The sequence below is a fragment of the Ctenopharyngodon idella genome, chromosome 15 (genome assembly GCF_019924925.1).
Source record: "Ctenopharyngodon idella isolate HZGC_01 chromosome 15, HZGC01, whole genome shotgun sequence".
Taxonomy (NCBI): Eukaryota; Metazoa; Chordata; class Actinopteri; order Cypriniformes; family Xenocyprididae; genus Ctenopharyngodon; species Ctenopharyngodon idella.
The window spans coordinates 27,120,837-27,253,344 of NC_067234.1; the positions used below are offsets into that span (position 1 = coordinate 27,120,837).

Consider the following 132,508-nt stretch of genomic DNA (forward strand, 5'->3'; position numbering starts at 1 on the left):
CTGTCTCTGTCTGTCTGTATTTCCTTGGCCCTTTCTGCTCTTGTATGACCCAGAATAAGCCCCCCATGAGTTTTACAGTGGGGGAGTGGCTGAAAATTGGCAGATTGTGATGTGTCTACATATAAGAAAGCTGGGCTCATGATTATTAATTCTCGCTGATGTTTCACATTGATTTGGGAGATACAATATTAATCCAATGTTACGTTTGCTAAAATATTTTTATACATCACCTACTTTAATACCTACTTTAATCAGAACTGAAATGAGAGCTATGGTATCCAGGGTCTACCTTAAATCATGTATACAAGAACACGAACACACACACACACATACATAAATATGTATGTATATATATATATATATATAAATTATTTGAATCTGAATTTAGATAAATTCGTCTAGGAAATGACAGATACAACAAGTCCTTCACAGTGGCCAGAGGGATTTTGAGCCATTCCTCTTCCAGAACCATAGACAGGTCACTATGTAATGTGCTGGTAGAGGAAAAAGTTTTTTGACTTGCTCCTCCAAAATCCCTTAAAGTGGCACAAAAATATTTAAATCTGTGACTGTGCAAGCCATAGGAGATGTTCAGCTTCACTTTCATGTTCATCAAACCATTCTGTCACAAGTTTTTCTGTGTGTATTGGTGCATTATCATGCTGATACACAGCCCCACCTTCAGGGTACAGTGTTTGAACCATTTAGTGCACATGGTCCTCCAGAATGGTTTAAAAGTCCTTGGCAGTGACACATCAAGGATTTTTTCGGGAAATGTGTTTCCATTGTAGTTTATGCGCATGTTTTCTTATTGGATAAAAAGTTTATCCGACTCAATTGAGCCCATGTGCATTTTTAGAATTTATGTTTATATTTATATTATATTTCCATCCAGTGATTTTTATGCATTATCCCAAAATGTGCATAAAAATAGATAGATGGAAACATAGCTACTGATCCTGATCCACCCCATGCTTCACACTGGTCATGCAACAGTCTGGGTGTTATGCCTCTTTGGGGCTTCTCTACACCATAACTCCCACGGATTTAGGAAAGACAGTGAAGGTGGACTCACCAGAGAACAATACACATTTCACATTGTCCACAGACCAAGATTTGCACTGTTGGCACCAATGAAACCAACATTTTCCATTGGCACGAGTTGTCAAAGGTTTGTCTATAGCAGCCAGACCATGAATATTGACTCTGTGGAGCTCTCTGCGAACAGTTTTGGTGTTAACAGGAGAGTCACGGTGTGCATTTAATTCTGCGGTGAGTTGGGCAGCTGTGGCTTTCTGTTTTTTGGATACAATCCAGGGGCCATATTCACAAACATCTTAAGGCTAAAAGTAGGTCCTAACTTGCTGATTTAGGAGAAACTCTTAAAAATAATGGGAGTGTCAGTCCTAATTTTAGGACTCCTAAATTTTTGCTCTAAGAGTATTTCACAAAGCATTTTAGCGCTAAAACTAGCTCCTAAATCTGTGAAATGTTAGGAGTAGTCAAGAGGACTCCTAAGTCACTAAGACTAAATCACAAACAATCCTAATCCACCTAAAGACACTGTACACCATGAGACAATAGCGATAGAGCCTTAGGTGCTGAACCTTTTCTTTCATAAATGCAATACATATTTTGATTTATAGATTTGAATCTACAATAAGACGCCAAAAATAAATATTTAATAAATAAATAAATAATGTCTGATAACCTGTGGCAGTTCTTACAAATGATCGAATAGAGTAAAAAAAACTATTATAAGTGTATGTGGCGTGGTGTCCAAGGGGATCGAGGGCTCTGAGCTTGGAATTTATTTAGCCCAGTTCTCCCCCATTGCCGTATCAGCCGAATGTGGGGAACGGGGTGGCGGAGGGATGCAGAAAACTGTCGAGGTAACTACAGGTGAGTCGGCTCTCACCTGTGTATATACAGGTATACCTCCACTCAAGCTGATTAGATAGACCGTTTGAACATACTCCTCCCAAACGTTGCATCATTTGTCGCTTGAATTCTGCATTTTCTCGAGACGCAGACATGTAAGAGGCTGACAATTAGCTGAACATATACTAGTTAATTAGGCTTTAATTATTTAATTAGGCATAGCCTACATTTTAAAATCTTTATTTGAATATTGAATATGGCAACATTTGTATTTTAAAACCTTTATTTTAATATGGAAACATGATACCTCATTCTACAATATTTCTATGATTAAATCACTGACAGAGACTCCTCCCCATCAGCCAATCACTGTGGACATAGTTAGTAAGCGTGTTGACATCATCCATAGCAACAAGGTCAACCCCGCCCTTACTCTTAGCTTAAGACTTCTCTCTATTCCTTAGTAAAAGTTGGTCTCAGCAGCTTTGTGAATAGGTTTTAAGAGAAAACTCTTAGCTAAGAACTTTTACTACTATTTAGGAGAACTCTTAGTGGTAAGATAAAATGTTTTGTGAATACAGCCCCTGGTTAATACCTGGACATCCCTTTCACACAGCTTCCTCTTGCGTCGACAGTTACTCCTTTTGGATGTGGTTCGTCCTAGGTGGTGGTATGCCGACATTACCATAGCTCTCGATACACCACAAAGATTTGCTGTACTGGTCACAGATGAGCCAGAGAAATGCGCACCAACAATTTAAACTCTGATATGTCTCCCGCTATGTTGTGTGGATTGCAATATTTTATGTGCAGCTGTGCTATTGCTCTGCTAATTCAGCCTTCACACTCTGCTCTTACTGATGGAATGTAAAATCAGGGAAGATTGGCCACTGGGCTGTGCATATATAGGTGTGAAACCTCCAACTCTATATTGGCCAGTGTTTCAGTTTCATTGTCCAACCCCTGAGCCGACTAAAGTTCCGGTGCTCCTGCCCAGAATAATCTCTTCTCGCTCATCCATACCCCATAGCCATGGCGCTCTCGATATTTGGGTGCTTGTGCCTGCACTTGTTTAGGTTTAATCCACTTACTATTGATCCAGCAGGCTTTGATTTCTTCAAGGACCCCCATAGCTTATTTCAAACTTTAAATGAAATCCTTCGCTTGATCAATAACAATGGCAAATGGAATAAAATGTGGCCTTCGGCCCTGTTTTAATTACATGTTTGGAAGTACAGTGGGTTCTCCATCGCAGCGTGTAATTGGACGCAGTGGTAGACGTTAATGTATGGAATGTGCCATTTTGTTTGTGTATAAAAATGTGAGTGCAGCCTGAAGAGTTTGTATAAACACAAATGAATGCAAATCTTTCTCTCCTCTTCTTGTGTGGTGCACGCAGGGAGGGAGAGAGACTAGGTGTGGTTGAAGATGAAATAGCTAATTAGTGCAACAAGTTAATTAGATCATACAGGGAGCACTGGCAAGATCATGCACTGCCCCAAAGGAGCAGCAACGGAGTTTGTGTGCATTATGAGATGAAGGATATCAATGTGTGTATATGGAGAAAGAAAAAGAGCCACTGCTCTCAGAACATAAAGAAGTCAATGCACTTTTTTTTACTGAAGTATTCCAGCTGTGACAAGACCATGTTCCCACTGGCCACATGTTTTACAAGGTGTGAGCCGATGTGAAGGACCTCTGTGCCTCTACGGCATTAAGCCCTCTTGACTCATGACTGAGCGTTTGTCTCACAGCAGTTTGCTTGGTTTCATGATGTACTTCAGATTTGAAATAATGCATCTTGCTGTTTCCAGCTATGTGTTTACAATCCGCCGCGGTTGAATAGTTCAGCTTAAAATGAGTCTACAGCAGGACGGTTTTTAAATCTGGACGTTTTCAGTGACAGATGATGAAATATTGTGAATGTTACAGCGTAAAGCGTATTTCAGCGGAATTCAATGGAACATTAAGTTTTCAAATCTTTTCAGCCCAAGTCGATCTGACAGTGGCTGGTAAACATGCGCTGACAGTATATCACTGTTTCTCATCATAGGGAGGCCTGTAGCAGATGCTTCACTAAAGCAAACAGCAAATCACAGAGGAGACTAGTAAAGAGTTTATGACCAGGACACCGCGCTCAAGCGTGTGGGACAGAATAGAGAGACCTGATGCCAACCATTTATAGGTTTTTATTAAATGCATGTTTAATCACCATTTTATGGAAGTGTAACTTTTAACTTTATATCTTTGACTTTATATCTCAATTTGCAACTTATAATTGTAACATTATATCTTAGAATGTAACTTTAAATCTCACATTTTCTGACTTATTTCTTGTAATTATATCTTTATATTCCATAATGTGACTTTGTCTTTTTCATAATTTCATAATTTGATTTTTATATCTCACAGTTGCAACTTTATTTTCGCTTATTGTGACGTTATATTTTACAGTGTGACTTATTTTAAGCTTTATCTCCCAGTGACCTTTTTTTATTTTTACTTTGAGGCAGAAACAAGCTTCCATACCAATTTGTGTCATTGTTTCTTGGACATATATTTTGTTGGAAGCAAGAACATCTGACAAACATATGGTCAAGGTCTAGACATTTCTTATTATTATCAATGTTAAACAGTTGTGCTGCTTAATATTTTTGTGGATACCATGATCATTTGTTTCAGGATTCTTTGATTAATAGAAAGCTCAAAAGGACATTTATTTAAAAGGGAGATCTCATGTTTGATTAATTCAATACATCTTTGCTGACAGAAATGTATTAATTTCTTTCAAATAAAAATGACTCCAAACTTTTAAATGGTAATGTATTTGATTTTGAAGTTCAGAATCTCAAATAGTGTTTCTATGTTTTACACCCTTTTAAAATCGTAAAATGGCAAAATTACAAAATCAAACCCATATGAGGTGTTTAACAAAAGTAAAATCAATTTTCTCTCATTGAATGGTGAAATTTAATTATCATTAAAGTATGAAACATCGATGAATGAAACACGCCATTAATGAGAAAGCCAGCAGTGGTTTTATTTATTATTCAGGAAGCGAATGCCCTACATTTGGAAAGGAAAAAAAAAAAAAATTTAAACTCAAGATCAATCATGTTAACGCCAAAAGGCACGATTAATTGTTTTATTAAACTGACAGCTTTAAAAAGTAGAAGTAATCTCTCTTCCCATGAATAACTCTCTGTGCTGAACATACCAGAAACACTGGAGCCGTAATAAGTACAAATGCTGAATTTCTTAGGATCAACACATATAATGACAGCTCTGCAGTCTCCTCTGTAATTTAATATGTTGTGTAGTGCAAAATGTTAATGAGGACCTGGTTAACTAGATACAGGGAACCCTGGTGAGAGAGGCTGGTTGAGATGGTATGACTGCAGGCTTCTACAGCTGCTTCTGCTATGGTTTTATTTTGACAGCCGAAGCAGCAGCGCTTTTTAAAGACAAAATTGTTAGTATAGCAGTGAGAGAAACTATTACTTACCTCAAATTCAGCACGCCAGAAGTAAGAAATTACATAACACCACAGAGACATATCAGAATCTATGGAGACCCAATAGAGTCGAGCAAGAACTGCCCTATTGCACTGCTGTTCAGTCAAACTGGAGGAGGATCTATCTGTGCTCATTTGTTAAATGATCAAGGGAAGATTCGCTCTTGAGGGTGTTACATCTTCGAAAGGCTGTTAAACTGCGTGTATAACCTGTGTAGCTCACCTCAGAGACAGATGCGCACTAGTAACGTATTTTCTCAATTGTTTTCCAGCAGGTTTCTGCATTGCACAATGTTGATTGTGCTTTTGTTTAAACCTGAAAATTGAATTTAGAGAGAGACTGTAAACAAAGCAAGTTGCTTCAGCTGATAGCAGATTGCAGAAACCCAACATCACAGTTAACGTACCCCCCTGTGAGCTCTATCCGCAAGTCCCTCTCGCTGTAAGTCACGATACAATTATCTCCTCAGATCTCACACGAGCTCAGTCTGGCACATACGGGCTCCAGACACAGCCCAATTTTCCCATCCCTCGATGCCAGCTTCCGTAAGGAAGTTTAAAGCAACCTGACTAATAAAACTACACCTGAACAAGCTTTTTTTTCATGGAGAGCCCATCAGTTTTCTTGTATATCTACCATAGACAGGCTTGGCTCTATTTATTGCTATAATTACAGCTTTTAGTGTCCAGCTCAACAGCAATGCCATTCAATTACACTAATATGGAGATGATTGCAGGCACATTAATGAATTTTCAGCCTGCTGCGGGATAGATAGTGGAATAATTACTCATTTCAGCACTATAGTAAACCTGGTTTTTGTAGTCTCAGGAAAAAAGAAAAAAAAAACAGCCCAAATGATTTGTTTGCAAGTGTATCCATCACTGACACTATTTAGATTCGCCATCTGTAAGACACCTGTGCCGTGTAGATAGATTAGCCTTGGTGCTTTCACACTTAGTTTCTCACTGATAAGAGACTGTTAAGTTGTTACTGACCACAGATTGTCAAAGTACCTCTAGGAGAGATAATTGGATTTGACTACTGTGTACAGAATCGGCTCCCAAGTTCTGTTCCAGCGGTTATTGGATCTTCCGAGTGTGCCAAAATGGTTAGGAGACAGAAAATCAAGCACTTTGTTTGGATCAAGCCAATCAACCGTAAAAGCCTTTAAATGTCTTTAACCTGAAATCTCTTGAATGTTTACTTACTGGAATTGAATGATATAGGCTTATAGGATCTTTGTGATGTTAGTTTTAGAGTCTTGACATTGCCTCTGTGTTTTTATAGGGAAGAAGACCGGGGTATTTCTCCTTTTTGGATCCATTCTCTCCTGGGGTTTGGCTTTTCATGTTGCTGGCATACCTGGCAGTCAGCTGCGTGCTCTTTTTGGTGGCGAGGTAAATACTCAGCTCCACACTGACACCTGCAGGATCCTATTAGCACCGACACTGTCCTTAAAGGGGTAGCACAGCTAAAAATGGAAAAGGTTTCATCATTATTTACTAATCCTCATGTCGCTACCTAGTCTGCTGTCTTGCATACAATGAATGTGGATGGGGACTTGGGCTGTCAAGCGCCATAAAAGCAACATGAAAGTGGTCCGTATGAGTCATGCACAAGTGTTCTAAAGTCATACGGTATAGCTTTATGTCAGAAATAGACTGAAATTTAACTCATCATTCACTGAAAGCTTGACTGCTCTGGTCACCATTCTCTTTCATTGTGTGAAAATGAGTAGCTTGTACATTTTGCTAAACTTTTCCTTTTATGTTTCTTGAAACAGAGAAAGTCATACAGATTTCAGACAACATGTAGTGCACCTAAATGCATGAAAAAATACACTGTGTCATTATTTACTCATCCTCATGTCATTCAAAACCTTTATTTTTTTAATGGAAACATTTTAAAGTTTTTTTTTTTCCTGATGTTTTTTATACAATGAATGTAGATGGGGTCTGGACCTTGCACCATCCAGAATGGACATAAAAGCAACATAATTGTAAATCATGCTCTATATTCCAAGTCTTCTGTTGTCAAATGGTAGCTTTATGTCAGGAACAGTCTATTCGCTAAAAGTCTTGCTTGAATATACACCATTCACTTTCATTGTATGGAAACAAGTAGATTAGACATGTGCTAAACTTCACTTTTTGGTATCCTCATATAAATTTAAAATGATGTGTATATTATAAGATTTTTTTTTTGTGAACTGTTGCTTTAACACAAAACCAGACATTATCCCTAAACTAAAACCCTAAAATAAAACCCTCCACGAAAACCGGAGGGCAAAGATTAGTTGATGGGAATTCTGGAATGTTCCTACTATAAGAACTACTGTAATCTTTGCACTCTGATTTTAGGAGGAGTTTAGGATTGTTGGTTCATAAAAATGTTGTTCTATGATCAACATGCTTTGTTGGTCCAATGAAACAGTCCTAAACTTAATCCTGAAGTCTGATTGTTTGGTCGGAATTCTGTTCTAGGACCAACAAGGTGTATTTGTAGATGTTTAATTTTAAACTCACTTTTTATTTCAGCTTTGCATTGAATCAAAAAAGAAATGTCATGTTTTATACTTTTTAACAGCAGCCTGCAGGTTTTCCCAGCATTCTGCTGGACAAGGGGGGTGTTTTGTGTATTTATTCAGTGAACATTACCTGTCAAGACATTTTATATAAATTCATTGTTGGAGCTTTTGTGTATGTGTGTTTTTCTTTGTTTGCATCTCTATAATGTGTATATTTTTAGACATTTGTTATTGAAATATGACCTGTGTTAGCTTTTCTGCATTGCTTGTGTTCGGTATTTCAACAAAGCCATAATGTGCGGTTGTCGCACGCCTTGAAGTGTAACTCGGCAGCGTCCTGCAGTGCAGTGCATTTTTATTAGTGTCCTGTCAGTCACGGCTAAAGCTTACACAGCCCCTTCAGGGAACAAAAACCAGGTTACGTGGCCAACAGGGAGCACTGGTGACTTCATGCTTTGCCAACTGTTAAAATTGTTCTTGGCTCATTTATGTTTAGTACTTTTTATCTTTTATTTTTTTGTTACTCCTTGTGGCACTCAGGCTAACACCCTACGAATGGTACAACCCGCACCCCTGCCTGAAGGGGCGCTGTAACCTGCTGATTAACCAGTATTCTCTGGGCAACAGTTTCTGGTTTCCTGTGGGGGGTTTCATGCAGCAAGGCTCCACCATCGCCCCCAGAGCCCTGTCCACACGCTGCGTCAGTGGAGTATGGTAAGAGCACACAATAAACTATTTCTCTCTTCTGAAAAGACCTGATGTTGATGGTCAACAGCATATGTTGTCTTTGAATCCTGGTCTCCAGAATGTCAGGAAGTTAATATTGATATTAATATTGATATTTGGATTTTCCTCATTAATCCTGTATATGAGCCTCAAAAACATACATATATTTATTTATATTGTTGGTCAAAATGACTTTTATGTATTTGCTATGGAATTTTTATTATGCGTGGTTTTTCGTCATATTGTTATGTCAGATTTTTATATGTTTTATGTCAATAGCTATGTTTCCATCCACCTATTTTTATACGCTTTTTGGTCTATTGTATAAAAAGCCGCTGGATGGAAACGCCAGTATGACCAAAAATTATAAAAATGCACATAAAAAATGTATGCGCTCAGTTGGATACCTTTTTTATCCGATAAGAAGACATGCACATAATCAATGATGGAAACACATTTAGTGAAAAAAAAAAAAAAAAAAAAAAAAGTGCAACAAAAAACTCATGTGACTTTGCCTCAACAGTGGATGTGATTGGATAACTGGACTAACCAGCAGACCAATTTCATTGCACAGCATGTCAATGTTTGGTCATTCTGAAATGCCTGAGCCAAAGTCTGTCATCAAAATGATGTGGGCTGTGTCCGAAAGCTTAAAAATGCTTCCAAGGTAGGAAGGCATCAAGGCACGTCCGAGTCCAGTCACTTCCTGTCTCTGAGATACCTTCATCTGATCGATTTTTGAAGGCAGCATAGGTGTATCCTTCACTGCCTTTGATATCCCACAATCCTGTGCTTTCCATTCTGTGACAGTTAAAAAATAACTTAAAAAATAAAGATTGCATCTGAAAGTTGCGGTTGGTGGTCAGTTTGTGTGTAAATATACATTTCTGATGTCATTTTTAGAGAGAAATTACTATTGTAGTAATTAAATATTTGCTTAGTTCTCACCAAAGCTCGCTCTATTTTGCTGTAGATCATTAAACCATAGGTCTGTCCGAAATCAGCTTCTTGTGGTACCTTCGTGTACAAACATTGCCTTCAAAGTCATTTCCTGATAAGGCAGAAAGGCAACAAGTCAGCTGCTTGAGTTTTCGGACACAGCCTTGGTATAATCACACAATTGTGTTCCCCCCAAACATCAGGCATCCAAACACAATATAACATTACAGCGTTTATTGAGTTTCGTTTGTGCAAGTCATTTATGATGGAGGAAAAAAGAGCCACAGTGTTTTCCCCCGGCCCTGACTCCTGTTTCCTGGGAATCGAGCTGATGAACTTGGTTTTGCTAGCACCATTCTTTTCTGTTTGATCCAAAAGAATGCTTAGTGAATATTGAATTTAGATTTTTATTGTACTTGGAAAGTAAACAAATGATTAAAACTTTTATACATTTGTGTATGATCAAATTCTTTAAAAAAATCCTTTGAAAAAATTACATTGAATCCACTACAGGTCATTTTGCCCTCCATTATGCATTCACGTTGTTTTTTGCGTCTTTAAGCTAGCTTAACCAGCAAAAACCAGTTTGCTGAATTACCAGCTCAACCAGCGCCAAACCAGCGTTAACCAGCTGTTCGAGTATGTTCTTTTCAGCAGAGTATTGCATTCTTCTCTATCCTGATCTCATTGCCAGCTGCTGGATATAGCAGATAAAAGTGCTACTCTCACTTGGCCTCTGTTTTTCTGCTGCGTTATTATACTGTCATTTTTCGACTGCAGCACACTGAGGTCAGTAGAGAATAAAAGCAAGCTATTTTTGAGTATTCAGAACAGGCATACAGTACTCAGAGAAGCCTTTCAACTTCTCATTCGGATGCCAAGCTCACAGTAGCGCCGAGGTCTTTTGATGTTGGGTCAGAGCTGCTTTTGCGTTGCGTTCCTTGTGTCTAAAACTGGTTTGTCGTTCTAGGTGGGCCTTCACCTTGATCATCATCTCTTCCTACACAGCCAACCTGGCGGCCTTTCTCACTGTGCAGAGGATGGAGGTGCCCATTGAGTCAGTGGACGATCTGGCTGACCAGACAGCCATCGAATACGGCACCATGCATGGCGGGTCCACCATGACCTTCTTCCAGGTGAGATCTTCAAGGACAGAACGGAAGAGAACTCCACCTACAAATCAATGGCCTGTCGGCAGGTTTATTGACCATGTCACTAGCGCTCTTCCCTACTTTGGGATTTATCTGTCTGCTGTCTTAATATCAATGCCCTTTGATATCTTTCCCTCTCCAGAGGGCCGCCCAGACTAATTTAAACATTTTGATGCAACGGAGGGGCCATTTCTCGACCCGCCCCTCAGCAAGCACAGGCTGTTTCACAAATTCAGTTGTCACATCAACATGTCAAACTGTCTGCTTATCAACCACCAAGTCCTTGGTTAACACAGTCAGTCTCGCCTCCTCAAAGCTATAGTGATTGGCTGTCAGGACTCCAGATGAAGGTTAAGGAGCAAGCAGGAGTGCACATAATGATCCTAATATCTCTTGGTCTTTGGTTAGAACTCCCGGTACCAGACGTACCAGCGCATGTGGAACTTCATGTACTCCAAGCAGCCCAGTGTGTTCGTGAAGAGCACAGAGGAGGGCATCGCCCGAGTACTCAACTCCAATTACGCCTACCTGCTGGAGAGCACCATGAACGAGTACTACCGCCAACGCAACTGCAACCTCACCCAGATAGGAGGCCTGCTGGACACCAAGGGCTATGGCATTGGCATGCCTCTGGGTGAGAAATGAGTTTCTGTTAGAGAGACGACAGTGACTAGAGTTTATGTGGAGTTAGCAAGACTTGTATTGATTGAATTCATCTGTACAATATACAACTTTGGTCACAATTGACAGCGTTTGACCACACATACCCAAGCAATCCCTTGCATTAAAGAGTTAGTTCACCAAAAAATGAAAATTCTGTCATTAATTACTCACACTCATGTCGTTCCACACCTGTAAGACCTTTGTTCATCTTCGGAACACAAATTAAGATCTTTTTGATAAAATCCAATGGCTCAGTGAGGCCTGCATTGCCAGCAAGACAATTAACACTTTCAATGTCCAGAAAGCTACTAAAGACATATTTAAAACAGTTCATGTGACTACAGTGGTTCAACCTTAATGTTATGAAGCGACGAGAATACTTTTTGTGTGGCAAAAAACAATATCTAGTGATGGGTGATTTCAAAACACAGCTTCATGAATCTTTATGAATCTTTTGTTTCGAATCAGTGGTTTGGAGCATGTATTAAACTGCCAAAGTCACGTGATTTCAGTAAATGAGCCTTCGTTATGTCATAGTGTTTCGAAATTTCAATGGTTCACCACTGGGGGGCGTGACTTTGGCAGCTTGTTATGCGCTCCGACAATGTGCGTTGTCTTGCTGGCAATGCAGGCCTCACTGAGCCATCGGATTTTATCAAAAATATCTTAATTTGTGTTCTGAAGATAAACGAAGGTCTTACAGGTGTGGAACAACATGAGGGTGAGTAATCAGACAGAATTTTTATTTTTGAGTGAACTAACCCTTTAAATGTTTAGTTTTACCTGAAAGAACAGAAAAAAAAATGTGTTGAGGCTATACAAAAAAGGGAATTTATCATCTTTGAATGTTGTGCCACGTCTTCACTGCTTTTTCAGCATCTTGCATGAGTACCAAGATGCTGTCTGATTAATTTTTAAGATGCTGTCAAATTAAAAGAAGTTCAACTTTTATACATATTTCACACATGATATATAGTTTCAAAAATGAAAGTTCTGTCATCATTTCCTCACCCTAATGTCATTCCAAACCTGTTTGACTTGACGGAACAGAAGATATTTTGAAAATTGTTGGTAACCAAATAGTTTTGACCATTTGTCCATTTTGGCCATTGATTTCCATTGTATGGACAAGAAAACAAGAAATTTCTTATCTCATTTTATGTTCCAGAAAAAAAAAACTTTTGAAAGGTAGTGTAATATATATATATATATATATATATATATTCGCTAAACGTGCTCACATGCGACCAATTAGTCAATGCCTATTTATATTAGAGGTCTATATGATATGCAATAAATAAATACATAATAAAATAAAAAAAATGATATGTGTGTATATATATATATCATTTTTTTTATTTTATTATGTATTTATTTATTGCATATCATATAGACCTCTAATATAAATGGGCATTGACTAATTGGTCGCATGTGAGCACGTTTAGCGAAATCTGTCTCAGACAACAAAGTTGTAGCCAAAATTGCACAGTGCGCACCAGGCTTTAATCGGTTAGCTGAAGTTAAATGATTCCATTGACTGAATATAAATTGCACTGAATTGATTTTAACCAATGTTAACCAAGGATTTATGTCCAACAGTTGTTTTAATCAACATGATTAATGAAAGGGTTTAGGATACGATAAGCTAAATGAACAGCGTTAGAGCAGCGGGAGTCAGCACAGCAGAAATTAAGCATCCAGCTCTGGCGTTTGATGGATATTTATTTATTTATTTGTTTCAGGTTCTGTCTACAGAGATGAGTTTGACCTGGCCATACTGAAACTACAGGAGGATAACCGCCTAGAGATCCTGAAGAGGAAATGGTGGGATGGTGGCAAGTGTCCGAAAGAGGAGGATCATCGAGCGAAAGGTGAACCACCTGTCACTCAACTGCAGGTCCAAGCTGAATATGTTACAAAAAGTTTATCATATTTTGTATGTCTGTGTAGGTCTGGGCATGGAGAACATCGGTGGGATCTTTGTGGTGCTTGTGTGTGGTCTGCTGGTGGCCATCTTCATGGCAGTGCTGGAGTTTGTTTGGATGCTGCGTCATACGCCAGGAACAGAGGTGAGAGAGGGCTATTTTACCTGCCTCTGCTTTCTGTCCTTCTCCCCGCCCTCGCGCCTCCCTCCCTGAACCCCCTCACACCCCATCCCGCACCTCACAACCAGCACACCAAAGAGTATACCTCAAACTCATCTACACGGGCCTTCACTGTCACAACCAACACGTGCTAAAGGTGCCAGGCGCTTTTAGGTTTTATGCTTTTTAACTTTGAATGGAATGAAGTTCCTGTTTTGTCTTTTATTTTCCTCCCTGAAGTAGATTGATGGCTGTGTGTGTCAGACTGCATTGTTTCAAATGAAACATTGTGATTTTTACTAAATAAACACTTTGGCATGTTTCAGTAGAACCCCAAGACGTGACTTTTTTTTGGAGGGTACAAATGCATGAGCAGTGTTTATGTCTTCATGACTTACTGTAGTATGGACCCTTTTCACATTTCCGGGGTTCTCAGTAGTAGAAGTTGTCATAGTCGGGTAAACAGCAAATGTAATTTTTATATTCCCATTTGCTCCAATAGCAAAAGAAAAAATACATGATAGCGTTTCCATGACTTTTTTTCTAAAAACAGATAGAGAGGGAAATATAGAGAGATTGATTACAGCAGTCAGAATAGACAATGATGTCAAATTTGCCGTTATTGTATTAGAAATGCCCTCGTGACAGCGTTAATTTGTTTTTTTGTAATTTGCTGCAAAGGTAATATAAGCATTATAAATGTACAGTATCTTACAGAAGTGAGAAAACCCTTCACATTTTTGTAAATATTTTATTATATCTTTTCATGTGACAACACTGAAGAAATGACACTTTGCTACAATGTAAAGTAGTGAGTGTACAGCTTGTATAACAGTGTAAATTTGCTGTCCCCTCAAAATAATTCAACACACAGCCATTAATGTCTAAACTGCTGGCCACAAAAGTGAGTACACCCCTAAGTGAAAATGTCCAGATTGGGCCCAAAGTGTCAATATTTTGTGTGGCCACCATTATTTTCCAGCACTGCCTTAACCCTCTTGGGCATGGAGTTCACCAGAGCTTCACAGGTTCCCACTGGAGTCCTCTTCCACTCCTCCATGACGACATCATGGAGTTGGTGGATGTTAGAGACCTTGCGCTCCTCCACCTTCCGTTTGAGGATGCCCCACAGATGCTTAATAGGGTTTAGGCAGTGGTCGTCTTGGAGGTGTGTCTGGGGTCGTTATCATGTTGGAATACTGCCCTGCGGCCCAGTCTCCGAAGGGAGGGGATCATGCTCTGCTTCAGTATGTCACAGTACATGTTGGCATTCATGGTTCCCTCAATGAACTGTAGCTCCCCAGTGCCGGCAGCACTCATGCAGCCCCAGACCATGACACTCCCACCACCATGCTTGACTGCCACATGCTTGACACCATCTGAACCAAATAAGTTTATCTTGGTCTCATCAGACCACATTACATGGTTCCAATAATCCATGTCCTTAGTCTGCTTGTCTTCAGCAAACTGTTTGTGGGCTTTCTTGTGTATCATCTTTAGAAGAGGCTTCCTTCTGGGATGACAGCTATGCAGACCAGTTTGATGCAGTGTGCGGCGTATGGTCTGAGCACTGACAGGCTGACCCCCCACCCCTTTAACCTCTGCAGCAATGCTGGCAGCACTCATACGTCTATTTCCCAAACACAACCTTTTAATATGACGCTGAGCATGCGCACTCAACTTCTTTGGTCGACCATGGCGAGGCCTGTTCTGAGTGGAACCTGTCCTGTTAAACCGCTGTATGGTCTTGGCCACCGTGCTGCAGCTCAGTTTCAGGGTCTTGGCAATCTTCTTATAGCCTACGCCATCTTTACGTAGAGCAACAATTCTTTTTTTCAGATCCTTAGAGAGTTCTTTGTCATGAAGTACCATGTTGAACTTCCAGTGACCAGTAGGAGAGAGTGAGAGTGATAACACCAAATTTAACACACCTGCTCCCCATTCACACCTGAGACCTTGTAACACTAACGAGTCACATGACACCAGGGAGAGAAAATGGCTAATTGGGCCCAATTTGGACATTTTTACTTAGGGGTGTACTCACTTTTGTAGCCAGCGGTTTAGACATTAATGGCTGTGTGTTGAGTTATATTGAGGGGACAGCAAATTTACACTGTTATACAAGCTGTACACTCACTACTTTACATTGTAGCAAAGTGTCATTTCTTCAGTGTTTTCACAGGAAAAGATATAATACAATATTTACAAAAATGTGAGGGGTGTGCTCACTTCTGTAAGATACTGTATATTAATTTTTTTTAAAATGAAAATATGAAAAACTTCACTAGGTTTGCCATGTTGAGAACTGTGAACACAGTCTGTGAAAAGGATCCATTGATTGCCCATATTCGTAGACTGAGCATTGTGGGTAAATATTCACAGAAAAATTATGTTTGTGTTTGTCTATAAGTATGTGGGTGGGTGTAAAGCGAGACTTAACTAAATGCTAATTGAAAACTGGTCGGGAATGTGTGTGTTTGTTTGTGAATTTGTATTTTATGTGTCAACATCAAGTGACTAGTTGAGCCAGTGCAGTTAAGCCCGTTTTTTTGATAAGCTAAATACTTGCATTATCCTTAGGGTAGCTTTGTGTATTAGCATTAGGTAATGTGTGTTTGTGTTTGTTTTTGTGTGTGGGGGGTGCATTTTTGCATGTAAGTGTATAATTAGGGCCCTGCACTGGCATGCCTCATGTTCCAAAGGGTAACACGTTCTACCTGTCCTGTATATATCTCTTCATCCACAACACATCACATTGGTCCAACACCAAGATGACCCCTCCAGCCAAAGGCCTATTAACATTATAGCTCCCAGAATCATGTCATTGTTTATATGCGGTGCATTTTCAACCTCATGACATGCTGATACAAAATTGATTGGATAGAATTTTTTTTTTATTATTTGCATCAAATATATGTTGATATTTTTCTGAAAACAGCGCTGGTTGAGCTTTAGCAGCTGAGTTCTGAATTTTATCAACTAAGATGAATTGAATGCTAATGGGACGTGGCATAATTGGATGGAAGTAACATCAAATTTCTGTATAAATTCATCACAAGCAGCTATTTTGTTAGTTGTAGCTTATATTCTTTACTTGTGACACAAAACCTAAGGGCCAGTTTGCACAGTTTTTGTTCATCTTTGACCACTGCCCCACGTCTTCGCTGGTTTTTCAGCGTCTTGCATGAGTACAACTTTTTTAAGACTCTGTGTTGAATTAAAAGAAGTTCAGCTTTTATATATAGTTTACACAAAAATGAAAGTTCTGTCATCATTTCCTCACCCTCATGTCGTTCCAACCCTGTTTGACTTTTTTTGTTTTGTGGAACAGATGATATTTTAAAAAATGTTGGAAACCAAACAGTTTTGACCATTTGTCCATTTTGCCCATTTATTTACTAGAAAACATTGAGACATTTCTCATAATATCTTATTTTGTATTCTTATTTATATTTTTTGTTTTGCGAACATAAGCAGAAGCTCAACCGAACGTGAATGACACACAAGAACAAACCAATGAGTAACCACACAAGAATGAACCTCATTGTTACGCAGCACGTTTGAGCTTCCGGAAGAGGTTTGTTCTTGTGTGTTATTCATGTTCGGTTGAGCTTCTGCTTATGTTCGCTGATCAATGTTTATATGCGAGTAAAAACCTAAATTAAATCTGTTCGTCATAACGCGACTAAACTGCTCGATACATATGGATTAGTTTTCCGATCTCTTTATGAAGTTTTTGAAGCGTCAAAGTGGTAGTTGCAAAAGCAGTCTATGGAAGGAAATCTGACAGCATTCTGTCATCAAAAAATACCGTAATTTGTGTTTCGAAGAAGAACGAAAGTCTTACAAGTTTGGAATGACATGAGGGTAAATAATTGACAGAATTTTCATGAAAATCACTTTGACGCTTCAAAAAGTTCATAAAGAGATCGTAAAATTATTCCATATGAATCGAGTGGTTTAGTCCAAATTTTTTTGAAGACACTTGATCGCTTTATATGATAAACAGACTGAATTTAGGCTTTTATTCACATATAAACCTTGATCACCGAACATTAACAGAAGCTCAACCAAACCTGAATGACGCGCAAGAACAAACCTCTTCCAGAAGCTCAAACGTGCTGCGTAACACATGAGAATGAACCTCATTGGTTCTCGCACATCAAACAAACATGCTTGAGCTTCCGTTTACCATAACTGATGTGCGAGTTGATGAATGTTTACATGTGAATAAAAGCCTAAATTAAATCTGTTTCTTCATTATATAAACTGATCAAGTCTCTTCAGAAAATTTGGACTAAACCGCTCAATTCATATGGATTAGTTTTACAGTCTCTTTATGAACTTTTTGAAGCATCAAAGTGTCAGTTGTGTTGCTGTCTATGGAGGGACAGAAAGCTCTCAGATTTCATCAAAGATATCTTATTTATATACAGTATATACAGAATTTTCATTTTTGGGTGAACTATCCCCTTAAAACTACTGAGGACAAGAGGAAAATACTACTGCAAAACAACTATTAAGATAGATGAAAAAAAGGAAAAGATTATTTATTTAACAGTCCTTAATCAAGACATTGTTTTTGTAATATTGTGCAATAATATTTAATTCATGACAGAATTTCATTAAGATGACAAATAGCACTGAGGACACAGGAAAACACGACTCTGTTTGTAAAGTGATAAATTCTTTTAAAATATATGCCTTCAAATATTCAGATTATTTTGTGTAAACAAAACCATCGAAACATAAAATATAATCCTTTTGGGAGCAATTTCAGCCCAATTTTTATACATTAAAGGCACCGTATACAAAAAATGACCCAAACACAACGGCTCCACTCACTTATCATGTCTTTTTGTAATGCAAATCTAACAAAATACATTTAAAAGTGAACTTGTTGAGAATGTAATGAGCACATGCTGAGATCACCAAGCACTTCAGGATGTTTTCTCTGGTTTCTCTGCGGTGCATCAGTCCAGATAAACAGCCACCGCCCCCTGTATAGCCCAGTGTTATTTTGATCAATGCTCTGGCTGTGCTGCCTGCCACCCCCTGTGTGCAGCGTGTCAGTGAGACCCCCTGGCCTCTCTCTCTCTTTCTCTCCCTCTGTCTCCGTGTTTGTGCCTCACAGCTGTCCGTGTGCGAGGAGATGCTACGAGAGCTGCAGGGCATCGTGCTGTGTCAGGACAGTCTGCAGTTACGGCGCAGGCGCGGAGCCAGCGTTCTGCGACCGCAGCCTCTGCCCCTGGACGAGCGGCGGGCGCGGGCGGCGGCGGCGAGCCTCAGCAACGGCAAGCTGTGCACAGGCACCGGCCTGCCCGAACCCCTCTCCCACAGACTGGCGCAGGAGGCCGCCCTGGTGGCGCGAGGGTGCAGTCACATTCGCATCTGCCCGGAGTGCCGGCGCTTCCAGGGCATTCGAGTGTGCCCTGCCGGCCCCCCAGGAGCTTCGCCCACCCACAGTGAGGAGAGTATAGAGTGGGAGAAGGGCACCAACAACAGTGAACACGAATAACCTTTCTTACCTGTGTCGGATAGATGTTAAACGACGGCTTTGCTGGACCCAGGGATTATGGGAGCATTGGCTCCGGAGAAGGAGCTAAAGGAGATGCTGTCCGTGCTGCTCGATTCGGCCCAGGAGCTGCGTCTGGTTTCTGTACACTGTCCTTACAGCCCTCTGCTTTTGGGGGACACAGCAGAGGGGCTTTGTACTATGCAGTATATTGTCTTACTGTGCTGTTGATTTATTTTTAAATTATTCCTCTTTTGTTGTGAAACCACTATATTGCTATTATCTCCTTCTCACGACATCTGTTTAGTTTGGTTTTTCACACAGACGCGTACAGCGGACGACTGCAGACTCGATCCACTATCGCTCAACCTTTTTAGAGTGCCAAAATACTTTGTATTAATTTTGTGCTGTCGCCTTCTCATGCCGGCCCCTGGCGGAGTAACTATTAAGAGAACTGAACACAAAAACAACTGCGATCTGTTTTTATTAATAGTCATATTCTATTAAAAAGGTTTTTGGGATGTTTCTGAATGTTTGATGTGCATGTATGAGGGTTTTAGATGCTATTGAATGGAGAAAAACAAGAGTTTCCAGACACTTTTTACACTTTGCTTTTCATTCTTTTGAGTTAGATTCATATCGTTGCACTCTTTGGATATGAAAATTGCACATAGTTGTGGAAAAGTGGAATATTATGCTCCCATTTAAGAAATTTGCATTCGGAAACTAACTAGGATTAATAACGATTTCTATTGACCCTTATTTTTGTCATTCTAGCAGGATTCTTGGAGGTATCAAGTGTGTTCGCTTTCAAAAAACATGTCGGGAAAGTGAGATCTTGAGTTGATTTTGTTCCTGGCGAGGTCTTGCGTTCATCTGTACCACTCAATACATGATGAAATCAACAGGGTCACTCCATCTAGACATAACTGTGTGATGAGACATTGGAGATTGTGGGCCTATGTACATCAGGTATTTCTTTATATTACATAACAGCTCATAATGTTTGAAGTTATTGGGGGTTTTCTTTCTTATTATTATTTGATACCAGAAACGTCCATTTGTTCATGTGATGTCTTTGGTTCATCCTTCTTTTTTTTCAAAGAGAGACATCTGGTGAACAACCTTTTAAAAATGGATTCAACCAATCAGTTTTATCAACGTACCACAGCTGATGCAGAATTTGGATACCAAAATGAATTTATTTTATTAGGCATGATGTTATCCTCAACTTGCAGTGCCAAATTGTAATAAATTGCCTTCATGTTTTGGAGAGCCATTAGAGGTGACTTATTACCCATGTTGATTTTTCTGTGCATTTCTATTGATCTGAATCCATTTCTAAATGATATTTCAATACGGTGTTAGTGCCTGACAAAAATAAATGGCATTGTGTTCAGTTCTGAGAAAGGTTGGCTTTGTTCTTGAAGTTTTTGTCTCTTGGATCTGTTGGCTCGCTCTGTAAACATTTGTTTTTCTAGGTGCACAAATACAGCTCCACTCATTTCCTATTACAGGCTGGAATGGCATCTGAAGAACAATGGCAAAGCTGTATGTGCAGGTGGGTTTTCACTGGATACACAGACTCGCAGACAACTCTATGGGGGCAACCTCAAGATGTGACACATTTACTATGTGGGGCATGAGCACATCTGCTTAAGACTCACAGAGACACTTGAGAGCTGGTTTAAAGAGTGTCAACAAACAAGCAAAAACATTTGGAAGACAGTTACTGTTTAAAGTGACACTGACTGCTTTCACAGGAAGGTTGAATCAAGCAGTTTAAGTTTACAAAAGCAAAGAATATAGCCCAAAATGCACATGCAGCAATTATTCAAATCTGTCACAAGGAATTTAACATCGTGCAAAAGTTATGAGCTTCCAATGCCATTGAAATGCTCTATTTACACTCAAACATGACTAGTTTATCCTATGAGCAAAAGTGATGGGGGGGGGGTTAACAAGACAAACTGAACAGTTATCGGCAATTCATGTGACCTCAAAATGGCTGCCCCCATGAGGTGACCCAATCCATGTAAAGCAAAACAGGTTTTGCTAGGTTATTAATGACTGGGGTCTTCTTCTCATGAGAGAGTACTTCATTTTAAGTAACCAATAAGGTACGAGAGGCTGTATCGTGAATAAGTCACGGCTGAGTTAGGCATGACGCAGCACTACAGCACTAGCCTCGAGTACCTTATTGCTTTTATAAAACGGTTACCACACAATACAAATATTAAAGCCAGAAATATGTATCAATGCAACTTTTTTTATGAAGTAAACTTTTTCTAAAAGCCTTCCTTATGCTGGAAAAAATAGTCCCTGAACGTGAACAGCAACAGAAGTTACATTTTCACACCATTAGATGGCGGCAAAGACTGTCTTTATGAGTGTGTCAGTCAGTAGCGAAGACTTTTATATTGAAAAGACTGAATTGTTGTGAACACGGAACAAGATGCAGCTGACAAATGCTTTGACTAGCTCTGTCAGTCACGGAAAACCCCTTAACTGTTAAAAGGACAGGATACTACATCGGACATTTAAACAGATTTTTTTATTACGAACGTAAGACTGACCTGAAGGAAAATGCTAAATCTGAATGCAGGTAATAAACTCGCTCAATCGATCTTTTTCTCACAACACTCTTCTACATAATACAGTAAGCTTCAATGAACAATATAAATTGAGAAAATACAGTTTACGTTGCTAAGAGTGGTTGCTAAGGGTGTTGTGTAGTGATACACAGAACCATTGGGTGAAGCGGTCATAGCCGTGTTTTATCGTGAATAAAACACAGCTATTGACCAATCAGAATCAAGGACAGGAACTAACCATTTTATAAACATTTATAAAAAGTGCTTTTAACTTTTATAAAGAAAGAAAAAGATTATCTTATTCTTTATAAGTACACAAGTTTAATTTCTCTCCAAATACTTCAAGAACATCTGGGCCCATGAGAGCTTCCAACCTGATTTCATGAGAAAATCTAACTATTTTATGAGTAGGCAATGTGATTCATATGAAAACGCATGATATTTAAAAAAAATTAGCATGACCCCTAAACATAACCGTCAGTGGAGCGTAAGCAGATTAAACGAAAACCTATGAGTGAGATTGCACTAATTCAAATGAATTAGCCACCATTTCAGCAAAACATGAAATAGTTACAAATTGCCATGAGAGTGTGTTGGAGCTTCTGTGTTTGCCTCAATCCTGAGTATTTTCAAACTGAAGGAATATTTCCAACATCTGCAGATGTCTAAATGATAGAAATCCATTTAAATTCCAGGGTTCAAACATTAAGTTGTCCAATGCTATGATGTTTTGATAGTAATGAGTGTGAATTGTTCAGAGACCAAAATGTCATGGCTGAAGACAGGACTTATTAGTAAGACGTGCAAAGCTCACAGCCCAATCAGTCCAGATGCATTCCCGAGGGCCGGGCCTCTATCTCTCTCAGCATACTGCCCTTCTCCAAGCCATTTATTTCTTAATTCAGCTCTAACCTGTTTCCACAGGATGAAATTGCATCTCTAGCTTTAATTCCTTATGGTGTCACAACTGGTTTTGGTCAGACAGAAAGAAATTTGACTTTCTGCTGATTTACACTTATTGACATCAGCAAATTTGGTTTCACGTATTGTTGCGTGGTGTTGCCACATGGAGCGCTATAGCAAAAAAAAAAAAAATCTTTTTTTTTATCTTTCACAGTGTCTCGCACATAACAGGGCATTAAAAAAAATTTATGGCGTTAAACTTTTATAAAAATTAATCTCTAGGCCTGTTTTGTTTTGGTTTTAATTCCACTACCCTGCATCTCACATTTTTAAAAGCGTTGAATGGCTCCTTTGTTAGCTGAAGTCAATATATTTATAGCAAAATACCTTAATAATAGCTCATCCAATTTAATGTCATATGTATTTGAATGTAACCATTTTAGCATAACGTTAACTTGCCACATCTTAGTGTATTTCACAGTTTCACAAATGATTTATCAAAATAAGTATATAATAAAACAGCCCGATCTTCTAAATGTTTTAAAATGCAGAGTCATTGCTACAAATCTTTTTCAGGTCACTGGTCTGTCACCTACAGCTGAATTTTAGACTCTATTTAATATTCTAAAACATCAGAGGTAAGTAACAGCATAGGTCAAAATGCTCTTTGTCATCTTCGTTCCACAATGAAAGTGTTGTTAACATCCCTGTGAGTGCAGGTAGATAATGTCATGTTCATTTTGCTGCCTTTTGTTCTCTGGCAGTGCTTGAATAAGCAGGACAACCATCTCACCATTACAGATATAGTGAAATAAAAGTCTTTGTTTGCTTTCGTCTCCTTTCCATTTATTCACCTAGTGATGGATTGATCTCAGATTGGGAGACATTGATCATCTGCCTTCCAGATCAGACGTAATGCTGGCACATTTTTCATTGTAGTGCCACGTCTTTCCATGAATGTTAAATTCATGACACAGGTCAGTTATTTAATATGTAACTGCATTAATGCAAAATTTTTATATTGAGATGATGTTTGTAGAGTTTATTCCAGATAGACAGTTCTCCTGGGGAATCTCGCATTTGTAAATCAACAGCTGGCGTCTGTCAGGGGCATTAGAGCATTACTTTTGGAATCATACTAAGAAGAAAACAACAGGTAAACACATCCTATACATTCTATAGGGAGAAAATTAAATCATGAAAGGTTTGTTTAATTATTTCATTAAAATCATTTTAGATTTGAGTTCAATATAAACATGTAAACGATTTTAAATTGCCATTAGAAGAGCGACAGAAAATTAGGCCAACAGAGACACCGGCTGGTGACAGAATGAACTGCAGTGTCTGCTGTAAACAGAGCTTCATTTATGAAACACTGGCAGGACAAATGCATACATTTTAGGTAAAACCATTTTCTACATAAATTGTCCCATTCAATTCAGTGGGAAGATATACATGCACATTCACTGATGAATTGATTGCATAGAAATGAATTCTGCTTGTTTCATGAATAAGGCCCAAACACAAGTCTAAACACAATGCTTTCTCAAATTACACCAATACCAGGTATGGTAAAATTGATCATTATATTTCATAATTCAAAATGTAAAATGTGAACAGTATCGACAACTAAAACACAATGAAAATGTAATTTAGTTCTGTGATGGCAAAGGTGAATTTTCAGCATTATTACTCCAGTCTTCAGTGTCACATGATCCTTCAGAAATCAATCTAATATGACAAGGCTGTAACCATGTCTTGAATTTGCGTTAAATATATTGTTAGAATTTCAAATATTGACAATTTGGCCATTTCTAATTATTGGGGGGGACTTGTCCCCCTCAGTGTCTATGGAGGTTATGGTCCTGTAATATGCTGATTTATTGCTTGAGAAACATTGAAAACAGCTTTTTTCTGGAAACCATAATACATTTTTCAGGAATATTTTATGAATAGAAAGTTAAAAAAAAAAAAAAAAAAAAAAACAGCATTTATTTGAAATAGAAATATTTTGTAACATTATACATGTCTTTACTGTCACTTTTGATCAATTTAATGCATCTTTGCTGAATAAAAGTATCAATTTCTTAAAAAAAAAAAAAAAAAAAAAATGTTTTATATCTCCCTGGAGCCCAGTTTGAAAGCCCTGCATGGCTTGTGCAATATACATGCAATTTCTTCATTGTCTAAGGTCAGATGTCTTGGTCCTGGTCACAGTGCTCAGCTGAAGATGTCCTCATATGTGAAGCGGGTTTATCCCAAAGTCACTGAGCATGTCCTTGACTTCCTGATGAACGACCGTGCTCTGTTCTTCCCACTGCAGCCGTGTCTCAGCCAGGTGAGAGAGCAAACTGTCCAGACAGCCCTGTACCAGGCCAATAGACACCAATTAATAAAAACGAACTCAATTTAAGATGAAAAGTAGCTTATTAAATGGGGCATGTCTCGCCATCTGGCACAAGTATTTAGAGGTGCAGATGGTCTCTACTATTCTAAAATACTAAATGCTGAAATGGATAACCTTTTGGATAGCAATCAGATTTGTTAACACTTTAATTAACCGTCAGTTCAATTTGTTTTACTATAGCATTAATTACACCTCATTTATTTGAGGTAGATTATTCAGTCACACCTTGAAATGCCACCAGGCAATTTTATGCTTTCTGTAGTGCTAATAAAATATGTCATCCATTCAAGCATCTAATATATATTTGGACACAGCACTGATATTTCACTTAATCACTTATAGAGCAGTGACTCTGACTTACGTGCAGTATCTTCTCACACTCACTCTCCATGCGGTCCAGTTTGCTTTGGAGGTCAGAAATGATGGCGTCTTTTTCTGCTTCCGTCTTCTCTCGCCGCTCTCTTTCCGATTTTAATTTAACCTGACACTCGGCTAATCAAACAGAGGTTGTCATCAGCATGTGTCTGGTTAAAGCACACACTGCCTATGATAAGTACAAGAATTTGAATATATTAACGGCTGAACTCACCGAGCTGCGTCTCAAGCAAGTCCACGCTCACTTCAAGCCTGTTCACTTTAGTCTGCAGGTCTGTTTCCATGGACTTATATTGACAGTTGAGATCTGTTCTCAAAGTTAAATACAATACACATATTGTGTTGGAAATCACTTCTTACAAAACATACTGTATATTCACATAAGTTATTCATACACTACCATTCAAAGGTCAGTAAGTTTTCTTATATAATGGTATTTTTAATGTCACAAAAGATTTCTATTACAAATAAATGCTGTACTTCTGAAGTTTCAATTCTATATCTATCACTGTTTCCACAAAAACATGAAGCAGCACAACTGTTTTCAACATAGATAACAATAAGAAATATTTCTTGAGCACCAAATCAGCATATTACAATAATTTCTGAAGGATCATGATTCACTGAAGACTAGAGTAATGATGCTGAAAATACAGCTTTGCCATCGCAGGAATAAATTACATTTTAAAATATATTAAAATTGAAAACAATTATTTTAAGTTGCAATAATATTTCAATATTACTATTTTCACTGTATTCCGATCAAATAAATGCAGTCTTGATGAGCCTAAGAGAATACTTTCAAAAACAAAGCCCAAAGAAACTGAAGTTCATTGGGTTAAAAAAAAAAATTTATTTCTTTTTCATCAAGTGTTTCCAAAGCAGTACAACATAAAACATTATCAATCAGTTTCCCAGACAGAGATTAAGCCTAGTCCTTGACTAAAATGGCATTTTAAACCAGATTAACAGAAATCTACTTTCTCTGTCATGGTTTTAAACACCCCTAGACTTAGCCTAGTCCAGAGATTGAGGAGGCAGGTTGAACTTCAGAAGACACGTGAATTACTTGGACTATGTCAGTGAAGATTAATTTATATATATATATATATATATATATATACACACAGATCTTGACCAAAAATAATTTGACTATTTAGATTCAAACAGCGACTTGTATGTATTTATGTGTGTGTGTGTATATATATATATATATATATATATAATACACACACACATAAATACATACAAGTCGCTGTTTGAATCTAAATAGTCAAATTATTTTTGGTCAAGATCTTGTATTGACAATGCAAGAGGTGAGCACTCTGTAAAGTCTACTCCAGCACATCCCAAAGACTTTCAATGAATTTAAGGTCTGGACTCAGAGGTGCCAATTCAAGTGTGAAAATGATTCTTCATGCTCTCTGAACCATTCTTTCACAATTTGAGCCTGATGAATCTTTGTCATCCTGGAATATGGTCATGATGTGTCTTCCTACATGGTTGTTTAAGAAATGAAAAACTACACACTCCATCAATTAGGGTTAAAAAGAACAGTTTGCAAACATACAGTATAACATGCTAAAAGCATAATAATCACTCCAATAATGATCCAGTTATAGGATCTTAAGTATTTGCATATTTAAATCCAAACAGTGTCTTTTTCTTTGTTGGGCAGTGTATATTGAAACACAACATTTATCTGAAGTTAAACCTGCCTCCTGGTATAGGTTTGATTTAAGCCTCAATTTCGTCCTAAAGTATAGTCTTCCTCCAGGAAATCATGGTCATCATCTGGTATGTTCTCTACAGGTTGAGTAATTCATCCAAGTGGTCAGTATCTTTATTTGCAGATCCTCTGCTGGTCTTAAAGGATTAGTTCACTTTAAAATGAAAATGATCCCATGATTTACTCACCCTCAAGCCATCCTAGGTGTATATGACTTTCTTCTTTCTGATGAACACAATTGGAGTTATATTAATAGAGTATGAAGCTGAAGAAAGTGTGTCCATCCATCATAAACATCACACAGCTCTGGGGGGTTAATAACTTTTGCCTTCAGAGCACAAATTAAGATATTTTTGATGAAATTCGAGGGTATCTGATCCACACAGGCAGCAATGACATTGAACCTTTTGAGGTCCAGAAAGGTACTAAAGACATCGTTAAAACCGTCGACGTGACTGCAGTGGTTCAACCTCAATATTATGAAGTGACGAGAAAACTTTGTGCGCAAAAACAAAACTAACGACTTTATTCAACAAATACTCCTGCGTCAGCATCACACGCATGCGTCATGCTGCTCACGTGACCAGAGCTGGCCAATACTGAGCTGCTGTTTGGACGTAAACACTGAAGCTCTGCAATGAAAATAGTGTAGCAGTATGACAGGGGACAGATGAATTTATTGAATAAAGTCATTATTTTTGTTTTGTTTTTGCGCACAACAAGTATTCTTGTTGCTTCATAATATTAAGGTTGAACTACTGCAGTCATATCGACGGTTTTAACAATGTCTTTAGTACCTTTCTGGACCTCAAAAGGTGCATTGTCATTGCTGCCTATGTGTGGAGCAGATACCCTCGGATTTCATCAAAAATATCTTAATTTGTGTTCCGAAGATGAACGAAGGTCTTATGGGTTTGGGACGTCATGAGGGTGAGTACTTAATGACAGAAATTTCATTTTTGGGTGAACTAACCCTTTAAGAAGAAAGTGTAATGCCTCTCGCAGTTCAAAACGCTTACGCTATTTCCTACGCCTTCTAATCTAAATTGGCACAGTTGGTTTTAAATTAATCTTGTTTGTTTTAGTTCAGAACTTCATAGTCCAAGTGTTAGTAATCTGTGTATCAGAAACCAATTTTTAAGACTCCTGTCTTAATTTAAACCCTGTCCGGGAAACCGCCTCTATATTGAAGTACACATTGTTGAAGGTGTACTATAACAATAAACTTGCAATAAAGCAATATACTTTATACAGACCTGCAGTGATGTCCTTCATGTCTGATCTCTCCTGACTGAGCACCTGCTCCAGATCTCTGATTTGACTTTTCAAGTCATCTCTCACCGCTGTAGCCTGATGCGCTACACTGCTCCTCAGGGCTGACAAGGTTTGTAGAGACTTTACTGTCTTAATGTTTTATTTGAACTGAACATCAACAAACAGAGAACAAATCTGAGAACAGTCCATTTTAAGAACTGTATTTGGCTTACCAAGATGTTCTTTTAAAACAGCCACGTCTAAGACACTTCTCCGGTACTTCTCTGAAAGTCCATCATCTGAGAAAAAAGGAAATACATGGTATCAAATACATCTTACGTCTTTTTTGTAATAATTATATTATTTTGTGTTTATAAAAGCAAAAACACCTTTTTCTGGAGTGCTCTTTTTGGGCTTTTCCTTTTTGCTGTTTCCTTTCCCTTTCTTCTTTGGTGGCATGGTGTAAAGATTTTAGGTCTGCATCTATCGAGCAGAAGGAAAAGTTTCATTGTGTCTTTATTGTGTATACAGAGCCGCCTGGCAGCGTGGGCGTGGCCGTGGCCAGACAGAGATGTTAGCCAATCACCTCTCCAGAATGCCAACTACAGTTGTTCTTTGTAACCGCATTGCACCACGCCGCCAGCTGGTTGCCTGGAGGTGTGTATAGTTGCTAAGCGCGTCGTTTTGTTTTATGGACAATAAACTTATTTAGGTATTTATGAATTGCTACATTTTTAAAAAAAGATAAAGATATTTCGTTTGAAATATGGAGCTCTCTTTCACAAGTGTGTTTACTTTTCATTCAGTTCAGTTTTTAATGGTGGATATTTGTAAAACGAATGTGAACTGAAATGATGAGATAAGATCAACGAACCAAGCGTCAAACAGCGGTGAACTTAAGAAAATAAAGTAGCCTAGTTCACCTAAAAAAAATGTCTGCATAATTCATCTCTTTAACCCAGAGGGCGGCGAAAGTACAATACAAGCGCTTCTACTGCAAATGCTTAGCCCATGAATATTAATTACGTCACCTTTACGTTGCTTGGTAACGTTCCTAGTTCTCCAGTTACGTGACCTAATTAATATTTATAAGTCACGCTTTTCACCATAGTAGGATTCGTACATTCGCATAAGGAGCAAGAACGGAGGCGGAGAAAATTTGAGACATGAAAGAGGGCGAGGTCTTACAGGCGGAACAGGAAGAGCAATCATACAAGTACGGGAGGGGGAGGTAGAAGGCGGTGTTTACTTCCTTAATATGTTTAGCCTATTTATTTCTATTTCAATAAGATATTTTTTTCGCTATCCAGTATTGCATTTTCATTTGGAGAAAGACGATCTGTGCTGCGTTTATAATAAACGTAAAAGCCTCCCCTTCATAGGTTTTGCTTGCAGGGCTCTTGTCTTGCTTAGCCTGAACTTCCCGTTGCAAAAGTAGTGATAGGAAGTACGATACATTCCAGCGAATCGGTTCTTTCGAACACCTCCCCTCAAAGAACCGATTCAGCTATTTTTGCGCGTCACTTCTGTCACGTGGTCCCTCACCACGGTGTTGAATATTACATGCTTGGAAAAAAAAATGAAAAATTATTTTCCAGTTTGATGTTGAAAAGTGTTATACTGTATTTTAACATGTAAGTAATCGTTGTCATGTTTATTGATTTATAATTTGACTGCCAATAAAAAAACAATAAAATCATGGTTGTATTTATTCCTTTTACATTCTGACGGTGTTTTTTAGGCCTGTAAATTCATGTTTATGTGTTTTTGTAGACATGATACCGCTCATAAAAACAGTCATTAGAACCTGAATCTTAGACTGTTTCAGTCCGACCTGTTTTGTGAACCGATTCAACTGATTGAAAAGATCCGACTCAAATGAACGATTCGATCACGAATCGGACATCGCACTGCAGAAGCGCACAGATAGAGAAAGAGAGAGAGCTGCAGGAAAAGGGAACATCACGGACGGGGTGTCGATGTGAAAGCAGTTGTTCCTCCACATCCAGACATCCATCAAAACTTATTTTTACGCGTTATTTTTAACGGGATTCGTCGCACTACCCGAGCGTATTAAATACCGCGTGAAACGGTGGTTTCCTGCAAGGGGGATTTAATGGGAGTGTTGCATCGATAAAGCGCTTCTCCCCCCCTTGACGGACCTTCGCTCGAACCGAACCGGACTCGGGCGCTGTCCTCACCGGGGGGTATCCGATCTCAGTTATATTTTAACTGCGAAAACAACACTCCGGAGTCCGAATATGGCAGGAAATCTGAAGAAAGGTGGGGGGCTTATTGGCATGATGAAGGACGCTTTTCAGCCTCACCATCACCTCCACCACTCCCATCACCAGCCCGGGGCCGTGGACAAAAAGACGGTGGAGAAATGCTGGAAATTCATGGATAAGGTGGGTGGCTATCAAGCAAAAACACAAAAGATAGATGCCAGAGAGAGACGTTGTAGCTAACAGCCTCTGTCTCTTGTTAGCTTAGCCGGATGGCCTGCACCGAGGAGTCCTAATGCAATATGGCAGGGCAGCTCTGCTAAGACAATTAGCTGAATGGTTTGCAGGCTAATAAACTATATTCAGCCGGTCAAATACTTTGGGAATATCCAGTTTTAGAGAGTAGGCCATTTGCGGTACCCGTCCACCCCAGCTTGCCTAGCGGGACTTCTGAATATGGTCCAGGGTCCCGTGCTAGTCGTCCTAGCTTAATAGCTTGTAGTATTACTTAATTGGTAAATATTGCTTATATTGTGAGAAGACTAGGAATGGTTTGGACATATCTGTCTCCTCCTGGATACGCACATGCACGGCGTGTAAAACACAAAAGTTGGCTAAGCAACTAATATCTGACGTTCCTAGTCCTGTTGTTGGTCAGTCAGTTGGTTAAATTATCTTAACTTTATGTAGACGTGGATAGTGGACAGTTGATGGATAGATCTGTCCTCAACACTACTTGCTTCTCTTGTTCCTGTTTCTATGTAGGTTTTTTTTTTTTTTTTTTTTTTTTTTTTGGATAAACAGGAAGCGTTACATAAACTTTTTCTTATTTTAAGTACTTTCAGTCTGTTTTAAGTGTAATATAGACTATTGTGTTATATTCTGGAGCATTTCTACCTTAATTCATAATCTAAAAACGTCTTACTTAATGACTTTAGACATTTAAGTATCCAGCTGTATTAAAAACTAGTTGTTTTTGTGTTTAATGAAGATCTATCCAAGCAGGGATGGTCTTATGATCAGGTATCGATGTAGCTGTTAGGCACACTGTCCTTATTTCATACCTGATTAACCCTATAAAACCTATGGTATCATATTTGACATCTGCATCAAATTGCATATTTTCCTTAGTTTGGGCCTCTGAATAAAATGTAGGTGTTTTTCCTCCTCAAGTATGAGTGCCATATTCTCACTATATCATACTATATGAGCCGTAAAAGCCTGATGTATCAAATATGATACAAAACAAAACATGTTTTTAAAATTAGTTAGTTTTTATATTTTGTATAAAGGTTCAATAAACTTCCATTTCAAAAAATATATTTTTCATATGTCAGGCTTTACAGGGTTATTGTATTAAGAATTGAAGCAACTGACAGGGAGTCTTACCAACTCGTCTAGTAAAATAGTAAAAAAAAAAAAATTAAAAAAAAACATTTTTAAAACTGTTAGACGAACATCTGGTTTTCTTTTGTTGAATTTGCTGCCTCACAATACAAAAGTTAAAGCTGCAGTTCATGGAAAAAAGTTGTGGTTACTGACCTCACACTTCCTGTGATGTTCACACTGATACATGAGCGAAACGGTGCATCTTTCACAGGGGACTCATTTTTAACTTATCCTGTTAATATGGGAAACCACTTAGATACTAAAGATGGTGTTTATTTAGCAAGTTTTGAGTATGTTACAAATGAAAACTATTATATTACTGAAAAGAGAAACAGTTCATGCTTTTTGACTGAGAACTTTGCAACTTCCTATTTGCTCAGTTTCACACTGGGTAGTTTGGTTAGTGCACATGTGACGCATCACATTGTCTTCATAAGCAAATCTCCTCATTTTGTCAATTGTAACATGGTAAATTTCCTCTATGTTAACTCGTGCCTGGTCTGATATTATAAAACTTTTTGAAAAACGTTTAGTATGAATGTCAGGATCAGTGATTCAGGATACTTGTCAGGAGAAGTTCCACTTGCAAAACAGGCTTTTCTGAAAGAGATGTTTCTGGTCTATCCTGGCTTAGCTATTTATTATCCAAAATAAACGTTTTCATGTTATACATTGTTATATTCTCTCAATACTCTGTAAATATTCAACCTCTTGAACCACAAGAACCCAATGGTTGTTCTTCCCAGTTTGACCTTTAATATGCAAAAACTTTGCATAGTCAGATAAGAATAAACATTAATGAATTTCTGTATTTTGAGTTGACTATGAGTTTCCCCTACATATGTGTATTATTATTATTGTTTACAAACACAAATTATCTACACATTTCCTCATAGGGTTTAGTACTAAATAAACCACAGGCCAATAAAGAGCATGTTATTTGTAGTTGTTGATGGAAGGATATGCATAGTAGGATGTGATTGGTCATGATACAAAGAATGCAAATTTAACACCATAAATGGAACTGTTGCATAACTATATTGGTGCATATTTAATTTTAATTGACTTCCTGGTGTCGTTTCTTATGCTAGCAGATGTTTCTACACACTTTTGGACTATTTTTCTTAATTTAGATTATCGCTGGACGCCGTAATGAACGCACGTCTGCACGACGTGAACACGTAGACATATGCGTGTTTGCTGATAATTCTCAGGACGTCCTGTCGCCACAGTCTTATCTCTTGGCTGTCAGGACTTAGGGGTGCATGAGAGCCAGAAGCTTTGGAGCACAAGTCAGTCTGGGGATGGTGACCCCCCCGTGATGTCATCAGCTCTCCCCACCCCCCAATCACAGCTGGTCCTGTGCTGAAGACAAAATAGATAAGAGCGACTGCAAGCCCTTGGAGCAGCTGCACGCAGCGCCAGCCTCTTATTGCTGGAACGCGCGCTCACGGCACGGCTCTTCTCGAACTGCTGGGGTGGTGACATTTGAGCAGTTTCCCGTTTCCTCAAATTTCCCACCCACGTCTTAATCAATAGTTCAGAAGGTGATGATGCGTGGCTTTAGTCCAGACAGTGGAGAGCCACTATGCCTGAATTAAAGCAAAGGCTATTGGACCATCAGTCTAGCCATTAAGTTGTTTGGCTAATGAAGTGGTTTGAGGGCAAGCACTTAATCATGATGATTTATTGTCTAGAATGGATGTTTTTTCTTGGAAGATTTCAGCAGCTTTGTGAAAGTACCGGTACTTCGGTACCAGCATTTCTGTAGTACCGGGAGTACCAAGTATCCGGGTATGTTCGGTACCCACTGATAGGGCTGTGCCAGTATTTTACGTGAATATGACACGAGTGAAGCACAAAGCTTTGTTTACAGAAGAAATAGGCTAATAGGTTAACAATTAAATGTGACATCGCAGCCATGGAAACATTTTGGTTCATACGTGAGTCCATACGTTTAAGCTTTGTCGCTTTGTGTTCTGTTTTGCGAATCACGATCTGGTCACCTGATTATCAGAGAATTTAACAATATTCCATTAGTTTTTCCACTGAACATGGAAACTTTGTTTCTTTTCTCAAATCTTCACTCACGCAGGGGATTATAAACGTTTCTTCCTTTGGTCCGCTTTTAATTAGGCCTATTATATTTGCATTCTTTACTGTGGTAAAGTAGAAAAAACACCGTAGGACAGAAACCTTTTTGCTTGCATGTCAATTTCTGTTTAACACAGTTTGTGCTTTATTAGACTTTATAAGGCGCGTCAAGTTTGTGTAGCGCGTTTCACACACTCCGGTGATTTTTAGTTTTGCTTTCTCTGGCAGCGCAAAATCAAACATAGCCTGAATGTCTGAAGATAAAACTCGCTCTTCAGACCTTTTACAACAAGTGTCAGTTCCTTGTAACAACAGGAGATAACATGAAGATATTATTAAAGAGAAATGGTCTCTTTCCTGCTCGTGTCCCACATCCCTCTCAAAGCGCAGAGCGGCTATATGACGCATCTTTGTGTGGAAATAAAAAAAAAAACGAATTTTTTTTTTTTAGAATACTTCATTTTATTATGTAGGTTACCATTATTTACTGATATCTATTTAATAGTTTTACAGGCTGTAGTGTGTCATTTCACTGAAGGAATAGCTAAAATAAACACACATGTCTGTTTCAAAATGGCATTTGTTTATTTATTTTTTTATATTTCAAAATGTATTTAATTGAGGTATATATACACACACACGCTCCAAATATTTATAGGCCTGTGTATGATTACCATCATATTTAATGTTTTTAAAATAGGCTAGTTAAATAAAATAGTAAAATAGTTCCAACAGATTTTCCTGTGGTACCGAAATTGGTAGTAAAATTTGGTAGTAAAAGCAGTCAAATTTGACTGGTATTGGTACCGACTACTGGAATTTTGGTACCGTGACAACACTAGTGTGAAATGCACTACTGTTCAGAACACTGGGGTCAGTAAGATTTTTTTTTTTTATTCAGCCAGGAGGCATTAAATCGATCAAAAATGACAGTAAAGACATTTTTCGTGTTTCAATTAAATGCTGTGTTGAATTTTCTAATCATCAAAGAATCCAGGACAAATGTATTACATTTTCCACAAAAAAATCAGCAGAAATAGGCTTTACAACATAGTTATTTCAAGTATTCATTGCCCATTTTGAGTTGCCAGCAAGAAAAAACTAACATTATATATGTTAAAGATGGTAAAAAGCTGTGGTGATGATTTTGGTAATTCCGCCCACTCCCTAATCTAAAACATTAAACCTATGTAGCTGCAAAGTGTACACTTCATTCCCGGTCACCAGCTGTAAATGTTGTGGGAATTGAGATGACAGTGTAGTGCTGTAGATTGTAGAACCGTGTCTTTTGTGCAAACACAGTTGTCATCGTATGTAGTTCACAAAAAAATTCTTCTCTGTGGAATGTTCTTGCTGTGTGACCTGACAAGTTTTGTGTATTTATGGTTCGGTGAACAGTTTTAAAGTCCTTGTCAGTGTAGTTTTTCTTTTTTGTTTTTTCTTTCACATATCATACTGCAATAGAAAACTTGCAAAACCTTGGCCAACAGAGGATATGAGGATAGTGTGCAGTTCTGTTTTCTTGATCGATAGTCAACTTAATGTGCCGTTAGAGAATTGTACAGAATATTTGTATCAAAATATTTTTACAGAGCTTGTTGGCTGCTGTGATAACAGACAAATATACACAAACATATCCATATACATTTATGTTTTTTTTCTGTAAAGCTGGTTTGAAACAACGTGTAAGCGCTATACATATAAAAGTGAATTGAACTGAACATGAATTGAACTTTTTTTTTTTTTTTTTTTTTTAATATTTAGAGTTTATGAGCAAATAAGATTCGTTCTGTCTCAGTCTTTTGTGTACAAAAATTAATTTCAGTGGACTGATGTAATACAAAACTGCAGCGACTTCAGGGCAATTTTCAATTTATAAGCCATTTACATTACTTACATTGTTGTTTATGGCATGGTAGCAACCCGCCATTTTCGCTGGATTCTCTTTTGCTGCTCAGTTGCTTTTTGAAAAGATGCCAAATTCAACATTGTCTGATTTTTCTCTGCTCTGCTGCAGGTGGTACGGTTATGCCAGAACCCCAAGCTGGCCTTGAAGAACAGTCCTCCGTACATCCTGGACCTGTTGCCAGACACTTACCAGCATCTCCGCACTATCCTTTCCCGCTATGAAGGCAAGATGGAAACGCTGGGCGACAACGAGTATTTTCGCGTTTTCATGGAGAACTTGACCAAGAAGACCAAACAGACCATTAGCCTGTTCAAAGACGGCAAAGAGCGAATGTTCGAGGAGAACTCTCAACCCAGGTCAGTTTCTGTAGACACCATCTCTAGTTACAGCATTTCAGGTGACCAAATTGAAAATGTTCAAAAAGGTGTGTTTGTTTTGTTCTGTAGTGATCAAATAAAGATTCAACATTTTCCATTTGTCAGAGGTGTTGGGTTAGGTGTGAAAGCAGACATCAAAAGCCTCAAGTCCCCTATGTGCAGACGTTTCCTGAGCTAGTTCATGTTTTTTTGGAATTGTTCTACAGCTTAATTCGGTGTGGGAGGCCAAAAGCAGAAGCAGTGAAACATGGTTTGTCGGTCCTTGAATCATGTGAAACCGGTTTCTTGAAAAAAATTTGAGTAGAGGTTACATTGAGTTAAGCTGAAGTTCGTGTCGTATATCAAAGATGCAAATGAAGTCGATCATGTAAGCGCTCACAGATCAGCCAGTGGACTGAGATCGTATCGGGCCTGTGGTGGTTCTGCTTCTCCTGAAAACGCTTGACTCGTGTGTGCGGACAGAGTAGGAATGTGTAATGCAAATAGGACCAGTCACAAGAGGAAGAGCTTAACTGAGGCCCAGACCTTACGAGTAACACCTGGTTTTAGGGTTTCCAAATGCAACCTTCATTAAACCCACATATCATTTGTAATTCATCTTGATATTCTTGTTTGTAAGTTGCGTAAAAGCACTTTTTTTCATTTTCATAGTACAGCCTTCCAGCCCATGTATGCCAGTTTGTCATATACAAAACAGAAATGCAGTATACGATTTTCATACATTAAAATGATGTTTAGCTGCTCAGTTATAAGTCGTTGAACCCAATGTGATGCGTGTCATATATTTGGCTTAAGTTTGATCTAGAATGACCCTACAGTATTATTTAAAAGTGGATGCTTTATTTAGAAAGTTGAAGTCCTATACGTTCTCATAAGTCCCAGACATTTTCCCTCAGGAACTGCAGCTGTTTAGTTGATTGTAAACATCTTATTTATGTACATACTTAATTTCCATCATTCTTATAATCACATTTCCTGTAGATCAGCGGCTTCTCATACCATAGGCCAGTCATCGTGCCAACTGTCGTTCCATATTGTTCATACTATTTCACTAAATATTTAGAGGTTTGAGACCTTAAGGGCTTTCATGCAAAATCTTTTTGCATGACGAGGGCCTCTTTTTGAGCCGCTTTGGTGGCAAATTCTCTTAGCTGAAGCTTTTCCGTGTCATTAGATGCTGAAGCTTTACATAGTGTGGCTGAGGGGGCGAAGTGTCCGTATTGAGTGAGAAGAATTTAATGATTAACTCTGACACACAAGTCACGCTTTGCACCAAGCAGACACTGCTCTTCCTGTTAACACACTCACTTCCTGTTTCTCCTGAGCCCCCAACAGCATGCACTGCTGAGGCTAGCTAAAACCTGCCACTTCTTACACTGACTGACTGTGACAATTCAAGCTTTATAGGATCACTTTCAGCACGTATTTGTAGTTAGTAGTACTGAAGACTGTCATAGATCTCTTACATTCAGATTCATGCACTCCATATCCTACTCAAAAGAACTGCTCTCTACCTCTAGTGCTTGCTTGCGTTGGCTTGATAGCAAAATTTTGACTTCAGCCACTGAATCTTGATATTGGTCCTGAATTGATACCTTGAAGCAAGTAGGTTTGCATATCATAAAACCAAAACATGAAAATTAATAATTGACACATACTTGAAATCTTGTACATGCAGATAAGGCCTTTAATTCATAATTAATCAGGGTCATACAATTACAAATATCTATTATTTGCATATAAATGCAAATGATCTTCACAATGAGTGTCTTGGCTGCCTTAAAGGGTTAGTTCACCCAAAAATGAAAATGATTCCATAATTTACTCACCCTCAAGCCATCCTAGGTGTATATGTCTATCTTCTTTCAGCCAAACACAATTAGAGCTATATTAAAAAAAATATCCTGGCTCTTCCAAGCTTTATAATGGGAGTGAATAGTACCTTCGATTTTGAAGCCCAAAAAAGCGCATCCATCCATCATAAAAGTAATCCATACGACTCCAGGGGGGTTAATAAAGGCCTTCTGAAGCGAAGCGATGTGTTTTTGTAAGAAAAATATCCATATTTAAAACTTATTTTACACTATAATCACTGGCTTCCAGTAACAGCCGTACGCAAGTCCAGTTTTGGTGGAAAAGTGGCCTCTGACCCGACGTATTCAGTACTCCGTATGTATTCAGTACTTGCGCCTGACCCAATGTTTTCAGTACTCGTGCACTGTTTTCAGTACTCGTGCACTGTTTTCTGTGCACGCACACAGTTCGGATGTTCAGACTTGCGAATGTCCCGTAATTTTGCAAACGGAACAGCAGCATACTTGATGACGTCACTCACCTCGCCTTCATTGTAAAGTAACAATAAAATGAAATATGATACATATAATCTAAGCCTCTTTTTGTTTTCATTTAAAAAATATTATATTATCATATTATTAGCCACAAAAATGTGTTTCAGGCATTACATGCATACTTGATCTTCACTGTATATATTATAACAAAACAAAATATAAAACACATCACTGCCTCTCTTCATTTTCAATTTAAAAGTATGAAACAATATGTCGTTCAGGCAACGTTCATATACTCTGATTATCTTCCTATATTAAAATGAAAAGACATAAAACACAACCCCTCAGACAGCTCTTTGTGTGTACGCGAAAACAGCTCACGATTACTGAATTGAGTTCTCTTTTGTGTTGTCTTGTGCTTGAACGGGAAAAAATACACACAAGAAAAGTATGTCAAAATGCCTGCTTTGGCGAGTATTCACGCAAACACTGACGGTTATGTCTTAAGTAAACGTAAACAGATGAGAAAGAAAACGCATGTGTAACAGTATGTTGGATCCGTGCATTTGGTCTTAAATTGACAGCAGCCTATAATAACTGCTGCCGTCTGTGACATTTAATGTTAATCAAACAACAAAAGATGAAGAGAAAATTACTCGCTGCTCCTGGCTGAGCAACCTTTGTAACTTTAATAAGATTAAATGTATATTTAATATACACACAACTCCTGAACATGCAGATTCCTATTGAAATTGGATTTTGCCCGCTAAATTTCGCTGAGCAATAGTAAATGTTAGCGACTTTTATACCTCCTTTTATGTATAAGAGGTAGTAGGGGTGGGCGATATACCGGTTAACACGGTAAACCGGTAGAAATTTGTAAACCGGTAGAGATATTGAACTATCGTCTCAGTGCTGCTAGATGCTCACAGTGCTGAATGTCTGTTCCAGCATTTGGTGCCAGAGTTCCCAGTCTAACTGTTGTACTGATGTTTTATGCAGATGCTAAGGTGTACTGTCTGGAGCTGTTAGTGAAATATTTACAGTGACTTATTTCTATGTTTCGGCATGCTGTTGAATCTTTTACCCACATACTTATCTGCCATTGTAGGGTTTCCTTATGAAGAAATGCATAATGCATAGTGCTCTGATATCCATCTCTGTGAAATTGTTTGTGCTCTCAGTTTAGGTAGCCTGGGGTTAGGTGTGTGCCATACAGCTGTTGTCAATTAAGCCAACTAATTTTGAATAGACTTTCTGACAGATGTTGTATCCTGAATTATTGTAGTTGTATTATCTAATTGTGATTGTGTGTCCATACTCCATTGTTCAGATTGCTAAATTTGGACCATGCATGACTTTCCGTACTCATATTTCCCTCTCTGGTTAGTTTGGTTATCCTTTCATCTTATCTGCATGTTATAGGTCTGCATTTATAGCAACAGGGAAATTCACAGCAGATAGGTGAAGTCAAATGCATGTGAATCAGCTGGGTTTATCACAGTAAGGCGTTATACAGTTGTGTGGTTTAACAGAAATTTTTCAGCTTGGTGGAGCTTTACTGGTTCCAATTTCCTTTTTGTTGTAGTTGCAGCTCTGTCATGAGATGAATTAAGTCTTAACATCCTCTTACATGTTCTTTCTGTGAATTGTTTTGAACTTGGAGAGTATAAATGAGATGTTTCCTTTGTCTTGGTCCCGTTTTCTGACACATTTCAGACTACATAGATGTAGTTGGCAGGGAGAAGACCACCCACCCGTGGGGGAACAATTCGTGTTTATTACAGCACCTACAGTTTCCTGGTTTTGTTTTGTTTTTATGCCGTGTTTTGTTTGTGAACATTTTCACCTTTAAATAAAGCTAAAAGTAGACTTCAATAGAAGTAATTCAAGCATCAAGATTATAAATGCTCGAAACACATGCATGTCTGCAGCAGACTTTACTTTGCAAATTTTATAACAGTTGAAATAAGTAAATAAACAATTTTCTCTGTTTTTCATAGTACATGCCACAAATCATTTCTTTTTTTATTTTTTTATTTTTTTTATTAAAAACCCTAAAATTTAAGCAAAATCATAACCGCCATCAATTCAGTCTTACACCGTGTCTAAACCGGACGCGAGCGGTGTGATGCGTCAAAAGACAATAGGACCCATTATAATCAGTGATATTGTCTACACTGGATGCTGCGCGACGCGACTAATTCCCGACAGTAAACTGATTCCCCGTTCTATTTCTGACATAGTCCAAGTGCTTTGCAACAGTTGGCTTGTCGCGTTCAGTGTAGACAGCTTTTGGCTGTTGCGATGCAACACGATAAAAGTCGCGTCTGGTGTAGACACGGTGTTATAGAAAGTTGTCTCATGTATATATAAACTGCACATTCAGATGTGTGATTCAACTGGCATCTCTTATCTCCTAATTTTGTTGCTTATATCCACTGCAATCATTTTAGAGGCTTGTTTTTTCACAAGCCTAAAAAACAATTCACAACACTAAACTTCTAGCCAATGATCTGTTAACCCATGTTTTGTGGTTTAGCAGCACTGTTAAATTTAGTACCTCCTACTCATATCAAAGAAAAGTGCCATCAAACAACATGATCAAATGATTATACAAGCAGTTTTGCAGAAGCGGATGTGTTTGATAGCAAAAGTCCTTTGACAAAGCCTTGTTCAAAGTCTTTAGATTTCATTTAGAAAGTGTAGTGCCAGAGTATTACAGTTTTTCTCAAATGTTAACACGCAATTCATGAAACAATTCACCATTTTCTCTTGATATCAGGCAACCCCAGTTATGTTCCTCTGTGGGCCAGATTAAACCTGTATCGAAACTTGTATCAACAAGTAGTATGTGTCGATACATCGTCGTATCGATGTAGAACGTGCTATAGTGAAAGTTCTCAAGTTCTGTACTGTAATTATACTATGTGTACGTAGTATAAAAACCTGTAGATGATCCTGTAGGCCAGGTTCTGTAATGGTTTTCAGTTCTCCCACCAGCTTTGGATGCATTTTCCAAAGCACATAATCACCTGTAGCCCTATTTATATTATCCTGAGATTCTGGTTAGTGTATCATCAGTTTACGCATGGATAAATCTGTTTTTGGGTTTACATTGTGGCAGTTGAGTTAATTATATTCTGTACTCATGTCTTCTGAATGAGAACATCATTAGGGCATTTTTTTATGTAAAGTTTTTCAGAAAACATTGAGAAAATTGGAATGTGTGTGAAAACGGGAGAAATGTATCATAGTATTGAGAACTGAATGAATGGTTTGGGAAATTGGGCCAAATGAATCAGTTACAATTGAGGAAAAACTGTAATCGTTCATTGTTTAGTGAGTTATAGTGTTCTCAAGGGATCGCAGGATCCAAGTAAGCCTGAAATGAATGGAGCTGAGCAGCCAATGATTCAGTGTCCTGTATAAAGTGGTAAATGCATCTAAACTTCCATCAAAAGGATGGTTTTGTCTGTTTTTCATGAGTTTGTACACACAGGGAGCACTTCTGATGGAAAAACTGTTAACACGTCCGAGGATTGTATTGCAGCTCGAGTTACTACGTCCTGCATCTCGCTCCACACAGAGCCAAGCCAAGCCCAGCTAAGCACGGTCGAGAGCCGCACTCAAGCAGTGGGACATTGTATTTATTTATGGCCTACTGAACACACTGGCAGACTGAACACTAACTGATAATGCAGCTCTCTTGCTATATTATTCTCCACTTCTGTCTAAAGATGTAGCATACAACAGACATGCTTTCCCATCTCTTTCGCTTTCAAAGTCACCGTTCTCCTGTTTCCTAGTCAAGGGTTATGTTGAGCTGGCATTCAGTCTGTTCTTTAGTTCTTCCTCTAAAGCACTGCTCTTTAAAGTGATAGTTCACCTGAAAATGACAGTTCTGTCATCATTTCTCACCTTCATATCATTCGAAACCCCCATTGACATTCAATGTATAGACAAGACAGACATTCTCTTGTAATTTGCAAAATAAAGGAAGTCATACAGGTTTGGAACGACGTGAATATGAGTAGATGCTTCAGGATCCAATTATCAAGTGGTTGACCCATTACCATACTGAAAGTGGTTACAAAATTAAAGTGTCCTTAAGATCATACATTGAATTTTATTAATATCTCTTAAGAGCTGCATCACCCCATCCATACACTATAGTTTAGTAGTTTGTGGTCAGTATTTTTTTTTAAACACTTTTATTCGGTAAGCATGTATTACATTGATCGAAGTGACAGTAAATACATTTTAATTTTACAATAGATTTGTTTTTTAAATAGATGCTGTTCTTTTGAATGTATCACGGGTATTATACACAAAGTATTAAAGGATTAGTCCACTTTCAAATTAAAATTTCCTGATGATTTACTCACCCCCATGTCATCCAAGATGTCCATGTCCTTCTTTCTTCAGTCGAAAAGAAATTAAGGTTTTTGATGAAAACATTCCAGAATTATTCTCCTTATAGTGGACTTCAGTTGGCCCCAAACGGTTGAAGGTCAAAATTACAGTTTCAGTGCAGCTTTAAACGATACCAGATGATGAATAAGGGTCTTATCTAGCAAAACGATCGGTCATTTTCTAAAAAAAAAAAAAGAAAATGTAAATGCTTTATATAAACAAATGATCGCCTTGCAAGTGCTTCCGCCAGACCGCCTTCCGTATTCTTCAAAAAGCTTACGCTGTATGTCCTACACCTTCCCTATTCAACTTACAGTTCCGCTTTTTCCGTAAGTAAAATGGGGAAGGCGTAAGACGTACAGCGTAAGCTTTTTGAAAAATACAAAAGTGCGGTCTAGCGGAAGCACTTGCAAGGCAATCATTTGTTTATATAAAGCATATACATTTTATTTTATTTTTTTCGAAAATGGCCGATCGTTTCACTAGATAAGACCCTTATTCCTCATCTGGTATCGTTTAAAGCCCTTTGAAGCTGCACTAAAACTGTAATTTTGACCTTCAACTGTTTGGAGGCCATTGAAGTCCACTATAAGGAGAATAATCCTGGAATGTTTTCATCAAAAACCTTAATTTCTTTTCAACTGAAGTAAGAAAGACATGGACAGCTTGGATGACATGGGGGTGAGTAAATTGTCAGGAAATTTTTATTTGAAAGTGGACTAATCCTTAAGCAGCACAACGGTTATTAATAAGAAATGTTTCTTGAGCAGCAAATCAGCATATTAGAATGATTTCTGAAGGATCTTGTGACACTGAAGACTGGAGGAATGATGCTGAAAATTCAGCTTTGCCATCACAGTAATAAGTTGATTTTTAAAATATATATTCAAGTAGAAAAGTTAATTTATAATATTATAATAATATTTCACTCAAATAAATATTCTGCTTCATTTGACTAGCTTCTACAAAGTGAAAAGTAACTTAACATGAATAAATTAGATGAGGATCTGTTTCTTGTACCTTTTTTAGCCTATTTATTTTGCTATCTCAGCTATACATGATTATATGGTTAGTTGATTTTATTTGCATTGCTGATATTATTTGCATTTTCAGAACAGACCACTCACCAGAGGACAACTTCTCTAGAATCACCTCAGATGACACAATGGATTAGAATAGATATCGTCAGATCACTGAACAAAATTTGTTTGTGGGAGTGCGTCTGTTCCATGTTCGTGTATTTTATTTGAAGGGGGTGTGTGTGTGTGTGTGTGTGTGTGTGTGTGTGTGTGTGTGTGTGTGTGTGTGTGTTTGCTTGGGTGTATGACTGCTGTCACCACCACTTCCTGACAGAGATCCGGTGTGAAGCCAGTTCTGGACAGTTAAATTTGTCAAAGGGTGGCTGCGTTGACAGGAAAACACAGAATCCATGATATCTTTGAGTATTCTCATGAACACTGTGTTTAGACATAAATAGTGTCCAGTGGCAGAGAAAGTCCCTTCTTTAGACACCCTCGAGTCTGATATTTGGGGAAATGTTAAAAGTTTTAGGGAAGTTGGCTGTTGAAATGTGCATTAGTTGAGCAATTGAAATAGTGTAATCTAGTGCAAACTGGCTCTTGTGTTTTTTTGTGTGTGTGTGTGTGTGTGGACAAATGAAGGCAGGCACTAAAGGGAGACTGTAGGTGTGACTCTTCTGAACTGTAGACTCTTTGATAATCAGCCGTGGGCATGAGCAGACCGCTCTCGTTTTCTCCAGTTGGCTTGGCTGTTTTATCACGGAAAACAGGAAACAGGAAGGGAGCAGCCAGCTGCAGGTCAAAGGTCAGGCCAAAAGAGGAGGGAAGCTGACAAAAGCACAGTATCTAGGCAGGGCTTGGCCTACAGCAACAGCAAGGAGAGGCCGGCCAACCGAGAAATTGGGAAGGAGGAGGGGTCAGATGGATTGTTTTAATGCAGGCAGTCATGAAACAGCAATAATGAAGCACTCTGTCCGGCACTATGGCTTTGCCTGAATTCCCATACTGCATTGATTCCCAAACTGGGGGACGTGAGGTGATAGAGGAGGCACGCGAACAAAATGCTGAGTTTTGCCATACATTTAATTCTACCCCACCTTAAAATTACATTAAAACCGTGTGTATTTATAACAGGCAAAATGCTGTAAATGGTCAAAAATACCTGACATCTAATCGAATTACCCCATCTTTTGTGGTCAAAACTGACAACATTCACAGAAGCTATTTGCATATGATAGGTTGCATGCAGAGTCTGCTGGCTTAGCATACCAAGCTACATTACTTCTGTTCTTGACAATATACCTTTGTAAAAGTGGGGATTTAGCGCCTACTTGCATGAAGAACAAATATAGATAGACTGTGCATAGACTCAAACCCTCTTCGATACCAAAACATGAGTTCTTGTTTTTAATGTTGATAATATTATACAAGCAAGAGTGCAATTTTTCCAGTTCAACGAGCAAAATGGTAATATTAAGTGATGTACATTTCAAACATTTCAAACACAGAATTTTGAAATAATAGTTCCAACAAAAGCCACAGCAGAACTGCAACACACAGCGGTGTTTCGTGAACGAATCTGCCAAGTGTGTCCGACTGCATCGCGCAGAACTACAAACCACATCCCTACTACTTACGCCCCCAACCTCAAGTTACGTCCCCTACAATGCCATTCGGGATTTCTTCAGAGCCCCTCCCTCTGAAATTGCTGATGTCATCACTAGTACTGCTCTTTTTCTACTTCACTTTCCTCGCTTTTTAAGCTTCACTATCGCCACCTAGTGATAAGGCATACAGATCGAATAACAGATCACCAGATGCTCTAGTCATCCTGTTTGTTTTCATCAGTTTTTTAATTATAAAACTCTACAGTAAATTTTATTTTTATGAACGGGGTAGATTTAGGGTAATGTTTAGGTGTGGGTGGTAGGTTTTTAGCTGTAATTACCATGACTCTGTATTAATTTGATAATATAATTTATTTTATGTTTTACTACTAGCTGTTATTTCATACTTTAGATTCGAAGGCTTGTCTTACAAACATTTCATACATAAAACATAAAGTAATTTACTTTAAAAGATTGTTTTAGTCAGTGGTATCCATGCTTGTTTCTTCCTGGGACACGTAACTTGTAGCAAGCATAATTTGAAGGGACGTGGTATGAAGTACTGCGGGACGCAGACATACCTTTCTTAAATCTGCTGTTTTGAACGAATCATTAGATACAGCCACTTTGTTACTGAATGAATGAATGACTCGATGACTCGCTCATTAAGACAGTGACTTACCGCCACCTACTGGTGGTTTTAGTTTAATATTTAAAAGTATCACTTCGTTTTTACCATCATTGCATATTTCTCTATTAAACTTTTTTTTTTTTTTTTTTATTTAAAACATTATTTATTTTATAAAGGTAAAAATGCACTAGAAAAGCAATTTAAGGGGGACAATATTGTCCCTTAATGGAAAAGGTGTTACTGCAGTCTAAATGGAAGAGGGGGGGTACGCAGAAGGATGTTAAATGCCTCAGGGGGTACTCCACTCTAAAAGGTTTGGGAACCACTGCCATACTGAATTTGATGAACTCACTTCTCAACCATTGATGAGTATATTCTTTAGGTTTGCAGGTGTGCAATATTAAATCTGGGCATGCTAAATCTATCATTCTGACATTGTCCATCGATGCCTTTTTACTCAGATCTTGTTTCATACCACAATTGAACCACATTCATGGTACCCTTTTACCTTAGTCATAATTAATGTAGTGCAAATGAAACTGAGGTTGTGACTGAAATACACTTTGTTCAGTGGATCATAATGTCATTGAGTCATGTCACAATTTTTTTTAATGTGTTTTTGTACATCAAACCCTCACTGCCTTTTTTTTTTTTTTATATGCCAAATTAAATATGGTGTCTACCCTGGCCTATGGTTCTATTGCACTTACATTTCTGCAGCTCGCAGTTCACATTTTATTTTATAATCTGTATTTAGGGCCCGACCACCGATGGTGTGATGACCCTATTGTAATTGCTCAGTCAGTTATTCTTCAAAATGAATCGCATTTTTGAGGGCCTAAACATGCTCAAACTCATTAAACTTTGCACACGCGTCAGAAGTGGAGAAAATTTATGTCTGATATGGGTGAATTAGGTGTGGCAAAATGGATCAATAGTGCCACCTACAAAATTTCATTTAAGCGCCCTTCGCGCTTCATGTACAGGTATGAAATTCGGTAAACACATGTAACAGCCCAATACCTACAAAAAAGTCCCTGGGTGCAAAATCTGAAAACACAAAAGTTAGTGAGAAATTTTGAATTTTCTCTGCAAAATCTTTGCAGTTTTTGCCGTTTCCAGACGTTGTACTTTAACAAACTCCTCCTAGAGATTTTATCAGTTCAACGTCATATATGGTCAGTGTAATCTTAAGGCCTTCGCGACGTTAAATTGCAAAGATCTTGAGTTTTCACTAAAGGGCGTGTCTGTGGCAGCCTGACACAGTCTGATGTTTCGCCATGGAAAAGAAAGCTGTTGTAAATCAGGCATACAATGTCCGATCTCCCCCCAAACTTCACATTTATTAGAGTCCTGGCCTAAAGACATCTACATGGCGATATTCAGTTAGTCATAGGGCCACCTGCTGGCAACAGGAAATGGCACGTTTTACACTGTAATTCACTCCCAGAAACACATTTAAATATGCCATGAAGTACCAAACATACTAGAAACACATTAAATCATGCAACACTTGGCTAAGTGCTAATGTATGCGATTAACGCCATGAAACAGGAAGTTGTTGTAACTCAGGCATACAATGTCCGATCTGCTCCAAACTTCACATGTTCGATAATAGTCCTGGCCTAAAGACATCTACATGGCGATATTCCGTTATAGTGAAAGCGCCACCTTTTGGCAGCATGAAGTGTGGCACGTCGAAATGACTTTGCCATATTTCTCCTGTATTTACTCGCTTACATGCATGTCACCCATTATTCACTGTTTTCCTAAGGCCACCTGGTGGCGGTGGGCCCGGGTGCGAGGGCCCTTACATCGCTGCTTGCAGCTTTAATTTTATTTTATTTTTGTCATCCGGATATTTGGGCATCTGCCTCATTTGACACGTTTCTTTTAGCACACTGTGTATTTGAAATGCATGCTTATTTGTACACAGGTTTTCTCTTTCTAATAAGAATTAGCCTGTTCAAAGACATCATTAGGCATTAGAAATGTCATTCATTGTGATTGTTTGTTAGCATGAGGGCTTCATTTATTGTTCTGAAGAGTGACACCTCTGACTCTGGGATTAACTGAGCTCTCAAACACAGTCCTCAGTACGACAGCTTTAGTGAGTGATTGAGTGAGCCCTGCTGCATGAGCTTCTGTGCATCTGTGCCCTACTTAGTTTGAATCTCCTACCGAAAGCTTCCCCTCTCCCTCATGGTTTCAAACATGCACGTTCGCAAACATTTTGTTTGGAAGTGCTGGTCTGCAGCCTCACCACACAAATGCCATCACTTAACTTCTCTTATGTGTCCTCGTGGAGAGAGTAAGCATGGCACAGCTGGCTTTCCCAGAAGGCACATTGGCACCCTTTTGCCACAAACAACAACTGTTCCCAGAGTAAGGTCAGAGCCTTAGATTAAGAAGTATGTAAACCCAGGCTATGAGGACAGTGGGATTTCAAGATGTTACAGTAGTGAAGAATGGCATGCAATCCTTCCATGTTTGGGATGGGGTGCCATATTGATTATTGTACAAAATATGAAAAATGGCATATACCATGACTAGTTTTTTAATTTTATCTTATTTTATTTTATTTTATTTTTAACAGCTCCTCAAGGCCTTACAGGATACAAAATGTTCACTGGTTGTACAAATTTGAGAACCTCAACAATGTGACAACTTCAGATGACACATTGCTGATATTCACACATCCTACTCATTTGACGTACTTTTAGTTTACCGTGTAGCAGAAATGAATGCATATTTGTATGCATAATTGATTTATTTGTTTTATTGTTTTAATAATTATTATTATTGTTGTTGTTGTTCTTCATTATAGCATTCAATTTTGGATATTTACCATCAGTAAAACATAATCTCTCATTTTATGATTAAATAAAACACTTTAGTGTGAATATCAATGCATTTTGTTGTCGTCTTCAGTGGAAATCCAAAGAGCCATTGCTTATGCACACCTTTTTTAGCACAAGCTTTTTTTTTTTCTTTTGCTTGCTGTCATTTCCTGTAGTTTACACTACTTTTTTTTTTTTTTTTTTTTTATTAATATAACACCACTTTTCTCACTCTGTCTTGCGGTCTTTTTTTCTCATAGTCCGAGTAAGGGGTGAGTTTTTGGAGGCAGCTGCGGCACTGCCACACTCAGACTCTCTCTTGTGCATGTCAATTCCCTAGGCTGGAGCGCTTGTACAATCCCCCACTGTGCTGCCCTGTAAATCATGGCTTTCTTTCCACTTCCTCCCCCTGCCGTGCAGCACGACCCTCCCTGCTTTCGCCTGCCTGCCTTGGGCTCATGTGCCCAGAGTCAGTGGAATCAGAAAAATGCAACAGGCATTCAGAGCGTCCACCTCAGTCCCTGATATGTGCCTAGCACACTCCCGCACTATGCCTGCTGGTCACAGAAGTACCCAATCACCAGGCCAGAATCCAGAATCTGCTGATTTGGGGGAAATAACCTCTATTATTGCTCTTGATAAGATCCAGATATTTCCTGTTAAGATTTACCAAGTTTGATCAAATATCGTTAATATCTTAATTGTTATTAAATTACAAAGGCTGTTTTATGGTTTATCAAACCTCTCAGTGAAAAGTAACTGTTCTCTTCTATTTCAGACGGAACCTGACGAAATTGTCGCTGATATTCAGTCACATGCTCGCGGAGCTCAAAGCCATCTTTCCCAACGGCCTGTTTCAAGGGGATAACTTCAGAATCACCAAAGCGGATGCCGCAGAGTTCTGGAGAAGATCGTTCGGGGACAAGTAAGAAGCTTAATGTGCTCTTTGTTCTTGTAACAGATTAACACGCCATGTTCAATGGAAAAACAAAGGAAGATGGACTTTGACCATTTTTAGGAAAGCAAAACAGTCTAATTCTGGTAACATAACCTCAATTTCTCTGAATTTCAGGACCATCGTGCCTTGGAAGGTGTTCCGGCAGGCCCTACATGAGTTTCACCCCATCAGCTCGGGCCTAGAGGCCATGGCGCTAAAATCCACCATTGACCTCACCTGCAATGACTACATCTCCGTCTTTGAGTTTGACATCTTTACCAGGCTTTTCCAGGTGCGTTGTTCAATCACTTCATCACTTCCTCCAAGCACAAACTAACTCCATTGTTCCTAAGCTTGGTGTAGAGGAAGGTCTGACAATGACTATTGTTGTGTGGCCATGTGCTGTGGGTACAGAGGCGTTGTTTGAGTGCTTTAGTTCTCATGGCTGAAAGCCAGCCTGAATGGAGGCCTCTTATCGCCTTTTTGTAGCTCAAAAAGGCTTGTCTGCACTCCTCCGAGCACACGATTTCCTGAGAGTAGGGGGCGAAAGATCATTTGAAAGTACCTCAGCTTTAGAAGAGATCTGTTTGACCTATTTTAATGACAACTGCTGCTATCCTCTGTGGGATTTTTTGCTCTAATTATATACCCTATAAGAGCAACAATGCAGAGCAGAAATGTTTGAGGCTTTTCTGTTCTTCTACTTGGTTTGATACTTTTTATACTGGTACCACATAATTTGTGGTGCTTGCTAGGGCAAAATTACAATTACTATTGCTCATACTTGGGGTTGGGGTTTGTTCAAATCCCCAAACCAAAGTATTTAACTATTTGGGTCGACAGATGATACAAGATTGACATCTGTTTATACTGTACCGTTCAAAAGTCCGGGGTCGATAAGGTTGTTTTTTTTGTTTTGTTTTGGTTTGGTTTTTTTGCGTTTATTTGAGTAAAATAAAGTAAAACAGCAATATTGTTAAAATAAAGTTTTCTATTTGAATACATTTTAAAATGTGACTTATTCCTGTGATGGAAAAGCTGAATTTTCAGCAGCCATTAGTCTTCAATGTCACATGATTCTTCAGAAATCATTCTAATATGCTGATTTAAAACAAAACATTTCTTATTATTATCAATGTTGAAAACCATTTTTTTTATTTTTTCAGGATTCTCTGATTAATGTATCATTATAAAGAACAGCATTTATTTGAAATCTTTTGTAACATTAATTTATATTACTGTCACTTTTGATCATTTTAAAGGGATAGTTCACACAAAAATGAAATTCTGTCATCATTTACTCACCCTCAAGTTGTTCCAAACCTTTATAAATTTCTTTGTTCTGCTGAACACAAAGGAAGATATTTTGAAGAATGTAGAAAACTGAACTGTTTTGGGGCACCATTGACATCCATAGTATATATATATATTTTTTTTATACTATGGAAGTCAATGGTGCCCCAAAGCAGCCTAGTTACAAACTTTCTTCAAAATATCTTCATTTGTGTTCAACAGACGAAAGAAATTTATACAGGTTTGAGGGTGAGTAAATGATGACAGAATTTTCATTTTTGGGTGAACTAACCCTTTAATGCATCCTTTGCTAAATAAATGTATACATTTCTTAATCTTAATGACCCCAAACATTGAATGGTAGTGTACCGAAACAACTGCATTGCAATGCCCTGCCAACCATCCTAGCATCCTGATGACGAATTTTGCCTTTTGTCTTCAGAAAATGTAAAAATCTAGTCATGTTGATTTTTCCATGGAACAGTTGACTGTTGTGATGATTATAATATGAATCTATAATATAGCAGCTGTTGAATGCATCATCTGACTGCTGCTTGGCAGCACAGTGCTGTCTATGTAATGAGCTCATTATTCAGAGTGCTCCAGCACAGACATCACAGCGGTCCAGGGCTTTCTCATCCTCTCTCTCCTCAAAAGGCCATAATCACAGCTATCCTTTAATTAGCCTCTCTTACTTCACATCAGAGCTAATTTGGGAAAAAAGGGGGGGTCAAGATCATTTTTATAGCTGATGCAGCCATAATCAGATATGGCCTTTTTGAAACATTCAATAACCGAGCTAACATTGACAGCACGTCGTAATTCAAGTCGGTATGTTGGTCTGTTAGAAAGCTTAAAACGGCCGCGGCATGGCTGGCCCTGTGCCTGTTTCAGTTGCAGTGTGCAGCGCTTGTGCTGCACCGTACCTCTGCTTCATTCATCCAGCCCAGCAGCCAGAAATAGACCCGCTGTTTACAGAGAACCCGCAAAGCGCTTTGACGAAGCTCCACGTAGCAAGGTCACGCTTCTCATCAGCATCTGAATGAACCCACCCTGCTGGAGAGCCAGTCACAGGCTTTTTTTTTTTATTCCTTCAATTCGACAGCTTTTTGACTCTGAGTGGACCTCTGTGAGACAGATACGTCAGTATGAAAACCGGTTTTGTTTTATATGTTTGCTCAGTGTACACAAGCATGATCATGGGTTATGGTAGTAAATACTGAAGATCTGAAGATAATAATGATATGTAATCTGAGAGGGGGAAATTTGTTAGTCCCTATGTGGATTGGTTGACCCATATTTGCTCTGCAACTATTTGTTTGACGCAAGTATCAGGGGGTGTTTCAGGTAATGCACAAAGCATTTTGAAAATGTGTGAATGCAGGCTGCTCTGAGGTGTCGGAGACCTCTTTTCCACAGAAACTGTAATAGTACATAAGCTACTACATAACCTGTTCACAAACAAACATGGTGGATCATGGTCTTTTAGTCTTACTGTTTAAGAATTCAGCATATTTTAAATCCATCGTAGTCATTATATTTGTAAATAATTTTATTCCAAACAATCAGTAAAAATGAAGTGGCTGGAGTAGTTTCAATCGACTGAATGAATACTGCATCACACACTTCAAGTGTAGACAGGCAGTCCGCCTTTGTCCCAAACTTTCAATTAGAGCTCTATGATTCTTAGTCGAGCTGATAAAATGGCTTTCAAAGAGAACATAAACACAGGTCCCATTTTTATAGACTGGGAAGTGAGCTTTTGCTCTGACATCTTTAGACAGAAATTTGCATACGTAAGCCGTGGGCAAGCTGTTGATCGGTTTCATCGCCCTCACGGTATAACCACTTTTTAAAAAAAAGGAACAAGGCGAATTCTCAGAAGTATTTGACAGTCAGAGGAAGTGACAGTTTTGCCTAAGGATGGTGCCGTGAACACATGAATGTAGTCCTTTAAAATGTGCTTTTGATGAATAATACTGTCTCACTGAACTAAAATATTGTCACCTGCTCACTTGATGGAATATGCATTGACCATTTGTCTCTATTGATAATCTGACTGTGACTGTAATTGCAACAGTCCTGTCGTTTTGGACGAAACTTGTGCAAAGGAAGGAAGACTGATGTGTGTTTTAAATTTGTCAGTATATGTCATCATTACACATGTTTATCTCCGTTGTGAGGAGTGGCCTCACATCGACATCTTGGCATTGAATGAAATGCCTGCTTTACTAATTGGACTGACATTTAAGTAATGTTTATATACAGGGATCGGAGTTAATTTGGTTCGCTGGGGTCACTGGCATACATAGTGACTCACCAATCCATCCCCAAAATGCTCTTTCTCTCTCTGACCCAGACTTCTCTTCATCTCTTAAGTGGATATTAGAGGTCATCTCAAAAGAGACTAAAGAGTATTTTGTTGTCAGATGTTATTTGTATACATGCCACTAAATGCACAGTGTGAAATGGTTTTTGGTGGAAAAAAATTGATTTACTTTGTTTTTCTTTATGTAGCCATGGTCGTCACTGCTAAGAAACTGGAACAGCCTGGCCGTGACTCATCCAGGGTACATGGCCTTTCTTACCTATGATGAAGTTAAAGCTCGTCTGCAAAAATTCATCCACAAGCCCGGCAGGTAATGCACACACAACGCACCCCTCATCCATGCACACGTCACTGTTACAGGGGTAGTTCACACAAAATAAAAATCAGTCTAGTCATTTAGATAATGACTCCTGTCGTTCCAAATCAGTATTACCTTTTTCTTCAAAACATTATAAAAAGATGAATTTTATTTGATCTTTCTTTTTTATTTTTATAACCTTTTTTGAACTTTTTTTAATTTTATATATAAAATTTCCAATAAACATTTTTTAACATTACTTTATCTTATTTATTATTTTATTTCAACTTTTTATTAATTTTTTTTGCCCACACTATCAACATCAGCAGTATCACATGACGAAACAAAGTTCTATTCATGTTACAGGGAAGGAAAGGAAAAAAGGTCACATTGATTTCGAGCATCCTTTAAATAGAAAGTTAAAAGAAGTTAAGAGCGGTCCTGTGTGTATCCTGTTTACTTAAAAAGTTGCCAGCCGTGCTAGCATTTTTGATCATATCAAAGTTTTGTGAATGGGTCAATGACGTGATTTTTTTTTTTTTTTTTTTTGTCCAAAGGCCTTAATAATAATAAAAAAAACAATGATATGACATCCAAAGTATGTAAGGTAGTACAACTAGATCTCTTTTATTGAATCTAAAATGTTTTTAATTATATTATTATATAAAGGTATTTTAAAGATTTTGAAGTGTCAAAAAGTCATTCGGTTTAACCCTCCAAAGGCCAATACAGCAATTTCATTTGTGATTAAAATGTAATAAATGTATATATATTTTTTATTCTGGCATGATTTTATAACATCATGTATCAACATAGTGCAAAATGGTATTAAAATTATGTGTAGAAGTCGTTGCTTTGTTATGAGAAAGAATGTTCGGAAAAATTAATTTCATTGATGTCATTCGGAGTAACCAATATAAAGGGACCGTTTTGGATCAAGTCATGCGGTCAATATCATGTGACATCATTCAGACACCTGCAAAGGACCACATGGTCGTGAAGCAAAGTAACTAACTCTCTTAACTACTTGAAAAATTTGTGTTTTCACCTGTTTATACACATCCTGAAACATCAGGTCATTCGGTACAACCGCTATAAAACATGGAAAATGTTGTAATATTTTTAAAAACTTGTACTAAATATAAAATGTTTGGTTGTCCTTTTGCTAGCTAGCTAACAGCCTGTTAGCTTTGTTTGAAAATATCGTCATTCGGTATAACCAAAAGTGTCATTTGGTAAAACAGAAATTTTGGTTAAACCGAATGACTCTTTTTGGTGACAAATTTTGTCCATCTTCTAAAAAAAAAAAAAGACAAAATCAGTATTAATTGATTATCAAAACCACATAATATCATTAACACTTAATAAAACTTAAAAATTAATTAAATCTCCTTTTTTTTTTTTCTTTCTTTTTTTTTTTTTAATACACTTTTAAAAACCTTATTCGTCAATAACCCAAATATGTAAACAGTCAATATATCAAAAAAAAAAAAAAAAGATCAGAGCCTCTGCTTTTAACAAAAAAAAAAAAAAAAAATCATTTTTTTTTTTTTTGATCAACACTTGGATGTGGGTACGTTTCATTTAAAAAAAATTCAAACAAAAAAAGATTGTCCAGATCAGATTGAGAATGGTGATTAAATATATAGATTGAGTAGATCGAGTCCATTAACATAAACATAAACTAACATAAACTTTTTTTTTATTTTTTATTAAGTCATATGGATTTGGAACAACAAAAGGGGAATGATGGCAGAATTACATTTTTGGGGTGAACTATCCCTTTAATCACAGTACTCAAGTGATCTTGGTGTCTTTGGACTCCAGCCATTGAGAGTTTTTCATTTAAACATGCTCATGGCATCAGCAGTGTCACAGCAGCATTTATCTGCAACTCTTACACAAACAGTGACAGGAGTTACATGGGACAATGCACCGTTAGTCGCTTGATTCCCCCTCTGAGTGGACCGAAGGACCGCATGGTACCTCCCATCAATAGATGTGTTGTAAAAGTACCATGATGTCACAAGTGCTCTCATTGCAAAGAAAAGCAGTCATATGACCACCCCTAATGCATTGAGACCGTTTCTCAGTGATGACTTGATCTGACACTGTTAGATTTTCCTGTTTCTTTTATCTCATGTCGTAAGTGTCACGTTTTGCTTTTGGTTACAGCTATATCTTCAGACTGAGCTGTACACGGCTTGGCCAGTGGGCTATCGGTTACGTCACGGCTGATGGAAACATCTTGCAGACCATTCCTCATAACAAACCCCTCTTCCAGGCCCTCATCGATGGCTTTAGGGAAGGATTGTAAGTCAAACCAGAGGTTCAAATTCAGCACAGAGAACATCCATTCACACATTTAGATGCTTAATGAAGCGTCAAATGTCACACTTTACCTCTCTCAGATCTTAAGTGCGTCTTACAGACTGTTTATCCCCATTTAGCTACCTTTTCCCAGATGGCCGCACTCAGAACCCTGACCTCACAGGGCTGTGTGAGCCCTCGCCTCAAGACCATATCAAAGTCACACAGGTCTGTTTTTGTTTTTATTATATCAGTCAGCCGCCTAAATCTTGAATCATTTGAATAATACCCATCTTTCATCTCTTTACAGGAGCAATATGAGCTCTACTGTGAGATGGGCTCTACCTTCCAGCTGTGTAAGATCTGTGCTGAGAATGACAAGGATGTGAAGATCGAGCCCTGCGGCCACCTCATGTGCACTTCCTGTCTCACAGCCTGGCAGGTAAACCTGAAGAGCCTTCAGCCATCCGTCTGTTTGGACACACGTGCCATGTTTTCTTCACTCACGGTTTCTTTTCTCTCCCTTTTAGGAATCAGAAGGTCAGGGTTGCCCATTCTGTCGCTGTGAAATTAAGGGCACCGAGCCCATCGTTGTTGACCCCTTTGATCCCAAGGACCCCAATAGCGGAGGCTCCTACGGAGGCTGCAGGGGCACATTTGGAGCCGAGGGAGCCCCTTCGCCCAGCTACGATGATGACGATGATGATCGTTTGGAGGACTCTCCTTTCATGATTAGCAAGCTGGTCGGTTCTAAAGTGAGAATAACTTTATCTCTTTATGATGTTATGGACCATTCAGCTTGGATAAACCTGCAAAAAGATGTCACCTTCTACACCTTAACCTGTTTTTCAATGAACAGAATTGATTCAGCTGTTACCTGCCTCAGTAAATATTATTTTTTTAATGTGTTTGAGGCTCCTGTTTTGAAGTTTAATATAGGAATTCCATCAAATCCAAACCAAATAACTTTTCCTGCAGGCTCTGAAATGTTGGCTGGAGTATTTAGCATCAGTAATCCGTATTGATGTATGCTGAATGGTTTGGCTTGTTTCAGGTGGAGAGGCCGCCCTCACCGCTGTCAATCGCCCCTCAGGCCGTCGTTCCCCCAGTACCTCCTCGGCTGGATCTGCTTCCTCTCAGACCCACCAACCCTCCCGGGGCCTCTAGTCCAGGGGCCACATCCAAGGTAAATGCACTAGCATGGAATGTTTCGCCAAGATTTTTACCCTCAGTACCTCAGTTTGGAATATATTAAGCATTCTTTCAAACGCTTCAGAAGGACATTTTAGAGTTAGGATTAGCAGAACGCTACTTGATGTTCAGGTGCTATTGCAGTTTTTGATATCTAGTTTATCCTTCATAATCAAGGCCCCAACCCATCACAAGGACAAGCCATTACCACTGCCCCCGACTCTAAGGGACCTGCCGCCACCTCCTCCCCCAGACCGACCTCCCCCTACCGGCTCTGACAACCGGCTCCCGAGACGCCCTCTTCCCAGTACTCCCGGAGATCCTTCTCGAGACAAACTGCCTCCTGCCCCTCCTAACCGCAACATGCCAGACTGGAACTCCCGGCCCGTACCCAAAGCCCCATCACAGCCACCAGCAAGCGGAGACTCCCGTGGATCTCGAGAACTCTCTAACCGACACTCTCTGCCTCTCCAACTTCCTTCCACGCTCGACGCCAGAGCAGAAGGCCCGCGAAACAACGGCCCGCCCAGCCTCGACCACCAGCTGGTGAGGACACGCATGCCATATTTACACCTTGACATAAGCCGAATCTGAATTTATTCATTTATTTATTTATTTATTTATTTTTAGCCTAACCTTCATGTGCTTTATGTGCAGAGTTTTGTATCATCCATTTCTGGGTCGGACTACGACAGCCCGAAAGTAAAGCCATCTGCTTCGGCTAATGCCATATATTCTTTGGCAATCAGGTAGGTGTCACAAAGCCAACATAAAATCTAGGGCTGCATCATATGTATTGAAATAAAACCGAAATCATGAAATGGTTGATGCGATTAGTCAGTCGCTTAGTGCGATTTAGTTAAATAAATGCGCTACTGTAGTATTTAATACAAAAATAAAATGACCATATTTGTATTAAATACTAGGGGTGTAACGGTACACAGAAGTCACGGTTTGGTTCTTACCTCGGTTTTGGGGTCACGGTTCAGTACGATTTCGGTACAATAGGAAAAATGGTCACCTTTGAGTTTAGGGTCCAGTTCTCACTATTAACTAACTATTAACTATGACTTTTGCCTCAATAAACCCCTAATTACTGCATATTAATAGTTAAGGTAGTTGTTAAGTTTAGGTATAAGGTAGGATTATGGAATGTAAAATATGGTCATGCAGAATAAGGCATTAATATCTGCTTTATGCATACTAATAAACAGCCAATATCCTAGTAATAAGCAACTAGTTCATAGTGAGAATTGGACCCTAAATTAAAGTGTTACTGGACAAAGGAACAAATCAACAGTGCTAGGTTTCTTTTCATTTATTTTGAACAGACAGTGCAAATCAGTTTGTTCCACCTAATGGCATTTAGTCCCCTAGACTTTTTTCCTGTTGTGGCGGTTAGCCAATAGCGTTGTATTAACGCCCGCGCCCCTTTATGGATTGGAGTGTGGATCGCCTCTGACTGACTGTATTGGTCATCTAACTGTATGAACCGAACCGTGTCGTCCGTACCGTATGGTTTGGGACAAAATCATGTACCATTAACACCCCTATTAAATACTCAATTTTATTTTACAATTTATAATTGCTATGTATTATTTCTTTAATGTTTTTTAATCACAATAAAAAACGTTATTTTATAGTCATATTCAATGGGTCAAAAGCAGTGGGAATGTTTGTTTTTTGGGTTTTTTTTTTTTTTTTCCCCAAATTGTACAACATTAAAAGGAAGCCAAATGTAAACACCCAAATTTAGTTTTTTTTTCCCCAAATTGTTCAACATTGAAAGGAAGCCAAATGTAAACACCAAAATTTAGGGTTTTTTCCCAAATTGTTCAACATTAAAAGGAACTCAAAGAAAGTCTTTAAAGTAAAAAGTAATTTTTCAGCATTTTAAATTTTTCTCTGCACTCCCTAACAAAATCATTCTATAATTACTAATTCTTTCCAAACAGAAGCTTTTCAAGTCACCTGGTGAAATTCTGTATTTTTTTCATATTGCAGAATATATTGCAGACAATACCCAAATATTGTAATGTCCATTTGTTCATGTAGCAATAATAAAAACACCCCTCACTTCCTGCACTATAAATGAGTTAAGCAAGAGGTCACATGTATATTGACACTTTCTCCTGTGCTGACAGGCCTCTTCCAGCAGTTAAGGCTCAGACGGGGGAGGACGCCTCTGAGAACGATGAGGAGTCGGAGTACATGACTCCATCTTCTCGACCAGTGCTGCCCTCTGCTGCAGGGGAGGCTGTGCCCAGACCACCTCTTCCACTTTCTCTCAGTCCCAGGTAAATTTAATTCACCAGCCATGGAGGTGCAGAGCACCAAGAGAGACACATTTACAATTTCTGTAAGTGTACTAAACCTCACCGTTTACCTCTCTAGAAGTGTACTCAATGAAATGGAGTCTGAAAGCCCACAGATGTATGAAGCCATGTACAATATCCAAGCCCAGGCCCTCACCACCTCTGGACCACAGCAGGCCAGAGACTCAGGTACTGTGATGTGTGAAGATCTTCATCTTCATACAGACAGTCTGCCAGTGTATTCTGCAATGTGAAATACTGTGTGTCCGTCCTTGTTCAGATTACTCTGAATTGCCTCCTTTGACCTGCTCTAATGGCCTGAGGGATCCTGTTGGTGCATGTGGTGAGGAGGAGGAGGAAAACAGCTATGACTACCCCAAGCCCCATCTACCTGCCAATCTAGCCCGACGCACGCTTTCAGATATTAACCCCACATCCTCAGCCTTCAGCCGCCTTTCCATAGACAGCGAGCTTGGCGCAGCAGCAAGTAAGTCATACCTTATTTTTATCTGTCTGTGTTCTTGTATATATGGTTTTTGAGGACACAAATGTGTATAATGACATGGGTATTGCAGCATAAACATGGTTTATGAGGACACTTCCGTAAACCAAATGGCTTAAAAAACAGGCTAAACAGTGTTTTTATGAAATACCAGAAGTTTTCTGTGATGGGTAGGTTTAGGGGTAGGGTTGGTGTAAGGCAATAGAATATACAGTTTGTACAGTATAAAAACCATTATGCCTATGCAGAGTCCCCGTAAACCATATGTACAAGTGTGTGTGTTCTTTTTAATAATATTTTGAATTACTTTTATTTTTATATTTTCAGTTTTCAATTTATTTTATTTTTTTATTTATTTTTTTTTTTTTGCTACTCATTTTTATTAGTTTTTGGTTTTAAATGTTTAAATAAAATATTTTTCAGATTTATTTTTGACGATTTTTGCGTTTATTTTGATAGGATAGTATAGAGTGGACAGGAAGCGAGGTGGGAGAGAGAGAGAGGGGGAAGGGATCAGGAAAGGTCCGTGAGCCGGGACTCGAACTCGGGTCACCCAAAGCGTAACGGCGCTATATGTCACTGCGCTGCCCACAAGGCTATCGGCGCCGACTTAGGTTTTGTTTGTTTTTTTTTGTTTTTTTTTTTTCCAATTAGTTAGTTATAGTACTTCTTATTTTATTTCTAATTTTCATTTCGTTTTTCAAATAATATACTCTGTTATTTATATTTTGTTTTATCCAACTCATTGCCGTTTATTCATATGTAGGCATAATTTGTTTTTGTCTACAAAACCGCTTCATGCATTTGAGCATAAAGTTTTTTAGATCACAAGGAAAGTCATCAGTCAGTCAAGTGTGTCCAATCTTTTGATTTATATTGTATTAAAAATGTTGAAATAAATTTACAGAGTAAATATAGTACTGTATCATTTCTATTTTCCAACTATATTTATTTTAGATCATATTTCAACCCCATGAGAGTGCCATGGTTTGCTTATTTTAGAACAAGAACTGCAGTGTGACCATTATCTCAGACTTCAGTGTGTAAATATAGACAGAATTCTTATTCTAAATTGTCTTCAGCAGTCCTGGACCCCTCTGAAGCCCCCGAGCGGCCTCCTAAGCCTCTTCCCCGTCGCATCAACTCCGATCGCAGGCCCAGCCCGGTTCCCCCCGGAGCGAGTCCAGGGCCCAGCCAGCAGATCAGCAGCGAGATTGAGCACCTCTTGAGCCAGGGCTACTCCCATCAGGACATCCAAAAAGCCCTTATGATTGCACAGAACAATATCGAGATGGCCAAGAACATCCTGAGGGAGTTTGTGTCCATCCCTTCTACTGCACATATCTTAACATAGCGAAACTTCTCTGAGCGACCAGTCTCGGCCCGGCCACACTCATCTCGCATTCATCTCTGACTCCAGAAGAGAGGAGCGTGTACTTGCGCTCTAGCTCTAGTGACGACGAGAGCCCCTTTCTCTGTAACACTTCTCGGATTCTCGGAAGATCGAGGGGTTCTTTGCGACCGCTTCTTCAGCCTGAAGGCAACACATGTCCCCTGAGGCTTAACAAGGACAAAAAAAAAAAAAAAAAAAGACAAAAACATGTATGTGTTTATATATGATTTAATATATAAATCAGAATATTGAGTATAGTTAATATATACACATGTATGTTGGAGAGGGTCAGGGTTTGCTGCAGAGATCAGGGTGCGTGAAGTATTAGGCCTCAGAGTTCGGATAGCTAAAGGGAGTTCAGTTAAACAGCGGACTGCAGCCGAGCATTTTCTTTTGTGAAAAAATGGCCTTTACTTGTGTTGCTTCGGTACATTTTGTTTTCGAGTGTGTAATTTTCATTTTCCGTCTGTCTAGTAGCATGCCGTACGTGTCGTCCCCACAGCGCAGCTGCCCGTTTCAGAGATACCGGTCAGCCCAAAGCAACCCGTTCTCCGCCTTACCTTGACCTCCAGGGTACTGTGTGAACAAATTCTTTTTTTTTTTTTTTTTTTTAAAGTGCGTGGTGGCGGCTGGCATCGGAAATGGGCTCTCCGTCAGCCTTGATACATCTGTGTAGCATTACTGTAACTGTACTGTACCATGAATTTCACTTCTCAAATGTTTAAGGACAGCCAGTCCTTCAGATTCCCAGTAGGAACATGCTGATGAAGGGTACACGCGTCTGATGTCAGGGGACATGTAACCTGTTTGCTCTAATCTGAATGTGTCATTAATATGGTGGTCTCCGACAGACTTTTGTGAAGTAGTGTGTTTACTAAAGATAGTGTTTTCTAACAGATTAAGGGGCGACAGGTTGGACACACAGTGAATCCGCTTAGTCATAAAAAATAAAAATAAAAAAAGAAGTATTTGCTTAAAGGTCCAAAGCCTGGCCAAGTTTCTGTATTCGGTGGGGACTAAAATCACTCTTGGGGAGCTTTGGACTTGTGTATGAAGCTGTTCATCTTAGAAACCATTTCATTTGATCACCTTAATATATTGTCATTATTAATGTTGTTATTATTATTATTATTATTATTATTATTATTATTATTTGATTTGATTTATTGTTATTAATACAGAAGTGCTTTACTGCTGCTATTATTGTTAGTGCTAAACAATTAAGCCTTAAATGTACATTTGTGAATACTGTGTTTAACCCATTTTAAAGTGACAGTATCGGTTCTGTGTAATTTGGTAATGTAGCATACTTGAAATCAGAAGCAACTTGCGCAGGTGTGAGCCCTGCTGGGGTTTTTTTCTTTTTCAGTCTGTGTAAATGTGTGTGTTTGTGCGCGCATGTGTCATCTGTTTTCATCCAGGTACGTTGTGGTTTGCTTGAAATACATGTGTTTATCGAAATGGTGAAATGTGTCACGGGGCTCATCGCAGAAGGCCTTATTTATGTTCTTTTCTTGTCCTACGAGGCTTCGGTGTTTACCCTGTCAGCGATCGGATCGATCTTTCAGTGGCAGCCCTTTTCAAGCCATGATTGCAGTGCCCATAGTCCGCCTGCTGTTAGGGAGAAGGTTCTTCCCAATCTCCCCTTTGTACTCAGGAATATAGAACATTTGAACAGAATCTACATTAGTGACTCCGTACTTTAAACCAGTGCAAGTCTGTCTCGTAATCAGGGTTAAAACAATTCTAGACTACTTTAAAGTCGCTCTCAATGACAACGGCATCATTTGCTCACTCTCATGTTTTTCCAAACCTGTTTTTTTTCCCTCTTTGGCTGGTTTTTGTCCATACAATGAAAGTCAAAGGGGTCTAAAACAAAATTGGTCCCCATTGACTTTTATTTTATGGACAAAAAACATTCTTCGACAGTTTTCACAGGTTTTGAATGACATGAGGCTGAGTAAATGATGCAATTATAATTTTTTGGGTGAATCATCCCTTTCATTTTTCAAGTTATTGCACCAGCACATTTGAATGCACTAGTAATCCGTCAGTGAGTCTGAGTCTCTCATGTGGGACTCGAGGACTCTTGATTGATGTCACCGACATCAAAACTGGCCCAGTTTATTCCCTACTAGCCCCTAGTGTTTTTGAGAGTGTTGCACTGGGATTGCAGGTACTTCCACGTCTCAAACTTGTAGGTACACACACAACCTTGAGAGCTTACGATCAGACGAGCTGTTTATTTTACGTTGTAGGCTGATAACTCTTTGTTTGTAGTTTCTGTTGCCTTGAAGCATATGATGGTTTAATACTGATTTTTTTTTTTTTTTTTTTACTGCACCATATGAAGTCTAGAGATGAGAAGGTGATACACTTTTTTTTTTTTTTTTTTTTTTTTTTCATTTCATTTGACTGTACTACTATTTCTTGATATTGGTGTGTGATGGACGTGTGTGTTTGTGTGTACAATATTTGGCACAGTGTACCAATTTGTGCTATGATACTGTCACTTTAAAAGCAAAAGCGTGTAAAGTTACTTATACATAGAATACGTGGAAATGGCAATGTTTTATTTCATTTTGCATTCCTGTACATGTCAGAATTTTATTTTTGTTTACTGATGTGAATATTACTGTGAGCAGTGCCATATGTTTAGATATGTCTGTAATTTTGTTCTGCTACCCAGAAAAAGGCCTTGTTAAAGTGTAAAGAGTGAATGATATCCCTCATGAATTTTTTGGAAAACATTTCCATTGTCGCTTCTTTGGCTTGGTCAGTGACATCATAGTGAATATCTGTCCGTTTACTAGAATGTCTCGAATCAGACCACAAGAGGGAGCTCTCTCCTCATTTTGCCATAACTTGCCTGAGTATTTCAGGGTTTCTTTCTTTTGTGCTAATTCTCATATCACTTTGGAAGTATGCACAGCGCTATACTGTTAATTAAAACAATAGAACAAATATCATGTTCTCGTGTTTGTTTTTTCAGTGAGGCATGGCGCGGGGGGAGGAGGGGGTCAAATAATTTCACCACTTTTTGTTAATAAAAATTTCACCACTTTGTTCACCACGTGTGTTACTAACTCTTGACCTGAATAACTGGTAGTTTAAGAACTATTTCGGGCATTTCATTTTTTTCCTTCATCTGGCCAGAAGGTTTTCTTGGGAATATTGTTTCAATACTTTTCCCTGTCATCAATTTGACTTTCCATATGGTGGTCTGTATCACTTTAAAAATTTGGCTATTTTTCGTTAATGACATCATTCTCCAGGATGGTCTTTTTTTATTGGGAAAACAGCTGCGTAAACATCAGTATTAATAATGGATGGAAGGGAAAGTTTAAGTACCCAAACTTGACCATTTCCGGATGTCTGGTATGTCCTTATACAAACATGCTTTTTGTTGTCATGTAAGTTACAGAGTTCAAACGCTTCTGCATAACAGGACTGATTCAGACCGTTTAGGCCCCGTTTACACTAGTGCGTTTTCGTTTTAAAACGCACAAGTTTTGTTACGGTTACGCCTGTCGTTTATATTACTCCGGCGTTTTCGAACCTCAAAAACGGAGACTTTTGAAAACGCTGTAGACCCCTTTAGTTTGAAAACGCCGAGGTTGCGTTTCAGTGTAAACCGACTAAAACGGAGACTTTAGAAAACGATGGCGTGGCTGCCCACGTTAGCTCTGCGTATCCTTGACGACCGTGTAAACAATAACATTCAGCAATGTAGTGCAGACGGAGTCGTTTCTGAAACGCTGTAGAAACGCCAGTGTAGACAAAGATCGTTTTCATTTTAAAACGAAAACGCACTAGTGTAAACGGGGCCTAAAAACGCGGTGCTCGAGGTAAAATTCCAACTTTTTTAGGCCCCGTCCACACGAAGCCAGATATTTCCTTATCCGATCTTTTTTTTTTTTTCCTCGTCTCAAGAAATATAATCTGCGTATACGAAACCGCTGAAACCGGCTCAAAACGATGTAGTATACATGCCAGACCAGTATGTGGCGCTGTAATTCTGCCACAGAGAGATACACTTAAAACAGAGAATAAGACTTGGAGCATGCGCATAAACCTTGCGCGCTGTATACAAACTTTAGTAAAGCTTAGAAATAACTTTATTTTGGCTCAGTAGCTTCTGCAGCACGAACACAAGCATCTAGAGTCTGCTATTGTTGTTGCTGTTTTGTGCTGTTAGCAGTGTCTGACCAGGGTCGACACGTGGGGTTATGACATCTTCGTTTCACAAAATAGAGTACCTCAGGGATGACGTTTTTGTAGGCCACCCCGGAAGTTAGCGGCGCACGGGTTCCCTCGATCGAAAGCCTATGCATTTTTCCCATAGACTTTTGGAAAATCGCAAAAAATAAGCTCTGTGTTTAACAAAGGGTTATGACACTTTTGTCTATCAAGATAATCTTTACAAGTGAACACAACATTCATACATTTTGAAGCCCAAATAAAGTCGTCAGATATAAAAAGCTAACAGTAGGCTATAAACGGACTACAGCACACCATGGTCGCGGATCAACGTCACCACCAAGCTTCCTCAAACTTTATTTAAAAAACAACTTTATTTAAAAACATGCTCGCTGATTATGATCTGCACTGTGTATGAATACTTATCCACTTTTCATGAGAAAAGCTGTCCAAATGTCCTGTTTGTCATGATGACGTCTAAAGTCCCCGCCAAAGGAAGTAGTCCCTTTTAGCAATTTGTTAGCAACCGCCGTTTTTAAGACACAATAAAGGTTTAAAAAAAATCACTAGCGGGTTATAACTGGTGTGTTTTATGTCATAGATCAAAACGTGAAAATATTTAGAGGCTTTAACCACAGACCTTATTTCAGGCGATTTAGCAAAAACCCATTCAAAAAACCCATAGGGCGATGGAACCGGAAGTCCTAAAATGCTAACTCGCTTCCAGGTTTTGCCTACAAAAACACATCATCCCGGGCGTCGTTTTCAGATTTATCCACTCTGGGACCCGGTTTCAAAAAATATCGGATTCATCTGGATGAAACGCCTATCCGATAATTTTTTTTTTTGCGTATACACCTAAACGCGTCTCCATGTGGACGGGGCCTTAAATCCGCGACTCAAATTTTTTTTTTCATTCCAATCCACTCACTTTTTTTTTTTTTTTTTTTTTTTATAAACGCAAAAGCTCGTTATGTGTAAATGCCCTGAACTGAATATTTGACATAAAAAGCCATATCTGGTTTTTATCATAGCCTACTTTTAAAGCGAACATTTTGAACTATTGTAGAACAGCTGTTTTTGATTAACGAAAAGAAAAGAAATAGGCCAACCGGTGACAAAATTGAGGCTTGAGTAAACCAGCCCTTTTTAATAGGAATTTAAGGACAATTCAAAAACAAGCATTAACAAAAATACCACTGACAAACAAAAACGGTGTAACATACCAGAGGAAATGAAACACATGAACTTGAAAGTAATAAGGACTGTTGTACAGAGCCTGTGGGTCTGCTTTGGTTACAGTACAGGGTACATACTGCATAGATTAAGATACCTGCCTTGGTACAACTATAAAACCTTCAAAATATGGATTGGGGAAAAAAATGACTAAAAAAAGGTATAAAAATAAAATTTTCTACCGTCCCTCAATGAATGAAGACATGCATTTTAATATTCCTTATACAATTTAAAAATTGGAAAGTTGGTCATGTATTTGTTTTATTATTTACATTCAGTGCAAGATGAAGACAGCAGGTCACTGCAAAGAAAAAAATACAAAATACAGCTGAACTCTACAGGGAACTTCCATTTCTCTCAGGACAGAGGGACATTTTTAGCTCAAACTTTGGCATAAATGTAACTCACTCAGCTCTCACAGTGAACATGAGGAACTTAATTTGATATAGCTAATAAAAATAAAAACTGAAGCATGACATGAACCCAACATTTTGCTTACATATTTGGAAAAAAAGGTCAAACATGTCAGAGACTTTCCCTGACAAATCTATTTGTCCAGAAATTGCCCTCAAGCTTTATCATTGGGCATTTTCAGCGCTGATGCAGATGAACGTTTACAGTAGTGAAGACAGCTCTTAGTGGTTCAGTGCATGGACTATGGTGTGGCAGAGGTGAGAGCAGGTTCAAAACACATTGACAGCACACAGCAAAAATATGACTCTCGGCACTTGTCAAATGCCCCTCAACAATGGGACTTGCATTATCAAAATTATATTTAAGCACAATCTTTCAAATGTTGTTTTAGGCATTTTAAATAGCTAAATATATACAGTATTTCATATATATATATGTACACTTTGTAAATACTGGAGTGGGGTCATTCATGATGATTTTGGTGCTTTTTGGATCGTCTTGCTGTATATTGAATTGGATTATAGCAGGTCTAATACAAAACATGGGCAGAAAAAAAGTTAGAATTAAGTGGAAATTCAAGTAGAGGAGAAAATGTGGACAAGTTGTAAGGTCTTTGAGCACTCAAGTTGGGATTGACCCTGAGACAGAGCGCTGTAGGAACGAGGCCGCAAGCGCCTCTGCATGTCCGTGTAGTTTTCAATCTTTGACTCTAATTGAAAGGAAATATCATCAGGTTTTCGTGGGACGGTGTCAGCCTTACAAATCTTGGGTTTTGTTTAAGATTGGATTTGAGTTCAGTGGGCTGTAAAAGAACTAGTAATGTGAATCTTTGTTCAGAAGTAATGACCTATTCAGTAGGTGACTTTTTGTCTCCGTTGACTCCCTGTAGAAGCACTGCCTCTTCAGATTTACCGCTCTTCATCTCCATCACAATATCATCCTTACTGGCCTTTTCCTTCGTGCTGGAGAAAGAAAAGCAACAGATAAGGCATTAATGTTTTGTGTTTAATGATGTTAGCAAATACTTAAATATACATCTATCCAGACATACATTTAGTGCTGACTAAACATTAGGTACTAGGGCATTAAGGTGACTACTTGCTTTGCTTTATAAGTTTATATTTTCAGCTTAAAAAAAAAAATTATAATAGTGTTAGTTAACAATAACAACACTGATTTTAAAGGTACAGTGTATAATTTTTGCAGCATCGAACAATCAAATGAACCTACAAATTCAAACATATTTCTTCTAAATTACTGTCCCATATTAAAGGATTAGTTCACTTCTGAATGAAAATTTCCTGATAATTTACTCACCTCCATGTCATCCAAGATGTTTGTCTTTCTTTCTTTCTTCAGTCGAAAAGAAATGAAGGTTTTTGAGGAAAACATTCTAGGATTTTTCTGCATATAGTGGACTTCAGTGGGGTTCACTGGGTTGAAGGTCCAAACTGCAGTTTCAGTGCAGCTTCAAAGGGCTCTGCATGATCCCAGACGAGGAATAAGTGTCTTATCTAGTGAAAAGATAAGTCATTTTCTAAAAAAAATAATAATTTGTGTACTTTTTAACCACAAATGCTCGTCTTGCACTGCTCTGCGATGCACCACGCATTACATTGAAAGGTCATGCGTGACGTAGGAGGAAGTAGGGCGAAAAACTTCCAATTTTGTTACGCCAGTGTTGTGGGAACGTCGCTCTCTCTCTCTCTCTCTCTCATTTTTAGATTCCCGTTGGCGGAGGCTGGCACCAATCACCGTCCGCCCGCTGACGTCACTACCAATCCCGTTGCTCCAGTCGGTTTAAAAGACCGCCATATTCCCGTTGTTCGCCCCCCATTGTATGCTGCTTTTAGGCCCTTTACTGTACACGCACTAACTTTGATATTGTCAATTCCTTGTGTTGTTCGTCATTAAGACTTTGTTCTGGTTGTTTTCCCATCTGCCTGTTACTTGTTTTATATGTTACTTACAGTTCTTGTACTGTATTGTTTGTTTTCGTTTCATTTGTAACACCGGGGAAAACGCAAACAGCTAAGTATGTTACGTAACGTACATTGCGCACACGTAGGTATTGGACATTTGTATTAGACACACTAGTTTAGGGGCGAAATCCACCCACTGTACGTTTTGTGTGTCAGTTAGTGTAGTGTAGTCAGGGTGTCACGGACGCTGAAGATCTTTTTTTTTGCCTTTCTTTTTTTGTTAGAGAGATTAGTTAATTCTTTTCACTAGCTAGAACGGGGCTTGTTTTGCTTTTATTTATTTATTTATTTATTTATTTATTTGATTTAGCGACGCCCGCATTCCGTTTTCACTTTGTTGTGTGTTGTGCGTTATTGGATTAATTGTAAATATTTGTTGTGTGTTGGACTAATTGTAAATATTGTAAATAATTCTCTTTATCTTCCATTTATCCTCCCTTTACTTTTCACCTTGGCTTTTGCAACAAGAAACACTTGCATTGCAACATTGGCACGCGTCCTGCTGTTTGTCTCGGGTACGGAGCAACCTGCAATAAATAATGTTATGCCTAAAATACCCCTTTATAACACTCTTAGGTTATAACAAATTTTCTCCTCCAACTTCAAAATCGTCTGATATCGTTGTTTTACCCTTTTTTTTGTGTGTGTAAAGGGCATTTGGCTTAATCTTTGCACGTTCGCTTTGTAGACACTGGATCGGTACTTCCACCTACGTCACACATGACCTTTGTAACGTGATTACGTCATGCGTGCGAATCGTAGAGCTAGTGCAAGACGAGCATTTGTGGTTAAAAAATGTATAACTATTTTATTTTTGAAAATGACTAATCGTTTTGCTAGATAAGACCCTTATTCCTCATCTGGGATCGTGCCACGAATAACTGAAGCCCTTTGAAGCTGCACTGAAACTACAATTTGGACCTTCCACCCAGTGAACCCCACTGAAGTCCACTGTATGGAGAAAAATCCTGGAATGTTTTCATCAAAAACCTTAATGTCTTTTCGCCTGAAGACAGGAACATCTTGGATGACATGGGGGTGAGTAAATTATCAGGAAATTTTCATTCAGAAGTGAACTAATCCTCTAATATGTATAAAATATATTACAAGCAATTTATAAGTAAAATTTAGTATTTTTTTTCCCCCGTAAAGAAAAGCACATACAAATCCTGCTTTCCCGACCGTCCACAGGGCAGCTTTCCTTTCTTGTAGAGGAAGTACAGCACACTGCCCAGTATGGCTATGAGGAGCAGGCAGATAATGATGACCGCTATGGCTACTCCACTGCCACCTGATGGGGTAAGAGAGGAATGCAGGCTGAAGTTAGTGCCTTAACAGATAAGAGGAAAAGCTCACACCTAAAGTAAAGCCTGAAAGACATACTTTGGGTGAACATTTTCTACACGTCTAACTGAAATATACAAAGCTTTTGCTAAAGCACTTCATTTCCAAAAGGGTTGTCAGTAAAGTGACCTAAATATGCTGAGTAAAAATAAAAATAAAACAGTAGTGATGATGTGTGAGTTGTTGTTTGAGCGATAATACGAGCAAAGCATTCTGGAAACATTCATTCATTCTAGAAGGGCAAAGGTAGGTGCCACCATACCTAAAACACTTCATTGGTCATTGCTGATTATTTAGACATGTTTGGTTAAAGTGAAGATTAGCATAATAAATGATTTTACTAACACTTTAGTTTAGGGTCCAATTCTCACTATTAACTAGTTGCTTATTAGCATGCATATTTACTAGGATATTGGCTGTTTATTAGTACTTATAAAGCACATATTAATGCCTTATTCTGCATGACCATATTCTAATCCTACCCAATACCTAAACTTAACAACTACCTTATTAACTATTAAGCAGTAATTAAGAGTTTATTAAGGCAAAAGTTGTAGTTAATAGTTAGTTAATAGTGAGAATTGGACCCTAATCTAAAGTGTGACCATGATTTCTTTTGCACAGCCTATGGAAGGGTGTTTGTGTGAGCGAGGCTGGTGGTGAGCGGTTAGGCTGGTGTTGGTCTCGTGCCTGGACACATGACAAAGCTGCAGTACAAACCTTTCTGTGGCAGTTTTGGTGTAACAGTAAATCCTGTTGCTGAGATGCAAAGGGATTGAGTTACCACATGGTCACAAAGCAGTATATTAATATATTAATACATAATTTTTTCTACAATTAGACCATGAGGACTGCTGTCCTGGACCCTTAGATGAAGTTACTGGTATAACTAATATATATATATATATATATATATATACACATACACATATCTGTATATACTGTATATAAAATAAAGTATAGATAATTTAAGTAAGGGATAATCCACGGCTAGCCATGCATTAAAGGATTTTAATGCACGACGTAGAGGCGTAATGCCTCTACGTCGTGCATTAAAATCCTTTAATGCATGGCTAGCCGTGGATTATCATGTTTATACCTTGGTTATTTGCCAAGTTAAAGCTGTAACTGATGTTTACAGTGTAATTTTTTAACAGACGGGTAAAAATGACAGTTATTTTCTTAAGTTATGGCTCGTTAGTTCTAGCACTCCGTCCGCTTTAAATAAAGTAGAGCCATCGGATTGCTTTTATTTTAATGAATTATCACATTTATTTAAATTCATTATTAAAAGAGAGACAGAGAACTGAAAGAGAACGATCAGAGAGAGAGAAAGATGTATTTTGTAATGTGACGGTTAATATCTGCTCTGAGACACATCAAACTTGCAACACTGTATTCGCGTCCAGCGGTAGACTGAACAGAGGCATAAAGCTCCCGCAATGTCTCATTTAAAAGAGAAGCAGAGTAGGTCTCGACATCACAATTGTTCTGTCTTTGGTGCAAAAAGTCACTGAAAGTGTTAACTGCCCATTTAGTTGTCTTTTTCGTATTGACCTCATCTTTGTCGTCATCCAATGTAGCTCTGCCGGTGTTAATTCTTTGTGCCGCTTTTTGACATGCAACGTCTTCTCCAAGTCTTCTATTTCATCTTGTGCCTGGGCCCATTTCTCAAAATTGCCATATTCAGCGTACAAATTAAACGATATACAAAAATCATTCATTTAGCCTACCTAAATAAACATTTTCATATATGTCTCTTACTCTGTTTGCAAGTGTAACTGTGTTACTATGGTTACCAATGTGTATACTGGCGGATTAATTTCGATCTGTAATCAAACTGACTGGAACTACCTGTGCATTAAACGGTTTTACTGCACACCTTCCAGCCAATCAGAATCGAGTATTTGAACAGACCAAGGTATAATTTAATTTTAAAGTAATATATATATATATATATATATATATATATATATATATAATTTTCCAAATATTTCTTTTAATTTCTTTATGATTTATTACAATTACAAATAAAAGTCAAATAATCTATAATACTGGGTAGAAAATTAAATTTTACAGATAATATTTTAATTACATTTTAAAATGGTTCATATTTTAAAGTCAGTTGTTTAATATTGGTCCACATACATTAAAATATACAGCTACTTCTATATTTTGACAGACACATTATTGCTATTAACTTCTTGTATTGCATCTGGTTCGAACATGATGCTGGAAGCGTCTGCTGACACGGAGACGAGCTTATTTTGCTCATATAACTGTGACTACAGGCATAAACGGTATCAGAGATAAGGACTCTGAAGACCGCCATAATAAGGAACACAAATGTCAGCTGATATCCCAAAGTGAGAGTGGCTGCATTTGCCCTGATGCCAAACACTCTGGTCCCATGAGGTCACAGGCAGTCGGCCAGGCCTGATGTGAAGCCTGCCTTTGTCCTAATGAGAGTCCAGAGACCACATGAGAGCATTTTCACCATCAACCGCCTTCTTCTGTTACAGTAAAACTGCTCTGTGTTCAAACACACACTGCGGAATAAATACCGTACAATGCGACATTAGCTGCCCTCTCGGATGACTGTTTATACGGTACGGATACTGCTTTTTCTGTCATCAATTCTCAAGTGCGTATGTGTTCTGTTACAGTCTAAATACGGTGATTTGCTGGAAAAACAGTCACTCACTGCATTCATGGAAGTAGAAAAAGCTTCCGAAACATACCTTGAGTGCTGGTGGCTTGGGTTGTTGTTGTCACACGTGCAACTATAAAAGAAAATGGTATGAATAAGGTTGTATTTGTTAGCATAATTTAACTCTTAACCTAAAATGTATGATACTTTTACAGATTTATTAGTCCTGATTTATGTTCATTTATATACTAATATTAATACGTTTGGTAACACTTTATTTTAGGGTCTTTTAACTAGTTGATTATTAGCATGCATATTAATAGAATATTGGCTATTTATTAAGCACATATTAATGCCTTATTCTCCATGACCTTATTCTACATTCTTAATCCTACTCAATACCTAAACTTAACAACTAACTTACTAAATATTAATAAGCAGTAAATTAGGAGTTTATTGAGGGAAAAGTCATAGTTAATAGTTTATATGTGTTTCCTATACTAAAGTGTTACCATACATTTTATATACCAATACTTTCTTAACATTAAAAGTAATATGAATTAACAATTTTAATAGCATATTAAAATTAAAATATAAATGATATAATAATCAAGAGCAAAAAACTTCATAATTCAGGTTGTATATGTTAACATTAGTTAATGCAATAGCTAACATGAACAATGCTAATTGTTAATGGTAATTTCTACATATACTATTGTTCAAAAGTTTGGGGTCAGTACTTTTAAAAAAAAAAAAAGAAATTAATACTTTTATTCAGCGAGGACACAAATTGTTCAAAAGTGACAGTAAAGACATTGATGATGTTACAAAAGATTTCAAATAAATGCTGTTCTTTTGAACATCAAAGAATCCTCTGAAGAAAATGTATCAGTTTTCACAAAAATATTCAGCAGCACAACTGTTTTTATCATTGATAATGATAAGAAATGTTTCAAATCAGCATACAGTGCTCAGCGTAAATGAGTACACCCCCTTTGAAAAGTAACATTTTAAACTATCTCAATGAACACAAAAACAATTTCCAAAATGTTGACAAGACTAAGTTTAAGTTATAACATGAAAGTAAGGTTAATAATATAACTTAGATTACACATTTTTCAGTTTTACTCAAATTAGGCTGATGCAAAAATGAGTACACCCCACAACAAAAACTACTACATCTAGTTCTTTGTACGGCCTCCATGATTTTAAACGTTAATGTTACTTTTCAAAAGGGGTGTACTCATTTACGCTGAGCACTGTATTGAATGATTTCTGAAGGATCATGTGACACTGAAGACTAGAGTAATTATGCTGAATATTCAGCTTTGCCATCACAGGAATAAATTACATTGTAAAATATGTATATTAAAATAGAAAACAGTTATTTTGAATGGGAATATTTTAATGCAGCCTTGGTGGGCATAAGAGATAAGAGACAAATTTTTAAAAAAAAATTACAGACCCTTACTGTAAAGAACTGGAGTAACTATTACTGTTAGAAATATATTTTTAACATTTCAATTCTGTAAAAAAATTGTAATTGTTTGTCCATGATAACGAATGCATGAACTAAAGTTAATGTGTGACAAAGATATGTAAATCTAGTTTTTTCAAATGTGGTAACAGTATTCATAAACAAATACACAGTAGAGAAAATCATATAGTCTGAAAACAAAAACTCACATGCTTTGATGATGTGAGAGGCATCGACTTCCCCAAACTCATTGTAGGCTCTGCAGTTGGCTTTGAGTTCAGACGTGGCCTTCACAGAGATAATGCTGACAACACCAGTGTCCGTATTCTGGTTCTCCACTTTCGCCACAGGGACAGGTATGCTAGTCTATATATATATATATTTTGTCAAGGCAAGGCGATGAAACTGACAGAGTTCCATTAAGCATATTGTAACTCACAAAAGCACAATAAAATTGCAATGAAGCTTACAATGAAACTTAAATTCTGATGAGTTACTAGCAAAAGATGTTTAGGATTGTCACTGATTGGTCAGAATCAGAGTGATGTAAGGATACCCGTTGGTCAAAGAGGCTCCAGCTGATATTGGGGAGTGGGTAACCTTGTGCAGAGCAGGTCAGCATAACAGACCGGTCAGCTTTATTCATCAGACCCACTTCTATCCCCTTTGTGATCTCAGGCTTTCCTAAAGCAAGTTTAGACATTATTAGTCATGAAAGCACACTTTTTTGTTTTTGTTTGTTCTTCTGTAACACTAAAGATGTTTTTATACTGCGCTAAGAAAATGGTTTCTTTCTGAATTTATATGAAAAAAAAATCTTTCTGAATTTATAGACTTTCATTAAGACATTAACTAGTATGTTTATTAATACAAAGTAGATGATTTCAGGTTTTACTCTCCTTGTATGTATATTGGTTCACAAAGAAGGCAAAAAACTGCTGTACTGGCTCACCTTGCACATTGATTTGCACAAACTTCTGTTTTCGTAGCTCAGTCAGGTAACGGACCATCACTTCACACCTGTACATCCCAGAGGTGTTATAGGAGGCATTGTGTAACTCCAAAACATGCCCCTCTACCAGCGTCACGTTATCCTGCATTGAAATACACCATCAAATCGGTCCGTTTACAAACTTAAGCATTTCAAGAGCGCTGTTTATCAAGAAAATGTATTGTATTCATGCTGGATGTTACAGTATTTAGGGGTTCAAGCACGAAGTGCTGAAAACCTATTGTAATTGCTCAGATTTTTATTATTTTATTTCTTCTTCCCTAAAACTGATCGGGCAGCCCAAACCGTAAGGCCGAGAGACTTGAAACTTTGTCAGATGATAGTAGTCTTGCTTGCTACTCAGATACTCGGACTCGTCCAAATCGGCCAATAGGTGGCGCTACAGCGCTAATAACTCCTAGACCGTTTGTCCTAGAATCAAGTGTTTTATATCATTGGAATCCTTCGCTCAAGGCGGACAAAAGTATTTCACGTCTCCGATTTCACTTCTGCCTGGAACAATTTTCCGCTATTTTGAATTTTGTCCAAAACCTACTTTTGCGAACCAGTCCTAGGTTTTTCGCCCGATCGGAACCAAACCAGTGCAGAAATGTTCTCTGGAGTCTGAATATCAATAATTATCAAAAAAAGTTGAAATTTTGTTTCACGGTTGCTAAGGGGCGTAAAAATCTCCGTAATGGGAGGAGCCATTTTTACTAAAATGCCTATAACTCCAGAACGAAATGAGATATTTGCACCAAACTCAGTACACATGTGTATGGGCTCAATCTTTGGTCATGATAAAAAAAATCACGTCGATTGGACTCTAGGTGGCGCTATAACATTAAAAAAAACACGAAAACAGCTGTAACTATGCAACCGTTAGTCTGATTGACTTGAAATTTGGCATGCAGTGTCTTGGTCCAAGGCATGATAGTCTATGAGGACATTGCCGTATCTCAAAAAACATGGCTGCCATCGGCCAATGAAGTTTGAGCACCTATTAGACAAGGTTAACGGAGGCCGATCGGAACGAAACTCGGTAGGCATGCTCGACTCATGGTCTTAGAGGTCTGTAAGAATTTTGAAAGAAATTGGCCACTAGTTGCTGCTAACGAGTTTTACGCCTCTGTAATCACGTGGTGTTTCACAATATGCATATCATTTGATAGATCTCCTCATGCTGAACAACTCTTAGTGTTTAGACTACTGAAACCTTGCTGAATCCAACGATACTAGACTTGTTAGATTTCGGCTTATGGTTTGTGCAATGTTGTGATTCAGTGCTTAAAAAACGTTTGCGAATATCTTCGAAACCGTTAGTCCGATCGAGACGAAACCACCGTAGGAAACACGGAACCTAAGCTGATTAACTAAACATGAAAGCCCAAATGTCAAAATTTTGATAGGAAGTGGCAAAAAAATCCAATCAAAGACGTTCTTGGGTCATATTTTATGCTCTCATATATATGTGTCTGTGACTTCAAAACGAAATAAGATATTTTCACCAAAATTAACACATGTATGGGCACACTCTGAGGACACCCCAAAAAAAGTGGTGTAGATCGGGCAATAGGTGGCGCTATAACTGTCAAAAAACCTTTAAAAACCATATTTTTCCTTACTAAATTGCCTCTATTGGCTGTAAATGGTCTTTTCCATCTATGATCTAAGTGTGTACATGCTTGCTAAATAAAATATAATACCTTTTTATGTGCTTAAAGGCCTTAAATGCTTGAACCCCAGTAAATTCTGCTTGCAGCTTTATTTATATGTTGTAATTTTGATCTTGTGTCTTGAGATCTTTGGAGAACACATAAAAGTGGTCTTGGTTTATATTTGAGTTTTAAAATGCTTCATCCAGGTCTCGGTGTAATGATCTCAGTATTCTACATTTTTATATCTTTGGGGTCAGTACGATTTTTTTTTTTTTTTTTAAGAAATTAATACTTTTATTCAAAGATGCAGTACATTGATCAAAAGTGACAGTAAAGACTTTTACATTGTTACAAAACAATTCTATTTTAGATAAATGCTGTTCTTTTGAACTGTTCTTATTTATTCATTGAAGAATCATGAAAAAAATGTTTCATGGTTTCTTCAAAAATATTAAGGAGCACAACTGTTTTTAACATTGATAAAAGAAATGAGCACCATTTCTTGAGCACCAAATCAGCATATCAGAATGATTTCTAAAGGATCATGTGAACATGTGAAGACTGGAGTAACATCTTTGCCATAAATTACATTTTAAAACAGAAAAGTTATTTTAAATTGCAATAGTGTTTCACAATATTACTATATTTACTGTATTTTTGATCAAATAAATGTTTTAGAGAGTATTAGAGACTTAAAAATAAATAAATAAATAAATAAAAAATCTGACCCCAAATGTTTGAATGGTAATTTATTTCCAGCATCTTAAAGGTGATAACATAAACTACTACAGGTCAGCATGGTGTCATCATTGTTTTTGTTTTTTTCATATTGTTGTACCTTATACCATGTTGTGTTTGTGGGTGAAGAAGACAAAGCATTGCAGGTTAAGGTGAGATCTTTTCCCTGGTCCAGAACTGTCTCCTCTGGTGTCACCACAATATCATCCAGATCTAAGAAAGAAAAAAAAAACTTGTTGGTCACCATGGAGAAAAAAGCCGACATCATCTCAACAACTTCTGCCATAGCACAAGAACTGCTGAGGAACGTGCTCTTACAGTGTACTGTGATATTGATGGAGCCCTCAGCTTCAGTGTATGATATGCTGTCAAGTGACTGGCACTCATACGTCCCGCTGTTTAATCGGTTGACGTTTTGCAGAGTCAGTATTTCATTTTCTGCACTCAAATACTCCTGGAATGGACAAGTGAGAATAATTAAAACTGTAATGTACATGTACTCCAGGGGCCTCATTTATAAAATGTTGCATAGAAACCATCCTACATTTGATCTTTTTATCATTTCTTACGATCATCTTACTCAAATGTTAATACTGTACGTGTGATTCGGAGAATGAACATACGCACAAAAAACATGCGTACGCCTCTCTTCAAGATATTCAAGAAATTTAATCGCAAATTAGAGTATCTTGAAATTGTGCATAGCTGAATGGTTTCAGATCTCCGCCTTGTAAATGCCACCTAATTAATTTCATTCACATAAAAAAGAGCACCAGTCAACAAATCCTTTACTTAAGAATCGCGAACGGCAAGAATTGCTTAGTTTTCTAAATACCTGCAGTACTCCGAATACGACTCTCTGCCACAAGGAAAAGTGTGTAGGTCTGCTTAGAACATGGGCCTTATTTATTTCAATGTTGCGCAGAAATCGTCCTAAAATTGATCTTACGATCATTTCTCAGATGTGCGTACGTGTGATTCACGCTGCAAGAATAGCTTAGATTTCCAAAAACCTGCAGTAATCTGACAGGAAAGGTGCGCACTTTTCCATGTCAAAGACCGTTTTTATAAATATGAGCGTTGGCGTGGATTTAAGCGTACGCACACTCTAAGATCAAATCTGTGTGTACGCACGCTTTATAAATGAGGCCCCAGGATACCTTTGAACGGATATTCTATTAACATCACTGGAAGAATGTTTGTTCATAACTCTGAGAGAGCTTTGCTAGAATGTTAGCTTGTTTTCCCTGTTAGCTGGGATGACAGCTATAAGATAATATAAGTTATGTGGTTCGTAAACATCATAACAACAAGAATTCAGTCAGGCAGACATAATGAACATGTATGATTACAGCTTGATTATATCTTACCCCTTTATGTATGAAAGTAAAAATGGGCTGAGGTTTTCCATTTCCCTCACAATGGATCTCCACAGTGTCGCCTTCTTTTATAAGCCTTTCGGGTGAATTTATGGACAGTGTTAACTTTGTTGTAGGGTCTGAAATGATTAAATGAAATAGTAAAAGACTGTGTAATAGACGTTGCACTTGGTTGATCCAATAGATGGCAGCACAAAGCACTACACCCAAAAATGAAACTTCTGCTATCAATCCACAGGAGAAAGAAAGCCATACAGGTTTGGAATGAAATGAAAAGTGAGTAAATTATGATTATTTTCATTTTTTTTTTTTTGGGAGAACTAGCTCTTTAAAATAAATATAGAATGAAGGGATATTGACTTACAGTGAACTGTTATGTTGATTAGCTTGGACTCCACCATTTTTGATGCACCAGGGACAAAGTATTGGACCTCGCAGTAAAAAACGGCATCTTCATCTTCCCTTTTGACCGTAATGAAAAGTTGACTCTCAAGTGCCAACAGGCCATTGGGTTTATTTGTCACTGACTCCAAGATCTTTATCTCTAAAGGGGATGCAGATGGTTTTTGTCATTGCCAAATAAAATCACATTTTGTTTTGGAGAATGTTTACTGAATGACCATGTATTTACCACCATCTGAAGATTGGAGAGGGAAACTGTTCTTGTACCATGTGATGTTGGGTCTAGGATACCCGTCGTCCACTTTACAGTTTGCAACCTGAGTAAAAATACCATAATTATGCAAAGTTCATGAAAATGTACATAAGCAGATGGTTTTCTTGAGCTCTACCTTTGATGGCCCCTCCTCATTAACAGAAATCCCTGTGTATGTACCATCAATCACAGGCATAGATGGAGACTCTAAAAGACAGAGTGTTAGGATGAAGGTTAAAATAGGTCAAGCAGCATATGATGGTGAACCCTCAGCCTGGCCAGGCTCTTCTAAATCAGGTGGGACAAGCCCGTTTGTCTTACTGAATACTTGGAGACGAGTGTGTCCTTCACCACTCTCTTTCAACACATTGTGCACCATGCAGATGAACTCCCTCTGGTCACTCAGTTCCACCTTGTCGATGGTCAGAATGGCGGTTCCGCGAACATCCTTCGGGTCATAAGAGTGACTGACTGTGATCCTCCCAGTATATTCACTGCCCTCTTCGATGATCTCAGTCAAATTATCATAGTAGTAGATTCTCATCCTGCTTTGGTCCTTGCCTGGTAATTTCTGTACAAAGTCAAAATGGTGATGTTCAGATTTCAACATTTATTGTATGTTTATAGATTTGTTTGTATATACTGTTGAGGTTATTTTGGTGAATCTTGGGTGAAAAATTTCTAAAAATTATATATAATTTTCACCCTAAAATAAAAAGATATGCATACATTTATTTTGAATTAACAAAATAATACTTTTTTTTTTTTTTTTTTTTTCAAATCTCATTTTAAATGAAAAAGATCATTCTCAATTTTTTTTTTTGGAAATATTCTTCATTTATTTTTTGTTTCTATTTATTGTAAATAATTCATATTATTATAGTTTTTAAACTTGTAAACAACAATATAAGTATACATTGCATGAGTAATTGTACTGCGTTAATAATAAGATGGGGTCAGTACAATTTTTTAAAGAAATTAATACTTCAGCAAGGACAAATTAAAGGGGTCATGAATTGAGAAATCAACTTTTCCTTGAGCTTTTGATATATAAGAGGTCATCATACTATAAGAATATTCTGTAAGTTTCAGAACTGAAAATGTCCTTGTTAGTCCAATAAAAGCTTTTATTGACACCAGGCTCAGCGAACGACTGATCCCGGAATGTGCCTGCCATAGATAGGTGAAACGAAGCCTTCACAGAAGAAATCAATGCCTACTTCATCATTGTAACGTTAGCCCCGCCCACTGGTGTGTTAGTGAGATGAGGAGGAGAGAAGAGCGATACAGGACTAAAATAATATTACCTTTCAAAGGATCCTAATGCTAGGAATATGGTATATTTTCAACAAAGTGAATGTCTCAGTTGAGCTTTAATTATTAGTATTCGGTATTTCACTGTGGATTCTTTGGTAAATCAACCGCATTTTGGCGCAGGCTTTGCAAACAGACTTTTATTATATGGACTCGACAGTAATGCAATAACATGTAAGTAACTGTGTTAATTCTAATGCCGGATCTGATATGTAATGATTCATGTACAGTCAGATGTTCTTTGTCTATGTGTCAGTAAATCAAACCAGTGACTAAACGGTCAACTTCACATTGTTTCTCTTAGTAGGATGAAAATAATCTGTTATTTAAATGGTGATTAAATTATATAAAGAAAGTGATCAAAAAACTCTCCCTTTGCAATCGCTGAAGCTGTCAATCAAACAGCGCATGTTTATCAGTGACTGAGTTCTGGACTCACGCCAAAACTCCCGTTTTATTCAAACCTCTTAGTTATATCGCGTTTGCACTGTTAGTTACTATGAAAGCATTTGTTAGTGTGCAGAAAGTGAGTTGCAATGATGAGAACACTGCTTTCCTGTGCTCAACAACATGTCTGTGATTGACTACAGTCTTCTTCACTGCAGCCTTACATGCCACTATCTAAATATAATGTCATAGATCTAAATTTAATGTAGCACTTTTCAAGATTAGTTAACCTTGAGAGCTGTAATAGTAAAAACGTGCTAAAAGAGAGTAATACTTGGCTATTTCAAATGGAAAGACGTTAGCCAATCACAGCAGTGGGTGTGGGCGTTCAAATAAGAGGGCTAAAATCAGGGTAGCAAAAATGCCTTTTATTTCTAAATTATGACAATTTTTGATGTAAAAAGCATACTAACATTATAAATGCACCTCAGAAAACATAAAACAATAAAACAACGTAGTTCATGACCCCTTTAAGTTAATAAAAAGTGGCAGCAAATACATTTATAATGAAAAAAGATTTCTAATTCAAATGAATGCTGTTCTTTTGATCTTTATATTCATCAGATAATCTTGTAATAAAGTATCATGGTTTCCACAAAAATATTAAGCAGCACAACTGTTTTCAACATTGATAATAATACGAAATGTTGCTTGAGCAGCAAATCAGCATATTGGAATGATTTCTGAAGGATCATGTGACATTGAAGTCTGAAGTTCTCATAATGAAAATTCACAGGAATAGCGTATTTTAAAATAGAATTTTAATAATATTTCATTATATATAATTTTTTACTGATTTAAAAAACATGTTTAGTGTGTGTGTATAGGCTATATATATATATATATATATATACTGTATATATCAGTATTATTTTCTGATTTTGGGGTGAAATGTGACCCGCAGGCATTTTTTCATAAAATTCAACCAATTAACTGATAATTGTAAAACAAATTAGAGTAAAATGTGAATGTGCCTGTTTCTCACCGTAAACCAGACTACCATCAAGGCTGGTTCCTGCAGAGTGTATATACAGGGGATCTCAGCCTGGTTTTTTAAATATACTTCCACCCTGTCTTCCATGCTCACATCCACTGCGGCCCATGCTGAAAAAACATCAACACACACACATTTGTCTACAGGCCTAAACTTTGTACTGACAAAGAAAAGTCAAATCTGAAAGAAAAGCAACAATGTTGATTAAAAGGGTCCACAAAATAATGAGGCTTAAAGCCTATTTGTTAGACATTTTGTGATCCCTATTCCCTAAGCCCCTTTAGAGTATAATATGAATGTAGTGACTCCTTAACAGGAAATAGGGCATGGGGAAGACCACTTCTGATTGGACTGTGCCTCCCATGTTCCCATGTCAAATGCTCGATCTAGTGGGAGCAAAGCACTTGAGGGAAAAGATATTATGAGTGGAATTCACTGAGCCCACCCATGTCCAGATTGATGTGTAGCATTCCCGCATGTCACGCCTCAGGAGGAAGAAAGACTCAATTTATCTAGAGAATAAGTGACCTACTGTTTGCCAGAAATGAACTGTTCTCTCTCTTAAAGCATCTTAAAGCTCTCTCTGAATCATGAGGAGGCTGAAACTATTCATCCTCAAAAACATGATCACTACAAGACAAAAACATTTGCGTGCTAGTCATTCTGGCATCCTGTTTGTTTGTTCTGTGAGGAAAACGGTTTACTAACTCACTTCACAGTGAAGGTGTATAATCTAGACTTGCATTTCCAATTGATTTTGCAAATGTTCCTCAGTAACCTTTCAAATATATTGTAAATGGCCTTTCTGGCCTCTATGTGGTCCTGTGGGCACTACAAGGGTATAATTGAGTATGAAGGATGCTTTCACATTACAGAAATCTGATTAGTTTCCTCCAACAAAGGCATTTCCTGTGCATTAGCGACATTAGCGCAAGACCGACGTTCTTTGTTGTAGCTATCAAACATTCACCTTGTTCATTGAGTACAAAAGGGAGGACCAAGATATCTATAATGCCTTGTTTCTGAAGTTTTTGACGACTCATGTGGTGATGAAACAAATGCTCTCATTTTTCAAACAAATTGAATTACATCCTTGATATTTTGATATTTTTAGTGGTGGTTGTTTTGTTAGCATGCTAAGCTGTGCTGTTTTTGAGTGTCTCACACTATCATGCATGCTGTTTTGAACATTGCAATATTAATGTAATGTATGTACATTACCATAAACGTTTGAGGTCAGAAGGATTTATAAAGTATGACATTAAAGACATTTATAAAGTTATAACAGATATCAATTTCAAATAAATGCTGTTCTTTTGAACTTTATATTCATCAAAGAATCCTGCAAAAAAAGTATCACAGATTCCACAAAAATATGAAGCAGTTTTCAACATTGTTTTCAGCATTGATAATAATACGAAATGTTTCTTGAGCACCAAATCAGCATATTAGAATGATTTCTGAAGGATCATGTGACACTGAAGACTGGAGTAATGATGCTGAAAGTTCAGTGTTGCTGTCACAGGCATAAATTACATTTTAAAACATATTACAATAAAAAAAACAGTCATTTTAAATATGAAAAAAAATTCACAATATTACAGTTTTTACTGTATTTTCATGAAATAAATGTAGCCTTGGTGAGCAAAGACTTCTTTCAAAAACAAAATTTTTCAGACCCCATACTTTTAAATGGTATTGTATATAAAAATATTTCAAGAACTGCCCTGAATCATTATAATGCAAATCTGTAATCATCTATAAGCATAAACACCCAGAAATGGGTGTCATAATGACTAGCATTTCCCTTTATACAGATTACCGAGATAAAAAAAAAAACAGATAAGAAAGAACAACAGTGTACTCCAATATCTTGCCCAGCTAAAAAAGATCTGCAGACAAATGAAAGTCTGCCAAGATGCCATGGCAGCAACCATGCAGAACAGACATAACAAGCTTCAATTATAGTTTAAGAGACTCAGACACACTTAGCAGTTTGACTGATTAAGCACGCCACTCTTTTTAGGCATGGAAAAGCTCTCGGACAAAAAATAATGGCCAAAAAAGGAAGCGAGAACTTATAATGTGCCCGTGAGCCACTGTTGACAGTCTGGTGTCTCCACAGCCAAGAGTGCAGATGGGTTGTTTTGTGTCATCAGTCTAGTTTATTGAACAATAGTAATTTAAGTTCTCCTCTCAGAGCACAGGGACAAATTATGACAAACGAACAATGAAGCAGAAGTTTTTGCCTGGGATTCAGACAAAAGACTTTGAGCAGGAAGACACAACTCAAGGTTTCCCAGCAAAGTTGTGAGATATGTCATATAAGTCCCAGATGAGCCCAATATTAAACAGCTGTTGTGCCTTTTTAAAACAGCACTTCCTGTGTCTGTTGGAAGAGAAATAGAGGCCGAGTTTTAGAGTAAAAAATTAATTTTTCTTCAGACAATGGAAATCACCCCATGAAATCCTGAATGCATGCTGAGAGAACAGCCGACAGGAAGTCACAGATGCAAGAACATATTAGCATAATTACATACATGTAGATTTACATGTTGATACACTAATACACAACAATTTATATTTAATAGGAATGCACAATATTTTGGTACTATATGAGTTATTGACTGATATTAGATTTTTTTTTAATCTACATCATTCGATTGTACATGCTCATTTCCTCTATTTTCTTATTCAGCCTTACCATCATCTAACGCTCACTTAAGGTTAATCTTTAAAAACCCAAATAATTTAATTACACTGATATAGGTAATCTTTAGCATATTTGGGGTTGGGTGGGGTTGGGGGGTTTCCCCTTGATTTGCAATCTGTTCAACAAAATACCTTTGAGAAAAGCCGGGGGCCCCGAGATTCGTCACCACCTTTCTCCACTCTAACGGGATGGTTTTCGCGGGAAATCACGTACATATTTCACTCGCCCGCGTGTGTGACAGGTGAGTAAGGTATTTTATTTTAACAGATAAATTGCCATATGCAGCTCTCTAACACAGTTCATTGTAAAGCATTATCTATTGTGAAGGGTCATTTCGTTATAGTTGTTGTAGCGCTGTGCTGGAATTTATTTTCAAGGAAGTACCGTGTCTATTAATGTGTATACGTAGCTACAGTAACGTCTTCATCTAGTCAGCTTGAGATCCTTTCCATCTTAACTGGTTATATCTCTTAAGCCTAGTAGTGAATGTTTTATGAGCAGTAGGATAATCATATTCATCCACACAGTCACACAGAGCAAAAGTACAAATTAAACAATGTTCTTCCACTAAGTACATGCAGTTTTGTTTTTTAACCACTTGACGGCTAAAAGTTACACAGTGTTCCTTTAAGTTTTCTTCCATTTATTGGTGTATCTGGTCATGTAACGAGAATATCAGAAAAATGCATACAATATTCTTGATATATGAATGTGACGCATCTTTGTGCATGATACTCCAGTGCTATATGGGATCTTTGAACTCATCTGACCTTTGTGACAATTCAACAGTCCAGCATGTATGAGAAGCACACTTATAAACTGAAATATGCCATATTCTAGCCTGAGCCGCTCATAATGAGCTTATAGAAATCTCTGACACCCTTTGAGGCCAGCCAAGCACAACTGGGCCTAGAAATGGGGGGAAAAACAGGGTAATTTACTCTCAAAAATCCAATTCTTAACACAGAAAATCCCCCAGGATGGGGTTCTGACTCCATTCTCCACATTTCATGATCCTAGAATGATCAATGCAACCCTCTGCTTCAGTACAGCCATATTGGAGCCTATAAATGGTCATTGTTACTGGATAAAGCACCTGTTTTTTTAATTGTCTTTAAACTGTGGATTTCAGATGAATGTTGTGCTCCTTTTATTCATGAGCATACAAAAACTTCCACAGCTGCATAGTGAAGTGAAGTGCTGGAGACACTATATCAATCATCGCATACTTTATTTATAGGACGTTCCACAGAGTTACAACATAAACAAACGGCAATGGCCTACAGCAGCTCTGCAGTATAAGCTACCACATCCTCTGATGAATTTCTTTTTCTTGACAAATCACACAGATGTTTGTTTAATATCTAATGCTGCACAAGTTGTTTTACTAGGGTTGTTTATTTGGCCCTGCAGATTATCTTGTGCTAGTTGAGAATCTGCTGCCAAGGGAGATGGCTTGTGTTATGGGACAACAGACAGGAGAATGACTACCTGCCGACAGCAAGCCTGCATATATATATATATATATATATATATATATGAATATTTCCTTGTACATCACTTCATGAGGTAAATACAAGGGTTAATTAACATGTCCTACTTTATCACATCTAAGTATAACAGCACTATATCAGGTGTGTTTGACACTATGAAAAGTCCCCTATCATGCCAGTGAGGTTGCACGCAATGGACCAAAGACACAGACATTCATTACTAAAAATACAGCACTTCAAAGTAGGCTGATGCAATTATAGCAACATATTAGCAACCACAATAAAAAAAAATCAGTATTTTAGTTGATGATTTAATAAACATTTCACATTTTTAAGTAGGGCCAAATTCTGTTTTGCGTTTAAATTATTAATTGATGTTTAATGATCAAAAAACATGTCTTATCAATTGAGGTCATAAACTTTAACAAATTGATCATTTATCACAATTTTTAAGAAAATAGACAAACAAAATTCAAAAAGTGTTTTTTCTAATTGTTTTATAATTGTTGTTTGATAACATTCATGACAGAAAGAAGCAAGAATATTAGCCTGCTGTCACTTTAAGATCGAAGTGGACCCAATATGATACACATCCATTTTCTTTGTTTGCGTTACCTAAGCCATAAGCAACTGTGTTTACAAGGATACTCGAGATGGACATCATGACATAATTTTGCATGTACGTGTCCCAAGCACAAACAGACGCAGAAAAAAAAAAAAAAAAACAGATGCGGAAGTGAAAAGAATTCAGTGTTCACGTGCTGTCTGCGCGACTCGTGTGTGCGCACAGAAAACAGAAAACGCACAACTGACACGGCCTAAAACACATGCAAATGATGAAAATTCGCTCTATGATAATGGACATGGTTAAAGTTTGCAATTAATCTGAGAATCTCACGCGTTTCAAACCGTGGTGCCTGGTCTGTATTGATTAACTATCCTTATACTAGACATCACACTTCCTGCGTATCGCGGATGCGCGCATCGCAATGTCGATGCTAAAACGACACATCTTGTAGCCCTATTTGAGAGGCACAAATTCTGTGTACTATTCTGAATGGGATGCAGCCATCGTTAATGTAAATTCATATGGTTCCATCATTCGGGCTAACGAGATTTCTTTGGGAAAGCCTTAAAAAAGCAACCTTTTATTATGAGCATGAATGCCAGGTTGTTGCCGTATATATAGACCTGTCAGTCAAATATCAGAGTAAAAAGACAGGTGTTCTATGAAGAAGAGTCGGACTCCCTATTAAAGCACAAACGACAGGCACTTCTATGCTTCCCAGCTAATTATTGCCTTGACCTGATGTTCAGAGTTTCTTTTTAAAAGGCTTTAATGGGTTTAGATTGAAGTTCCTGTACTTGACATGGACAGAGTGTTGGAAAGCCTTAAGAAGAGCAGTCTGAGCCAAATGCGATACAAGCTTTTCATGTTATCTCAAGATCTTTAAAGCAGTTTTATGGTGAGGTTAAAGTAATGAGAACATAATCACTATTTATATGCCCAAAATCTTACAGTGACTAAGCTGGAGCTGATGTGACCTTGGAAATACGTACTCTACCAAGTGTTTTATTCTCAAGTGGAGAGATAATACACACAAAAGCAGCTGTTAAACTCCGTCTCACACTCCCAGAGTGTCACACACACCAGCGACCCACAACATGGCACGTCAGCCTGTCGCCCCTCATGACAACCTAAAGGATAAATGGAAAAGGATAAATGGTGCACTTACAAATGCTAGTCCTTATTGGTTTACAAAAAGAATCTGTCTGAGCTTATAAACACACATACAAAAACTTGACTTCATCTCTGGAGTTTATTAGCGATGATCTCTGTGGACTTTTCCCCAAGCATCCTCCCATGGACCTCCACTTCCCTTCCACCCCTTTTTCCCACGTCTCGGACAAATCATGCTCAATGCATGCTTGGGGAAAGCAAAAATAGCTGCAGATTTCTGGGGTATGGGAACAAGCAGCAGGACATTATTTATGCTGCAATGATTGTGATGACTTGCTCTGAGAAGAATGGGACATGCGATGGAGATCTCTCATTGGTTGAGTAGATCTAAGCTCTAAAGATAGCCGGTATCCCGACGTGATGGAGCACTAGAGAGTGGCCCCTTCCTTTTTTGGTGTACTAGAAACTGGCATGATGTTGGGTTCTGCTTCACAAGCCTCCCAGTGTGCCTAAGCAGCGGCATTTACCTTGTGACATAGGTATGCAGGATAGAAAATAAAATAGATAAAAACAGAAACTTTTGTTAAGTTAAACATCTTTTAATCTCCAGAAATGGAATGTTGTGATGACAGAAAAAGTGGAAGTCTCATATTCTTGTAGGGCCAGAATTATCTAAACAGAAGATTGCAGAGAGGACTGGTCTGTCCGGGAGAAAACTTACAGAACCGTTCCTCTGAGTTATAAAACAAACCTGAATCAGCCTACTTAAAACAGTGAATCCTACTGAGGCACTTTGGAACAAAGACAGACCACAAATGTAGTCTTCTACATATGGGTGTTTCTTCCTTCAAGCACTTTTATGTCCCAAGGTTTGATTTTTAACAAAACTCTTTTATTAAAACCAAGCTTTTATCATGCCGTCAATACTTACTTTTCAAATGCTTTTCTGTATAGATTTTACTGTTGAACCCTTGTAGAAGCCAGACCTTCTATCTTAAAGGGTTAGTTCACCCAAAAATGAAAATTCTTTCATTTATTACTCACCCTCATGTCGTTCCAAAACCGTAAGACCTTCGTTCATCTTCGGAACACAAATTAAGATATTTTTGTTAAAATCCGATGGCTCAGTGAGGCCTGCATAGCCAACAATGACATTTCCTCTCTCAAGATCCATTAATGTACTAAAAACATATTTAAATCAGTTCATGTGAGTACAGTGGTTCAATTTTAATATTATAAAGCGACGAGAATATTTTTGGTGTGCCAAAAAAACAAAATAACGACTTATATAGTGATGGCCGATTTCAAAACACTGCTTCAGGAAGCTTCGGAGCGTTATGAATCTTTTGTGTCGAATCATGATTCGGAGCGCCAAAGTCACCTGATTTCAGCAGTTTGGCGGTTTGTCACGTGATCCGAATCATGATTCCGCAAGCTGATTCATAACGCTCCGAAGCTTAATGAAGCAGTGTTTTGAAATCAGCCATCACTAAATAAGTTTTTTTGGCGCACCAAAAATATTCTCGTCGCTTTATAATATTAATATTGAGTAATATTATAATAATATTATAGTAATATTGAGTGAGTAATAAATGACATTATTTTCATTTTTGGGTGAACTAACCCTTTAAGACGTTGTTAAAACCTAAACCTACCCATAACCTATCCCTAAAATCAGAGGGAAATGATAGGTGAATAACACTAATATCGAAGCACCTAACCCTGGTTGTACGCCTAAACTTGACAAAAACTGTAAACTTGTCCCTCAAATCTGATTGGCTGATTGGAATGTTGTTCCAGGATAAACAAAGATGTTGACCCTGTAACATGTTGTACTTGACATTCACCCAGTATTTAATATGTGAATAGTTCATCAATTTTTTTTTCTTTTTCAAAAGGTTCGTTCAAAAGTTACCAAGGAGACAACAATGTCAGCAAAGAGCTTGAAATGAAATATGGGATGTGATGTGAAGGAAAAAAAGTAAATATCACTTGTGAACAATATTTGTATGTGTCATTTCCAGCTGTAATTTTCTCATTGCAAAAAGTCTGATTGGATGTATGCATTGGAGCTACAATTTCATACATTTTATTCCAAAAAAGTTGTTTCCCTCGCCATCATTTCCACCACATAATGCTGACATAATTTGAAATGTGGTGGAAATGACACTGTGGTGGGAATTTTCATTACTTTTAGAAAAATCGACATCCTGCTAATGGACACTTTAAATAAACTAGTGAGAGTGTGAAAAGTGTTTTAAGAGAGTTTATTTTCTAAAAGTCTACAGGGCCAAAACTGCCCATAGTTGAAGAAATGGCCAAAAGCTTTCAGAAACATTTTTGTATGTCCCTGTGTGATCTATTATACCCACATTTGTTTAAACACAGAAACCTCAGTTTACTACTGGAGACTGGAGAGTCAAGTATTGGTGGCCTGCTGTAATGCAGCAATGCAATATTATAAGAATAACTATGAGCTCTTGCCAAGCCATCCTCATTAGAAAATCATAACGTCACATTGTTTGTCATTTTACAAGATCTAAAAATGGAGAAGATCATAACATCATTATCTGAATCAGTCAGTGATTTCAAGTTTTTCCAGATTTACATTAGAGTCTTCATGCCAAGGTAAAGCCCAAGCGATTCATTGATTCAAACCGCAGATTCCTGTTGGCTCAAGACCGTGAGCTGTTGTATCTGTCTGAGGAGGAGACGGTCATACAGGCCGTAAAAGGCTTCTTAGATGTTTGTGATCAGCAGAGATTGGTGTTTCAGGAAACACCATAAATTATTAAGCTGCATAAATGAAGGATGAGAAGAATCTGCTTTTCCTTGTCAACATCAGCTCCCTGAGGAACATCTATCCCTGTTCACTAGCTAATAGCTGAAGGGGTTCAAAGCCTAAGCCAGTAGCTGTTTACAACCTGCTTCACTTCATGGATGCAAATGGATCCCTTGCAAGTCTGTAAAAGATCCCAGGGGGCTACAGGAAAATGGAAGGAAGTCCACAATCAAAAACAGACTTGAATGTAGTGTTTGAACTAAAGATCAAGATGTTTTTATATTAAAAAGTGCACATTGTGTTGACACACAGTATGTTTGCAGCGTATTTAAAATTGTGATGACAAGAAAATCTTTTTTTAAAGCTAAAGTAACAATTAAAATGATTGCCTATAAGCTATTTACTCCAGTACAGCCGAATTTACTGCCACGAAAAGGCTGTGAGACATTTCACCTGCTTTGATCTAACAAATGGGGTAATGTGAGCAGGGGGTGAGACCACACAATGGCCAGAGTGGCATTTGCCCACCCAGAAAGATGGCTGCCGAAATAATCTAGCACTTTAGAGAATAAAAGAAACTGCATTTTGTTGAACAGAAAATGATCACAGCTCACATGCTAGCATAATTTCATCTTATGCTCACCATTAATTTGATCAAAAATACAGTAAAAACATAATATTGTGAAATATTATTACAATTATAACTCTTTTCTATTTTAATATATTTAAACATGTAATTTATTCCTGTGATCATTACTCCAGTCTTCAGTGTCACATGATCCTTCAGAAATCATTCTAATATGTTGATTTGTTGCTCAAGAAACATTTCTTATTATTATCGATGTTGAAAACAGCTACGCTGCTTAATATTTTTGTGGAAACCATAATAAATTTTTTCAGGATTCTTTGATGAATAGAAAGTTCAAAAGAACAGCTTTCATTTGAAATAGAAGTCTTCTGTAACATTATAAATGTCTTTACTGTCACTTTTGATCAATTTAATGCATCCTTGCTGAATAAAAACATTTTAACGGTAGTGTATTTAAAACTCACAGTGATAACAGTGAATTGAACTAAGTTGCAGGACCATCTAAGCCAGCTGTTAATGGTTTTTGGTTTGCAAAAAGGTGAGAAGGTGCCAGTGGATAAGGATTTGATATGTTGTGTCAAGAACCATCTAGAGGGATTTGTGGTGGTATGTATTGCTGGGGAAAACTTATACTTATGGCAAAGGTCCAGAACGAAGAACCAGGGACACAAGACTCTATTTGGGGGAGCAGGGAAACAGTGAGGGAAGTCTCTGAGGAATGTCTGGCATCTCTGGCCATATGATGGCTAGGATAAGATGACTATTATGGAGGACCCTCTGTCCCGCAAGCCAGACGCTCCACAATTCACGCTCTGTCATCAGCCACTAACCCCACAAGTGTCCGTTTCACTTGCAAGTGGGAAAGGAGGCACCATTCTACAGAAATTAGGCACGCATGCACCAGATCAGGATATGTGCAGGATCCACAATGACAAAACTATTTCTCAGGTCATGAATCCTGAGCTGAGAACACGAAGGGGTCTGTATGACAGAGGTTACAAGGTTGGGAGCCTCATAAATTACTCTACTATGCCTAAAGAGCCCATGAAATGACTTGATGAATGCCGTTTTTTATCCTGTGTTGATGTATTTACTATGAAACAGAATGTTTCGGGATATATCAAAGGGCTCATCCCTTAAAAAAAAGATAATAGGCTTTGGTTAACATAATTTGCTACGTGCTAATGTTAGTTAATGGCAGATATTGGGGGAGGGACATTCTCATTCTAGAGAGCATTTCATTTGTCAAAAATCTGTGTAGTACAAGATGTCATTAATATTTTTGTATGTTTGGTCCATTTTCTTAGAAGATAAAAAACTTTCAATTTTATATGTGTTTATAAGCAAAAAAAAATAAATAAAAAATTTCAATCAACTTTTAGGAGTATCTTGGCTGTAGATATGCTAATGCAATTTTTTTTCTTTGAATCCACTTTTTTGGGCCGTATTTTTAGTCGCGATTTGATATCTAGCTGCCGATTCAATATGTATTGCATTTAGTTTTATTGTTTTTTATAGAATTAGCATTTTTTACATTTTGTAAAAGGAATTTTATATATTATATTAGATTATAACCCCACCCCTTTTTTCCTGCCCCTTTTAATCCAGTAAAATGCAAAAAAAATCATAACTCTGACATCATCTTAAGACAGAAATTCTTTTGAATTTTTTTATTTGATTACACAGAAGTCTATCAGATAAATATGAGATGTGGAGATGGCAATGATTCAAAAACAGGCAGCTGAGGAGGATTTCAGGCTCAAACACCTTCATAATGCTGACATGAAAAGCTCACAAAGAGTTCGGCCATGTGATCTAATTTTAGAAAACAGGCCCCTGTCTGTCTCTGAAAGCAGGCAAATTATAAGTCAAAAGCATTGCTTGATTTGCTGTGGTTTGCTGTTATGATGAGAAATCTTGCTGTTTTCCTGCCTTATACTGATATGATCGCCCAGAGTCATATCTGTGTTGGCTATCGGGACCCATTAGCATATCTACAGCCAGCATACTCCTAAAAGTTGACAGAGCTGATCTGGCCATTAAAGCTAAAGTGCGTCATTTTTTAAATGTTTAAACACTTTCTCCTACCCTAGTTTAGGGTGAAACACAACTATAAGTAAGCCATTCATCGTCTGATTTCCCACAAGAGTGTAAACACTGTGACTCTAAACCACTGCTCTGTTTGTTTGAGCGATCTGCGGTCAACATAAGGCTCAACCCACGGTGTGCCTTGGTTCTTAGATTAATAAACTGCTTTGAACACAATGGCACAGACATGGCATGGCATGTATTATTTCAGTGAATATTATAATCATGACTTAAATGTGGGTTTCAAATACCAAATGTCAAGCATTATGTGACTAACGGCATGTTGCCTGATTATGCAGTGGTTTGCTGTTATCATGAGACATCTTGCTGTTTTCCTGCTTTATGCTGATATGATTACCCAGAGTCACATCTGTGTTGACTATCGGGACCTTTGTGGCTTTCAGTCTATATCCAATAGCATATTTACAGTATGCTAGCATACTGATAAAAGTTGATTTTTTAATTTTATTTTTATTTTTAGCTGATAATACACATTTTAAAAAATTCAGATCTTTGAGCGATCTGACAGCGGTCAACATGAGGCTCAACCAATGGTGTGCGTTGGTTATTAGATTAAGAAACATGTACTACATGTACTTACTATAGTAATAGCAGTAAATTATGCATAATTACAAGTAACTAACCCTAAACCAAACCCTAACCCTAACATTAGTCTATAGTATTGTAAGTACATGTAGTTAAAGGTGCAATATGTAATATTTTCTGTCTGCTAGAGGCCGCTAGAGGCCTATTCAAAACAAAGGCGTAGCTTGATGACGCCAAGTTTGAGCGCGGAATCTTGGGACGTGTGGTCTTCACCTCAACGGCTGGTGGGAAAGAATTGGGATAGGACTCGGAAAGAAATCATGTTCATGGATGCGATTATTAACATTACTGTATGAAGCAGAGCAGGACCGAGTGTTGTGGGAGCTGAACGAGGCCGCTGGAGCGATTGCGCAACACACGCCTCACGAGCAGCGGGACTTTTATTATGCCACAGTCGCCGGCGCCGTTTCCGCTTTTCCGGTCACGAGTATGAGGTAACGCAGCTCTGTTTATTATATTAGATACATTTGAGTGTGTTGAAAATTATGTTATAACGTTACTCTGTGCGTTTGCTTGGCGGCTGCTGTGAGACACTTGTTTGAGACACACCGCAGTAAGATAGATCAATTTTAGAATATCATGTTAAATGCTGGATGGCTTGTGTTGATAAATAGCATGCAATTAATTTTAAAACATTGTATGATGGAGAAAATGCTATATTACTGTTACTAAAAATTAAGCTGCATCTGATTATGCTATGTTAGCTACTTCACAAAATAGTGTTTTTCTCTGAGGCATGGTAAAGCATGGTACTCACAAAAAATCAAGAAAATTAGATTTAAACAATAAGACGTGTTGAGCTATATAACAATAATTAGTTTTTCTGTCTATAAATACATCAAAACAGTTGTTCCCTTGCCTATTAAAACACGTAAATATTAAAGCGTCTTTGGTGTTTCCATGGTTTCTACAAAATAAAACCGGAAACCGAGGCAGACCGAGAGGTAACACGGGTATGACGCAATTGACAGGCGACTCCTCACACGTCCCGGAGCCTTGGTTAAAATTGCAATTTTCTCACGATTTACAAATAGTTGCAAACATTTGGGATATTGTAAGTACTCAAGTGAACAAAATATATAACACTGGCCTAGTGGTTTTTGGATATTTTACTGCAAAATTCTTACATATTGCACCTTTAATTAATATTACTCAGTACATATTTGAGTAAGTAATATGTAACTATGTCATCTTAAAATAAAGTGTAACCATAGAAAATGCTAAATTAAAAAAAAAATAATAATAAAACAAATTGTGATATATATTGAATTGGCAGCTAGATATCAAATCGTGACTAAAAATACGGCCCAAAAATTTTGATTCAAAGAAAATAAAAAAGCATAACAAGAAAATAAACAACATAAAAGAATAGCATTGTTTAGAAAGGAATTTTAAGGCACCATAGATGCATTTCAGACACAAAGGCTATTCCACCTAGTTTTTTTAATTATAACACCTCCTCAGAGATCACATTTTAGAATGTTGCACATCCTTTGTGTAGATGAGAAGCCAATCCCAAAACACACTGCAACAAGCTCAGTGAATGGATGCTGACAAAGTGTTATAACTGTGGTTTATAAACTTTTTTAAATCTGAAATGTACTGATAAAAAGGCTCATCTATCCATCTATCCATCCATTCATCTTTCAAACAGCTTGTCCTATGTAGGGTCTGGCTTAAAAAGGTTTGGTATAATATGCTTGTTAGAGAATCTTACTGTTAGCTTAGCAACATTCTTAAGTTAATTTTAAATCCATTGCTAGTATAGTCTCTCACACGGAGCGCTAGTTGTGTGGTGCAGTTTATTCACTTATTAGTTTCCTTAAGACAGCTCCCTAGATGTTGAAAGAGAGCTTAATTCCAGATTCATTGCCATGTGATTATTAGTAATTAAATATACAGTTGTGTGTGTTTCACATTTTAAGGGCTACTGAAAGACACTACCTCCATTCAGAGGACAATCACCCTCTGGCCATCCACAAGTCATAATTTCCATCCCAAACTCCTGCACAAGATGATCCAGTGCTCTATTTTAAGAACACATAATTGCCAAATAGTTTCAGAAGACCACAAAAATGAGGCCAATCACAATGCCAGTTTACTTAACTGCTGCCATGCAGCCTTCATATTGAGCATTAAACCAATGCTGTTAAAATCTGGCTCTAAGCTCGCAGTGATTCTCAGTTGCATGAGACAGCAAATTCAACAGAACGTGATTTACAAACATAAAAATAGTTTGGGCTCAGGATTTGTATGCTGACAAACTGATGTTCTCCAAAACTGCACTGCGTTTCTGTTTAAAGTCATTCGGCCGTGCCCTGAAAATATTTAGATTTCTAAAGTATACATTTTAAAATATTACTTGCCAACAAAATATTCTGAATGAACTCCAAACAAACTCAAGGCTGACGTACAACTACAATGACGTATCATGCCCTGCAGCCTACTACACCACCCAAAGTGTCAAACCACCGATCTAAGTGGCATGAAATATTTGATTTCATCCCACATCTGCAAATATTATTGATGTAAAGGGATCCATTAATACAACTTAGATTCATTTAAAATGACGAACCACTGCAGATACATGAACTGTGACCTATTCATTGTGTCAAGTCTACCAAACAGAACAGCTGTAAAGTCATTTTTCCCATATCACATAAGCATTCAGATACTTTTTATACTATGTATATATATATAATGCTGCACTTAAATGTACTTAAGCAGAAAGTTGTAGTCCAACATGATTTGTTCTAATTGAGTTAAAGTAGACAGGAGATGCAGAATGTTAGAAGCAGTTAGACTGTGGCACATGGCCAGAGCTGAGCAGAGTGCAGTTCCTCTGAGGCCTCGACGCAGCCTCCAGACCTCCAGAACAAGAGCCGCATTCAGGCCTACTGCGTTCCCAGCGGGCAGGCCTGTGGGCCCAGCCGACTTTTGTAAATTAAAGAGTTCTGTCTTCAGACCACAATACTGTTTCCTCTAACCATTATGCATCTCATGTCCCCAAAGTAAAGCAAATGTTCTGGAGAACAAATTAAACTAGGCATCATTTTTGGACTGAATCTGGACAGGAAGTGATGTTATTATCTTAGGAATAGTTTTTTCATCATTTGTTCACCCATGTCTTTCAAAACTCGTATGAATTTCTGTCTTCTGGGGATTGTCCAATCTGCTCTTTTCCATACAATAAAAGTGAATGGTAACCACTGCAGTCAAGCAGGATTATTTTTAGTGAATAACTACTACTCACACAAATCTATTTTATAGCTTCAGAAGATGTATGATGCTTTTTGTATTTTTGGAGCCGTGATCACCATCCAGAGAGCAGCTTGGACATTTTGATAAACTTCTCATTTTCCACAGATGAAAGTAAATTATACAAGTTCAATTGTTATTTTAATATTTGCTTGAACTATCCCTTTAAGAAAGACTTGCAGACGGAACTGTTGCCTCTTAAACCCTTACATTTTTTAAAATGACTTTTAAAATGTTCTCAAAATTCATTCTCAAAGTGTTTGTTTTTAAGTAGACAGTGTGTTCAGGTTCGGAAATGGAAGGAACCTGTCTTCCATTTGTCTTCAGTCATGTTATCAATAATGCAAAGTTAGAGTGTGTTGAACAAAGACTGAGACAATTTATTGTCTATACATTCATTATTCATTCATCATGCACTAAAAATGTTTCACAGAAGTTCAAATGATGAACAGGGATACAACATTTATCAAAGAAAAGCATAAAAGAATGCATTTATATAAATTGTACTGTATACAATACCACTTTCATTTGTTTTCATCATTCATAATAATAGTAAATTATTATTATTTATTATTTCTTGAGCATCAAATCAGCATATTAGAATGATTTCTGAAGGATCATGTGACAATGAAGACTGGAGAAACGATGCTGAAAATTCAGCTTTGCATCACAGAAATAAATTACATTTTAATATTTATTAAAATAGAAAACAGTTATGTTAAACTGCACTAATAATTCACAACATTACAGTTTTTTAAATTTTTATGCATTTTGATCAAATAAATGCAATTAAAAATCTAAGAATTCAAAAAGTTAAAAAATAAATAAATAAATCTTACAACCACAAACTTTCAAATGCTAATGTACATTCGTTTTCACGGAATTCTACTGTTAAATGAACCTTGCAAAAAACTGCAAAATTTCACAGATTTGTTGGCAATGAACTATGTCTCAAAATGCAGCACCTTCATGTCAAAATCCAGGGTTAAAACTGTAGCTTGTTCTACAGGCCTCAAATGCAAACATATAGAGGTTTACCTTTAGACAAACTGCCCAGCAGGGCTCCATTTCCAGCCCACATGTAGCCTGTTCCATCAGGAAATATTTCAGTGCTGCCTGCCACAAAGTTACCACTAGCCAGAAATTAATGCTATATATTTCTATATCTAACGCAACAGTTTTAGGTTTCTTTGTTTTATGGTTACTTTACAGGCTACTTGTTCATAAGTTCATAAAGTGGAGCTACTAAAAAAGCACTAAAGGTGACAATTACAGTGAGACATTACAATGCTGCTCTGAAGATTTGAGATATAATAGTCCACTAATGAGTGATATTTATATTAGAGTATCATCTAAGCAGACAGCGATTGACACTCTCACTCTCTAACCTCTGAAGTTATGTGATCCACCAGACAATATAAATATGGCTTTATGCACTGCCTGACAGTGTAAAATGAGCTTGACCATTTATAGTAATTAACAACCACATTCCCAAAAGTTCACTGTTTCTCAAAAGCATTCGTGAGCTAAGTTTATAGAGACTACTGGTGGCAATGGTTCTACGATCTACTTAGGCCTACAATGATTTTGGGAAATGCAGCTCAGCTAAGTTTGCCATGAGTATGTGCTGGTCATAAAAGGAAACCAATCTGAGAGTAATACAGACTCTGTGTTTGAGCAATCATGGTGAATCATATGGCTGTAACGCAGCAGGAGAGGTGGTGTTGTGGGGGTGGGGTGGACTCGCTGTCTGAAACCTGAACTTGAGCATGTTCTGTGATTGTTTGAATGCCAGGTGTGAGCAGCTGTTTGCTGGGACCCACATACAGAACAGTGAAAGCTGTATGGGAATGTGTTCACAGATCTGGTCATTGCGGGTGATATTAAACAGCTTTAGCTACACTACAAACAAATCTCTTTTTTCTTGTTTTAGATATCTAAACATCCTTAAAAAGATCAAATTTACAAGATAAAACTGCATAGATATTAAGGCTTGTTTTAGATAATATATCTTGAATAAAGTTTATTTTATCGGTAACACTTTACAATAAGGTTCCATCAATTAACATTAGTTAATGTATTAACTAGGGATGCACTGATATGAAAATTTTGGCCAATACCGATAACTGATAAATCTTTATATTTGAAAGCCGATAACTGATATATTGGCCGATAAATCTAAATGCAAATTTTTATGTAATTTTTGAGAGTCTGATTACAAAAACAAAAGTCTCACCATTAAAAGCCAAGCACACAATTATAATGTTCTCATTATAATTTTATTTAGCCTATATGACAGACTTGCACTGTACATTTTGCACATTTTCCAATCATATTTCAAGCAATTCAGAACCAACATTGCGATCAGTGCACATCTAAAGTGTCTTGGCTGAAGGAAATAATCCATTATTTATCAGCTTTAATATATCGGCCAAATTTTCTTATCGGGCCGATAATGATAACATTAAAAATGAACATATATCAGCCGATACCGATATAGTGGCCGATATACTGCACATCCCTGGTATTAACTAAAATTAACAAATAATGTGCAATACATGTTTATTAATCTTTGTTAACGTTAGTTAACAACGATATAACTGTACATTGTTAGTTCATGTTTATTAAATAAACATTAATTAACAGATACTACTATAATTTTTTATGTATTAATGAATGATGAAATTAACATAAACTAAGATCAATAAATAATTTACAAGTATTTTTCATTGTTAGTTCATGTTAACTTATAGGAACTAAATATAATAAAAGAATACATTTCAACCAGACAGCTGACAATTCTTTCAAAACAGACGTCTGTGTGTTTAAAAGTACTGTAGAAGTAAATCTGTGGCACAAGAATTCTTCTTCTTCCCATGCAGACATTCATTTGACATCCTGAATAACTGCTAATGATAATATTTAATTCTGGAAAACCCTCCAGCACAGCTCTTATGATGATATCCGACAACACATATGGCACTGACACTTTCCAACATTATCTGATTCCCTTGACCACCATGTCATTAACATTTGCTTTAAAGTTTTAAAGTGAACACTACAGTTTTGATACCATTTTTATACTTAGCCCTAATTTACAATAAAAAAAAAAACATCTTTTGCAATGCTTGAAATATTATAAATTGTGCAATATCTAATGGAGGCATGGAACAATTAAATACACTTATTTGGAAATTACCTAGCTCCAAGGAATCAAACATTAATAAATCCAGCTGCAAATGAATTGCGGAGTCTTTAATCTCACTGTTCACTTACAGAGTTCAATACTATCTACCATCATTAGGAAAGAGTTTAAAGTCACAATTATCTTGATCTGTTCTCTCTCTCACTTACTTATACTCAGTTCCTGTGGATTGCTCTTTCTGGGAAATGAAACTAAATGGTCAAGACTTTTGCAAGCTGACTTTTGAAATGCAGCACACATTTACAAAAATTTTGAGATAAGAAAGCTATGGCAGAGTTTAGAAAGTCTGCTCACTTGCATTCAGATAACCTGCTCTTGACAGTAAGTAGCAGCAAGTGACTCTTGAAATGTACGCTGTAGCATATGCCATGCTGGACATGTTTAGCATTCTTTAAAAACGGCTGATTGCTTTTAAATGAAAGCAAATAAATATAATATTAAAAATGTATGTGTTTAACTTCTATGCCATTAATGTCACAAAAAAAACAAAAAAAAAGACGGTTTTCAAACAGGTTTCCAGAACACTACGCCTGTCTGCCACTGAGTGGCCAAAAAGATAAAGTTGTCCCAAACTCACACCATTGGTTAAGCTGTCTATGTTAGGCTGGTCGGGATGGTCAAACAAACAGAATAATGCTTGGGTAAGGCCATGGTGTTTACACTTTTAGGGGTATAAAGTATTTTATCTAAAATAAAAACACTGGAAAATAACAAAAAAAACATTACTTTTATTAAATGCATCTCCTCTTGAAACTGCAAAAAAAAAAAAAAGGGGAAACAAGCTTGTCAAATGCAATAATGACTTTTCCTGAAAACAAGCCAAGCCTTCAAACTTCAGTTTATATAGCAATAGTTTAACAAGAGTGCAGGGCTTTTTATGCTAGCAGAGATCTGGATTGTGTCAGTTTAATCTCAACAATACTGCATTACCCAGACACATATTTATACAACACTGATAGTCACAGAATTTCATACGCAGGAGCAGGTTTCTTCTTCTGTTATAAGGACCAATATTTAGAGGATGGATATGGATAGAACGGAAAAATAATGCATATTCATGCATAATAAGTATATAGATTATTCCTGGAAACCGAGGCCACACTAGAGAACATCTAGGTCTGAGCAGAAACAGAGAGCAGTATGAAGGGGAAATGACTCTCAGTCCAGCACAGTGATTGAACACTAATGGATGGTCAGCTGCTATCCATCACTCAAATAAACGGGGGCTTAGACCCATGCCTCTCATCAACAACAAATACTGTACCACACACTGAATGCAAGGCATGCAGTAATCATCACTAATGCTTCAGCCTCTTGGAATGACTCTTTCTGATTGGTTGCTGCACAAGGTTTGACTGCATGCTCATTCTGAAAAGGGAAAGTAAGCCAGGAATCTGAACACAAAAAGCTCAGACAGAGGGTACGGTCGTATCTGACCATTCCTTTACTTTTCAACATCACAGACAATGAAATAAATGAAATAAAACTTCCCTGAACAACCTTCTGTTTGGTATAAACATATTATGCTTTATGACGTAGCTACGTAAAGGTCCATGGGAGTTGTAAATCACTGCACCAATAAGAGAGATGCAAGATGGCGCCTGTTTGTATAAAACAAAGGAGTGTGAGTCTGCAGAGTGAGAGATACGAGAGATATAAAAGTATTGGCAGTTTAATTTATCCGGATGAGTGGAATGCTATACAGCTTTGCCATGGATGACGACAAAGACCTTAAATATATCTATATAACTGACTCTATGCCATGGCTGTTTTACATAAATGAGCATTGGAGCTTACACTTTAAAGACAATTTTAGCACTCCTAGCATGCTTAAGACATGCTTAGCTCCATATATCTTATTTGTACAATTAAATACAAAGACCTTTGCTGTTTTACTACATGCCTTTGTATGTAAACGCACATCATCTCTGACATTGCCCTGAGATAGAAAATGGCCTTTAACCCTTAATGAGATGGTGTCGAGAAAGGCACTTTGTTTCTTTATGTGCTAAAATGTTGAAATCCAAGTGTTGTAAGTCTTTCAATGACTCAGAGAGGAAGGCATCTCTTCAAAGCGTCATTGAAGTTTTGTTCACTGTGTGCATTTCACACAAGCCATTTTTCAAACGCCCAGAATCTGACACAGAACAAGACAGCTGCAAAACACCAGCAAACACAACTGGAATTTCGGTCACCACATACAAGAGAACGTGTTAACACAAAGTAGTCACTAATTTCTTTTGATATGCGACTGTGGAGAAGGAAAACAATCTGGCTAAAAACAAATGCTGAATTTACTGTTGTCTAATAAACATCTCGTAATATATAGGCTATTTTATCTCATGCATTATCTTTAAAGGGTTAGTTCACCCAAAAATGAAAATTCTGTCATTTATTACCCACCCTTGTGTCGTTCCACACCCGTAAGAACTTCGTTCATCTTCAGAACACAAATTAAGATCTTTTTGATGAAGTCTGAGAGGTTTATGTCTCTAGAGATCCAACGCAACTACCACTCCAAGGTCCAGAAAAGTAGGAAAGACATCATTAAAGTACTCCATGTGACTCTAGTGGCTTAAACTCAATTTTATGAAGCAACGTGAGTGCTTTGTTTGTGCAAAAAAAAACATGATTTACCATTTTATTTGCAAAAAAATATTATCCAAAGCGTGTTCACACAGCAATGCCAGCTCTCACGTGAACACAACACGCATGTAAAGCAGTTAGCGAAAATAAATGTATTTTTGCTGTTATTTTTTAATGTTTTTTAAACAAATTACAGAAAAAAAACACCTTTTTGGTTGAAATAGTAAAATTGAAGTATTAAAGTAAAATAAATAAATATGAAATTAAAGCACCTAGTCAGATTTGACCACGGCAGTTTGCGACTCAAATCCTCTATTATCAGTGTCCGTTTAATAATCAGCAACACCAGTTAAAAAGCTGGAGGATGTGATAAACTAAACAACAGATTAGATCAGAACTCCTAAGGTGTGCAGGAAAGGAAGTCGGTTTATCTGGAGGAGGAGGAAAGCAGGAGGCTGAAACAGGAGGTCATTACAATAAGGAAAAGCATGAATGGTGGTCAACGGAAGAGGGGATAATTGCACGAAAGAATAAGTAAAAATTAAGAAATAGTGAGGAAGTTCACCACAGATGGGGCAGATACAAGGGTGAGGGAAACAATGTCTGACTACAAACTCAAACATCAGTTAACAGATGCTTCTGAACAAAGAAAATACAACTTGTGGGGATGCATTTCCTTCCTTGTCAATCCTCATGTCTAATTATACAAAAATGTAGTAGTAGGTCACTCCATTATATATTCAACACAATTACAAAACACAAGCTATGATCCAGTGATTCATTACGAATTAGATCATTTTGTAGAAAACAGTTTTAAAAAAGACTAACGTTATCTAACCACAGACCGCGTGAAAGGAATGACATAGACCTGCTACTGTGCCTGCCACAAAACTCCTTTCACTGCTCTGACTGAAGCTCCTCCAGTTAAGAACATCTCCTCACAATGGCACAGACACACAGCAGGCTCCTTCGCTCATCCATAATGCTACAATAACAAGTTATAACACTATGTCTTTGTCTACTAAATTAAAATGCATAAAAATGTAAACCTTTTAAAAACAGTTTAATAAGTAATACATGAAGTAAATAATAATAATACATTTAAAAAAGTATAAATAAATGAAATGAAAGTGGCTTTTAAAGATCATTTAAATTAATTTCACATTTTTGGCCAATTACTGATGAAGAACATTAAGATGAAACACTGAATACTCACTAAAGACTACTTAGAAAACTTCTGAATCAATTTGAATCAGTTCAAATTGCATGTGGGGTGTTGGTAATGTTAAAATAGTTTCTTTTAACGTATTTGCAAACTTTACATGTTGGCTATTTAAGGTATAATAACCACTGAATTATTCTATAACCTTTTTTATGATCTGAAACATAAGTGAAATTGCATTAGATTAAATAACAATCATAAGAAGAATTTGATAGTTAAGCTTTTATCACCCAGATGGAGTATGAAGTGTGTTCAGCCTTTACATTGTAAATGCATTACATACATTGTAGGCTACACACACACACACACACACACACACACACATGTACAGTGTTCTCATTAATTTCTCATGAACGATGAAAGCATCTCACCATTTCTGTTGTAAACTTTCCCTATGACTATTTAACCTGCTACTATCATGCACAAATGAAACCTTGACTTACTTTTGCACGTTAGGACGACCAGTCCCACGACCAACGGCGCGATATAACGGAGGGTCATGTCTTCCCGATCCGAGGTTTGATGTAAGGAGATTGAGCGCGCTGTAGAGCTGAAGTCTCCTGTAGACCATCAGGGAGGGCAGATGTTTGCACAGAGCGCGCGTGAAGTGAGGAGAGATGAGTGGGAGGAACCTAGTGGGCTGCGCCCTACATGCCACACTGCAACACATGAAACACAGATATTAGCGATAATCACGATTTAAATATGATGGTCATATCAGCGTATAGCCTACATGTTTTTTTTGCTGGAAACGTAGCCTACGTATAAAGTTTGAGAACCCTTCCGAATGTTCCGTATTTCTGCATAAATTTCACATCAGCTTGAAGGAATTTGACCCATTCATCTTCAAACACTGCTTCAATTCAGTGATGTTGTCAGGCTTTCCTGCATAAACTGCTTTGTCCAGGTTTTTCCACAACATTTCTGTTGAGTTAAGGTCGGGACTTTAATTTTGCCATTCGAAAACATTAAATTTCGTCTGCTTTAACCATTCAAGACTTGTGTGTTTAGGGTTGTTTTATGCTGGACTGTTGTGCTACAGTTCCAGGACTGACAAACTTGACTTTCTGATGTAGCTTCTCATTTAGCTTGAACAATATTGGTATGTCACTTATACGCCAAATGCCAATATTAGTGATTTTTTTAATTTGTCCATATTTTGGCTGATATTGGATATTGCTTATTTTATGTACACGCTTATTTCACCTGTATTTAGATCTTTAAAAACACCAACAATTTAATAACACTGTTTCAGAATTAATACAGGCTACTGTAATTCTGTCTGATATCAGGTCGGGTGTGGTGTAGCCTACGTTCAGAGACGGTCACGATGTGGAGTTCTTTTAAGGGTTGGGGGACGTTATTTGGTGGACCTTCAGGGAACATTCAGGACGTTCTGGGAATGTTTAGGGGACTATTACTATAGGACGTTCTGTTAACTTCCCAAATGTCCCTTTGTAACGTTCTCGCGCAACCATAGGCGTAATTTGCGGGTGGGACAGGTGGGACACGTCCCCACCACTTTTCACCAGGGTCGATAATTGTCCCTACCACTTTTTGAAACATCTTGTGGCATGGATGTACCTAACAGGGCCGTAACCACCATAGACATTGAGGGGGACAACAGTTTTTAGTCTGGTCTGCCTCAGCGGTCTAAGACCGCTCGTCAAAGTCAAAATGATTAAGATGGCCAATCAAATTAAAAAGTAGGCGGAGTTTACGTTCTCATTTTTTGCTCGTGCACACCGTCTTCACAGCACAGACGGGCGCGTCAATCAATTGCTTAACGCCGTTGCGGAGGTTTATTTTTCCGGTAAAATCACAAAACAAATGCACATAAACGTGTCGCTGCTGTTGATATACAAACATTGATGGACATCTTTGATTTTAATGAGGAACAAAAAAAAAAAAACTAGGCGAGGGCGGATTAGAATACGCAACCTCTGATACTGTTCTACCACGACTAACGTTAGACCACTAGGGAATTCAAATAACTGTTACGGATCGATATATTTATTCACTAAATTGAAGAATCTCGGAACTAACAATAAATTCTGTTATGAAACTATCACATTAAACATGAGTTCTCAATGTACTATTGAAATTGATTTTTTCTGGACATTGTAATGTTATTTTTCTACAATTGTTATTGTACATATCTGATATAGCATTGTATTAGCAGCAGTTTCGTTCACTGTTTTGTTTCTTTAAAAAAAAAAAAGTGTGTACTGATATTAATTCATGTTTATTACTAGTAGGAAGAGATGATCGGTTCATGTGCCGCTTTAACTGAAACGCAGCGATCACACACACACACACACAAACACTCATGTCCCACCCACTTTTTAAAACAAAGTTACGCCATTGCGCGCAACCATAAAATAACCAAAATAGAACGTCCCCCTAAACTCATATCGGGAACGTTATTAAATGACCAACATTGTTGATGCAGTGAGACAGCAGTTACGTTAGCTCATGCGTGTGCTGTTGTTAGCTAATGATTTACTGCAAGAGATTTGCATTTTAAAGGAAAGGTCTCATAATAATAATCCAGAAAATACCTGTAAAGAGTTTTTTTTTTGTAAGACATTTAATTTTCAATTGAATTTTTTGATAAGGGCAGCAGGGACGTTCTGAGAACATTTCCAAATAAAATATGGTTCCCTAAACGTTCAGAGAAGGTCTTGAATGTTCTGTGAAGGTCCGCCAAATAACGTACTGGGAACGTTACTAGGCAACGTCTTTAACACCAGTGGGGACGTAAAATTTCTAGCGGGAAACACATCCCAGCGCCAGGTCGCCTATTATTTAAAAGAAACAAACAAATTGCTGATCAACTAGAGATGTTTCTTTTGTATTAGATACATCCGTGCCGCGATATGTTTCAAAAAGTGGTGGGGACAATATCGACCCTGGCAAAAATGTGTTGGGGACATGTCCCACCCGCAAATTACGCCTATGCTGTACAGTATAATGTTGTGTGATCTCTAAATTTACGTGTAGCGTATTTTATTTTTAATTTATGTAGACCAAATATTATTTGTCTAAACTAAATAACTAAATATTAGTATAATACATTCTTCCAAAACTCTCCTGGCTCATTCACATGGTCTTTGGACAAACTTTGGACTGGGAGTCATGCTCTTCTTGGATAACATTGGCTTTCTCCATGCACATTGTTCTTTATGATGTATGATGATGGATTTATGAACAATAACCCACCAAGGCTAAGCCAAAGCAGAGATACTGAGATGTTTCCGTGTGTGGTCTCCTGGAATATTCTTGCATTTTGCAAGTTTTATATTTGTTCAGAAGCACATGACTTCTAAAATCACATGATTTTTTATCCCAACAAAGATATTTCCTCCTGCATCATTTTGTTCTATAAATTAGTGAAAAGTGAAACATTTTTAATTTGGATTTTTCTATCTAGTTATGACTTAAAGATCTGATCACAATGCATGTCAAATGTATGTAAAAATAGGGGTTCACAAACTTTCAATGTACAATATACTGCATGCTTCATTTTTGGCTGTTTTCTTTTAATGATAACGTTTTTAGTAAATTCTGTTTGGCTGAAAGATGTGGGGCTGTGTATGTCTCCTGAAGTTTATTGCCAATATTTTCTGACATGCAATCTAAAAGCGTAAGCAATAGCTTGACCTGATATTTATTCAGTCGACAGAGTCTGAAGTCTTAATCAGTGCTTTCTATATTTATCAGCAGTCATTATAAATGCTATTGTTCTTGATAATGAGCCTTTTAGTTGGCTTTTTAAATAGTTTCTAAATTGACTTTATTTGAACTGTCTACCATTAGTGGATGAAAAACAGATTCAGAGAGCCTGTAATCTGATCATCCATCCAATGATCTACTACTGAGAACTAATTACAAGATAAACCAAGGAATGTGTATTTAAAAATAGGCTGAAGATTTCCTGTGGGATTACAGTCAAGAATCAATTTGACATGGTTTATCCCCTCACATGACCAACCAAGTCAAATCCCTTTTGAGATGCTTATTTTTCTGTTGAGAGCTCAGTTCAAGCGAAGCCAGCATTCATCAAAGTAGTAGGTAGGTTGTTGGCTGTAGTTTGTGAGTATGATGTTGACAGCTATGCTCTGGAAACCTCAGGTAATGTTTGCACACCTGGAGAAGAGTGTGGCGGTGCTCTGCTACTGAAAACAAGACATGCAAATTCAGTTGGTCACATTTTATATCACTTCATATCAAAGTAAAATTTTGTATGAGATCTGTGTCAAGTTGCCAAAAAAAAAAATTCCAATTACTTTGGTTAAATTATATTCCTGAAATAAATTCTTTATTCCTAATGTAATTCTTTAAGACTAACCTCATATAATAGAATAGAATAAAATAGAATAGCATCACTTAAAATGTATGAATGAAACTGCAATAGATAACACAATATCAACCCAATATTTCAAGATAGAACAAATGCATTTTTCAAACAAAACATTTCACAAAAAGAAGTTAGTTCAATTAGGGTCTAAACTATAGATGTAATATTCAATAGATAACACTTGGCACTTCACGAGTTCACACTTACAAATAAGTCAGATAAATATTTAGTATGCGCTTTTGGCGTGCTGTCCGAGGAGAGGGCTCCGAGCTCGGTATTTGGCCCAAACCCAGAGTACTCCCCCTGTATTCTGGTTTAGGAAGACAAGCAGGCGAGTGTGAGATTTGGTTAGGAAGATAACCAGGTGAGCGTGAGATTTGTTCAGGAAGATAACCAGGCGAGTGTGAGGAGACGGGGTGGTGGAAGAGAGATGCTGAAAAACTGTCGAGAAACATGGGTGAGTCGACTGCGTATTTATAATGTCCTCCACTTATGCTGATTGGGTAGACATGTTGATTACTGATAGCTGACAGCTGGTTGGAATGACGTGATGATTGAAAGGATCATTTGAAAGCGCTCCTCCCGAATTTTGTTAATAAAACATCGTTAAGTAAAAGTTTACTTGGTTGTCAAACATTAGCGGAAGATGTTCATAGTCATTGGCTGCATCGGAAAACTGAAAATTGCTGCCTTCTGAGGATGCATTCCAAGGTATTGAGGCACGTCCGAATCCAATGTCAGCTTCACTTCCTGTCTCCTGAAATACCATCATCTAATCAATTTTTGAAGGCAGCATACATGTATCTTTGGCTGCCTTTGATATCCCACAACCCTGTGCTTTACATTCTGTGACAGTTGAGCTAAAAAAAATAAAGATGGTGTCTGAAAGTTGTGGCTGGTGGTCAGTTAGTGTAAATGTACCTTTTTTGCCAGTCTTTTCCACTTCTGTTGTCACTTAGTGATATCTGTAGATCATTAAGCTGTTACTCTGCCTCAGAAGCCTGTCCGAAATCAGTTTTGTGAGGTTCCTTCGTGTGGAAACACTGTCTACAAAGTGCCTGATAAGGCAGCGAGGCAACAAGTCAGCTGCCTAAGTTTTCTGACGCAGCTAATGTAATGATCTAAACTGATAGGACTCTTGAACTTGAAGAGTACCTGACTTCATACATCTACTCAAAACATTGATGACAATTTGTCTAGAAAAGTTAGAAGAAAAAAAAAGAAGAAGTTTGCATTATCCATGCAATGAAATTCATGCATTTTGAGTGTGGCTAAAGGAGTGTATATATAAAGAGACACGGTCAGTTGTGCTTATCATGTAGAGAAAGAAAAATCTGTGGTATTCAATAAATAAAAGAATTGCCTCTGTATGAACATGTTTTAAGACAAGATAAATACAAAGTTTAGACAAGCTTATGGGCTACATGTCTCTCTTCTCAGCCCATTAAGGTGGATCATGTTAGACACGCTCTGCTTAACACGTGTTGTTCTGAAATTAGAACCATTCACATGACTGAATGAAGAGTTCAAATCCTGTTGTATCTTACAATAGAAACTGGGTTGTGATTTGACTGAGGATAACACACCAGGATAATTAATATCATCTGTGAAACCCTCATATCATTGTCTTGCTTTCTTGAAGTGGTGGAAAGAACCCTGCTTTTCCTTCAACAACAGGAAGGAAGTAGGAAAGAAGTCATTCTTTCCATTCTGGACACTGGGGAATGTTTTTCTGAAGTTGTCTGCTTTTATGAGAGGGGCTATTGTCTGTTAAACACAAGGGTGGTGGCTGTGAACGTCTGAAGAGTGAAGGGGCTCAAGGGCAGGGAGCAGAAGACATTTAGGGTCCTATCTGTGCAAAAGAGTCTTCACAAAAACAGGGTTTGTTTAAAAAACTGACATCAGTGGTTTTCATCATGGCAAAAATGCTGTGGTGATAGGAAGATAAAAAAAAGTTGAGTGTAAGAACGTATGAAGTGGTCTTTTGAAAATACATGTATTTATATATAACAATTGTATTCATATTTTATTGTTATATATTGTTATGTTAATAATATAACAATACTTTTTGTTTTAGGATAGAAGTGGCCAAATTGTGATGGCTAGACGACTGGGTCAGAGCATCTCCAAAACTGCAGCTCTTGTAGGGTGTTCCTGATCTGCAGTGGTCAGTATCAATCAAAAGTGGTCCAAGGAAGGAACAGTGGTGAACCGGCAACAGGGTCATGGGCGGCCAAGGCTCAGTGATGCACGTGGGGAGCGAAGGCTGGCCCGTGTGGTCCGATCCAACAGACGAGCTACTGTAGCTCAGATTGCTCAAGAAGTTAATGTTGGTTCTGATAGAAAGGTGTCAGAATACACAGTGCATCGCAGTTTGATGCGCATGGGGCTGCATAGCTACAGGCCAGTCAGGGTGCCCATGCTGACCCCTGTCCACCGCTGAAAGCGCCAACAGTGAGCATCAGAACTGGACCACGGAGCAATGGAAGAAGGTGGCCTGGTCTGATGAATCATGTTTTCTTTTACATCACGTGGATGGCCTGGTGCGTGTGTGTCGCTTACCTGGGGAACACATGGCACCAGGATGCACTATGGGAAGAAGGCAAGCCGGCGGAGGCAGTGTGATGCTTTGGGCAATGTTCTGCTGGGAAACCTTGGGTCCTGCCATCCATGTGGATGTTACTTTGACACGTACCTAAGCATTGCTGCAGACCAAGTACACCCTTTCATGGAAACAGTATTCCCTGGTGGCTGTGGTCTCTTTCAGCAGGATAATGCGCACTGCCACAAGCAAAAATGGTTCAGGAATGGTTTGAGGAGCACAACAACGAGTTTGAGGTGTTGACTTGGCCTCCAAATTCCCCAGATCCCAATCCAATCGAGCATCTGTGGGATGTGCTGAACAAACAAGTCCGATCCATGGAGGCCCCACCTCGCAACTTACAGGACTTAAAGGATCTGCTGCTAACATCTTGGTGCCAGATACCACAGCACACCTTCAGGGGTCTAGCGGAGTCCATGCCTCGACGGGTCAGCAAAAGGGGGACCAACACAATATTAGCAAGGTGGTCATAATGTTATGCCTGATCGGTGTATATATTCTCTTTCTCTCTCTCCGATATGAGGGCCTGAAATAAACATGTTAGCATTTGTGGGCTATGCATATCTCAGGATCTTTTGCACCACTAAGCAGCATTTCCTTTGTTTAGGATATGAATGTGATGGAGAAGGATCATGCCCTGGTAAAAATTACAATGCTGGGAAGGCAAATTTTCACAGACTAAGAATACAAACCCAAGGGATTATACAATTGAACATTTAAATATTTTCTCTACCCCTTTCATGCTCTCTTCCTATGCTTCTTTTTAAACTCAATCAAGTGTTGAAGTTGGCTGGAGTCCGTGGGTTGCTGTGGTATGTGAGGTCGTAGACTAGGTTGTGACCGGACTCCACACCAGTGGTTTCTTCTGTTGAGAGTTTGTGTTTTCCCATAGAAGCTTTTGGATTACAGGACCATCAGTCTGTCTCTAACTGAGTGACTATTAATAGTTCTCATATTGCTTTTGATAAACTTCCTGAGTCAACACAGCACCAGCTGCAAGTTATCCCTCTTATTTGGTTCGAAATCTGGGTGCGATCAAAGACTATAGAATAACACTTAAAGGGACTTTGGTACGGTCATTAAAATTTGACCCTAATTGGATAAAATTCACCAAAAATCACAAACATGAAAAAACACAAAAAAGGTAAAAAAAACAACAAACATTTAACAAATAACAAACAAATAAACATGAGATTTTTTTTTTCATAAACTGTGAATATTAACATTATTGTATAAACAGTATAAACAATATAAACAGTATTGTATTCATTAAAAATAACTGTAAAATGTTAAAAAGTATAAAAGTGTGTGTGTGTGTGTATATATATGCACACACATACATCAGTTTCTTCTGGTTAAAGATGTAAAACATCTGACTAATGCATAAATGTAAATGTACATCTACTCTCTCAGAGGGCAGTTGAAAAACCTACACGAAACACTAAATATGTATTTTTCCGACAACTCAAAAATCTAACTGGGTCGAAAAATCTAAATAGGCCTTTATTAAGCATGTAAATGGCAAAAGATTAGCAATTTCTCTTTCTTGATCAATAATGAGTTTGATATGCACTCAAAAAACCGTTTGCTCAACGAACTTAATGCAAAGAAAACTTTTCCCCACAATCCACACAAAACATGTTTAAGTCCATTCAAACACAATCTTTCTTGAACAAACCTAATTAATCAAAGTTTTTTTTAAAAACTTTCAGAAAGCTAACTGAATTCAGCCTTTCTAAAATAACCAAAGTTAAAAATAAACTCTGTTGAAGCTCTTCCAGCTAATTCAATGGCACATGGTAGCAAGCTAACAAGTATCGCTCATTGGATAAAGCTCCTTTTATAGTCAATATTGATTAGCCCACAAGCTAGCTCCACTCTTCTCCATAATGATAACCACAAAAACTACAACATAACAAATGTTCCTACATTTTCAACATAAGCGAACTTAAAACACTAATAAATATTTCCCTTCCCTAAAAAATACATAAAATACTCTCCCAATTCAGTCCCATTCAAAGCATTCTGGAAACTGAATCCACTGTTAAATTTCACTTGTCAACAAACGTGATTCATGTAGTCTCAACACAAGCAGATTAAGTTGTTATATTTTCCAAATCGACTGCATGTGATGTAATTAAGTTGACAGACAAAATGTTTATGAATTGTGTTGTGAAATTTTTTTTTTTTTTTTTTGAGTGTTGCTTGCAACCCATTAACACATCAAAGTTTCAAGAATATTTTGTAGACAAGGACAACTTCAACTTCAGTTCAACAAACTGTGCTAAGAAACCCACATCAATACTTTTTCATGCTGTTGCCTGAACAGAATCCAACATCACATGTGAGAGGAAATACATGTTTTCTTAAGACAAGGGTCAGTAAAACAATAGAGCAGCCATCAACAAAATGACCTATTGTCGCAATCAGTTCACCGGTATTTTCTTTCCATCGTGACAGAAGTTTTCTTTTAATGCTCAAGCAAGGAGCAGACAGGAGCACTTGAGGACTGTCATTGAGTTTAATGGTGTGGAATTGACCCGTAGGAATGGAAAATATAGCAGTTATGTTTTGCTTTATGCTCTAGAAGAAGGAAATCTGTCAAAGGAAATCTATTCTCCAGGGCTTTGTTACTTCTAAATAGGGGCCTCAGATCAGTGTAGTTTGTTTATTTTCCCAAGAGGCCCTCAGCTGAGAATGTCTGCTTGCCTTCAAACATAGGTTAAACGGTGTTCGACTTGCCGGCCCTGCTAAATGCTCAGCAGAACAGCAGTTGTGGGGTCCAACATGTCAGATTGTTTGTGTATTTGCATGTGTGTGTCTTTTCCCCTTTAAATATTAATGGAGGCATTCATAAATTGTGTAACAGTGGCTAATATGGCTATTCTTTCTCTATTGGCAAGCAAAACCGCACCTTTTGTTCAATATAAGCCATTAATCAGTTGTATATTTTGACATAAATGGAAATCATATTTGTTTATTTGTCCAATTTAAATGAGCTGACAAGATCATTCTTTCAGTGGACATTTCATATAAATATTTTCTCATCAAGTCCACTTCATGACAGAACAGACATTCTGATGATTGAGCTGGGAAATGTTTACAACCAAATATGTAACAATAAAACAGACTTTAAAATAACTAGACCGGGACTAGTTGTCACACATTTTACTACAGTAAATTTTTTTCAGTTTAAGTTTGTTTTTTCAAGTCAATTTCTGTACATGTATCTTAAAGTCTTGGCTTCAAAAAATGTTGAATGTTTTTGCTCATAAATAGAGATACAGTTTAATGAACACTCATTTAGCTGAAAATCCTAGTTTGTTTGCTTATCCCAGTGTGACAACATGCCTCGCTATCAGGAGATGTTGTCACACTGGGATAAGCAAACAGACTAGGATTTTCAGCTAAATCTAAACAGGAAAACAGTTATGATACTGTTGTGGAAAATTCTTTATTCTTTAGTGTTGAGAATGTAATGAAACAAGCACTCAAGAAATGTCTTTGTTGATTTTATTCTTGCAAGAAAGTTGTTTAATGCAGATACAGAGTTCTACAGAGAAGAACAACCACAGTTCTGCCTTATATACCCCCTTATTGTTCCTTGTTACCCCAAACCAATCATAAAACACGTTACCATATAAAGGTCAGAAGAATGTAGAAGATAAGCTTGAAGTCTAAAAGATGAACTCCAAGCTGTCTAGACATACACATTCATACCTTTGCCTCACTTCCTTTATGTTAGTTTCACAAGCACTTCTTGAAAAAGACAACAGCATAAGCAGTTATTTCCCACTGAGCAGGCTGTTTTAAATGTCACAAGAACAGAGAGAGAGAGAGAGAGAGAGTCAATGCATCATATTACAAATAAAAACAAAAGTTAAACAATAAAATTTCCACCATGATACACAAAACAATTCATGAATCAGCAAAAAAGGAAAAATAAAAAAAAAATCAAACATTTATTATATTTAGCCCATATAGGTCCATTTTATCAGTATTTGGGTTATTGACGAATAAGGTTTTTAAAAGTGTAAAAAAAACATAATGGAGATATAATTAATTTTGAAGTTTTATTAAGTGTTAACAATGAGATTGTGGTTTTTATAATCAGTTAACACTGCTTTTGTCATTTTTAACAAGATGGACACAATTTGTCACCAAAAAAAGTCATTCAGTTTAACTAAAATTTTGTTTTTACTAAATGACACTTTTGGTTATACCGAATGACAATATTTTCAAACAATGCTAACAGGCTGATATCTATCTAGCTAGCTAGTGAGCTTGCTAGCTAACAAAAGGACAACCAAACATTTTATATTTAGTACAAGTTTTCAAAATATTACAACATTTTCCATGTTTTATAGCTGTCGTACCGAATGACATGATCTTTAGGACGTGTATGAGCAAGTGAAAACATACATTTTTCAAATAGTTAAGAGAGTTAGTTACTTTGCTTCACGACCATGTGGTCCTTTGCAGGTGTCTGAATGATGTCACATCCTGTCACATGATATTGACCGCATGACTTGATCCAAAATGGTCCCTTTATATTGGTTACTCCGAATGACATCAATGAAATTCATTTTTATTGGACATTCTTTCTCATAACAAAGCAACGACTTCTAAACATAATTTTAACATCATTTTTCACTATGTTGATATATGATGTTATAAAATCATGCCAGAATAAAAAATACATACATTTATTACATTTTAAGATATTTTAATCACAAATGAAATGGCTGAATTGGCCTTTGGACGGTTAAACCATGCTTTAAAATACATTTATATGTAGCAAAATATAATTAAAACCTTTTGAGGTCAATAAAAGAGATCTAGTTTTACTACCTTACATACTTTGGATGTCATATCTTTGATTTTTTTATTATTATTATTAAGGCCTTTGGACCAGTTCTAATCTAGATGTTTAAACCAACATACAAAATCACTACTGATAGTCAAGTGACATCACCTTTATTTATTTAGTGCTTTTTACAGTACAGATAGTTTCAAAGCAGCTTTATGGTGATAACAGGGAAATTATACAACAAAGTTCATTTCGGTTGTACAGCAGCTCTAGAAGAAAATAGTGTCATTGTCTAGCTTAAGTAAGTTAAGTGTTGATTCTGTTGTAAAAAAAAAAAAAAAAAAAAAAAAAATCATTAGTTATTAATTTAGTTAATTTATCTATACAGCAGCTCTGGAGAAAACAGTGATGTAATCGTCCAGCTTAGTTCAGTTCTCATACAATAGATACATAATAATTGTGTAACTAGACCTTCGATTTTAAACCTTTACTGTAGCCTATAGCCTACTTTGTGTGATAGTTATCCCCGGTCAGTCCTACATTACAAAATGCGATGGCATTGGTTGAGAATTTAAATCAAAAACTGTGAAAACATTTAAAATGGCAATAAAGTGCAAAGTGCACATGTCCAACTTAGGGACAAAAGTCAAATGCCTGAAATAAAAGGCAGTGATTCAATCAAGCAGCCAATACAACACAACTGCTCATACCTGAAAAGAGCAAAAATACGGATTTATTTGTTTTAACTATCAATCACGAATGATGTAATTTTCTAAACTCCATAATTTCGCCAAAACTACTGTATCTGTAAAATAACCAGACCATGCTACCTGAAAGTAAAGAAAATAAAGGTGGTGAATAGGTATAATAATTACAGCCGCGTTTCTGCGCAGCCCGAGCGCCGAGTTGATCCCTTCAAATACGTGTTGTAAAGCGGAAACTGACTGAAATAGAGCGAGACGAGACGTTTTCAATTCTAGCACATTATTAATCCAAAGAAAGAAGCGTCTGAGTTTGTCGTCGTCTTGGAGCTTCGTAACATAGCACGGACGCTTGGATTGCACCGTTTTCTAAGAATGAACATTTAGCTTGGGATACAGATGGGCGCAACCAGTCAACATGAGCAGTTTCGATTTTCAAACGTAAACATCCGCCGAGCAGTTCCCATCCATGTGTGAGCGGCTACTTCACGATGCTAACCATGATTAGGATGAGTATATCTGACCAAACCAGAGGGCATGTCATTCCCAGCTAATGCTCAGCTATAATACGACTGGAATTGCTTTTATTTGAATCTTAAGTACATGCCAAGACGACACGTTAAGACGCGAATGGGTTAGCACGCGAGCTAACTTGTCTACCAAAGCTGTTTGTGTAACTATAGACTGAACTATGTCGTTTGACAGCACAAACAATACGACAGATGATATATAGTCCATCACGGCAAACTAAGGTGACATTTCACAAGCGGATATCTTTATTATGGGTCTACTGAACTTGATTTTTAGTTCAATTGGAAAATGCATAGATGTCATTTGCCTCCTTCTGGATTTAAATTTTGTGATTGTCAACTCATTAATTCAGCTGTTGGTGGCAGTGATCTCCTTTGTCAATAGTCTGCCCATGCTACTCACAAATTCAGTGTCAGAGTGCTGGAATCTCACTCTGCTTTGCATCATCACCATGAGGGACGGAGTGACCATTGTGACCCATAACATGGTCGGAGGCTGGATGCAGCTGCTCGGAGGCATGCTGGAAAGCTTCAAGATGATCGGATACCTGTCTTCACATCTGCTACTGCGCACCAAAGAGCTTCTTCACCGCGGCCTGCTGTCGGGACACTGTTTGCTACGGCAGGCATGGGAAGGCTGTGGCATCGTGTTCAGCTTGTTGCTGTATTTCATCAACACGATCATCAACTTACTTCTCATAGGCACACAAAATTTATACTCTGTGTTGGTCAGCACTGTGGAGGCGGTGTCCTGCCCTTTGCAGAAAGCTCTTGAGCTGACCCTGACTGTGCTGACCTTCCTGTACAGCAGTCTCGTTGGCACCTCCATCCTGCTGTGGACACCATGCAGACTAGCCATGGAGTTCCTGGGATCCGTCTGCCAGATCTTCATGAGCGTGTTCCTGCTCAACTTTTATGGGCTGCTGCTCACGTTGGTCATCATCACGAGTGCCACCGTATACGTGAACCCCGCTCTCCCAAGACGAGCATCTTTGTGCATAATCAACTACATCAACACCGTGCCCATCCTGCGGCGTCTCCGAAGGACTCTACACCGCCTCTACGTGCTCGAGAGGAACGTGTGGCAAAGATTGGCCTGGCATCGCAGCCGGATAGGCCTCCTGGTGGTTCCTGCACGGAGAGAAGCTGCGGAAAGGGACGCTGGACAGCCTGAGCCCAACCTCGAGCCTCAAGTTGACCAAAATGCAGCAGACCAAGTGGTGGAAAACGCGCCTGAGGACACCAACCAAGCGGACGATCCTCTAAACCTGCCGCTTGCAAGCTCCAGCACTCACAGGCCACTCCGGAAGTTTCCGTCTGAGGACAGTTGCAAAGGCCCTCCAGCGGACAACCTGCTGAATCTTCTGCAGGAGCAAGAGGAGAGGAAGAAGTGCGTGATCTGTCAGGACAGCACCAAGACTGTTGTGCTTTTGCCGTGCCGTCATTTGTGCTTGTGTAGAAACTGCACCAACATCCTGCTGAGCCAGCCCATCTACCAACACAACTGCCCCCTGTGCCGCCACATGATCCTTCAGACCATGGACGTGTATCTCTGAGGGAAACGTTTACGGATGTGTTTCTGTCATCCTCAGGTTATTTGAGCAGCACTGTTCTTGAAATGTGGGAAACCACATGTTTCCTTCGTCTATGTCCATTCCACTACTATTGCTTGTATATAGATTGGAATCACAACCTTTTATAAATTGTGATGGCGAGGCTGATGACTGTGACTGTTTTCTTATGGTTTTGTATACATTGTCACTTTTTTCATCAGCTTTTAGAAGCAACACTATTTTTCTCATACAGCAATATCACATGAATGTAAGCTTTGTATTAAAAAACATTAAAATTGGAATGTTTGCTTAATTGAGTGTTTAAGGGGAATATTTGTATGCTACAATACTAACATTGGGCCTTATAGAATGAATTGTCTACTTAATTTTTTTTTTTCTGACTGTAAAGATGATCAAAGTTCACCTACAACATTATATTGATTTTTTTTTCTGTGTTGGAGAAATCTGTTTTGCTTTGCATTCCTTGTAATCATTCTACCAAAGCCTTTTTGCACTATTTGAGTAAACAAGTGTCACTACAATGTTTTCACAAGCCATTCTACAATCTGGTGATGTATCCATGCTGTTTTTGTCATTTATTATTGAACAGCATTAAGGCTCTCTCACTGCTAAAATGGTATTGATCAGTGCATTTTCAAATCGAAATTTCGTGCTTGTTTTTTGTTTCGAGAGACTGTAATTTAATTCGGTTACCCGTAAAAACCAAGTGGCAGAAAGGCTTTTAGCTCAGCTTTGTTCAGTGGATGTTTTTAGAAATCACTATTTTGGATAACATCTTGTACATTAGAGACACAAGGTACAGATCTTACTGGTTTATCTCATTTATTTTGGTCTTACATAATATTTCAAAACCTGAAATCCGCAGTAGCATTCAGAAAGGCACAATGCGCAAGACAATCAAGTGCATTTAAGAGAAAAAAGTGTTTGCAAGACCCATGCAAGCAGATTCATAACTGTCCTTTTGAAAAATATAATTACTCCATATAGTCCCTAATTATTTATGTCACTCTCAATTCTGCTCAATGCAGGTGATAAGCACTAACCCATGGTCATTTTAAGGTTTTTAAACATTCAATTCATTCCACATTTAAGCCCCAAGCCTTTTGTATTCTTGTACCACAGACGTTTATTTTCTATGAAGGTCTCCAGTAATGATGTTTGTGGGTAAAGCAGATGTTTGTCTCTCCAGAAGCTTGGATAATATCAAAACCACATTCATTGACTATACAGATGAACAATAAACAGTATTTGACTCTGCGGTCATATTGTCTGTCTTCAGCACAACTTGTAGTAGTTTCGTCATTGGACTAAAATGCTATTCACAGCAATGTCTTTGTGATAAATGACATATCTCACTTGAGATCTAGTGGAACTACAATGAGATCAGCACACAAGTATAGATTTTAAGCTGCTGATTGTGGGTGTGGGACCTGGAGTGGAGGCCACTTCCTCCAGTTGTTAAATCATGACTCTCCACTCCACCCCCCCAAGAAAAAGCCTGATCCAGTGTTATCTACTTCCCAGACAATCAAATGGAAATAGTGTCTCATCTCAGCTCTGGAATATAATATAATTTTTCGACAACCACTTTTTTCAGCTTTAAGTGATTTGATGTAAGGTGTGTGAAATGCAAGCATTATCTAGAAGTATAAAAGGAGACACATTCAGCACTGGACAGCTCCACATTCCAGGTTTTTTAGCAAGAGGAAATGTGAATCTCACATTGTTGTACACTTGTAGGCAGTATTCAAGCAATTCCCTAAGTACTTGCATTCGGATATGCCTTTCATATCTGTTATCTGTTAGTGCATACTTGAGAACAATGCTTTAAAAATAACCAAAAGCTTAGGAAGTGAGGCACCATAAAGAATAACACAGTGTAAAGCTTCCTACTTTTTAAACAGAGATGAAAGAGGATTTACTTGTTTATTTTGTCATGAAATAAAATCGAGAACCACTTCACTGATTGTTATTCGCATGATAATGCAAGAGTCTTTAGAGTTAGATATTTTAAATTCTCTCTCTTTTTCCCTTAATCTGGTTATTCTAGACTGTGCAGAAATTAAAATCTAAGCACAGGTGGGAAACTTTCTATTTTGTTGACTGATTTATCAATTTGAGTCCAGCTACAAGTTAACTTTTGCTCGCTGTTATCTGCCCTCTGACTAACCTTCAAATAAATTACCATGTTAAAAGATCAGCCCTTCAATTATTCACTAAAATAGATAAACATTAAGAACATTTCAAAAGCATGATATTGTACCCTAAACATTTCTATAAACTTCCTTTATGAAGAAAAAATTTGAGCACTTGGGATACTCTTGCAGGAATGTGCTCTAGTGCTGTACCAAGTATAGCACAGCTAGAATAGACTCAGTTCACAGGGTCATCCAATTCACAGTGTATATGTCAGTCTGGCCTGGGTCCACTGAACCAATATGCTTGAGTTTATCTTACAAATAGGAAGTCCTGCCTCTGGGTCAATAGGAACGTTCCTGTCTCTGAGGATGAGAACAGGGAAAAACACCAGTTCCTCACACCCACACAGAGACTTCAACTGCATGGGGGACTTCCATTACGCCTATCATTCATTACACATTATGAAATTACACAAGGATTTGTATTAAACTGGCAATTATTGAGTAAATGCAAAAAAATTTTTTTTAATATCAATTTTTAGCTAGACCATTCTTTGCTAATTCTTGTTTTTGTATGCAATTAGGCTAATTCATGAGTGTGTGGCTAATATGATGATGATTTGCCGATATTAGAGCAAAGTACACAACTGAACATTTTAATCAATGGAAATTTAACCTGTAATCCAGGCGCGAGTTCTCAAAAACCCAAAGTAGACTTCTAAAGTAAAATACAAAACAAATATTACGAAACATAAGAGACTGTCCAACAGCGACACCAGCAAAAAAGTTTAGAGAGAGGCAGGACGCCCAGGATAATGAAACGACGCCCCCTGCTGATATTAACAAAAATCAAAAACAAAGAACTACAGTGAGATAACTTTAACTTGAATATAATTTAGTTATTTTTTTATGTGTTGTGGACATGTACCATAGTAGTTTGTGTAAATAACATGACATATATATGTGTGTGTGTGTGTGTGTGTGTGTGTGTGTGTGTGTGTGTGTGTGTGTGTGTGTGTGTGTGTACAGATATATATATATATATATATTAGAAGATTACATTTAGCAAACATTCAGTGGCACTGCTACACAGTTACAAATTGCATTCACTTTATGCCAACTTGCACATAATGCTTATGACAGAAAAAATACATCAGAAAATGGTCCTTAAAGGATTAGTTCACTTTGAAATGAAAATTACCCCAAGCTTTACTCACCCTCAAGCCATCCTAGGTGTATATGACTTTATTCTTTCTGATGAACACAATCGGAGATATATTAATAAATATCCTGACACAGCCGAGATTTATAATGGGAGTGAGCAAGATCAACAAGTATGAAGCTGAAAAAAGTGCTTCCATCCACATCCATACATCATAATGGTACTCCACACGGCTCCGGGGGGTAAATAAAGGCCTTCTGAAGCGAAACGATGCATTTGTGTAAAAAAATATCCATATTTAACAAGTTATGAAGTAAAATATGTAGCTTCGCCAGACTGCCTTCCATATTTTACTTACAGAAAAAGTGACGTTGTGTCAGTTACACTTTTTCCGTAAGTTGAATAGGGAAGGTGTAGGACGTGGCGTAAGCTTTTTGAACTGTGAGAGTTTTACACTTTCTTCGTAAGTAGAATACAGAAGGCGGTATGGCGGAAGCTAGATATTTTACTTCATAACTTGTTAAATATGGATTTTTTTATTTTTTTTTTACACAAATACATCGCTTCACTTCAGAAGGCCCTTATTAACCAGAGCCGTGTGGAGTAGGTTTATAATGGATGGAGGCAATTTCTTCAGCTCATATTCGTTGGTATCGCTCACTGCCATTATAAAGCTCGGATGCGTCAGGATATTTATTAATATAACTCTGATTGTGTTCATCAGAAAGAAGAAAGTCATATACACCTGGGATGGCTTGAGGGTGAGTAAAGCTTGGGGTCATTTTCATTTGAAAGTGAACTAATCCTTTAAATAATTTTTGTGGATAAATCTGGTCTGTGATTCATATTGCTTTTAGAATTAATGATGTAGTATATTTCAATTGGCTGACATTCAGAATTTGGACCTTTAGATGCTACGTTTTGAAGTACCAAGTCAGACCTCCTTCCTTCATATGTTATATAAGCCTGATAAACCAGCTCACTCAAAGATCTGCCATTAAGAGTCATAAATAATAGTGTTGTGAATGGTAATGATAAAAGTATTTGGGAGTTGGATTCAGACATCCTTCTGAGCTTGTTTCTGTCTGGTTGAAGTGCTCTGCTAACAGCTGTGAAGGAGCAGGCCATGACCTCATGGAAATTAACTGCACAAAGGGAGGATACAAATGTACCTCTCATTCTTCTTAATGTTACTGCAAAAACATTCTGTGTAAGTCTCTGCCAGCAGCCTGGGGAAAATTGGAACTACTTGTCTTAGAACAAAAACATAAAAAAAAAGCAGGAAAAGGGTAGAGAGAATCAGAAAAAGAAAGAAGCAGAGGCAAAGGAGAGAAAGATACATTTAGACAAGGGTCTTGTCAGTGTTGTGTAAAGTTAAAATACACAGTTAAAGCTTTTTCCTGTAAAATGAGGCTTGATTACATAATGCCTGCGATTCAGCACAGAGAGCCAATCAAACACAAATCATAGATTTTGACCTTTTACAAATATACAGCTGTTGCAGTTTGCTGTTTAAAGTCACCATGAAATCAAAATTTACAATACTTTTTTTTTATTTACAGAATGTTGCAGTGTTTAATAAAATGATTTATCCATGCACAACATGTCATTACATGTCGGCGGAGGGTGGGGCTAAATATCCTCCACAACTGACTGCAACGTCCAACTTCCTACGGTCTAATAAATTCCAGAAGGACAGAATCAAGTCCCACCCACATTTTTGTCTCATTCTAGAAGCCGTTTCACTTGTATATACGTCACAATAAGGAAGAAAATTATATCGCAACTTCCATTTCATGCTGACTTTAAGGTGCGGTCACATTAGCGAAACTTTTGCAGGCAAAGAACGTCCATTGTTCATTATCAATAGTGTAGCGATGCATAAAACATAGCTTACTCAACACAAACTAAGTAGCTTACTCAACGTAGAAAATTCATGTGTTCGAAGTTGACAACAAAGCTCAGAATACGATATGAAATCCCTGCAGGGAAATGTTTCCAGATTGCATGGATTCCTATTGAAAATACTGCATTTCACCTGCAAAAATTCGCTGAACAACGATAAATCTGCAATATTTGGGTGGGCAAAGAATGTCAGTTATCAATAGTGTAGTGATGAATGAAACACTGCTTAAGGTGCTGTTACATTAGTGAAATTTCGCAAGCAAAATGTATGAAGTAAACCTCACACAGAAGTCACTTTCAAACCAAGCAGCTTTCTGTTGGTCAACACAGCAAATCCACGTGATCAACTTGAACCCGTTGCATGGGCAATTCTTTTGTGCAAAATTCCCAATCGTGTGTGTGGATTCCTACTGAAATGATAAAAATTTTGCTAAACAACAGTAAATGTGATCGCACCTTTACTCAGAGGTCCAACCTAAGCAGCTTTATATTGATCAACACAGTGAATTTGTGTGTTTAAAAGTTTAACAAACTTAAATCCAGGGGCCAGTTGTTCAAAAAGTTTAATCTGGATCAGAATGATCTGGATTTGGAAATCCCATGTTTTGCTATCCAGGATCAGGTAATCCATCTTTTTTTTTTGTGCTGGTTTTTCAAAGTAAAATTGGATTGGATCACCCTGATCCAGATACACACTTTTTCAGATGACCAAATCTGGATTACTAGTGCTCTACAGAGCCCCTAAAGGGACATGGTGATAGAAGGAATATGGGTAAAAAAAAACATTTCAATGCTTTTGTGTTCTCTCAGAAAAGTCCCGCATAGTGTTCACCCCAGAAACTTTGTGTTCGCTCGCAAAGAACTTTTGACTGGTTCATCTCTTATGATTGTGCCAATATAGTTTACAAACAGTGATTAAAAAAAAAACAAAAAAACAAAAACAAAAAAACACTTTAAATTAAATATAGTCTTTTTGTTTGGTATTTACAGTACATTATTTTATGGCACCAAAATCTCTTTTTTTTTTACTTTACAGTAGGTTACCGAAAGGCTAAATATGTAGCCTAATGTCTACTCATTTATTTAACAGTTGAACTAATCAAGAGCAAAATAAAAAATAAAAAAATGTGCGTATGTATATTACATGATAAAATGTTGTATTTTTTGACCAGTTTTAAAGTTTTATTAAATTTTTGTTCGTGAAATCCACCCTTCTGATGGGATCAGTATAATCCAGATTTTTTAGATCAAAGATATCCCAATCTTACTAAACATTTGTGAACAACACAAACTGTTGATTTGATCCAGATCAAAACCAAGATTGGATTTTGTGATCTAATCTGATTTCAGAATCCCTTTTTCCTTTTAAACAACACATTTTCATGATTTGATCCAATCTGTTAGCCGAAATCTGATCAGATTACTTTTGAACAACTGGCCCCTGGGGTGTTTACTGGGGCACAGGCCCCTCATCAAAAAAAAAAGTGTCCCCATATTTTGATAACTGCGCAGGTTCCTATTGAGATGACTGCATTTCTCCTGTGGAATGTTGCAGTACAAAGGTAAATGTGTCTACACCTACAGTATAATACGTTCAAACACTAGAGATACGGTATAAAATTTTATGACTCCATAAAAGATAAAGGGATATTTCACAAGAATGGAGACTGGAGCTTTAACAAATCATTCTTCAGGCCAGATAATTTCCACAAATCATTTGATATAGTTAAAAAAAAACAAAGTCTTAATGATTCACACAGTCATACAGGTTTAGAACAACATGACTGAATAATTAATTACAGCATTTCCTGTTAAAGGTGCACTATTGCTTTAAATGCACACTGAAACATGAAACCACAGCTCTCCATTTCCCAGCAGTAGAAATTGCTTTTCCTTGTAACATTTACTGACAAATTAGGTAATTATGGGTTTCATATTTTATTGAAGTCATATTCCAGAGACGTGTTGGAAAGTATTTATTGTTCTTTTCACAAAATATAGACTGCCACCAGAATAAACATTTTCAGAGAAAACAGCAGGTTTTCTTCTTCAGTATTTAATTTTTTTTTATTCCATATTTCCAAAGTTTCATTAATGACTTTAAAACTTTCATTCTTTGCATGGCAACACTCAAGTCTTTTTATTCTGTATGACTAAATGTGCTTATAACTGAATCATCTGTGCAGTGCTGATCATATCTGAATCTATTGAAATGATTATAAATGAAGGCCAATCAAAAGCCTTTGTCTTATCCATGACAGTGCTTTTACAATTCATGAAACCTGCATGTAACAAACAGAAAATTAGGTGCAGTGTGCTTTAAATCTATGCAAAAACAGCAGAGTTTTTCCAGTCTGAGTACACTAGGAAACCAGTGAAAGTGCTGTCTGTCTTTGGGCTGGAGTAAAAGCCAGTGTACTCGCCCAGGGCCATCTGCACCCACACCTGATCTCCTGGAATCAAGTGCACTAGTGCTCCTCCAGACAGCGAGGCTGGTTTGGACCAGTTCCCGAAGATCTGAAAGTAGGAGGCCACGGTGTTTCCGTTCTTTATGAGGTCAAACTGCAAGCTGGAGCGGTAGACTGTGGCGTGAACGGCGAAGTAGTAAACGCCCGGCACTCTGCAGGTGAATCTTCCCGTCTCGGGATTGTAATCGCCCTGCTCATTCAGAATCACTTTGTCGAAGCGAACCGCATCCCCTACCGCCAATGGAGTCGTGCGGGCCTCAGACAGTTTGGCACTAAAAGCTGATTTGGGGGCCACCGCACACTCGCCCGGGGTTCCTCTCTCTCCTTTTTCCCCTGGATCCCCTCTGTCTCCCGTGAGGCCCCTCACGCCCGACTGACCTGCCATGAGCATCATGGAATTTTCATGATTTACTATTGACATTCAATAGAGTGCTGCAGGTATTTTTGTAGGCCAAAACCAGGAAACGATTTAGCATTTTAGCACTTCCGGTTCCATCAGTTAGTGGTTTTTTTTAAATGGGTTTTTGGTTAAATGCCTGAAATATGGTCTGTTTAAAACAAGCTCAAGATATTTTCATGTTTTATTCTACAACAGAAAATACATCAGTAATACCACCTTGTGATTTAAAAAAAAAAAAATTGACTTGAAAAAAGTTGCTAACAAGTAGCTAAATGGGACTACGGAGGTTGTGTTTATAATCATGCTCTCGCAAACAATTCTAAATCAAAATTTCATGGAAAATGTTTTTTTTTTAAATAAAGTTGAATTCATGTGACCATGGTGTAGTTAGTTTATAGCCTACGTTTAGCTTTTTACTTCTGGTGATTGTATGTAGGCTTCAAAATTCATAACAATTTTGTATATTTGTGAAGATTATCATGATGAATGAAACGTGTAAGAATCATAACCTTTTGTTGGACAAGGAGCTAAAATTCAAAAGCCAGTGGAAAAATCCTATTGGGTTTTTGTTGAGGGACCCAGGGCAATGCTAACCTTTGGTTTGGCCTATAAAAATATGTCATAACTGCAGCACTCTATGGGAGGAGAAGGTGAGAAAAACACCATTGAGGTTGGTATTTTTGTACCTGGTTCTCCTCTCTCCCCTCTTTCCCCTTTCTCTCCTGGTTGAGCATCACGGCCATCTCGTCCATCCCTGCCGGGCTGACCGGGGCTGCCGTGCAACCCAGGGGATCCTGGGATACCTGGGCTTCCTGTGCACAAACTGGGGATCTTGTTGTCTTCAAGTGAATTAGAACAATGTATTGCAATAACAAGCAGCAACGAAAGAGGCCATGTCTGCAGAGATGTCATCGCTCAGTCTGTGGAAAAAAGAACAAAATGGAAGAAAAAAAACATAGTCTCATAATCTTGTAGCTTGTTTCAAGATGATTTCAGCATCACTGAGAGTGAAAATAGACCTATGGTATGAAGTCTGCAGATAATGTGAAAAGCAGTAAAGCACAACTCTGAGAGTTGCATTATCTCACCTCTTGGTCAATAGGGTGAGCATGCCAAGGGAAATTTTATAGTACATCATAATTACTAAAGCACAAGCTCCACTGTGTAAGTGTAAAAGCAGAAAAAGAAATATAGCTTAGGAATTCATTTCTTAAAGGTGCAGTGTGTAAATTTTAGTGCCATCTAGCGGTGAGGTTGCGAACTGCAACCAAAGGCAGCTCACCCCTCCCTTTCGAAGCAAAATAGAGAAGCTACGGTGGCCGTCTGGCCGACACGAGTCAAAGAAGTCGTCGTCTGAGACAGCAGAGAGTATGTTAGCCAGTCAAGCAATGAGGTTTCTTCTTACTTCTAACAAAGAACGGTCTCTGCTTCTAATAAACCAGACTACTACTACTACTTTGTGCGTATTCAACGTAGTGACGATGCAAGCTGCCTCTAAAAACACAAACAATTTAGAAGAACAACAACATAGTGATGAAATGCACTCTGTAGAGTGTTTGTCCATTTAGAGCTTCTGTAGAAACATGCTGGTGCAAAATGATGACTTGACATGGAGGGGGGACCCGCGGTGTATGTAGATAGAAATGGCTCATTTTAAGGTAATAAAAACATAACGGTTCATTATGTAAGGTCTTTATACACCACTGAAAACAATAGTTATGTATATTATATTGCATTTCTGTCAGTAGATCCCCCCAAATTTTACACATTGCACCTTTAAAACCTACATTGACTGAAGCTTTCATGATTTAAAAATGATGCATAAGCCTGATAGCCCCAGTTCTCATTCACTTGCATTCATATTGAAAAGAGTGGCCAGGAAATTCTTACAGAAGAAAGGAAGACGAAAGGGTTTGGGTCATTTTTGGGTGAACTATCCCTTTAATAACTGTCTCCAGTTATGCTACTTTGTCAGCTGTTTTTCCTAAAAAAAAGAAAAAAAGAAAAAAAGAAAAAAAAAAAAAAGGAAAAAAAAGCTCAGCGTCATCTACAGTACTGAGGGGTTTAAAACTTGTTTGTAGTTAGTTGGTGAATAACAAAAATGCAGAATGTGCTAATCACATAATAAATTTTACTGTCTACCATCTCTCATTGATGAGGTGCTGAAGCCAGTCAATATCAATATAATCAGGCTGCAAACACACACTGTCTCTACAGGAGTAAGTATTCATGGGCTTGTCAGCTCTCGTAATCCTGTCTGGAACGAAGCATTTCCAAGATTTTATGTCTTGCCGTAAATCAGCAGGTTTCTATTCAAGTCTACTGACTGTCAAACAGCTGTTTCTTATGAAAGTTCAAAAACTGCTGATGATTCACACTGAGAAATACAACCAGACCACCAAAGCATTCTTCGAAAATTCTGCAGAATCAGTTAAAGTGCTGGTATCTTTAATTTAAGAGAAACATGTGTCCTAGGACATCTGGACAGTTATCTCTCAGGACTGTTGAAAGTATTTTGGTTCTAAATGCCTTGAGCAGCTCAATCCGTGAGCCATGTTAGGACATAAGAGGAATGACTGCCAAAGAGTGCAGAACAAATACCGTCATTCCAATGTCAACTGGATGGTCTGATTTCCAAAATAAAGCATCACTCATTCTCATATGCGTCACATTCTTTATTATTGCAGCTTTGTATCGGCACAAACTTTTAACGTTGGGGCACATTTGCACAATATCAGTGCAACCTTTACACTATATTACAAATTAAACTTTGGGATGAAATATGGGATGAATTAGTTTTCTCCTTAGGTGCTTATCCTGAAACTTCAGTGCATTACAAATGGGTCTCTCAACTGGTATTAATCATAAATTTGTAGGAAGAAAAGGTCATCTCTCAGTTTTTAAATATTTGGCTTCAGAAATGTGAATTGCAGTACTCTGAATCTTTGCCAGTCTCATTAACAGGAAAAAAATGACCAAGCTGAGATCAGGATCGAGCAGTAATGATAAACAATCTTGACAAAAACAAAAGTTACATAAGAGACTGGATAATATTTTCATTTCAAGAATCAGCAGTGTTATTTCGTAATAAACAACATTATTGGTAGTCAAAGTGAAATAATAATAGTTATATCTGCATCAAAGTGTCTAAAGTGCAGACTGTCAAGGCAAAATTAAGAATTTGCCTATAAAAACAAAACAAAAAAGTTGCCTTAACACAGTATTACTGGTAGGAGTCAGATCCCTCATGACTAAACATATTTCACAATTCTGTAAAAAAAAATCAAACTTACCATTTACGATTTTTGAAGCTCCACTGGATTGACAGTCTTGAGCAGGCAAAAGAGAAACGAGCAGTGAAACTCTTTTCTTTGCTGTCCAAGGCGTCTGGGAAAAAATGAGCCCTCCTAGCCTTCAGAGGAAATGGGAAGCTATTGGATGCCAATTAGAAATAGAGAGAGGCTGGGAGATGGGGAGGGAGAAAGAGGGATCATCCAAAGTACGGAGACTAAATGTTTGTAGCTTGTCCAACTTTATAAGCATAAACATTATCTGATACAGCACAGCCTTAAAGATGGGGTTTTGGGCGCCAGTGAACAGTCTGGCGAGACCCTTGTGTATTTAATTAGTGTGGGGTTTACAAAGGAAGGTTGCCAGTTTATTGTGGCGAATTTGCGAGAAATAAACCGTTCAGGGATTACAGCTTTGTGGTCAACTTTTTTTGCTTTAAAAACACAAAGCATACTTTCTAAATAATGTCAATGATCATGTGACATGACCATTTTATGAAAACAAATCCTCTGGATTCATAGTCACCACATCAAGAGGGGAAAAACAAAACAAAAAAACAATACTTGTTGCATTTGGGGGAAAAAAAATGGTTATTTCTCAGTTTAAATGAGCAGTGAAAATCTGCAGACATGAATGAAAGCGGGGAGATCTGCTGATGTGGGTTGCAGTTAAGACACATGGTTCTAGTTACTTTGGTAGCTTTATTTAAAGGGCAAAACTTCCCCATTAGGGGTATCCAGGCCTGTCTAGAACGCTTATCCAGCCTTGTAATTCTCATTATAGGTCTAATGCCTCATAAACTACTTCAGGGAGACTGCTAGTGGCTCCTTGTTGTCTGTAAGGTTTCATGTGGCCAGGTACTTCACATTATAAACAGCTGGATGGACTTTTTCTTGATCTCTTGGTGTGAATGGTTTCAATAAACATCACATTTAAAAATAAATAAATTAATAAATATAAAATGGTTTGTCTTAAACCATAAAAATTCTTAAATTATTCTCTCTAACTCTTAAAACTAAAGATTTTTCTAAAGCACATTTTTATTTTTATTTTAATATTCTTCCCATGTAAAACCAAGGCTAAAAGTGTTTAACTGCTTCTTTCTTCTCTACAACCCTGTATTATGACAGGTTGACAAAGCAATTTGCTAAACAATCTACTTAGAGCAGATTAAAACGATCAGGAATCAAGTGTTGAAAATAAACTTCAGCAGCTCTTTTCTAACAATGGGATCCTTCA

The 132,508-nt window shown here is 37.7% G+C and overlaps 6 protein-coding genes and 1 long non-coding RNA gene across 18 annotated transcripts in view; 4 read left to right on the top strand and 3 right to left on the bottom strand.

The window, feature by feature from the left end:
- grik4 (glutamate receptor, ionotropic, kainate 4) overlaps positions 1 to 20,400 on the top strand; it is a 329,903-nt gene extending 309,503 nt beyond the window's left edge. For all 4 annotated transcript variants that reach the window (XM_051861113.1, XM_051861111.1, XM_051861115.1 and 1 more), the window contains 7 exons: positions 6,684 to 6,793; positions 8,464 to 8,637; positions 10,559 to 10,724; positions 11,148 to 11,373; positions 13,145 to 13,273; positions 13,353 to 13,471; positions 18,621 to 20,400. In XM_051861113.1, the coding sequence (XP_051717073.1) occupies positions 6,684 to 6,793; positions 8,464 to 8,637; positions 10,559 to 10,724; positions 11,148 to 11,373; positions 13,145 to 13,273; positions 13,353 to 13,471; positions 18,621 to 19,004 (1,308 nt within the window). In that variant the 3' untranslated portion in view covers positions 19,005 to 20,400. The remainder of the gene's footprint in view (positions 1 to 6,683; positions 6,794 to 8,463; positions 8,638 to 10,558; positions 10,725 to 11,147; positions 11,374 to 13,144; positions 13,274 to 13,352; positions 13,472 to 18,620) is intronic.
- A 3,665-nt stretch (positions 20,401 to 24,065) lies between these two features.
- Positions 24,066 to 33,207, bottom strand: ccdc153 (coiled-coil domain containing 153). 2 transcript variants are annotated; one of them, XM_051861124.1, is made up of 7 exons: positions 32,031 to 33,207; positions 28,653 to 28,746; positions 28,497 to 28,562; positions 28,266 to 28,385; positions 25,495 to 25,587; positions 25,267 to 25,397; positions 24,066 to 24,863 (listed from the first exon to the last, which is right to left on the bottom strand). In XM_051861124.1, exons 2-7 carry the CDS (start codon positions 28,720 to 28,722, stop codon positions 24,735 to 24,737), a joined length of 609 nt encoding a protein of 202 aa, XP_051717084.1. In that variant the 5' UTR covers positions 28,723 to 28,746; positions 32,031 to 33,207; the 3' UTR covers positions 24,066 to 24,734. The 2 variants fall into 2 exon arrangements, with proteins under 2 accessions (XP_051717084.1, XP_051717085.1); XM_051861125.1 differs by lacking the exon at positions 32,031 to 33,207 and adding an exon at positions 29,295 to 29,971.
- On the top strand, positions 30,174 to 64,590 carry cbl (Cbl proto-oncogene, E3 ubiquitin protein ligase). Of its 7 annotated transcripts, none has more exons than XR_007925012.1 (17): positions 30,174 to 30,671; positions 35,989 to 36,236; positions 49,837 to 49,983; positions 50,131 to 50,287; positions 53,806 to 53,927; positions 56,091 to 56,228; positions 56,366 to 56,453; positions 56,536 to 56,667; positions 56,756 to 56,980; positions 57,280 to 57,411; positions 57,594 to 57,962; positions 58,074 to 58,165; positions 59,561 to 59,713; positions 59,811 to 59,920; positions 60,012 to 60,218; positions 61,316 to 61,835; positions 62,101 to 64,590. XR_007925012.1 is itself a non-coding variant. In XM_051861116.1 (16 exons), the coding sequence occupies exons 1-16, from the start codon at positions 30,525 to 30,527 to the stop codon at positions 61,585 to 61,587; spliced, it is 2,739 nt and encodes a 912-aa protein (XP_051717076.1). In that variant the 5' UTR covers positions 30,174 to 30,524; the 3' UTR covers positions 61,588 to 64,590. The 7 variants fall into 7 exon arrangements, 5 of the variants coding, with proteins under 5 accessions (XP_051717076.1, XP_051717078.1, XP_051717079.1 ...); XR_007925013.1 differs by having other exon boundaries at positions 62,104 to 64,590; XM_051861116.1 differs by having other exon boundaries at positions 61,316 to 64,590.
- Positions 64,591 to 66,941: 2,351 nt separating this feature from the next.
- Positions 66,942 to 105,959, bottom strand: mcamb (melanoma cell adhesion molecule b). 2 transcript variants are annotated; one of them, XM_051861122.1, is made up of 16 exons: positions 105,772 to 105,959; positions 83,097 to 83,215; positions 80,672 to 80,921; positions 80,487 to 80,557; positions 80,327 to 80,414; positions 80,060 to 80,239; positions 79,687 to 79,814; positions 78,635 to 78,770; positions 78,417 to 78,529; positions 75,882 to 76,023; positions 75,486 to 75,613; positions 75,139 to 75,295; positions 73,544 to 73,585; positions 71,523 to 71,561; positions 70,623 to 70,749; positions 66,942 to 68,438 (listed from the first exon to the last, which is right to left on the bottom strand). In XM_051861122.1, the coding sequence occupies exons 1-16, from the start codon at positions 105,827 to 105,829 to the stop codon at positions 68,324 to 68,326; spliced, it is 1,893 nt and encodes a 630-aa protein (XP_051717082.1). In that variant the 5' UTR covers positions 105,830 to 105,959; the 3' UTR covers positions 66,942 to 68,323. The 2 variants fall into 2 exon arrangements, with proteins under 2 accessions (XP_051717082.1, XP_051717083.1); XM_051861123.1 differs by lacking the exon at positions 71,523 to 71,561.
- A 4,042-nt stretch (positions 105,960 to 110,001) lies between these two features.
- LOC127496241 (uncharacterized) lies at positions 110,002 to 115,436 on the top strand. Its single transcript, XR_007925274.1, has 2 exons — positions 110,002 to 110,145; positions 111,766 to 115,436. It is a non-coding gene; the product is annotated as an uncharacterized LOC127496241 (long non-coding RNA).
- A 1,827-nt stretch (positions 115,437 to 117,263) lies between these two features.
- On the top strand, positions 117,264 to 121,162 carry rnf26 (ring finger protein 26). Its single transcript, XM_051863279.1, has one exon. It carries the CDS (start codon positions 118,583 to 118,585, stop codon positions 119,885 to 119,887), a length of 1,305 nt encoding a protein of 434 aa, XP_051719239.1. The 5' UTR covers positions 117,264 to 118,582; the 3' UTR covers positions 119,888 to 121,162.
- Positions 121,163 to 127,069: 5,907 nt separating this feature from the next.
- On the bottom strand, positions 127,070 to 131,435 carry c1qtnf5 (C1q and TNF related 5). Its single transcript, XM_051863768.1, has 3 exons — positions 131,272 to 131,435; positions 128,665 to 128,898; positions 127,070 to 127,956 (listed from the first exon to the last, which is right to left on the bottom strand). The coding sequence occupies exons 2-3, from the start codon at positions 128,888 to 128,890 to the stop codon at positions 127,436 to 127,438; spliced, it is 747 nt and encodes a 248-aa protein (XP_051719728.1). The 5' UTR covers positions 128,891 to 128,898; positions 131,272 to 131,435; the 3' UTR covers positions 127,070 to 127,435.
- Between the last annotated feature and the right edge of the window lie 1,073 nt (positions 131,436 to 132,508).

Bases quoted from the DNA above. Each gene is read 5' to 3' on its own strand.
- rnf26 (XM_051863279.1), top strand. From the start codon at position 118,583: ATGGGTCTACTGAACTTGATTTTTAGTTCAATTGGAAAATGCATAGAT.
- cbl (XM_051861116.1), top strand. From the start codon at position 30,525: ATGGCAGGAAATCTGAAGAAAGGTGGGGGGCTTATTGGCATGATGAAG. The intron at 50,288-53,805 runs GTGCGTTGTTCA...TTCTTTATGTAG, and splicing joins TCTTTACCAGGCTTTTCCAG to CCATGGTCGTCACTGCTAAG. The intron at 56,981-57,279 runs GTGAGAATAACT...GGCTTGTTTCAG, and splicing joins GCAAGCTGGTCGGTTCTAAA to GTGGAGAGGCCGCCCTCACC.
- ccdc153 (XM_051861124.1), bottom strand. From the start codon at position 28,722: ATGCCACCAAAGAAGAAAGGGAAAGGAAACAGCAAAAAGGAAAAGCCC. The intron at 28,563-28,652 runs GTGTTTTTGCTT...CTTTTTTCTCAG, and splicing joins AAAGAGCACTCCAGAAAAAG to ATGATGGACTTTCAGAGAAG. The intron at 24,864-25,266 runs GTAAGTCAGAGT...GGCCTGGTACAG, and splicing joins AGTGTGAGAAGATACTGCAC to GGCTGTCTGGACAGTTTGCT.
- mcamb (XM_051861122.1), bottom strand. From the start codon at position 105,829: ATGACCCTCCGTTATATCGCGCCGTTGGTCGTGGGACTGGTCGTCCTA. The intron at 79,815-80,059 runs GTAAGTCAATAT...TAATCATTTCAG, and splicing joins AATCAACATAACAGTTCACT to ACCCTACAACAAAGTTAACA. The intron at 75,614-75,881 runs GTGAGCCAGTAC...AACTTGCTTTAG, and splicing joins TGTGCAAATCAATGTGCAAG to GAAAGCCTGAGATCACAAAG.
- c1qtnf5 (XM_051863768.1), bottom strand. From the start codon at position 128,890: ATGACATCTCTGCAGACATGGCCTCTTTCGTTGCTGCTTGTTATTGCA. The intron at 127,957-128,664 runs GTACAAAAATAC...TGCTCATGGCAG, and splicing joins AGGGGAGAGAGGAGAACCAG to GTCAGTCGGGCGTGAGGGGC.